At 47.0% G+C, this 144,179-nt stretch overlaps 1 protein-coding gene across 1 annotated transcript; it reads left to right on the plus strand.

Moving 5' to 3' along the window:
* Positions 1–7,646: 7,646 nt before the first annotated feature.
* Positions 7,647–90,614, plus strand: LOC119406810 (uncharacterized). The gene is made up of 10 exons (XM_037673545.1): positions 7,647–7,687; positions 22,473–22,713; positions 43,824–43,981; positions 55,987–56,127; positions 64,430–64,559; positions 69,744–69,923; positions 80,442–80,659; positions 85,107–85,210; positions 88,376–88,404; positions 90,486–90,614. The coding sequence occupies exons 1-10, from the start codon at positions 7,647–7,649 to the stop codon at positions 90,612–90,614; spliced, it is 1,371 nt and encodes a 456-aa protein (XP_037529473.1).
* Positions 90,615–144,179: the final 53,565 nt, after the last annotated feature.

A 144,179-nucleotide genomic window follows, 5' to 3' on the forward strand; every position in this document is an offset into this window, starting at 1 on the left:
ACTTCTTCGGATTGTTAGTACTCAGTATTTGTAATAGTTGAGGCGTTTCATGTGCATAAATTTGTCTGTACGTATGTTCATATCGTTTTTCTTTGTGCTTTAAGACATCACTCCATTTCCGCCATTGTTTATTAATGCGAAGCATTTTTCAGTGAACCTCTCGCACTTTGTGCGTTTCTATCTACGTATCTATCTATCTATCTATCTAGCCGCCTACTTCTAGGTGCTCTCATGATCGCCTCCTTAACTTGGTGTAGACCAAAATTTGCATGGGAGGGTAAGAGGTTTTGACGAATATGATTGCCGGGTCATGACATGAATAACATTAAAATCCTGTCGCGCACGTCGTCAAACCCTTTCCACTAGACACGTGCGGCACATACCCGTTTACCATAGGCCACGGTGTACGGGTATGCGCCACAGGTGATTGACAGTTTATATCTACCCAGGAACGGCGAGAACATACATTGGTAACTTTAATGCTAGAGCGTTAAGGAAAACCAACATACGCAGCGTTGATTCAACGAATTGAAAGAATGAAAATTAGGATCCCAGCAGGAATCGAACCCAAGTATTCTACGTGTCAATCAGGTATTCTACCACTGAGCCACGCCAGGTCTATAAACTGGTTTGGAAAAACAGCCTACGCAGGCGTAATGTCGGTGCAACGTCAACTGTGGTTGTGGTGCTGGCTATCTAATTTTACAAGAAAGCAATAAACACTACATGATACTCCTACGATGTGTACGATACAGGCGTCATATCAGATTAATGCCTGTAGTTCCAGTGTTGGCTCCGCTTTTATAGCAGTCTAATAAACATTACGTGTTATTCCTACGATTCAGCAAGGTATATTGAAGCATTGCTGGACCCCGGAGGAATACATTAACGAAAGTTACAAATGATATCCACATCACCGCACCGTAAAGTGCACTTCGTCCACCAGAACGACGCAGTGTCCTCTTCATTTCTTACGAGGCTGGGCGATGGCCTCATGCTGACCGAGGATGATGACAGATTGATTGACAGCCGCTTTGTAGACTAGGCTACGTAGGTCACATACGCCGAGGTAGTCTAGGAATAGGACAAACACCATCCGCTGATGTTGGTCTACGTAGCACTATCCAGGCCTACCAGCCTCGACGGCCTATACCTCACCAACGCGAAGAGTGGCTTCAGGTTCCGACATGTCGCCGGCTCTGTCGACAGACAATTGTTTGACAAAATGACCGAGGCATTTACGAATTCCAACAGCTCTACTATACCACATACTTCACTAGACATGGACCCCTCGTCACCACGATCACGACCGGATCCTATAACAAGTCATTTCCAGCTGCTGGTGCTCACTGATCACGGTGATGATGCCCTTGTTCAAGAACTGTCGAGAACTTCTTGCAAAACATGCACACGGGATCGTGAAACGTGCGTGCGTTCTCGGGACACGTATAAGCACTACATATCAGCTTTCCGCTTCTGGTGTTGGTAATACCGACCTTGCCATTGGCAGCGTTACCCAACCGTGAACAACTGGTTATATAACACATATGCGGCTCTTCAACATATATATGTGTGCGTATAAAATTTATACAAATCTTTAGCGTCATTTTGTAACGTGTCGCTCAGTAAAAAGCGTTACGCCAGTCACCTATCCGCCGCATGCTTCGCAAACATCGACTCCCACGGTACGTGGGATCTGCCGAATTTTTCTTATATATGGTTTGTTATATTTTGTTATATTTCTTGTATAATCCATTTCGTGTTCTTGCAAAGTTGATTATTCCTTTGAATTTTTCTCGGTGTTTGCATATTTGTTTATTGTAATGTTCCCCACCTGCCCGGTCTTCAGTGACCGCAGTATCTTCTAAATAAATAAATAAATAAATAAATAAAAAACGATATGCCTTCAAGTCGGCCTAGGCTATAGTAATTCTACCTGATTTGCTTTCAGGGCTTCGATTATATTTCATTGACGTATAGTGTTTTGCAAACTCTAATAATCTGACTGTTCCGACGTACCCTGACGCTATAAATAGATTACACAGAGTAGGGGCATACATGCAATGAGGACTAGGCATTTCTTGCAGTAAGCTCTAATCATGTCTATCGCTGTGAAAGTATCATTGCCAGGTGGTGCTTCCTTGTGACAACCATAATTCAGCGGAACGTCTACCTCCCTTTCTACCTCTCGACGCGGATACACCCCCCTCCCCCCACCATCTTTCCTTTTTATTCGGCACGCCAGCCCCTCACTCGCCCCCTTCCCCTTTTCGCAATTCTCCTCTCCTCCTTCTTTGTTTGGGTTGGAGGAAATGGTACGAAAAAAAAAATCGGCAGATCCCACGCCTTCTGGGAATCGGTTTCATGCGAAGCATTGAGCTAGTAGTTGTCTACGCTGCGTTTTTTGGCTTTGAGCCAAGCATAACGAGGCGATTCGACGTGTTTTTGTAAGCGTAGTAGTTGTGTGCACATCGTGGCTTTATCAGGCACGTCGACTACACTGGCGTTTAAAGGGCAACTTATGGTCTGACGTAACGCAAGCACTCATTTTAGAGCACAGACGTCAGTATTATCGAAACAAAGTGTACTTTCTGGTGCGATGATGCGAATATCATGTGTAACTTTCGTTAGCGTGTTCCTCTTGGATCGACCAATGCTTGAATATAGCTTGCTGAATCAAACAAATAAAATTTAATGTTTATTAGACTTCTATTAAAGCGGAGCGAATACTGAAGCTACAATTGACGTTAACCCGGCATGACGCCTGTATCGTAGGAATACATATGTAATGTTCATTGCTTTGTTATAAAATTGCACAGCCAGCACTGCAACCACAATTGAAGTTGCACGGACATTACGCCTGCAAAGGGGCTTTTTCCGAAGCAGTTTCAAGACGTCGCATGGCTCTGTGGCAGAATGCCTTACTGCCACGCAGAATGCTTGGGTTCGATTCCTGCTGGGATCGTGGTTTTTGTTCTTTGCATTCATCCGGTCAACACTGTCGATGTCGGCTTTTCATAACGCTCTCGCATCTAAATTACCAATGTCTGTCCTCGCCGTTCCTGGGGAGATATAAACTGTCGATCAACTGTGGAGCATACCCGTACACCGCGGCCCGTGGTGAACAGGTATGTGCCATACGTGTCTGTAAGAGAGGGTTTGACGATGTACGCTACAGGATTTTTGCGTTATACATGTCACGACCAGACAGTCATATTCGCCAAACCCTCTCACCCTCCCATGCCAATTTAGGTCTACACCAAGCGAAGGACGTGATCACTAGTGAACCCAGACGTAAGCGGATAGATAGATAGATAGATAGATAGATAGATAGATAGATAGATAGATAGATAGATAGATAGATAGATAGATAGATAGATAGATAGATAGATAGATAGATAGATAGATAGATAGATAGATAGATAGATAGATAGATAGATAGATAGATAGAAACGGCCAAAGTGGATGAGGTTCGCTAAGAAATGCTTCGCATGTAATATACATACACGCGCTAAGGAAAGCAGTTGCAGCCTTGAAGACAAGTCCGCTTGTCGAAAACGTCGGCTCCAGCGACACCCCATGTCCACGATTTTTTCAACTCTTCACGCTTCCATCTTCCCCTGAACTGTTTCCTTTTTGGGGGGTTTCTCCTCTATAAAGTACCTTATACCGTCAGGGTACTTAAAATTAGGGATTGAGCCTGAAACCCTTTTCACTGTTGTGCGTATGAGGATGCTCCTGCTGCCTCATTCGCTTGTGAATGTGGCGTTGTTAACTTACGTCATAAATGATGTGGCTAATGATTATAGCATGTGCGATGCAGGCGACGTCCGACTCCTGTTAGGCAGTGACTCCTGTAGGTGACACTCTGTATCACGTGGAATATATGATTAATTTTGCTTTTCCAGGAGCGTCACGGTGTAAGTCGCCTTTGTATTCATTTGAACGTGTCAGACCCCGAAACCTTAACTCGTTCTTGTTTCTAACCCGTTCATTCTCGATAGTGACCGTGACGTCCGGCAGCAAGTAGTTCTTCTTGTGATATTTTCCTAATTATGAACGGGTCTCACTTTCGTTGTGCGCACAGTTCATTTTCTTGCTCGTTCGCATTATTGGGCCACATCCGCTGCTGCCTTCTTGTACGCCATTTATTTCGCCATTAATCTTTTCGTATCTTCGTTGCTTACTCATAACTAGCGTTAGAAAAATATGGTCTTCAAATTCACCGCGGCCACGCCTAATGAATTATTCTGCTTCAGAAACCATTCTACAAACTAAAATTTAGGTTAGATTTACTGTGTGTGCGCCAGAGACAATTTTGTCTACTCTATAAATTAAGGGCACAATTCTCGATTTAGTAACCTTGTGTCCTTTCTAGGGGTTTTCGAAGTTCATGAATGTTTCTCTTTGACTTATACTTACGCCCTGTTTTCGCAATAAAAACGAACAGATAATGAAGCCTAAGGAAGGTATTGGGGACGTCAATTGCACTGTTTTAACCTGTGTCGTAGTAATTACGGCTATAAATGGGAAGAAACTAAAGTCTATGATAAGATATGCCGCTGGCAGTGACTTAACTGCAACCTTCAAATAACGCGCCCGATGCTCTACCAATTGAGCTACGGCAGCTCTCGTCCTGTCGTCCACTCTATGGGGTATATCTGTGCATTTAAACCTGGAAGTATTAATCAGCGACGCTCGACCGGCGCTGATTAATACTCCGTGCCGGCGGCATGTTGTCTTATCGTCCACATTATCGTCACACTTATATCATAATTACTACATACAGTTAAAACAGCGCAATTAACGTCGCCGATACCTTCACTTGGCTTCATTATCTGCTGGTTTCATTAAGGTTGTGTCAACAAAGAAACGAGCCCTCGAAATTTCCTTCTTTCATTCATTGCACTGTTTTCTTGTGATTTAGATCTTACGTGAACTACTACTCCCTACGGACTCAACATCGGCAATTGGGTAGGTTATGTTAACTTGAATTAAGTGATAGATTGGCTCGCCCGGCTGTTGTTGTGCTGTATGGAGAGGCGGAACTTCTATAGTTGTAGGTATTACTCATTTTTTAAGTCAAACTCTCCCGATTATCTCAATTTCACATCGTGTATTCCACGTTACCCATCATTTCCTGCTGAAACTAAATATAAATGAGTCACCGAAATTTTTCAATGACCCTAAGAAAAACACTCAGTTCGTTAGGTAAATAAGGCTTCGTTTTAAAAAATATAGCAGTGTTATTTGGAGAGCGCCGTGCTTTACGAGCACCAAGTACGAGCGCAAGCGAATGAAAATGCGGGTATTCTGAGTCAGCGTGTAGAACGATAAGAGCGTATTGTCCAGCTGACGTCACCAGTATGCCGTCCGCAGCTGCACCACCGGTCGTGGATGAAGGGTACAGAGGGCACCGAGCATCCGGCGCCAGGGCAGTCAAATGCGTGTTTCTATCTCAGTGTGGCCCCTTTCTCTCATTACTTGTTCCCTCACAAAAAGCATGCTGGCATTGGCTTTTTTTTCCCTGTTTCCACAGAACACAAGCTGCGGCATCAACTGAAGGACAGGGAGCGTAAAGCGGTTGACTATAATGCAGGCAACAAGAACATAACATGTACATTTGCCTCGAAACCGACTGACAGTTGAGAGAGCAGTCCGCTTCAAAGCAGCGAATACTGAAGTTTGGAAAGAAAGCACGTCATTAACACAAAGAATTCGCAGAGCTTTACTGTTCAGCAACGTTCAGTTGCCTTACAGCTGTTCAGGTGAGCTAGCCTCTCTTCTACTATTCGCCAACGAAACGTGCCTCATTTTTTCACTATAGAGCGAAACTGTAAAGAGGCGTTTCGATGGCAACGGTTTCCGGTTGACGATGAAGGCGGCCGTGCTGGTGTGATCGGTATATGAAATTTGAAATGCTACAGCTGTTTGGCTTGCAATGCAATTTTATATGACGATATCATAAATAAATTATCATATTTATGTGTAAGTAGATAGCTAATTTGACACCTCGTTTAAACCTGAATTCTTTATCATTGTTGCTACTTCTGGTTCTAATGGTAAAGTAGAAATCATCATACATGGTTTATATAGCAGGTAAGCTAGAACGCTGTTACTTTGTGGATACGGCAGTGCTGTGACTGTCTGCAGCCGTCTCTCAGATAGAAGACGTAATTATTATTACTCGAACGTAAAGGCTACCTTGTAGTTAGTTAATTGTAGGTGTTCTTTTTGTGGTATCTTTAGGCAGTAATTTTTTATTAATGGTTCTTACTTCGCTTCGTATTACCCGCTAGCTGCAACTATGCATCGCGGTGTCTTTTCAATTATACGAGCTTGCCTGAGGGTCGTGGACTGCCGGGGACGGTGCCTTCGGCCAATGCTGTGTCCGGACCAGTGCTAAACAAGGGACAGCTCATGACGTCGTGCTGCCTATGTAGCTATGAACCATTGGAGAAATTGCGCAGGCGACATAAATGATTAGTTGTCTTAAGAATCCCCGACAGAATAGTAATAATAATCATTTGTGGGGTTTTACACGCCAAAACCACGATACCATTACGAGGCACGCCGTGGCGAGGCACCCCGAATTAATTTTCGCAACCTGGGGTTGTCTGACATGCTCTTAAATCTTACTAAACTGGTGTTACTGCATTTTGCCCCATTTAAATGCGGCCGTCGCGGGTTCGAATCGTAGTCGCTACCTTGAGCTTAGCGGTGCAACAGCATGCTAAGGTAAAACTGCGGGACCCCAACAAACTAGTAGTTTGGAAAATTCACTGATGTATTCAATGCGTCGGTATAACTTAGATTTGGCCACTTTCGCGTCTTATTTATGAATACTATTTTTACTGCAACAAATGTCGAGATCCCTCGTCTATTATATTACACGACAGATTTTAAAATATTCAAGCTTTGCTTACCAGGGGATCACCTGCTTTTTCTTCACTGTATTCTTGGTTTCGCGACTTCGCAAAGACGAAGGTCGCGCGCCTCGAGCGACGCTTGAGGTCACGTGATACCTTCGCACCATTTCGTATCCTCGCCGCGGCTTTTTTGCTCACGGCCACTTTCGTATGAGATACGTATGTAGGGGTTTGGCGTTAATATATCTCAGGCATAGCAAAAGAAACATGGTTGATCCCTCCATCATAGGAATCGGTATAACACGAAAGTAAAACCTGTCCTTACAGATGTAAATGAATGTTTACTGTACATTGATGTGAGAGAGCTTGCGCAATGGTGTTTGGCACCTATAGCACCATTTAAAATTGATGCACCCACGATGACTCTTGGTGGTACACCTCCATCTCGCCGACAAACATCCATGATCAATGATTGAACAAACCCTTGTGGTAACTGTAGTAGTTAACGGTGAGAGCGGCGTAATCAGAAAAAGCGGTGTGACAGCCAAAAGAGCGTCGCTGATTGGACGCAGAAGTTGGGCTAAGGTCGCGATCCCGGGGCATGTAAAAGAGGTATTGGACACCACGGCCCAACTAGAGGGAAACGCAACGCTCGTCGTGTCTCCCCTGTAGCCCGACTGCGATTTTTCTCGGGGTGATCCTGAGCGGGCAACGCGGTGTTACAGCAAGGTGAGTCAGGCGCGCGTCGCAGGGCTATTTTTGGTATGTATGGACGATATGGGTGAGGCCGACGCCTGGGCTAAGTTCGCCACCTCCCGGTGTGTTAAGGCGTTGACAAAATTGCACTCCTCCTATTGGAAACGCGCCGAATGGGACGGACGCGAAGCAACGATGCATTGCAGGAGCTAATCGCGGAGGCCACGATCATGATGCATTACTTCACCGCTTCCAGAGGGCGACATCACCCCGCCGACCAAGATCACTGTGAGAAAAAAGTCTGATATATAAATGGCGCGTTTGTAAAGCCTCCAGAGTGTGTGACCGTGGTGCAGTAGTGTATCGCGCAGTCTATGAAATCAGAACCGAAGGGAATGTTCTAAAGAGGGTAAAGAAGATGCCAGTAAGGGCGTCAACAAAATCATTTTTCTTTGAATGGCATAGCAACACACTTCCTGTCAAGCCTTGGCTAGAGCAAAAAGGACTCTTCGTTCCCTGGAGTATAAATTGTATCATATGCAAAAAACCATAAACGATCGAACAAATATTATTGGATTGCTGGGAAGCAGTCTTCTTATGGGACATTCTTCAACGCACTTTAAAGAAATTACCAGTTGCTCCCTAAGGTATTCGCTTCCTTCCCCCAGATACATCGAATATTCAATGTATTTAGGAGAAACCTATCGAGTTCAGGAAGAACCACAAATATGGATGTCTATATTAGATGACCTGGTTTCATTGAAGAGGTTTTAAATTTTCGACAGGTTGATATTTCTAACTAGCACCATGATTGTTGTGCGTGTTGTTTGTATTTTGTGCGTTCAATATGTATGTTTGTGACATGAAATTGAAAACTATGTGTAATAAAGAAAAAAAGACCGTGACGCAGTAGATAGCGTACCCGGCATCTGTTGTCACGGACCGAGAGGTCGTGGGTTCGAATTCCGTTGACGAAACTTTTTCTTTCCCATCTGATCGTGTGCACTTTTACGACGTCGTTTCCGTGACGTAAATACGTCACTGACGTCTTGGTGGACCCCGGCATAAAACAATTCCGTTTTAAAAAAAATTCGGCAGATCCCACGTACCGTGGGAGTCGATGTTATGCGAAGCATGCAGCGGGTAGCTGACTGTGGCGTAACTTTTTTTACTAAGCGACACGTTAAAAAAGGTTACACATATCATTTTCTTTCCATCGCTTGCTGCGTCGTCCTCAATTTAAGTTGAACCCTCTTTCTATGTCTCCAGGTTTCTGCTCCGTAGGTAAGTACCGGTAAGATGCAGCTGTTAGATACCTTCCTCTTGAGGGATAGAGGTAGACTACCATTCATAATTTGATAATGCCTGCCGAATGAGCCCCATCCCATCCTTATTCTTATAGTTATTTCACTCTCATGGTTTGGCTCCGCGGTTACTACATGTCCTAAGTAGACGCACTCCTTTACAATTTCCCATGTCTCGCCACCTATCGCAAAGCGCTGTTGTCTGCCAAGATTGTTTCACATTACTTTAGTTTTATGCATATTAATTTTCAGACCTACTCTTCCACTTTCCGTATCCATTTCAGTAAGCATGAGCTGTAATTCGTCTCCCGCGTTGCTCATCAATGCAATGTCATCAGCGAATGATAGGTGTAACCTTAAGAGACAGGAAGAGAGCAGAGTGGGTCAGGGAACAAACGGGGGTTAAGGATATCAAAGTTGAAATCAAGAAGAAATGGATATGGGCCGGGCACGTAGCACGTCGGCAGGATAATCGGTGGTCATTAAGGGTAACTGACTGGATTCCAAGAAATGGCCAACGCGTGAGGGGGAGAATTAGGTGGGTAGATGAGATTAAGAAGTTTGTAGGTATAACATGGCAGCAGAAAGCACAGGACCGGGTTGATGGGCGGAACATGGGAGAGCCCTTTGCCCTGCAGTGGGCGTAGACAGGCTGATGATGATGATGATGATGATGATGATGATGACGTTACAAAATGACACTAATGTTTTGTATAAATTTTATACGCACACATATATGTGTTGAAGAGCCGCATATGGGTAATATAACCAGTCGTTTACGGTTGGGTAACGCTGCCAATGGCAACGTGGGTATTACCAACACCAGAAGCAGTAAGCTTCTGGTGTTGTAGTGCTCATATGTAGTGCTTATACGTGTCCCGAGAACGCACGCACGTTTCACGAACCCGTGTGCATATGTGCAAGACGTTCTTGACAGTTCTTGAACAAGGGCATCATCACCGTGATCAGTGAGCACCAGCAGCTTGTCATGACTTGTTATTGGATCCGGTCGTGATTGTGGTGATTAGGGGTCCATGTGTAGTGAAGAATGTGGTGTAGTAGAGCTTTTGAAATTCGTGGATGCCTCGGTCATTTCGTCGACAAATTGTCTGTCGACAGAGCCGGCGACATGTCGGAACCTGAAGCCACCCTTCGCGTTGGTGAGGTATAGGCCGTCTAGGCTGGTAGGCCTGGATAGTGCTACGTAGACCAACATCAGTGGATGGTGCTTGTCGTATTCGTAGACTATCTGGGCGTATGTGGCATACGTAGCCTAGTCTACAATGCGGCTGTCAATAAATCTGGCATCATCCTCGGTCAGATGAGGCCATCGCCCAGCGTCATAAGAAATGAAGAGGACGCTGCGTCGTTCTGGTGGACGAAGTGTACTTTACGGTGCGTTGATGTGGATATCATAATGTAACTTTCGGTAATGTATTCCTCCGGGGTCGAGCAATACTTCAATATAGCTTGTTGAATCATAGGAATACAAACGTAAGGTTTATTAGACTGCTATAAAAGGGGAGCCAACACTGGAACCACAGACGTTAATCTGATATGACGCCTGTATCGTAGAGTACACATCGTAGGAATATCATGTAGTGTTCATTGCTTTCTTGTAAAATTAGATAGCCAGTACCACAACCACAATTGACGTTGCACCGATATTACGCCTGCGTAGGCTGTTTTCCCAAGCCAATTTGTAGACCTGGCGTGGCTCAGTGGAAGTATACCCGATTGCCACGCAGAATGCTTGGGTTTGATTCCCTGCGGGATCGTAATTTTCATTATTTCCATTCATTGAGTCAACGCTGCCGATGTTGGTTTTCCTTAACGCTCTAGCATTTAAGTTACCAATGTCTGTTCTCCTTGTGCCTGGGTAGATATAAACTGTCAATCACCTGTGGCGCACACCCGTACACCGCGGCCCGTGGTAAACGGGTATGTGCCACACGTGTCTAGTGGAAAGGGTTTGACGACGTACGCCACAGGATTTTAACGTTATTCATGTCATGACCCGGCAATCATGTTCGTCAAATCCTCTTACCCTCCCATGCAACTTTTGGTCTACAACAAGTTAAGGAGGCGATCATGAGAGCATCCAGACGTAGGCGGCTAGATAGATAGATAGATAGATAGATAGATAGATAGATAGATAGATAGATAGATAGATAGATAGATAGATAGATAGATAGATAGATAGATAGATAGATAGATAGATAGATAGATAGATAGATAGATAGATAGATAGATAGATAGATAGATAGATAGATAGATAGATAGATAGATAGATAGATAGATAGATAGATAGATAGATAGATAGAAACGCTCAAAGTGCCAGAGGTTCGCTAAGAAATGCTTCGCATTTAATATCGAAAATGTCCGCCGTAGTCAGCGCGCCGATCCTGCAGCCTGCATCTACAAATTAACCGACATTCGATACATTAGGACATCTTTATTCGTTCGGCAATTTCCCGAGCCAAATTTGCAAAAGCTGACGCATACGCATGTCTCTGGACGCATTAGTCAAGGCAGGCACACTGTTACTGCCCTGCGTGAGAGAAAAAGAGTGTGATAAAGACTAAACTTTGTCTGAGTACTATCGCCCTTCTTCGTCTGTTTTTCTTCTAGTTGTTTGTCAAACTGAACTGCGTGTTCACCTCGACCATGGCTTACATGCAAGTGGGTATAATTCCGCCAACCAGCCATCAATTGTCGCTGTTGTATGTGCGAGCGTGATATTAGCCCTGCTGGTCTGAACATTGGGGTCAACCCCTAGACAATAGCACAATACTATGTAAGCTTTCAGTGGGAAGCCTCCACATGCCATGCAATGGAGTTTGCCACTGAATCTTTGTGTAAAGTGCTGGAAGTGTAGACGCAGGGGGGAGTGCACTGGCGTGCGCCTCCCTACTACCACCTCTCTCCGCGTCCATCTTCTGTCTGGGTTCGAAGTGCTTTATGTGATGATTGCGCAATTATGGGAATATTTCACGCTTTCCTTGCCCGTGCTCGGGCACACTGTTCATTCAAGTTCAACTAGTCAGCCCAAAGATGGGGTGAGGTGATGGGCTCGGCATGTAGCACATTAAGCCACGTGGTTCCATCCAACGCACGTGTGAATGTTCCACTGAATCCATAGTTTAAGGTGAGGGCATGCACTGAAAAAGTTATGCGCCGGGAATATTTCCGGCTGCGAGCGGCCTACATGCTGCTTCAGTTGCTATCTGGTTTATTGAGCAGATTTAGAGACGCACGAGTTTTAGGGTGCGCTCCTCGTCAAACGAAGGCTGGTACAGGTGTTCGAGACGAACGCGCTCGCTACGTATAGTGCTGCTGCTGAGGTTCGGGTTAGTGTTTGTCTTCTGTACAAAATTAAACGATTAATCAACAAGCGCGAAGCACACTAATTGTAAACACACATTGTCATTCACATTGTTATTACCCACAGTTAGCAAAGTGACGTATTAGGCCAGTTTGTATTACATGATTTAAAAAAACTGTGCTACAGCTACAAGGACAAAAGGAGTTATGGAGGACACACGTTACAAAGGAGCCAGGACAAGCGCAATGTATCAACCGGATTTATTGAAAAAAACGTGAAGGAAATAGCAGAACCCAAGGAAAGGGAAGTATGACAGTTTATGATGGGCGAGCAGACTACAATCTTGCCGAACTCTCGCCTGATGCTACACGTGGGGTGATGGCGGGATACGGCGATGACTGATAAAGTTCTCTTCCGAGTTGGGTGGCTTTATTGCTGCTAGTTGCTTCTGGTAAAGACAATTTTCGGCGGGGTCAGCCGAATAGAGCTTGAACTGACGTCTGCGCTATGCTGGTTCAATATCTGGTAGGCTCCCCATATTTCGCGCCATAGTCTTATTCTCAGATTTCTCCAAAACTGGTCTTTTTTCAAAGATTGGGCTACACGTAGTTATTACCGTGAGCGAATGGCTTTCTTGAAGCGTGCCCTTATTTGCACTCTACTTTTTCTTTCCATTTTTTAAAGGCATCGATCACCTCCCTTAATAATTACTCCACAACTTCATTCTTAATCATAAAAAATTTACACCATCTCCCGCTAAAGGGGACCATGAGGCGATGCGAAGCAGCGTTTCGCCATGTCGAGCCCGCGTTTCATCCGTAGCATTTTCTTTTTTTCTCGTTTAGAAACGCAGATTTCCCGCCGACGCGAAGGTTTAATTTGTTTTTTATGTGCCGTTTGCGCTCGGCTTCCCAAAAAATAGCGTAACCGGAGTGTTGCGGCAATCGCACTGACTCGCTAAGTCCGCTTGTAAAAACGGACGTTGCACACTACACTTTAGTTGCACCCGTTTGAACTTCGTCCTTTTTGCTCGTCTATACATCCGAGCCTTCCGCCAACCGACCGTGATCTCCGTGCGCCACCCGTGAAAAACTGGATATTCTCCGAAGAATCGATCTCGGCAGGCCATATTTACACCTTCGTTAAATCAGGTAAAAACGCCGAGATTCGGCGTTACTGCACTGTTGCCGGTGACTGGCTTTCAGCGGTACGCGCCCACGGAAGGACTTGACGTTTTATGGAACAGACTGATACATGATATTGTGTTGCAATGATAAGTTCTGGTAGTTATATGAAGTACATTTACATACTCGCCACACTTCTGCGGCCGCAGTGAATGAGCGTGTGTACGACCCAACGCGAGCCTTTTATCTAAACAAGGAGTGGGAGTGGAGAGGGGGAGTCAGGAGAGGGGAGTGGAGAGGAGGTGTGTGGAAAGGGCTTGCGCATGCGCAGTAAGGGTGGTCACGCCGCACACCACCACCACCACCGGGTTGAACTGCGCCATAAGATGCTTCACATCTAAAAAGGGAGGACATTACCACCTTTTCCACGTACGCCCTAGTCCTACTTCTCACGCATCCCACTAGGATGCTTTGAGGGGAAATATATTTTTCAACAAATAGATACTCCCTCTCTCACAAACTCAAGTCATCGCCATTGTCATCATCGCCATCGCCTGCCTTATGTCCACCGCAGAACGAAGGCCGCTCCCGATGATGTCCAACTCAGCCTCCCATGCGCCTTCTCATTTTATTTTATGCCTACATATTTCCTCATTTGGCGCTCCACCTCACCCCTAGCATCCCTCGGCCGCATATTCATTCACTTGCTATCCTCCCTTTTGATTCCCTTACTGACTTTCGGCTATCGGTCCTTTTCATGCGTGACCTGCCCAGATCCATTTTTTTCTCCTATTATCTACTAGAATATAGGCCAAGCTTGTTTATATCGTTTATCTCTTAGTGTTACGCCTAACACATTATTGCGATAGCAATGATAAGAATTTCCTCGGCGCGTTTTTTTCCGTCGCCGTCGGTATCGGCGCCGCCGTGATGTTCCGTACGAAGTCCAAATCGATCAAATCGCCCCGCGCCTCGTAAGTGCTACGTGCGAGTGAAAACGCGCGAGCGCAGCCGATGGACGCTTACGTAGAAGAGAGAAGACGTGCTGGCCGTAATTCGTCGCGTCAGAGCACCATGCCATACGGGGGGCAAGGGGGCGAAAGGGCGCAAGCATGACTCCATACTTTGCTCAGCCGGGTGCGGTCGCGCGCGCTAATCTTTGCAGGGATCAGCAGACGGCCTTATACTTATACGCGCTGGTCTCACCGCTCGGTTTTTCATGAAGTGATAGACAGCACGAAGGTGCCAGCATCGTCAGAACTTCACTCCGATGACCATGCATAAACTCAGCAACATGCGCAAGGAAATAAAAATTGGAAGCAAAAGTGTCAAGAAAGCAAAAGGTCAGTACTGTAACGGCACTTTAGAAAACTTCTTGCTGTCATCCCCAGCGAAATTCTGGCAGCATTTTGCCCCGAAGAAGAAGCGTTTTCATAGTAGATGTGTAAATGTGGCTATCGCTACTAACAAAGAAACTATCGCAGAATCATTTAACAACGTTTTTTTGTTCAGTGTTTAGTGATGACGATGGTAGAAGGCCATGTTCAAAAACGGTTCATGATATCCCACGAATAAGTGACCTTGCAATATCTGAAGAAGGAATCTTGTCTTTGCTTCTTATCATAGATCCCAAAAGGCGCCTGGTATTGATAGCATACCTAACGCGTACCTTGTGAGGTATGCTGAATGGTGCTCGAAGTTTTTGTGCATCATTTTTCAGAAGTCACTGTCACAGGCGCGCGCTTCCAGATGACTGGCAATTTGGAAAAATTATCCCTGTACCCAAATCGGGCCTAACACTTCTCTCGTCTCCGCCTATAGACAGATTTCTCTGATTTGCTCATGCGCGAAGGTGTTAGAACATATTGTACTCAAGCACCTCTCAGTTTTTCTCGAGGAAAACTAATCTAATCTAACCTAATCAATGACCGACAACACGGCTTTCGAAAACGATTCTTAACCGTCACACAACTGTTGTAAACCGTTCATGACATTGCAGCTATTCTAGATAAGCAAGGCCAGATTGACATGATTTTCCTATACTTCGAGAAAGCCTTTGAGCGAAACTTCTCGCGAAACTTAAACCTATCTTGAAAAACGATACATTAATTTCACGGATTAAGGCCTACCTTTCTTGTCGAAATCAAATAGTTTCTATCGATAACGTCCACTCCGATTCAGGACCTGGTGAAATCGGGAATCCCTCAGGGCTCAGCGCTTCGGCCACTTTTTTTTAATTTTTATAGACGACATTGCTTATGATATCCCGGTTACTAATAAATTATTTGCAGGTGATTGCTTTCTTTATCAGGAAATACGTAGTACAAACGACCAGGTTCTTTTCAACGCAGCGTTAAAGAAGATATCGTCTTGGCGTGCAGGTGTGGCAAATGAAGGTTAATGAAAAGTAAACGGTAGCTATGACCGTAACGCGCAAGCGGCTTCCTTTGCAACACTCATATTCCATCAATGGTCAAAAACTATCGTCTGTTAACACTTATAAATATATGGGGGTTGTATTAAATGCAGATTTTAAGTGGAATGAGCATGTTGGCTACAGTAAAAAGAAATCTTTACAGAAGTTAGCATTTCTAAGACGTTCTTTGCGCAAATCTACCCAAAATTTAAATTATTTGCATAGAAAACTTTTATCCGTCCGATCCTCGAGTACTCATCTGTGGTTTGGGACCGTCACAGCCAAGTAAATATTAAAACTTTTGAAATGATTCAAAGAAAAGCAATCCGGTTTGTTTATCATCGCTACGGTGCTCTTACGTCACCCAGTGAACTGTTAAAAGATACAATGCAGGAAAGACGGCAACACGATCGATTGAAGTACATGTTTGTACTTTACCACGACCAGCTACGCATAAACAAGGACGCGTACATAGAAACGGTTCACCGCCGACCAACTCGTTCCGAGCATCCAAAAACAAAACTGAAAGAGTATTCCTGTAAAACAAAAGCCTTTACAAACTCATTTTTTCCGCGCACTGTCACTAGTTGGAATGCTCTTTCTGCGGATCTGATAAACTGCGAAACTGTTCAATCGTTCATGGGAAAACTTAAACACCAGCAACCCACTTGACTTTCATCTTTCTTTGCGCTTCGCCCTCTATTATTCCACCACGCATCCGGAGCAGGCATCAATTTATGTTCCACTTTCTAGCACTTTTTCATATCAATGCGTTGTATTTTGAAATGTTGCTGATTTTTGAACCGTCATATGATGTTTGTTTTTTAGTTGTGTATGAACAGATGTTTGTCGTCATTCATTTTTATGTTGTTTTCTTCTTTTTCTACTTTTTTTGTGTACGTGTACACCTAAATCACTACAGTTGTGTAAGTACTGGCGTTTCACTTTGATGCACTAGTTAATGGGTGTAGCTCTGCGTGATTTGTTTCCTTTTCCTGTTGTATTTCCATGTGTTTCCTTTTTTGTAGCACCCACCCCTGCCTAAGGCGTCGTGTATGTGGCTGGCAGTGCTTCTGAAATAAATAAATAAGGTCGTTCGCTGCAGCGGTTGTTTTCCCTTACACCGGCATTTTGTTGAGTTACGCTAGGTTCGATGCTACAAGAGTTAACTGCTAGCCTTACCTCGTACACCATTCCAATTTATTGCCGTCTCGTGCATTGCTGCGCCCTTGCGGCGAAACTAACTTATTTCGTTCCAACGCACGCTGTGTGGTATCTAACTTTTTCTCGATTTTTAAAATTATTCTCCAAGTGTCAGCCCCTATGGCTAGAAATGACATAATGCAATGCTTGTACACTTTATACTTTAGCGAAAGTGGTAAGTTTCCGGCCGTGTGTTGAGACCACCTACCGGATGCGCAAAGAAACCTTTATTGGTCGGTGAACTGCCTTTACGAGAGTAGGCTCCCCTCTTACTGTTTGGTCTAAATATAGATAACCTTTTGCAAATTCTAGGGGTCCGTTTGTCTTTCGCAAGCTGCTGTTTCTTGTTGGGCCTCATAGCATTATTTTCGTTGTCCGCAGATTCAAATCCAACCCTAATTTGAGGCTTACTCGGCTTAGGTCTTCAACCAGTTCGAAAAGTACGACGTTGTCTGCGAATCGTAAGTTGCTTAAATATTCTCCCGTAATCTTTATTTTCATATCTTCCCAGTATAGTCGTTTAAATATTCTTCAAACATGCAGTGCGTAACACTGAAGAGATTGTCCTGTACATGTTGGGCATGGCATCCACGTATGTTTCCAGCACTCCTTGCCAAGGCAACGCCTGCAAAACTACTTGTATGTCTGCCGAGTCAAATGCCCTTTCGTAATCTATGAACGCCATATAAGGGCTTCTCTTTATTCGGCAAAATCCCTCAATTACGACATGTAGGTGATCCATAGAATAGTACCCTTTCCTGAAGCCACCTTTGTCACAAGACTGAATAAAACAAATTAGCTTCTTCAAGTAGTTTGTTTGAGGCTTACAGTAGGCTGATGTTTCCGAACTTCAAGTCTTCTACATCTGTCTTTTTGTGTATAAGTAAAATAATGGCTTTTTTCCTAACTCGCAGAGACATTTTAAGTTTCAGGACAGTGTGTAGAGTGTCGCAAGCTTTTTCAATATGAAATCTTATTCATATTTGAATAAATACGTTGTTATGCGCCTATTCTGCTGCTGTTTATCTGCGGGACAAGCCTTGTAGTGCCTTCTTGGCCTAATCAAATGCTGTTCATGAAATTGTTCGGCTTTGATTTTACTCACGGTGGGGTGCAATACATTTGAACTGTACAGTTCAGAATATAAGTCCTCTAACTCGTTTACCATTTCGTTAAGGTTGTTAATAACATCGTCTGGCTTTCTCTTTTACCGCTTGTATTTTAGCCCTTCCCATGTAGAACATTCTTTTAGTTAGGATATCTATCTGCGCGGCGCACGCATCTTACTTTTACTACTACTTTTAGCTGCCTCGACGCTGCCGCCCTTCTCTACTACTGCCTTCGTGTCACGCTGTACTTTCGTATGTCATGGAGTTTAGTTTTGTTGATCAGGTTGGACAGCTCAGAAAATTCTGTTTTATCCTTTGAGGTAGTTATTCCTTCTGTAGCAGTTTCTTAGCTAATTATTTAGCAGTTTGAGAGAGCTTGGTTACTTCTCGTCTTGGAGCTCTGCCCTCTCATTTCAGATGCTGCTTGAGAAATCACTCGGGTTGTGATTTCGTTCATGTCCTCTGTGTCTTCATTTTCTTCTTCCATTATGTTCCGAAAACTACGGCGAGATTCCTCTAGTCTTACTCTAGCCTGTTTTATAGAGATTAATTTTGTACTTGCTCTCTTTATCCTCACTGACCTTAACCCTGATCAAACTGTGATCACGGCTTTTTATTTTCATTACTAGTTTTATGTGCTGTATTGTGCTTGGATACCTACATTTTACGAAATGAATTTCAATCATGTTTGCTCTGCTAAACCTTTTCCATGTGCAGAACGCCCCCCCCCTCCCCCAAACCTAAAGAAACTTCGACCCCTCAGAGATTGTCCGCAGGATCATTACTGCTATATAATAATAAAGTTTCAACAGATTTCTTTCGGCGTTTTCCGTTAGCATTTCCCATCTGTCATTCCTACAGTCGGTGGCATTGTTAGCGATTGCTTCTTCTGCTTCCTGTTTTCGTCCTACTTTCGCATTGAAAGCGCCTATGACGACGGCTTGCTGAGTTCGTACCTCTTAGAGTGCTTATTTCACATCCCCGTGGAATCGTTTTTCTTTGCCGTCAACATGTCAGCACGTTGCAATGCGTCCCTGTATGAATTTCAGCTGAGATCTCTTTTGTTAGCTTTATCACGACTCCAACTATTCTTTCATTAATGCTGTTCAATTATCAATGTCGTTGGCAGTATCATTCCAGGTTAGAAATTCCACGCCATACTGCCGCTTCTCAGCGAGCCCTCTGTAACAGATGGTGTGCCGTTTACTGAGCATAGTGCATGCTTACCCAGTTAATTTGCATTTATTGATGTATTTAGTGATCAATAAATACCACTCAGTAATAAGAGCCTATTTTTAAAAAAAACGACTATATTTTGCACCTATTTCCGTATCTCTGGAGATCCAACGTAAACGCAAGTCACGTTTGCGACTGCTGTAGCAGCTGTGATGCAGCGTCTTCTGGCACATGCCGGGCGCTTGCGCGCAAGAACAAGGTAGCGAACGAGGCACACTGTCACACTTTGTTCTTAAAGTAGCGTAGGCGGCGCTCCGGCTTCCATTGCTGACACCGTCGTTGAGCATACTCTACACCTTGCTGTATATACCAATGGTTTGACAGAAATGCGGGTAAACATACGGTCTGCGCTTCACCGGGAAAGTTGTGGTAAGTGGTACGGCTGATCCAGTGAGGTCGCCGAGCATTTGTTCTACGCACTTCCCTCAGGCTTCCATCCTTTTCTATGTTGCAAAATACGGTTCATATATGCGAGATCCACTTCCCAGGATGGCTTTAATATACACCGGGGCGGCTATTTCGGTCATGAGTATTCACTTCAGATGTAGGCTAAGACAAGCACACATCTTTTCCTGAAGCAACTGTACTTAATTTAGTGCAATGACTGGAGATTCGGTGTGTTTTATCGGTGGTTGTGTTGTCACTGTTTCATTAAGCGACATAATGAAAGAAGATAACTTTTTCCGGGGGGCTCGTTCCTTTCTACAGACTAAATCCGATTTTTTCACACAGGCTGAAAGCGCAAAACACGAAGACAGAGAAGAGGCTTGACACACATGACAATAAAGTTTTTTCGAAAACAATAAAGTTTTTTCGAAACAATAATGTTTTTTCGACAATAAAGTTTTTTTCGACTCGACTCGACTAGCCTCTTCTCTGTCTTCGTCTTTTGCGCTTTCAACCTGTGTCATGCCAAACCAACAACCCCAAACATCTACCCTAGCAATCTTTTCAAAGTTTAGTCTACATACTAAAGCCGATCTTTTTAAAAAGCAGTCGAGGTTGTTTTGTGTCAAGTAGACGACACGGAGATTCAATTAAGCAAACTTGAACACTGGTTCGTAAGACCGCTTTATCTTAACTGCAAACGGGTTTACTGGAACACACACTTATTAGTTAACGACACATGAGAACTCTTTAGTAGCAGGATCACCGAGTGACACTCTTGTTTCGCTCACAAGCACTTCCGGTCGAGCACTTACTCCCGGTGTTTTCCCAATAATTTTTTCAGTTTTTTGACAAGTATAGATCTATGTTTCTGGCTCAAGTTAAGAGTTACATTGGATACATTTCATATTGGAGCAACCTTGAATTAAGAATAATTAACTCTCAGAATAATTAATGAAAATAAGTTGATTGAGTTCATTCAAAGATTTTGAGCCGTTGGGATCGTTGCAGCACCTGGCGGCTATGTGCATGTCCCAACTACGCGCTTCTTTTTACGGGGCCTTCGAGATCCGCTTCGGCAGCGCGCGAAACACAAAGTGAAGGCAGTGAATACATCAGGGCACACGAACGCCGACGTCGAATTCCACCACCAGACACCGAAGTGAGGGGTTAGGGTCGCCTCCAAAATTATTTGCATCACTTGTTAGCACCATTGAGAGCATTTTATAGAGAAAACGTTGTTTAGATTTCTTTACTACTTTTTATTGGCGCTCCAAGCAATGTTGTATGTGGTCCACTGGCCGCTGCTCGGCTTCGTAATCATCTTAGCCTCAAACGTATCTTTGGTAAGGCAAGGGCATTTCTTTCACGACGGTTCTTAGGGGGTTAGCTGGTTCCTGAACATTGTGGCAGAATAGCTCAGACTACAGGGCACCGTTACGTCCTGCGTGTTTCACTGTCCCGTAGCTTGCACTTTCCTACCATAAAAGCTTTTATCTGCGCTGTCACCTGCCATTAAACTATGGAACTATCCTTGTGGCGATATCGTCGTTTCCATCACAAACCGCGAGGCATTCTATGACTGCTTACTTGAACTTTTGACGCTGACTTAGCTTAGAGATCTGGATTACCCACTTAACTATGTTCCTGATGTGTTCGCTCATGCGTATCGTTGTAGTATTGTATAACCTTTCTGTATTCTAGTGAGCAACCTTGTAGTCAAACACATGCGCGAGATCGAGAACGGGCGCAGATGGACAGCGCCCATCCTCGTTCGCGCCCCATGTGTTTGTGTTCATTAAGCGCTGTGTATTCTAATGGATCCGTGCCAACGAGATCGCCCCAACACCCTCTTAAAACAACTTTGTAGTATTTTAACTTGTCTGGAGTTACTTCTATTTCCAGGTATTTACAAGCAATAATATTCAAGTATGCATATTTAACCGTTTCGAGCGTACTTCTTGCTTATTTTTCACATGTGTATGACTCATACTTCAATGAGATAAAGAATGCTTGAGCACGGCGTGTCGTTGAAGCCAACGTTTCGACAAATCGTCTTGTCTTCTTCAGGGTAGAGAATTCTGGGTAGGCAATGGCTGGCTTGAAGAAAGCAAGACCGCTTTTTCAAACGTTGGCTTCAGCGGCATCCCGCGTTCAAAGATATTTCATATCGTCACGCTTCCAACTTCACCTGAACTTCTGCCTATTTGGATATGTTGCTTCCATGTCACTCAAATACATCGCTTATACATACACATACGTATCAGATACATATAGCAGTGCGCTTTTCAGTGTGTATAGCACATATTTCCTTTTTTGTATTTGACACCGTATGTTATATTTAACAATGTAACGCCTCCCTTACAAAATGATCCGATAGAGAACCTGTGAGGTATTGTGAACAAATATGTTACCACGTCTGCATACAGGTTTCTTTCCTTTGTACATACGCGCACACTGATACCATAAGATGTCGCCTGTAGGCGATCTACAGCTATTTGTCAACTCCGCAATAACTAAGACCGATGAATCACCTCTCCCTTTCTTTTTCTGTGCGTTTGCAGCTTTATCCAGATTACCGTTACTAGCATCACGCCGCGCGTCGCCAAGAACCAAGGCGCAAGCTGTGCGAGCAACCTTTCGCCAACGCGGCACCATTTCATCGATGTCCCTTCACCCGGCCGACTACGTTGTCTTCTGCGTCCTCACTTTGTTCAGCTTGGCCCTTGGTCTGTACTACACCGCGCGCAAAAAGAAGGAGAAGGGCAAGACACCGCAACCACGGATGGTCCACTTCCGGCAGATCGAGACTGCAGCATGAAGAAGTGTTCCTGGACGGTCGCAGTATCCCGTCCTGGCCACTCGCCATATCCTTGCTCGCATCAGTGGCTACTGGCGTTGGCGTTGTGAGCCACTCTGCCCACCAGTACGCGTACGGCTTCAACCTCGCCTGGAACGTAGCTGCCATCGCGATGACGACGCCCTGCACTGTGTACTTCTTCCTGCCAGTTCTATACGAGCTGAAAGTGACGTCAGTGTTTCAGGTTAGTTCACATGCAGAATGAATTAAATAAGCAGGAAACAGTAACTTCCTTAACCGCCGCGTGCAAACAGTTTCTCTGTGTGAATAAACCAGCAAATTGCTAAACTTGTGTCATACCAAAGCGTATGAAATAGAGAGATAGAGAGAGCATATACGCAATGGAAATGGAATAAAGGCTGAACAATTAACTAGACATTGGTCACTTGGCTAGCATACACCGGAGACTGGAATGAGAGTGAAAGAGAAAGAGAGCAAGTTAGCGCCTTCCCTCTTTCCGTTTTCTGATCAACTTTAATAGTGACCTTGCACATGTCCATTCTACTCGCGTTCGTCCTTAGGCGCTGAGCCGTGCTCCCAATTAGGGTTGCAGAAGTTGCGCCTTTTCCTTCCCTCAACCTCTCCTCCTCCTCCTTCGTCTTTGTGAAAAATATTGTGAAGCGCACACGTTTTTAAGTATGAATCGCTACCAACTCGCTCATGCTTCTATGCTAGCGTAACTTGTACATTCTCCGTGCTGACGAGGACATCGGATGAGATGGCCTTACGCTGCACGTACAGTTAGTCAGTAAATGTAATTGGGCAAAGGGGTTCATCATCATGCATGTGAGGATGTGTTTTAAGGACGAGGATGAAAGGGAGATGACAAGGCACATATAGCGCACCACGTTGCAGCTGAAGGAATAGAATATTCATGTAGAGCGTGGTATAGCGTCCATTTGCGAATGCTGCTGCTGCGATTTCTATGACCACCAGGCATGATGAGCTCATTAAAGAGCCACCGGTCGTCTGCCAGTAGCGTCTTGTTGGGGATGCAAAAGGAGCACAGACGAGCCTTGCGGGCCGTCACTCCTATGAGATATTTCTTCACGCAGAAACATGTAGGAGGACGGAGGAGAGACCCCACGTTTAAGAAATAAAGTTGGTCAATAAACGTAGTCGTGTGAGTGTTTAGCATGATGAATGAGGGAATGCGCTTAAAAGACGGCGACGGGAGGTAAATGCGGCACACACTTAGCACAACCTACATGCAGTTTAAGAACTGAGTGAGTCCTTCAGAGCCTGGCTTGTCGCGACCGCTTCGATGTGAGAATCCTACTGATGTAATTCCCATTACCAAAAACAGCAGGCCTGTGCGGAATACGCATTAAAGTCACAGCTTAAGCTATATATATATATAAGAGCTGTTTTTCTAGAGCCCGTTGTAGATTATGTTGGGATGACTACAGCAAGTGCAGTTTCAAGGTACCCACTACGCCCTAAATCGTCATCCTTTTGCGAAGTACAAAAATACCCGCTATGATATAAGAGTACCCCTATGGGTGTTTCTATGTACGCCTTCAAGAAATGATCAAGTACGCGAAATCAATGGTGTCGGGAACTGTAACAAAACGAAAACTTGGGCCAGTTGGTTGTACTTCATATTTAGTGTCAGCGCTGTGTTTCCGTTTCGCTTCTTTTCTCTGTCCGTGTGTGCGGTTGCGCTGCCGGTAAATATGATGCCGGGAACTGTCTTGCCTCTTTCAACCTATATAATAGCGCTCATATTGAAAGGGGGATCCGGACACCAACCAGAATAATTTAGGAACAAGCGTATTTTGTCCCGACCTTCACTTGGCCCTTCAGGAAACTTATGCCCCGTATCTAATATTCAATATTACTCTTGAACCAGAACTAATGACCTCGTACCACTTTAATCTTTCGCAACACTTTTTTATGAATATTCTGAAAACCGAAACTAAGTGTCAAGCACTTCCGGCATGCATACCGGAAGCGCTTGGATGATAAACAAGAGTGTCACTCGTTGCCAGCGCCACTAAAACGTCATGCGGCTCTATTTATACTGGTGCATAGATTAAGAGAGAGATAATAAGCTTTAATGAAACTCCAGGAGAATTTAGCCTGGTTTATCGCCTGGCCTGCTACTCCGAGTGTTTGGTGATGACTATGATATCTAAAATGATCACATACTCACATGCATTGCACGTACAGTTCCAAGTACACATTTATACACATTATTCACAAACATTCGTAAGTCGAGTAATCCTCAAAAACACCAACAGTGCTTCTGTGTTGCGCATCGCACAACCGCTGTCTTGCCGCGGGCAAAGAAGGTGCCGCAGCTCCAAGCTCAAGCCGCTTTGCAAATGGAGGGCTGCCTTCAGAGTCTTTCGTACTGCGTGGCAACGGGAACAGTCACAGAGGACGTGTTTTAAGTCTTCCCTCGTATTACAGCCTAGCGTGAATTGAAGGTTATCGCGCAAGCGTAGACAGTCCTAGCGTCCCAGGGGTCTAGCGGCATGTTTCAGAGCAGGGAAAATCAAGATTATGCATTCTTCTCGCCCTCGTTGGCTCTTCCATGCTACAACAGTGCCCTCTACGACAAACTGTCCACCCTTTTTCTCTGTTTTAATCTTTCCATTCGTTGCAATCAAGCGTATATTTCGTTGGCTCTTATCTCTGCGGACGATAACGAAACCGGTGGGAAAGATATGGTAAAGCTGGTGCTTGGCACTGCATCATCTGGAAGACTTGCTCTATTTTAGACAAAATATATCGCGTCGTCATAAAAAAAACATGAAAATACGCCTTCCGCAGATAGAAGTGATTGCAGCTTAAGAAACGGCAAAAAGAGTGAGTGAAGCTTGCCTGATACCTCCCTCTCCTCGAAAGAGGATTCTGGGCCGCGGCGCTCGACGCTCGCACGATCAGCTTCAAATCGTGCTCGACTACACGTGGTGCACGTACGCAAGTCCGACTACCCCATCTTGTGCTTGAAGTATTTCGTATAGGCAACGTCAAGTGGTGAGTGCAAGTTTCATCTTGCCTGGTTAGTCGTTGTGCCATATGAAAGCTACACGTCAGTTCTGTTCTGCGCATCTGTCTGTACTGTGTATTTGCATCGCACCATATACTTCGCTGCAGATTCCGCGCGAGCGCACATACCAAATCACTGGGTATTTTTTTTTAATATGGTTGTCAATTTTCTCAGATGCTGCATCATGTGCAGCTCTGGCAGCGGAGTCAGTACGAGCATTCCCAGCTATACCACAGTGACCTGGTAGCCGCCTAAGTACAACATGGTGTTGTTGTTCATGTTGATCTTGTTGATCTCGTTGATGATGTTGACTAGTTGACCTTGCGTACGCGGTGATTTCAGAGACTGCAGGGGGGGGGGGGGCTCGTGAGGGGGAGAATATTACCCAGCAATCGGGTCTCCTCACTTGAATACTGGATGTGTTGCTGACAGTTATAACGCTACAGACTACTTGAGCTTCCGCGTTACACTTTGCTTACTGCAAAAGCATACAAAAACACGAATACAGGGCATCGCTTTAGGCTCAGAGACCTGCTTCACTTTTTAGATGTGAAGCATCTTATAGCTTAGTTCAATCCCGTGGTGGTGGTGGAGTGCGGCGTGACCACACTTACTGCGCATGCGCGAACCCTCTCCCTTTACCCCTCTCCCCTTTCCCCTCCCCCTCTCCACTTCCCCTCCCCTTTCCCTGTCCTTCCCCTCTCCCCTTTCCCCCCACCACTCCTCCTCTCGGAAAACATGCTGACCAGGAAAGAGCGGTCCCTCCTCCTCGCACTGCGGACAGGTTCCGTCTGGCCTGCTGAGCGCCGGCACCGCCTCTCCGGTGCGCCCTCGCCCCTCTGCAGTGACTGCGGAGAGAGGGAAACCATGGCGCATCTCTTCCTTTCCTGATCGGCCCTCTCCAGCCACCGCGAAGCGCTCGCGCGTGCCTTCAAGCAGCTGGGACTTTCGTCTGCTACGGTGGATGACATTCTGCACCCGGTAGGATCAGCCCATCGCGTGCGCCCTGCCCTGCGCGCAGTCCTCAACTACTTCGAGGCTACGCAACTGACCGACCGTCTTCTCTGAACCACGCCGACCAAGCCCCCAACAGAGGAAACTTCCGTGTTTCTTTTCTTTTTTTTTCCTCTCCCCCCAGTCATGTGTTTAACTCCCCCAGGCCTCCTCCTCCACTCTAACTCTAACTTCTCCTATACTTTTCTCCCCTTTCCCCCCAGGTGTCGAGGTTGTGGTATCCTCGCCTGAGAGACAGTTACTGCGTCACTTACCCCCACTCTTCACATAATTTTCCCAAATAAAGAATCTCTCTCTGAAACGCGGGCTCTACATGCCGAAACAGTGCTTCGCGTCGCCTCATGGTCCCCTTTAGCGGGAAATGGTGTGATTGTTTTTGTTTATCTTGCGTGGAAATCTTCTCTGGGGTAGTCAAAAGGCTTGAAGAAATTTAGGGTGTTTTCAGCTCGCACAGAAGCATTCCTAGCCGCAATATTATTGCGTTTTCTTAGACAAAAGGGATCAATAAGCACGAAAATTTGACGAACTCTTTATAGCATTCTGTGGAATAAAATCCTGGCTGCAGCAGTGTCATCTCAGTGCTGCAGTGTCATTGTGTGGTTCATAGTGGCTCATATGCATTTAAATATTTGCAAATGAAACACAGAAACACAGATCTCCAATTTTTTTTTCGCGGTCTCCTACAATGACGTCTCTCATGCACTTGAGCGAAGGCTCCTAACGTTAAGCCCAGGAAACATCATGTTGTATAGTAATACTGCACTTTAAGACAATTTAGGCGTTTGTTGATTCCAGCTATATCTACGACGATACGGAAAATGGTATTATCCTTAATTACTTCACAACCTATACCATCGGGCAGGCGGTTGTATATTCTAAGTAATGGTACATACCTTCTAAATTTAATTTCCTTCATATACCTTGTGCCAATAGCTAATCAAATGTATCACTTGACATGATGTCAATGAAGTACGACACTTACTTTAAATAATTGCAAGCGGAAGTGAATATTCTGCATTTATACACGGCTTCGTGGACGGCGATCTGGGCTCCTAATGGAGAGTGTGAAGGGAGTACAAAATGAGGTTCCAAACTTACTAACAAAAACCCATAAACATACAGCACCTTCTTCTTTTTAAAGCATGAACTGCTCCTCAAGAAAGCATCTTGACTATTTTGGCATGCTTCAAGATATTTTTGGATGTCCTGTGTGAAAGGAGCTGTTAAAAACATTTACTACGTAAGCAACCCTAATATTGATTCTTATTGCTTTTTTTGACATTCAGTACCTCCGCATGCGCTTTGGAAACTCCGTGGGGATTTCAGCCTGCTTGATGTACTTCTTCTTCAGTGTAAGTAAAAGCTAATGCTTATTTACTGACTACGTTATTTTATGATTGGCTATTTCATCCTAATTCTTGTCTTATCACAAGCAAAATCATCTAAAAGAGCATCAATTTCTTCTTTAGTCGATAACGTAAATCTATTCGGTACAGTAGAGGAGTCATTAAAACTTCAAAATAGCGTTTTCTTATTTGCAAAGGTCTTGTACATATGTTAGGCGAAATTCGCATTAGTAGCGTTTTTTTTTTTGGTACATTTCAGAGCGCTGCCGAAAACGGTATGTAAGGCAGAGCACATAAAGTAGCATGAGTGAGCCAGTGTACATCGGGGTCATTATCATCACTTTCATGTCCTCTGGGGCACCTCTCGCAATGACCTCCATCCCGCCCTGTCCTTCGCGAGCTGATCCTATTTGATGCCTCAAAACTTCTGATTATCTTCGCTCCGCCTTACCTTTTGCCGTCCCGTTATTTTAGGTATGCAGGACGTTTTAAGAGACGTGTCCGAACATTCCCAAAAATAACGGAAATATATATTTGCTTCCTGCCTTCATAATTGCGTTTTCTGTAGCGACTAGCGACATCAATCACGTCAGTCATTAAAGAAATCAAATGAATTAACATATCTATTAGTCGAGGCGGTTGGTCGTATCAAAGGAGCGAATTGAAGTCCTCTCTGCGAAAACCGTATCGTCACTTTGAGATTCCGAAAAAGCGGCATGTGGCACTTACTGCGCAATTATGAAATTCGACCAGTATCACCGGCGAAGCCAAAGCGCCAATGAGCGTAAATGACATCACTGTTAACGACAAGTTCTGCATTACGTAAGGTACGTGCGCCATGCGTGTTATAATCTCTAGCGCGGCCCGCACACACGACGCGAAGCGTATCAATGGTTGACATAACGACTCGCGCTCATTTTGGGCGTCTTGAAAGAATGTGGCAGTTGCGCTTTTCCGAGTTTCGGTTTCGGTTTCCCAGCTGGAAATGGTCATGCTTTTATCAATGCGCTCAATTCACTTACTATAACGCTTTTTCGAAATCTCAAAGCGGCAATGGACTCTTCGCAGGTGGGGATCCCATTTTGCCATATGACCCGACCGCCATCTCCGCTAATTAAAGCATGTATTAATTTAGTTTCTTTAACTGCTGTCGTAATTGATGTCTCTAGCCATCTTAAGATGTCTGCTACTGCAGAAAAAGTAATTATGAAGGCAACAAGCAAATATTCCATTTCTCTTATCTTTTAGAATTTTCGGACACATTTCTTGAAACACACTGTCTATCACAGATGCATACCACAACTGTTTATTATCGGGTAATGGCTTCTTCTTCTATTTTCTAATTTACTTTCTCGTGCCGTTAACGACACGACAATCCGTTACACGAAGCACACGAATCTCTTAAGTCGTATTGATGAAACAGCCTTGATTATGCACGTAAACGTGAAATTGCAAAAGTTATAGTTTATGAACCCAAAATGACATTGTTCTTTATCACTTCGTACTGCTTCTCAGTCAAGGCCACCTTCGTATGAGACATACTAGGTCTTCGCTTTATAAAGGATACCGAACTTGGGATTGTTGTAGGGTTACAATTCTTTAAAACCTCGCAAATGAAGTTCAGTTGTATTTCACTTTCCTTTCATTAACAACGACAAATTTTGCTGCATTTCAATTTTGCTTCTCTAAATATTGTATAATACTGGAATAATGACAGAATATTTGGTATTATTATACTTCGGCGTATTCACATTTCATTTCTGTAGCAACTCTACGAGCTCTGCACGAATTTTTTCCGTCTGCGCCGCTGCTGCCGAAGCTGTGCTGTATCTTCATCGACAGCCTGTGGTCAGCTAAAGCACAGTGGTTTAGGGGTTTTCAGAAGCTCAGGGTGTAATTGGCTACGGGAACGTCATAGCAATGTAAACGCGCCGTTAGTGAATGAATGAACAACTTTATTTGTCCCTGGTTAAAGGAAAGGGAGCAATGAGACAGACGGGGGGGGAGGGGTGAGGAACTACTTGAAGCAGGCCTCCTCTACCCTCTCAGCCCACTTCAGGATGGTCTTCTGAATGTCGGGCCTCGAGCTGCGCAAGGCCGCCTTTCACTGCTGCTTACTAGCATTTAAGCGTGTCAGAAAAGGGGAAAGAGGGTTCTTAGGACAGCGCCACATGGTGCGGTTTAAGTCTGCTGTAGAAACGGCGCAGAACTTACCAAGAAGGAGAAAGGTAACTGGAGGGATAAATGCGGTGTAGGAGGTAAGGTGGTCATTAAGGGTAACTGACTGGATTCCAAGAGATGGCAAACGCGTGAGGGGGAGACAGAAAATTAGGTGGGTAGATGAGATCAGGGTGTCGGAACGGAACGAAAACCGAAAACGAAACACGAAAAAAACGATATTTTGGACCGGAACGAAAACGTAACCGAAACTTTATCTATTATTTCGTTCCGGAGTGAAAACGAAATTTTTTCAATCGTTTTTCGGTTCACGAGAAAACTTCGCAATCCGGAGCAACCGAGCTCGTGCAATGTGAGCGTATCTTAGGGTACGGCATTAGCGCGTACCCCAGGCAGGAATTGCAAAGCAAAGATATGTTGAAATTGTGCGAAAAACGAAAACAATGGCAACCAGAGATGTTTATATTAACGCAAGTGGATTTTTGCACGCCTGTCACGCAGGCTAGCGTAGAGAGGGCATTGTCGGCGCCGAAGTTTGCTACAGCGAAATCTGTTATGAGATCACAACAGCTGATTTTGGCGCCATAGTTGTCCACCGCCGCCGGTGTCCATGACCGCTAACGCGTGATATAAAAAAAATAAATGAGAAACACATTGCTAGGATCGAATGGGAGTTTAACCCGCGCCCTCTGCGTGGCAGTCGGGTCTTCCACCACAGTGCCACGATAGTGCTTCTATGCTTGCGAGGAGCGCTTGACAAGCGTGAGTGCTGACGAGCAGTGCGGCCCATTGTTCTGTATTCAATACAAAGGCACAAGGTGCCCGAGCGGTGCACTGTTCCAACTAATACCAGCAGATCTAGAGGGTCTTATTCCTCATTAAGCAAATGTTATTTTTCTCCATATTCACAACCGCTTCAGACGCACGTCAAAACTGCTTAGTTTTCTTGAATACTACTTTTGTCAGCATAAAAATAGGCTACGTCGTCATTTTAGCATTAACAGATTTAAGCATAAACAATATTAAAACACCACCATTCGTTCAAACAAGCTGACCATGCAAATACTATAGGTAGCGGGAGAACTGCCCCTATGGGAATTAGTAGGGTGGTTGTACTGCACGAGATATGTAACCAAGCTACTATCCCTCGATCTTCTTGGTAACCTGTTTTGCGTACTCTTGCAGTTCTTAATGCATCTGATGACATCAGCTTTATGGGTCGTTCATTCTTAACTCGATAAAACTATCAAGATGCCTTTCTTACGTGGAGGAATTACATTGATGGAATTGAACTGCCCGGCCATTCCCAGAGTCCGAATGCGCTAAGTTGTTTCATTCCGAGGAATTGAAAGGAATGGAATTGCGGCAAGTTCAAATTCCCCGCAATGGAATTGAAATGGAATGGAGGCGCCCTTTCCGCCACACTGTTTCCCACCCACTGCAAAGTGCTCAGCCATAATTCTTTATCATCATCAGTCACAGGGCAAAGTGCACATAATGCCTTACATATGTGTAGCGTGTACCACGAGACTCCGAAGAATGACGAAAAATGGCACAGGGGGAACTTCTCTGCTTCAGAAGAATTGGGATGATTTATGGCGTAGTGGGTACCTTGCATGTGTACTTGTATTATTGCCCCAAGAGACTCTCCAGCGGGCTCTAAAAAGTCGGCTCTTCCAGCTTTCGTTGTGTCTGTGCTGCGTGTGTCGCGCAGGCCTGGCGATCTCTTTATCAGAACAGCGGTCTCGCACATCAGAGAGTACATTAAATGACGTGCTGCTTCTGGGATCGTGCTCACTCCCTTCACACAAAGCATTGAGCCCACTGAAAAATTCGTATTTGTCTTTTGAGAAAATAAATACAATGACTTTGAAATTAATACTGGTTTGTGCTAGTTGGTAGAAATTCGTGGTACAGTTACTTCCGCTCCTCTGAAGAACGTATTTTACCCTTGTCCTACTTTCCTAAGAGCAGGGCAAGTAACTACATCACAAATCCAATGTTCGTAATGATTACCTTAACTTCAAATTTTTGCATAAAAATACCGTTACGAACCGTTACGGAACGTTTTTTTTCGTTCCGGAACAGAAACGAAACGGAACTTTTTGCGGTGGAACGAAACTAAAACCGAAACGAAAAACATTTCGTTCCGACACCCTGGATGAGATTAAGAAGTTTGTAGGTATAACGTGGCAGCAGAAAGCACAGGACCGGGTCGATTGGCGGAACATGGGAGAGGCCTTTGCCTTGCAGTGGGCGTAGACAGGCTGATGATGATGAGGAGGTAAGGGGAAGGAAATGTGCGAGTCTGCAGCTGTCGCCACAGGATTCTGCACCTGCGCAGACATTTGCGAATGAGTGGCGGAAAGGTTAAACGTTCTAATCGGTAGTGTGTGCAGATGTCATGAAATGAAATAAGTCGATCCCGCGCAGTAAACGGTGCATCCTCCGTAGCGAGTTGCGAAGAGTCGGATGCTTGTGCCCGGACCCTAAATCCTCGGGCACTGGCATGAGCCAACTCGTTTCCGGCGAAGCGCGCATGCGCGGGATTCCAGATTAGTGCTACAATTTGGTCTAGGGGGTGAAGCGTTTTTATTTGTCGACTCACGCCGCCCTTTTTTCAACAGAGGAACTGTTCTTTTGCGTACGGCGTCTCGACAAGATGCCACATTGGCATATTGTTAAAACATCGCGCAAGGAGTTTTTAATGCTTCATCCTTCAAACAAAACTCCAAAAGTTCTTGATGCTATACCAGAGAAAATGTAACCAATTACTGCAAGTGGGTGTCCTGTATTGGTAATTCTTATTATTACTATTATTATTATTAAATGCCAAGCATTTCTTAGCGAACCTTTGGCACTTTGAGCGTTTCTATCTATCTATCTATCTATCTAGCCGCCTACGTCTGGGTGCTCTCGTGATCGCCTCCTTAACTTGGTGTAGACCAAAGTTTGCATGGGAGGGTAAGAGGATTTGACGAATATCACTGTCAGGTCATGATATGAATAACGTGAAAATCCTGTCGCGTACGTGCTCAAACCCTTTCCTCAAGACACGTGTGGCACATACCCGTTTACCACGGGCCGCGGTGTACGGGTATGCGCCACGGGTGATTGACAGTTTATATCTACCCAGGAACGGCGAGAACAGACACTGGTAATTTAGATGCGAGAGCGTTAATAAAAATCGATATCGGCAGCGTTGACCCGACAAATAGAAAGAATAGAAATCAGGATCCCAGCAGGAATCGAACCCAAGCATTCTGCGTGGCTATCTGGTATTCTACCACAGAGCAACGCCACTGGTTTGGAAAAACAGCCTATGCAGGCGTAATGTTCGCGCAACGTCAATTGTGTTTATGGTGCTGGCTATCGAATTTTTACAAGAAAGCAAAAAACACTACATATGTACTCCTACGATACAGGCGTGATATCAGATTGACGTCTGTGGTTCCAGTGTTGAATCCGCTTTTATAGCAGTCTAATAAACATTACATTTGTATTTGTATGATTGAGCAAGCTATATTGAAGCATGGCTCGATCCCAGTGGAATACATTAACGAAAGTTACGTGATTCATACGATTGCACCATGAAATGCACTTAGTTTCGATAATACTGAAATATGTACTCTAACGTGAGAGCTGACGTTACGTCGCACCATAAGTTACCCTTTAAACGCCAGTGTTGTCGACGTGCATGCTAAGCCCACGATGTGCACACAGCTATTACACTTACAAAAACACGTCAATCCACCTCATAACGCTTGGCTCAAAGCCATAAAGTGCAGCACAGAAGTACTCGCTGAGTGCTTCCCATGAAACAGATTCTCACAACGCGTGGAATCTGCTGAATTTTTTATGTCCCGATTCCCCGTTAAAAGAAAAGACAAACGGCGGCGCGCCGCAATTATAGCGCAGCGGCGGCGGCGTCATGCCTTTCGGGACTTCGGCGGCGGCGGCACACACCCCTAGTCATGGCTTGGGTTCCCTATTGGCCTGGTGAGCCACCTATGGTGGCGCTGCGAACGGCGCTCCGGTGACGCAAAGGCGAGGATTCGGCTTTTGTCGTCTGCTAGGCTGCGGCTAGAACAGCAGCACTTTCGTTATAGCTCGCTCTCGTCGCACGGCGTTCCTCGACTACGAGCTGTATTTTTGTGTAGTGATAGTTCTTTAGATGGCTGCTTGCATTAGTGGAGGTTAAGAAACGTTAACATTTCTTCTATGTACACAGAGCCATCGCGGTCAGGATCATGCCACCGAGTTCGTAGCGTCACTCACTGGGCTGGATGGCGTTGAAATAGCTTACGTGAAAGCGCGAACGTCCCGCCAATCGAGTTAAAGAGAGTCTACGTTGCATTGGAGCGAAACGTGATCAATCTCACGGCTTATTCGCAAACGTTAGCGTTGTGTAAAGAGACTTCAACGAAAGTGCACACTCCACTCCCGATTGTACTCATCTACACAAAACGTTTGCCGACGAAATAAAATTTATATCTTCATCGACCAGCGGGTTAGTGCGGACAACTAGCGTAGATTGGGCGAGTTGGATGCACATTAAAACTTGTTACAGGTACTATCGCCTCCGAATGAAACGCCAGCAGTGGTGGGCGTGGTACAGTTCGCACCCTTATGATTAGAGATAGGTACGCTCTTGCGGTTTGCCGCTCGTGAGCCAGATTCACGCTTTCAATTGCGCAGTGCTGCCTAATCGGATGTGCGTGCCTGTCAATGGTGATGACAGTACGGCGCGCATTATACAGTTCCTAATGCTTGGGGAACGCGCTCCGCTGTTCGTGTTTTATTTGCCACCGATAATACAGCTTTATAAACAGTAGGAAGAATTGGCGAATATGTCCAGGAAGTGGGGCAAGACAGCTCTTTCGCATCATTATTTTAGCCCTTTTGGCTGGTTGTTGCTATTCTTTATCGCGCAGTAACAAGGTTAAATATTTTACGATGAAAGCTTTGGATTCCTGATCAAACGCGAAAATGCGCCGTCGGCGAACCTAGTCGGCAGCGTCAACATAAGTGATGCAAAAAATCCTCACACGATGACGTCACCTCATGACGTCCTCATGACATCACAGACCGCCAAAATTTGTCACGTGATAACGTCACGTCACATGATTACGTGATCACATGACATCATCGGTTTGCTTTGCCTCCGTCATCGGTGCGACGATCACGGAAGCAATGCAAAACCAGGTGATGTATAGAAAGCTTGCAATGCCTCCGATCCTGGAGGCAGTGCAAAACCACGTTTCGTCCAAAAGACATTCGGAAGGGAGCGGGGAAGGAACAATACATCGACTGAACAAAAAGAAGATGGATTTCGCCTTCGAGTCATCCGAGGCAAATGCATAAAGGACCCTGCGAGTCTTTTTTAGTACAGGGACCGCATCATGCCCTATCAGGAATCGAGCGTTGAGAGTGAATTACACTGTTTTATAGAAAACACACCTTACTACGATTTTCGATGCGAACGCTTTGTATTTATCTACGTTAGTATGATTACACTAATTCTGTTCAGCATGCTTTCAAACGTCCGGCAACGAGTCAGGAAACGTTGATTTACTAACGTTAGGGATTAAAATATGCTGCAAAAATAAAGAAAAGACAACTCCGCACAACCTAGGATGTATTTCATATCACCGTCTTGCGTCCCCTTTTGACACGCGTTCTCAACCTTTATATTTCTTGTTTAAACTTCAGGTACTTACGACACGCTTACACGGCAGCTGCAGAAACTTGGATTTATTCAAAAGTTGTTGCCTGTAACGACCATTTATTTGATTTGAATGGCATCCCACGTCGCTTGACATGCATTTAAAACTACGAACAAAGGAATTGAGTCGAAGGAGCAGGCTTGGCAACCGAACACGTGCAGTACGCGGTATACGTATAGTGCGCTTTAACGCAGACACGGTAGCCGAAGCCCGAACGCTGAAACTAGTGATTGAAAACGGGCCGGAAAGTCATTTTGAGTGCGCCACGGCCACAGAGCAGTCGCGAAAAGAAATCGTCGCCATACATGCAGATGTGTGCACACACTGATGGCTAGCAGACGACACCAGGAGCAATCGACACTGAACGTGCTCCTGACGGCAGATGCACTCGATTTCGCTGGGCATTTTGCTTGAACATTCAGTGCAAATTGCTTTATGAACTTGCCAATTCATGTTTTAATATTTCGAGCAGGACAGAAGGGCCGGCAGCGTCGAGTAGCCTTCACGCAGCGAGCGCGCGCGCGAAGAGCGGCACCCGAGTCCCCTCTTTGACGTCACACGCGAGAGGGCCCCACTCAAAAAACTCGAGGCCAATAGACGAGGCTAGAGTAAAGATCAGACCAATGTGTCTGTGCTCTAACGTGACTACCGGCGTTACGTCAGACAGTGAGTGGCCATTTAGACGCCAGTATTGTCAACGTGCCCAGTAAGAACACGATACCGACACAACTACTCGACTTACACAAAGACGTCGGCACATCTCGTAGGACATCGCTCAAGGTGTGGCGTAAGCTGCTCCTCGCTGACTACTTCGCATAAAATTGGCTTCGCTTCTCGGTGGACGCCCAAATCGTACCGCAGGGAAAGCAACGTCTGTGCACGTAACGTTGACCCTTTCAAACTAACCTAGTATGCCTACTGCAAATCCGGTTGCGAAGTGCCCGCTTTTGCGAGTTGGCGTGGTACCCACTACGCGCCGTAAAACAACACGCGCAACTGCGCAGCTGCACACGTTGTTGAGGCTGTCGTTGACAGTGATAATCAGTTCTGCCTGTGTGCTGCGTAATTGGTGGGCCTTTAAAACAACCACTCGTTGCGAAATTGACATGTTTTCACGTCTCGTGTGATTCTACGCTTCTGCCAAGCAATAATAATACGTCTGTTGATGACACTGCTCGCACTACATAACATTCCTCTAAATGAAGGAAAGAAGATGACTTTAGGGGCTCGTTTTTCTTTGTCAGACACAATATTACTGAAAAATAACAGATAATAATGCCAAGGAATGTCAATATTGCCTTGGCAGTATTGTCTGTGAGTTCTCGTTTATATCACATTCCTGTAGTGTATTTTTTTTCCGAAGCAGTTGCGAACACTGGCTAGGCTCTGTGGGAGAACACCTGTTTGCCACGCAGAAGTCCTGGGTTTCTTTTCCACTTGAACCAAATACTTTTTTTATTTCTTTATTTGCATCTACCTCAAATTTTCGCTCACGTACAACGCTGATTTTTCGCTCACAGCCAACGACGCCGACGCCGCAATTTCTGCGAAACGAGCTCTTTGACGCTATCTCGTTAATAGTGTCACCATAATTGCGACATAGGCAACTGTGAGCGAACAACCCACAGAAGCTGAGTTCCTAGGGCACGTTTCGGTGACTACAATGCCTCTATTGACGCTTACAAAGGTTGAGCATATAAAAATTCACAGCAATACACGACAATGCAATAGTTCAATCATGCATCCGTTCTTTTATCATTATGAATTTATTCTTTTGTTATATGTTACATCGTAACTGTTACCTAATAGTGAAGCCGCGATGCGCCGATATTCATAGAGAGGTGAGCTTGATATTGAAGCACATAGGATCTTTTGTGGCTTTGAACGTAAAATACTGAAAAAAAAATGAACACGGAAAAGTGGAAAGAAAACGAAAACACTTGTGCAAGGTTGCGCATTTATTACGTCATTTGTGTCCTTTTTATTTTCAGCAAACCTTGGGCGCAGTCAGCATCTACAGCGCAGCAGTTGGAATGTCAACGAGTAGGTTTTCATATTATTCCGGATTTCAGCGCATGCCTCGTGACCGAAATGCCGCATTATCATTTTGTTGCGCTGCTAAGATCAACAGTGTGAAATTGGTTTCTGGCCACGGCCACCGCATTTCTATGGATCGAAGATGCACAAATATCCCGCCACTTTCATTCAGGTACACGTCAGAAAACACCAAATGGCACATAGATCCGCCGTATCCCACTATGGCATGCTTCATGATTCTATGTTGCTTTTGTCTCTTCTAACCCCAGAATTTAATTCATAGCTGGGTATTTCGTGATTGTAACTTTGCAGCTATCTATCGTAAAGGTAGTGTGGACTTCCGAGGAAGTTGCTAATGCGAGACGGCTTACTGATCTAAGACTCGGTGCTCCTGTGGCATTTCCCCACACATTACCCTGAAGCATATAAGTCTACCGCACACTTATTGTCTTGCTCGGCTGCTGACCCTAAATATATAGTGAGCACAGGCATGTGGTTAGAGGTGGCCTGGCAAGGCATTGTCTCCGTAACGCCTGCTTTTTGACGACCGCTCTAGAAACAAGCGGCGCCATGTGCTCTAGGCACGTGGTTGTGGTACACAGAAGCGTACTGCTCGGACCGGCCCCAGAGCGTTGTTCGCAGATCATATTTGCGGAAAAAAATGTAAGGGCAACCGCTGCCTTAGACCACACAAGCCTACCTCTCCTGGTATGTCTTGTTTATCCACGCAAAAAGGTAGCGAGTAGCACTTATTGATTCACTACATTTATTTGGTCCATTTGACATGCTTCCGCACTATTCTGACAGTCACACAATAGTTCAGCCATTGTAAGCTTTACTAAGTACATAAACGGCATTTCATGTTCGCAATGAAGTGGCAATATTTTCCATTTCGTTATACACAATAATGCTCCGAGTGCGAATCATACGAATATGCTTGGGGAGGTAGCATAGCCAGGGCAACCCTCGTTCAAGTCGAGTAGAGTATGTAAATACAAACAGATGTAAGTAAACACAAAGGGCACCGCGTTACGTGGGTGCCTAGTTAACGCGAAAAAACGCATTCCTATAGCACAAGCTAATAGGTATACGCAATTATTCTCTCTGCAAATTATATCAATCTTTCCGCGACCCATTAGCGTCGCTTCCACACCTGCTATGAAACAATCCGCGATATGTGCCAATAAAAACATATAGTCCCTATTACCTCTACTCGAGTAAAAAAGCGGTTTAGTAGCAAACCTGAAATAATGACCTCCGAATTTGAATATATATCATCGGAAAATGTGAGTTTGCAATTCTTCTCGGCAAATGTTTTGTTAATGAATGTAAATCTAAATTTATAATGATCATGAAATCTGTTAAAGAAACACTAGTACTCTGAGAGTACAAAAAAATTCCACACTGCTACATTTAAATGAAAAGTTAAGTTCTGGTAAATGATGTTCGCACCTCTTTATTGGTTCAAAACGAATAATCAACGTCACAATTTGCGGACAGCGATTACATAATTTCTGATAATTTAAAAGTAAGGTTACAGCTTTCAAACAACTCCGCGAATGGAGCTATGAATATGGTAACAAAAGACAACATTTGAATATTTAATATATGATGGTCTTTTAGTGCACAATTCACACTTCGTTATCTTAACCTGCGTTTCACTGGGTCCTGTTAAGACCGCTCAATGCCCAATATTTATAAATGGGAGACTTTTGTGTTTACTATACATTCATGTCTCCATTTTACATTCGTGCAGAGAATTTATTTTAAAGAAGTCGTTATAAGGAACCGGTGATACGACGTATTTAGAGCTTACTGGATAACTGCGATTTAATACTTGCGGGGTGCGCTTCGGTTTTTCCTGATAGGATTACGTGGACATTGTCTTTCACATCGTGCATATGAACCACCGCACTACCAGTAATAACTACACTGCATTCATTCCCTGCGATGCCTTCGTATGGATGTCGCAACGGCGCACATACATTAGTGCCAAGCAGCTGTTTGTTGGTACACACCGAATACGATACGTAAGCATCAGCAATATTCCTTACCTACCTCTTCATCGTATTGCGCACCGAAAAGGGTATGTTATTACGATGGTAAGCCGACAAAAACTGGTACGCTTTGGGTACATTCATAATAAATGAAATCCTTGAATCCGTAAGAACACGGCACGCATACGGTGAATCTGAATAATATATGCTTATAAATTTTAAGCAGCCGTTATTGAAATGCTTAATAAGGAAATAAATTATGATCGTTTTAGTCAGCCAGGCTCGCAAACGAAACATCACATTAAAAAAAATGTGGCAGTTTATGCATGTGTATGACTAGGGACAATACTTGTGTTATTGCAACTCCGTGTGGCTAAAAATTCAAGATAAATCATTCAAAGTAGCGTGTCCACCTTGATCGGTTATTTTGTTCTCTCTCTCTCTTTTAAGTGCTCGATGTTCCTTTGTTCGTGTGCGACGTAGCAATCGGCCTCCTGGGTACAACATACACAGCGCTGGTAAGTCTTTACAACAGCGCTTTAGCCGTTTTATATATAAATCCTTATATTCCCACGTGTTGCGCTGCATATCTAATTTCCATACGAGTTATGGCATTCATGTAGCAAATGACAAACATTTATGGCTTAAATATGCCTTATTGGCCTGCAGTGTAGATAATGATGAGTTGACATAATGCCAAATGTGATCGACGCTAACCTTGCACTTTCTCACTCCTCTTGGCGACTAGTTTAATAGATGACAGTTGGCTATGTCGGTGATAATAGTGCTTATGCTAAAAATAATAGTGCATATCTAAAAACCGCTGCATTTCTTTGCTATCTTGTAGATAGGTCAGTGACATTGTCGAGGTCTATTCGTTTTTGTTATATGTGCGATAGGGCAGATCTATCTTAGGTAGCATCGTCCATCGGCTAGTCATGCTGTCAGGGGACAGCCTTTTGTCTGCAATCCCCCCATCTGTATCTCACAAAGATGGCAAATAAACTTTGATATATATATATATATATATATATATATATATATATATATATATATATATATATATATATATATATATATATATATATATATATATATATATGAGTGTTGTTCATTGCTTCTATATGAGATTCACGCTTACGCAAGAAACAGTTACCAAACAAGAAGTTTATTTCACTTTTGACTCATACGAATGGGATATCGCAGGCTGGGCGTGGGGCTGAGACAGCGCGTTGAAGAAATACTCGCCAACAGGGCATGATTATTCGACGTAGAGGCACAGTAAAAAATGTTTTTATCAATCAGTCTGCCAATCAAGTAATGAAGCATTTTCTCGACGTTATGGGACCGCCTAAAGCTGTGAGTGGCGGTGCGCACAGTCATAAAAACAGTTACAGGAGAATGCTAGTAAAAAATAAATTTTAAAAATGACGTGTAGGCGTGATATCAAAAGCCAATACTTTAAATTAAGAAATACGGTTATAAGCATGGCTATCTACACACTGGAAGTAGCAACGTTTCTTCAACACAAAACAATGGATAAAAGTACATAAACCATTTTGGGAAGATTGCCAAAAATACAATAATGCAACTCTCAGAGAAAGAACGTAAGAGTAATCTATGGCAAAGATAAAAATATGGAAAAATATTGTTGTAGTGTTCATGTATTTGTGCACTTCTGCGGAGTGATAGCTTGTTATGTTCTCTAAAAAAACCCTAACTACGACGCAACTGAACATTTCGTAGGGAAAAAAGTGCACCCTGAAGCGGTTTGAAGTAATACAGAACATCAGCATTATTATGTGGCACGTAAATGATGCAAGTGACTATAATTCAGTAGCGCTAAAACAAGGTTCAATGACAGGTTTACGAGAGCAATAATTGTGCTTGTATTTCTATAGGTTAATTTTATAATGTGAGGGTTGAATTTATCAATGCTACTACGGAACATAAGCACCGCGTAATCAAGCCGAGGCAGAGAAGTCGTTACGCCCTACATATAGAAATGTGTTCGCGAATTGAGTCTTCTTGATATTCGTCGAGAACCTAGTGAGCAAGGACTGTACATTTTAATGTCGTTTAGTGTTAACCCGAAAGATTAAAATGGTGTAGAACATACACTCAGTAATTTAATCTCATAGATCATACACAAATTTAGGGAACACACTTCAGAAAACAGAGCTTACTACTCTACGAGTGAAAGTCATATCTCGTAGCAGCATTAAGGTGGAATTTGCACCAAATTTCTCAAGAACAAAAGGTAACAAATTCTGCAGGATGCAGCAGTTATCGGCAGAGTGAATTTTCTTTAAAATTTCAATGTCATCAGCCATACTATAAACAAGGAAACCTGAGCAGGAGGGAAATATCAATAAAATAGGCTTAGAAAAATAATGATCTGAACGATAACTCCCCAGGAACGACGCGACATGTCCTGTAAAGTGCAATTAAACGCCACTGAATTTTTACTTACGTGGCATGATATGTGAAGAATGGCATGCATGAGAATGTGAACTAAGGAGTCAACATCAAATCACATAAGTATCTCAAAAAGAAGTGGGTGACAGACTAAATCAGAATATTTTTCCAGGTTTCAGGGCTCCTGTGTGTACATTTGCAGCATATGGAGTACCAGCATGAACATGTCCAATATGTCATCTGTCGTGTTTGTAGCAATTAACCAATCACGTAAATAATCATGGTATTTCGGAAAGGACTCGCTATTCACACTGAAATCCAATGCAGAAGTCCTGTCCTAGAGCGTTACCTGAATGCCGATAGAACATGAACACTTTCCTACATGTGATGGAACGTGGCTGCATTAAATATTTATCAGAGTTGTCAGCACTACGAAAAATATAGTGCCGCGCGTTCTTAAAATGAGAGAGAGCTCCTGTGATAATCGCAGTATAGAGGCGGTTTCGAATGACCAAGGCATTCACTGATGAGCTCTTCGCAGTTCAACCATAGCCAAAGTGTGACATTCCAAAGTCTAAAGTATTGGAGCCCACAATGTAGTCAAATTCGAACCTGCGTTACCTCGTAGTGCTTGTATGAAGAACCATAAAATCTGTATATTGTTATTGTACTAGCAGATAAATCTACTTGTCTGTAATATATAGAATTCTTTTGAACATATCTAGTGACTCGTAAATCAAATCTGTCTTTAAATATTATGCGTATGGCGAGAAAACGTCACAATCGCACCTGTCCCTAACACGTGAGAGTGAAAATAACCTGAAAGGCATTACCACCTTCCGAGAGGTGTTGAATATAATTTACTAAAAGCTGAGTACATAATATAAGCAACTGAAACCAAGGTAACTAGTGATCGTCTGTACGTGCTCTTTTCTGTGAGTACATTTTGGCAGTGATGATGCCTCCACTTCAATTGACGCATTGTAGAATATGAAGGCAATCTTGAATGCTTCCATACTTTAATTTGAAATAACAGAGATCTGAGCTAGTTGGTAGGCGTTTATGCTTAACGACCGGGAGCGCAAACACGGACACAAGAGAGACGTCAAGACACCACAAACGCCGAGTCGTAGCGCGATGCAAACAAACAGCAATTAAAGAAGCCAAAAAAAGCAGTACTGTTAATATAAGTACGATAACAGGCGTTTGTGGAGTCTTGACTCCTCTCTGGTGTCCATGTTTGCACATCCAGTCTTTTGAGTCGGACCGATATGCGTATACACTCTTCGCGTAGCTGTAGATCGGTATGTCGGCATTCAATGAAACAACGAGAAAACAAAAACAGTAAAGAATGTATAAGAACGAGATGTAGTCCAGAACCAATCACTACAGAGTAATACCAGTCCGGCTGCTGTTGCGCATATCCGTTCCTATCCGAAAAAAATAACTCAGCAAGATAAGCGTTGCTTGACATCAGCAAATGGTGCTCGGTAACCCACACTTTCTTCACATTGCAAGCGACGTTGCACACAAACCGCAAGCACAAATTTTAACCTGTGCAATTCCCGCTATAAATGCAGGGTGGACTGCGGGGCGTCGTGTGGGCCGATTGTGTTCAAGGCATCGTGCTCTTCGCGGCACCGTTTGTGATCATCGGCAAGATCATATACGATTCTGCGCATCTGGATGTCCCCCTGAGACCACTGAGCGATATCGACCCGAGTCAATGGTTCATGAGGTGAGCACTTTACTTTCCTCGACATTAACGAGTTGAAGCACTTTTCGTTCACCAAACACTTCCTCCTGCGTCGTTATCTTACATAGCTGATCTTTACTTGCTAACGAGTTTTTGTCTCCAAACTACGGCTTCCAAAGCGCCACGAGGGTGCAAACTAAGTACGCTGTTTTACACTCAATGGTCTTATTAAGCTCTCGAGAAGAAAACTGTGTAGCCATTCCACTCTATGAAGGCAGATGACCTGTGAAGCTGTCTGACACGCGACACAGAGGTGGCACAGCATTTTGAACAAAGGTACGAACTCATTTATAGCCTTGATGGGTGGTCATCGCGTCGAAAGGCACGCACACGTAATTCGTAGGTGCTGGAGAGAAGAAATCTATTATTGCGAAAGGAATTATATGGACATTCTAGGTGGCTTTTGTCGTCGGCGCTGCCGTCATCATCCTTATATATCCCCGGAATGGATAGAACACGCCAGTGCTCTCTGCATACCTGTGCTCTCTGCATACACTACCACACTGTGCTTCAGCAACGCTGGGAGGCAGAGGTTCGTAGCTTCATCCGCGAACGCGCCTTTCTTCACATTTATATTCTAAATACTACAGATAACACCCCCTGTACTTTCCTTGGCGTTATTGGCTGTTAGTTCTCATTAATATTGTGCCTAACAAAGATGAACAAGCCCTTGAAAAAATCATCTGCTTTCCTTCATTCATAGCGAGGGTCTCGTCCTGGCAGACTTAATGCCTTCAGGTAGTATGCGAGGGATTATTGGTCAGCTGCCAGCTCGTAAAAAGATCACGTGCTACGTGACGCCAACAGGCAAAAAAAGAGTGTTCCACACTCGCCGCCATGGCTGCGGTTGGCGCTGACTAACACTCCTAGGTTTAAATCAACATATATACCCCAGAAAGTGGACGGGAGGATGACCGCCGCCGTAGCTCAGTGGTACAGCATCGGACGCGTTATTCGAAGGTCGCAGGTTCGGTCCCTGCCGGCGGCAAGTCATCTTTTCGTCCACTTTACTTTCTTCACATTTATATTCTAAATACTACAGATAACACCCCCTGTACTTTCCTTGGCGTTATTGTCTGTTAGTTCTCAATAATATATATATTGTGAGCATTCTTCATACTTGCCATCTTCTCACCTGTATATACTCATCATCACCGCTTGGGTCTGTGTAGTGGGGCTCAGGCTCGAGGGCAATAAAGAGGAGTCTTGCGGCCTGAACGTTGTCTCACAAGTGGTGGACTGTGCTGTCCGGTCCCTCAGTCCTCTCGCTCTACTGGTGCCCCTACGACTTCCGCTACAACACACCCTTGGAGCTCCGTTCAGGTCGCCGTTTGCACCAACAGACCTCAGCAATGTCGCAAGACGAGCGCTGTAACCCTGGCGCATCTACGACGCCTGCCCCAACGGGAACTCCTTCTTGTTTGGTCACCACACCCCAGAAGGATCCACCGGTGTTCGCTGGCCTTCGTGGGGACGATGTTGAAGACTGGCTGGAGCAGTATGAGCGCGTGAGTGCACTCAACCACTGGGACGACTCTGCCAAACTCACTCGCGTCGCCTTCTACCTGACGGGTGTAACCAAGACTTGGTTTTTTAACCACGAGCTGGACTTCGTGGATTGGACCTCATTTAAACACCAGTTGCGGCAGATTTTCGCGAACCCTTTAATCCGCTCAGATATCGCCAAAAAGAAGTTAGCCGAGCGTGTTCAGCAAACCGGCGAGTCCTACACGTCTTACATAGAAGATGTCCTCGCCCTTTGTCGCCGCGTGAACAACTCAATGACGGAGAATGACAGGGTCCGCCACCTGCTCAAAGGCATTGGGGCTGCGGCATTCAATGCCCTTGCAGTGCAGAACCCCACTACAGTCTCAGAAGTCGTCGCCACGTGTCAGCGCCTTGATGAACTCCATCTACTACGTCTGCAGCCTGACACAACTCATCTGAGCGCAACCAATGACAGCGACCTACGCGCGTTGATTCGTTCCGTCATACGTGAGGAGCTTCAAGCACAAGCTATGTCTTGCCCACTCGAGCTCCGTACGACGTCTTCTGGCAGCTGCCTCCGCAACATCGTCAGGGAAGAACTTGTTGCCATGACGTGTGCGGACGTTCCCAGACATGACCCTCTACCTGCGCCAACTTACGCCCAGGTTGCAGCTTTCGCACCTCCTCAACAGACACAACCCCACGCGACCACAATGCACGGTTCGGTGAATGTTCTGTCACCACGAACGTCGCTTCCGCCTGCCGACGCCTGGCGCCCTCCTCGGCCAGTTTGCTATTATTGTGGAGTCCGTGGCCATATTTTCAGGTTTTGCCGACGCCGTCAACAGGACAAAAGACGGGGCTACGACTCCTGTGAAAGAGACGAGTTTCGTGCTGCGGTACCGCAACATGGTCGCTCCTACCAAAGTTATGAACGTCGGTCACCATCTCCGCAGAGCCCCGACGGTGCCGGTGCTTCTCGTTTCCCGCGTCGTCGCTCTCCGTCACCGATGCGCCGCTCGTCTTCTCCCCTTCGACCAGCTAATTCGTTCCCGGGCCATCGCCCGGAAAACTAAACAGTGCAGCTTCGGGAGGGAAAGCTGCATCGTTCGGGCTATGTGAAACTCCTCCGCAGCGGCCCTCAAATGTACTGTTGGTATGTGTTGAAGGTGTTTGGACTCAGGCATTGGTAGACACGGGTGCAGCGCCTTCCGTCATTAGTATTGAACTGTGTTCACGCTTGCGAAAAGTAAAAACGCCGTATACTGGACCTCCCCTTCGGTGTGCCAATGAAGTTCTTGTTCAGCCCGTTGGTGTGTGCACAGCGCGAGTTCTCATCGATGGCATACTTCATCACATTCAGTTTCTCGTGCTGTCGTCATGTACCCACGAACTTATCTTAGGATGGGACTTTCTTTCTTCAGCGTCGGCCGTGATATCTCGTCATCAGCGAGTAGTTCATATGACGGACACGGAATTTTCATCTGATGACGATGCTCGAAAACTGCGTTTGGTCACGGCGGCCGATTGCTCCATTTCCCCTGGCAATGAGAATGTTGTGACATTGACGTCTGATACCATCCTTAATGGTGACGTGTTTCTCGCTCCATGCGATCGCTGGATATCTGGTGGCATTGTAATTGCGCCTAGCTTGGTCAGGTTTCATGACAGCCGAGCGTTGGTCACAGCACGCAACACTACATCTCGGCCATTTCTTCTGTCCCAAGGTACCGTTGTGGCCTGTTTTGCTGACACTGAACCTCTTGCCCTGACGCCTCTTCACGCAGATCCACCACTCTCGCCTGCTGCTAATGATGACCATGCGACGACCACAGCGTTAACTGCCACCATCAATCCTGATCTCCCTGCGGCGCAGAAGGAAGATCTCTTCGCACTGCTTCGAAAACACAGTGCTTCCTTCGACGTCCACTCCAAGTTTCTGGGGCGCACTTCCGTCGCAGTGCACCGCATCGAAACCGAGGGCAATTCGATCGTACGCCGCCGACCATACCGCGTGTCTTCCGCAGAGCGCAAGATCATCGAGGACAACGTCAATGACATGCTGAAACGCGACATCATTCGGTCATCGTCCAGTTCTTGGTCGTCGCCTGTTGTCCTGGTCCGGAAGAAGGACGGCTCAGTACGATTTTGTGTCGATTATCGGGCACTTAATAACATCACGCGCAAAGACGTATATCCGATGCCGCGAATTGATGATGCCCTCGACTCCCTCCAGGGCGCTGAATATTTCTCAAGTCTCGATCTCCGGTCAGGGTACTGGCAAATACCTATGCACGAAGCGGACAAGGACAAGACGGCCTTTGCATCGCCCGATGGCCTCTATGAGTTTAATGTAATGCCCTTCGGTTTATGCAATGCTCCGGCAACGTTTGAGCGTATGATAGACACAGTTCTTCGTGGCCTTAAGTGGAAAACCTGCTTATGTTATCTGGATGACATTGTCATTTTTTCTTCCACTTTCCGTCAGCATCTTGAGCGGCTGGACGAAGTTTTGACGTGCATTTCTAACGCAGGGCTTCAACTTAATACTAAAAAATGTCATTTCGCCAGAAAGAACATCATAGTGTTGGGCCACCTTGTTAGTAAAGATGGCGTTCGACCGGATCCTGACAAAGTGACTGCTTTGACACGTTTTCCTCGCCCCGAAAATCACAAGCAATTACGCAGTTTTCTGGGTCTAGCGTCTTATTTTCGCCGCTTTATCCGCGACTTCGCGTCCATCGCGTCGCCACTGCACTAGCTACTGACGTCGGGCACAGCCTTCACTTGGACGAACGATTGCGACATCGCTTTCGACACGCTCAAGGCGGCGCTGACATCTGACCCCGTCCTCTGTCACTTCGATGAGCATGCCCCTACTTGTCTCCACACCGACGCTAGCGGCCATGGCATCGGTGCCGTCCTCCCACAGCGTGATGAAGCAGGTCGAGAGCGAGTTGTCGCCTACGCCAGCCGCGCACTAACAACTGCTGAACAAAACTACTCGATCACGGAACAGGAATGCTTGGCTGTAATTTGGGCCGTACAAAAATTCCGCCCATATCTTTACGGACGCCATTTTACCGTAATTACAGACCACCACGCTTTATGCTGGTTGTCATCGCTAAAGAATTTGTCCGGTCGCCTCGGCCGCTGGGTGCTCCGGCATCAAGAGTACACATTTGACGTTCTTTATAAATCTGGGAAAAAACACCAAGATGCCGACGCCCTCTCTCGTTGCCCTCTCCCATTACCATCTTCTCTGAGCATGCCTCTTCATTACTCGTCCCATGATGATGAGGCTACGCATCCGCTTACGTTGTCGGCACTAGCGGCTGCTGGCACTCTGTCTTCCAATCGCTACGCTCAGTTGGCCTCCTGTCAACAGCAAGATCCATACTGCCTTCGCATTGTTCAACGCCTCTGCGGAAAGTCTCCACCACCTAATGCGAGGTTGCGCCGACAACTCAGGCAATTCAAGCTTGAAAACGACGTGCTGCACCGATACGTTTACAATGATGATGGACACCGTTGGGTTCCCGTTCTTCCACGTTCGCTTCGTGCGCAGGTCCTTGAGACCTTTCACGACGACTCATCTGCTGGCCACTTGGGATTCTGCAAAACATACAGCCGCCTTAGGAGCCGCTTCTTCTGGCCTGGCCTCTCCACTTCTGTTGCAAAGTACGTCTCTATTTGCACCCTATGTCAACGGCGCAAGCGGCCGACTTCCGCTCCTGCTGGCTTGCTACAACCAATACCATGTCCCGAGGAACCTTTTGCCATTGTTGGAATGAATTTAGTCGGACCTCTTCCTGTAACGTCTGCAGGATATCACTGGATCGTGACAGCGGTTGACCATCTCACACGGTACGCAGAGACCGCTCCTCTGCGCTCTAGTTCTGCCTCTGACGTGGCCACCTTCTTTATCGAAGCCATCGTCTTGCGTCATGGTGCGCCCCGCGTCCTATTAAGCGATCGCGGCAAGAGTTTTCTATCCACAGTAATACAAGAGATGCTTAAAACTTGTGGCACAGTTCACAAGACATCAGCATACCACCCTCAAACCAATGGCATCACAGAGCGATTCCACCGCACACTAATTGATATGATATCCATGTATATCAGCCCAGCTCACGACAACTGGGACACGATATTGCCATTTGTGACGTTTGCTCACAATAACGCCGTCCAACGCACTACTGGGCATTCACCGTTCTACCTCGTTTATGGCCGTTCGGCGACATTCACCATTGACGCTTCATTCTTACGCACTCCAAGTGACAATTCTACAACCCTAACCGAGCAGTTCGTTTCGAGGCTTCAAAAATGTCGGCAACTTGCTCGGCTCAGTACAGAAGCAAGTCAACACGATCGCAAACAGCGGTACGACAGCTCCCATCGTGACGTCTCTTTCCGTCCTGGCGACGAAGTGCTCCTTTGGACGCCTGCTCGTGTTCCCAGATTGTGTGAAAAGTTCCAGTCGCGATTCATCGGACCCTACATAATTAATGAGTAAACATCCCCTGTAAACTATCGTGTCACCCCAGTTGAGGCTTCTTCCGACCGTCGCGGCCGTGGCTCAGAGATAGTCCACGTTTCCCGTCTGAAGCCCTTCGTTCGACGTCTCTACTCAGTCTAAGTCGCGGCCAGGCTGGCCGCTTCGGCGTGCGGGGAAATTAGTGTGAGCATTCTTCATACTTGCCATCTTCTCACCTGTATATACTCATCATCACCGCTTGGGTCTGAGTAGTGGGGCTCAGGCTCGAGGGCAATAAAGAGGAGTCTTGCGGCCTGAACGTGGTCTCACAATATATATATATATATATATATATATATATATATATATATATATATATATATATATATATAGAGAGAGAGAGAGAGAGAGAGAGAGAGAGAACGATTCGGCGATGAAGGCCAGACTGATGATGACGCACACACCTCAAAAATAAAACATGGCTTATCCCCGGAATGGATAGAACACGCCAGTGCTCTCTGCATACCTGTGCTCTCTGCATACACTACCACACTGTGCTTCAGCAACGCTGGGAGGCAGAGGTTCGTAGCTTCATCCGCGAACGCGCCCAGGCGTTCCACGTTCCGCTGGCATCTCTCTCGCTCCACCAAGGCACGAAATTCGCCCTTCGAAGCGCTTGTTGCAGCAGTTTTATTAGTCGGTGCTAACGCACTCGAAGCAGTTGGCGGCGGAGAAGAGCGTTGGCGCACGTGGAAGCTGCACTACCGCGACAACGAGCCGTCACACGCTAACACCAAGCGAAAGGCAAAGAACGTAGCTGCGTCTAGGGCGATTGCCGATGCTAGCGTGGCTAGTATTTTTCGCTGGTATCGAGACGCTTTAACCATGGCCTCCGGGGTTGCGCGCCGGTAAGAGACCTGCCGGCGCGCAACCTCGGAGGCCATGCTTTAATGGCGTCGTCGCCGAATCGTTCTCTATTGGCGCTAGTAAGCATCATGCCGCATTACTTCACTGCACCGCTCACAGGCGGGGGCACCGCCCCGCCCCATCAAGAGAGAGCAACGTGCGAGAGTGATTGCGTGAGAGATATGACGCACAATTGTGGAGGGTCGCTCGACTGCTTCGGTTCCTCTAGCCGGCAGAGCACCAGGCGCTTGTCGGCGCGGACCGAGGGTCGTAGTTTCGATTCCCGGCGGCGCATTTTTTTCACATACCTTTGCTTACTCATCCGTTAGCGTCTATTTTATCAACGTCATATTCGTGACGGAAATACGTCACTGAAGTCTTGGTGGACCCCGGCATAAAACACTTTCGTGTTAAAATAATTCAGAAGAAATATTTTCCGAAGCGCGCGTCCGGGGATTCGGATCAGCGACTGCTCGCTCCGCAGCGCGCCGCGTTAAAGGGACACTAAAGGCAAATAACAATTTATGTCAGAGTGAAAGGTCAATGTGTGAGAACGTCTAAAACGTCAATGGTATCCACAGCAGTGCTCTAGTAATCGAGAAATTAAGGTAAATGTAGGAAACGATGTGCGCCACGAGTGGGACATTTTGGAAATGATTCTGATGACGTCAGAGAGTCCCGAGTACAATTAACCACTACTAATCAAACTAGTTGCAATAAAGAAAAACCTTCCGTGCATCTCATTACGTAATAAAATGCTGCTTGTCCGTTTCTGTTTGATTCATGCAAAAAAGAACCTCTCGGCGCTACCATGGAGAACGGCGCGAGAGGGTCATAAGTTCCGCTTTCGCCGAGCTGCGTGTCTCAGTGGTAGTTTCGGTATCGCGTACTGCTGCGTGAGTTTGGCTCTCGCTATTTTCGTCCTGTCGATACTCTACTTCTGCTGCTGTTGGCCAAGCTAAGCTCCGTTACAGTGAACTATACAGTTTCGGAGTGGCCCGTGGCTGCGTCTTGGCAAGGTTGATGGCCGCTGTTGCGCAAGAAAGCGTAGCTTCGGCGGCAGGGCAGTAAAGGCGGACAACGTTGGGCACGGCAACTGCTACGTCAGAAGGTCCGTTCAGGCGGGTGATTTGAAGTGCGCTAACGCCGTGCGGACCGGTAAGACGTGTTTTTCTTTCAAAATAAACATTTCCTTGGCACTAAACAAGCACTACGAGGTTTCTGCAACGCTATTGCAAGAATCAGCGTCGACTTAATATTTGCCTTTAGTGTCCCTTTAAACGACTACCACGCAGCATACGTCCTCCACCATACTAAGGACGAGCTATTTAAATACACCATTTAGCGCTGGCGGTAAGAAGAGCTCGGAGGTGCTCTGCGTACCGTGTTCTTTATCACCCGCGAGATGGCGCGAGGGGCGCGCTGTAAAGGTCGTCGTGCCGCTCCTTTTTTGCCAGATTCGGGATGCGCGCGCGTTTCCTATCCGTACCACCTCCTCTTTGCCCTACAGGGCGTCGTCGGCCGTATGCGCGCGCTTATCTCGTGATGGCAATTTTTAACACAAAAGTGTTTTATGCCGGGGTCCACCAAGTACATCCGTCACAGATATGACGTTGATAAAATGGACGCCAGCGGGCGAGAAAGAAAAAAACAAGAAGAAGATCCCTTGCTGGGAATCGAACCCACCATCTTGCGGCCGCGACGGCAAGCGCCCGACGCCCTACCGACTAAGCTAACTTGGCAGATGCTAGGCACGGCGCAAAGGCGCCTTATATCTTTCACACATTCTCTTTCGCACGGTGCTCTCTGTTGGCGGTGTAGGTAGGCGGCGCGGAGCGGGCCGGTGCCGCCGTCTGTGAGAGGTGAAAAGAAGTAATGCTTCACGATCGACACTTACTAGCGCTTGCTCCGAGATTGCGCGCGATATCGGAGGTCATGGTTACAGTGTCTCAATACCAGCGAGGTACACTGGACGCGCTGGCGTCGCCGAGGCAGCCTTGACGTAGTTACGTTGGTTACGTTCTTTATTTGCCTTTCGCTACGTGTTAGCGTGCGTCGGCTCATCTGAGTAGTGCAACTTCCACATGCGCCAACGGGATTTCTCCGCCGCCGACTCCTTCGATTGCGAGAGCACCGACTAACAAAACTGCTGCAATACGCGTTGCAGAAAGGACACGATTTCGACGAGCGAATGTCGCGCCTTGGTGGAGCGAGACTAGCGCCTGCGAGACAGAGCACAGCGGGACGCACGCGTTTGCGGCTCAGGCTACGAACCTCTACCTCCAGTGTTGCTGAAGCGTAGTGTGTGGTAGTGTATGCATGAGCGCAGGCATCGGTCACCCATTGCTAGAAAGCGCACACCGTCCCGTTTCTCTCCTTAATTGACAACGGTTTGAAGAAGTGCATACCGGGTACCAATGTTGATTATGAGCTTGCTGATATCATCCTTACGCGGGATTCACGATTTGCTGTGTCCAAATATATGTTCACAACGTCAGCTACCACAACGGTTTAATCATGATCATGGGCATTAGTCGTCGCGATAGAGAAATGCCGTCAACATGGGTGCATCCACGTCAAAACGGGGCTGTAGCTGCCAAACACGAATAGACATTGTACAAGCTCTCATATATCACTACACAATAAGCACTACTTCTGTGAAGACACGTTTCACTTTCGTGTTATACCGATTCCTATGACGGAGGGATCAGCCATGTTTTTTTTACATTTTGTGCTTTCACCGCAAGGTTTGCGTTGAAGTTACCGAGCGCACGATGGTCACTTCGCTCTCTGCAGCGGCCGTCTTTGCTAAAGGAGTGAGCCGCTAGCCAGTAGAGCCAAAGTATGGTCTATTTAGTTGTGCATTGTCGACAACTTGCAGCGCGCTGCTCAAACACAAAGAAGTAACAATTGTGACAGTTGCTAGTTCGCGCTCGTCCTGTGTATACATGTGCGTTCTTTTCGCGCATCCTTCTTTTGTTCGAGCAGCGCGCTGCAAGGGTCGAGCTGTGGCAGTTGTTAGTTCGCGCTCGTCCTGTGTGCGTTCTTTTCGTGCATTCTTTGTGCTTGAGCAGCGCGCGGCACATTTCGAGCTGCTAGCCGTTCTTCGTGTGACATTCCCATTTGTTGTTATCGCATTCGCCATTGCGGCGGAACTTATTACAGCGAAAACTGTTATGAGATCGTTTCACCGGCCGTTTTTGGCGCCGTAGTTGTCCGCCGCCGCTGCCGCCGCCGGTGTCCGTAACCAGTATCGCTCGAAATAAGAAAAAAAACGAAATAAGAAAAAAATTCCAGGATGGAACTAGGTTCGAACCTGGGCCCTCTGCGTGGGAGCCCAGTATTCAACCTCTGAGCCATGCCGGTGCTTGAAACTGTTTTGCAAAAAAAAGTCCTATACAGGCTTCATGTCGGGAAGGAACCACATTAGCATATGCAATATAGCGTGGTAGAAGAGTAAAATAAGCAACAAGCGTCGCACAACGCGAATTCTGTAACCAGGCGTCACACAATGCGAATTGCGCGACGAGTAGGTTGTTGAATGCGTGTTGAATGCAACGAGTAGGTTGTTGAATGACGAGTAGGTTGTTGAACCCATTACAAAGGGCTCTGCCATAATTCTTCATCGTCATCAGCCACAGCATCAACAAAGTGCGCATAATGCCTTACATGCGTTTAGCAGGTACCAACGCTCTCCGTAGAATGACGAAAAATGGCACAGTGCCTGCTGCCCTACTTCTAAAAAATTACAATGATTTATAGCGTAGTGGGTTCCTAGCAAGTGCACTTGTATTGGTTGCTAAGGAAGCCCATAAGCACATGATACACTTCCTCGGGGTCTCAGTAAAATTGCAATGATTTATAGCGTAGTGGGTTCCTCGCAAGTGCACTTTTATTGGTTGCCAAGGAAGCCCATAAGCGCATGATCCATTTCCTCGGGGTCTCAGTAAAGTTCTTCGCACCCCCCCCTCCCGTCTCTCTCCCACGTCAACGTATGTTATACAGCATGACGGGAGAGGGAAATAGCGACCGGGAGTCACCCAATGCAAATTACATAACTGGTGGGTCGTTTAAAGATTCCAACCCATTACAAAGGGCTGAACCATAATTCTTCATCGTCATCTGTCGTCGCGTCAACAAAGTGCACATAATGCCTTACAGACGTGTAGCTGGTGCCTCGCTTCTCCGCAGAATGACGAATAATGGCTTAGTAGGTGCTTCCCAAGTTCACAAAAATTGTGATTTATGGCGTAGTGGGTACCTTTCTAGTGTACTTGTATTCAAGCCCCAAGAGAGCTTAACGGGCTCTAGAAACGCCGCTCTTCCAGCTTTCGCTGTGACTGTGCTGCTGTTTCAGCGCAGGCCTGGCGTTTTTTTTTATTAGTTTGTATCAACTTGCGAATCAGACGTCCGCGCGTCTGCGACCGCCATAGACGAAGCAATGAAGTCCCGACAGCATTGTACCCTCAATTATGATATCCGTTTCCCAGGTGCATTGCGTTTTCTCGAAGCCCGCTTCAGCTGCCACCGTGTGCGATGATCAGTTGCTTCGGCAACGAGACTTCGCCAACCCTCTCGCACGTAACTTCCCTAGCGCTTACCATTACTGCCGTCTCGGGGATCGGGAGGAAATTAGCCGTTTTTGTGGACGCGCAGGAAAAATGCACATGCCCCTAGCCTATACAGTTCCGCAGTGAAAGCAAGAAGGCATGCCGTCGTGCTGTAAACTCTGTTTGCTTGAGCGTGCCTTTGAGCATGGGGAAAGGGGGGATGTGGGCGTTTCGGAGATTCCTGTGTTTGAAGACCTGTACACTGACAGTCACAGTTTGAGCATTCCTTTAATCCTGCGTAGGACTTGCCGGTATGCGCCGTAGGTAAGCTCCTTGTCCTGTTGTTTAGGTTCCTGCACTGACCATTGTTGCTTCATATAGTTTCAAGATTTAACTCAGTCAACTCACTCAACAGGGTTTTTTTTTCCTCCCTTCCTTAGTGTGACGATGTACACTTGAATAAAAGTGAATGCAGTAGAATTCAACAAGCCCAATTGTTTATTCTGTGGCACTGTATATGTTGTTGCTCCTTTGAATCTGATGTGGTTCTTCCACTGTGCCACCAGATTCGAGGCGGACGCAAGCAGCGACGAGACCGTGTGGACGCACCTGGTGGCTACACTGCCTTTCCATCTAGTGCGCGAAGGCATGGACCAGATGGTCGCCCAGAGGTTTCTGGCCGCAAGAAGCATCCACAGCGCTCGCAGGTCGGTTCCTCGTGGCCCTCTTTTTTTTCATATAATCTAGACCACAGTTTCCACCACAACTGCCTTGGCAGCTTCTCACATAAGTTGACGTGCTGCTAAGCTCGAGGGTGCGGGTTTGATTCCCGGCCACGGCGACCGCTTTTCGATGGAGGCAAAGTGCAAAAAGAAACGCTTGCTTATAATTAGGTGGGCTTTGCAGAACGCCAGGCCGTCCACATTATTCCCGAGTTTTCCATTACGGCCTGCTTCATCATAATCGTAGCTTGGTAAGTAAAACCCAAGCAATTATTAACACGAAAGTGCATTATACCGGGGTCCACCATGACATTCATGACGTATTTCCGTCACGAGAATACGTCAGCAAAATGAACGCCATGAAACGGCAAAGGAAAAAAGAAACTATAACAAAAAGTTCCCTTGACAGGAATCGAACCCACGACCTCTCGGTCCGCGATGATGGCTGACGGGCGTTTAGCCCACTGAGCTACCACCAAACTTGTTTTTTATTACAATGTTAATACATTATATATATATGTATATATATATATATATATATATATATATATATATATATATATATATATATATATATATATATATATATATATATATATATATATATATATATATATATATATATATATACACTCATGTGCCACACATCGCCCAGCAGCATTCCTAAGGCTAGCTGGATGTACTTATGCGCTTTTAACTGTTTCAATGGTTCTAATATACAAATAATTCCGTCACTTGCCCCTCGGTGCTCCAGCATTTCTCTGAGCCTCGTGATCTGTTCAACAAAGTAGGCGTTAACCGATCGCGTTTGGGGCTCAGCATTTCGTATATCCATAGGTGACCTCAATATGCTATAAAGACCTAGCAGCGTCAATAGGTCATACGGGACACTATTTCCTCGAACAGGCAGAAAACGAATACCGTAGGCATCAATTGGTAGTTCCTTCTTCAATTTCCTCTACAGAACATCCTAACAAAACACAGCGTCCCTACAGTCAATAAAAACGTGTTCTGCCGTTTCTGGTTTGCTACACAAAAGACAATTCACTCCCCACGCCACAAACATGCCTCGTATACCAGACAACAAATTCTGGTATAGCTCCCGGTAACATGACCTGAATAATTGTACGGATGAAAGGGTTTTGCTGATCTCTTAAGAATAAGAATCTACTAATCACCTGCTTCAAGAACAGGTGACTCAACCCCAACCCAACTTCTCTGACCTTCCGGAAAAGATTAGTCCGAGATTTTCGCTCGTATTTAGAATTCCAGGCAAATGCTGCAAATATGCTGTGAAAACGCTGAATATTATTTCTTGTGCAGTAGATAACCTGGAGAACGTACCGCATTTTAGCTGCCAAAAAAAAAACGTTACATACCGTGCATCTTGTAAATATTTACAAATGCTGCCCACCCCAGCATAAAGTCTTTGTGCTCATTTCATCCGCCTTGTCTCTCCAAAACTGCGTAGTTTATCTATATCTAGAGGTACGCCTAAGTATTTGTTGGGTACTGTGCTCCACTGCAGTTTCTCATAGACAGTGGGTGTCTGCTGCCACGAACCATGCCATAATCCAAAACTTTTGTATCTGTTCAATAAACTACCAGTTTGGTCGCAAAAGATTTGCTTGATCTGCAGGGCTATTTTTACATTATCTTTGTTAATACATATAAATGCAACATCATCAGCATATGCGAGCACTCGTACATCAAGCTACCCCTTAACACACAACGGAGGTACGTGGACGTGCATTTTTAAAGACGATAGTCTTTCTTGGGATACTTAAACGGAGAAATTTTGGTCTGTCTTTCTGTTTGTCGGCACGTCACTCGATTCAGCCACTCGGCCAAAGTTCAACCACTTGCCCAAGGGCCAGGTATCTTGAACGGCTCACTAGGTTCATACTTGTGTACATTGTCGATCAAAAAGCACACCTTACGCATATCTGAGGCACAACATCACTAGGTAAGTATTAGGTGGTGTGTTCCTTTAATAGAAAATGCATACATACGTAATTCTAAAGACCCTAGTTTCTTAAGCTGCGCTGAAAATGCGACTGCGCGTTAAACTTGACTTCCTCCGTGCCCTCTGAATGAGCTCATTGTTGTGTTTCGGTTTCGGTTCTGTATTGCACTGTACGATTGCCATGGGGCGCCGCTCTGACATTCCTGTTTTAGCAAGGCGACGTGTAAATAAAAGAGTGTGTGGAGAGTACTCGTTGAGTGCAGACGTTTCTTCTGATTCAGCGCTTCGCGCCAAACCACGTGTTCGGGCTCGCTGGCGTCCCCGCCGGTCGTTTTGGTCACCGCCGGTCTTCGCCTGCTGCTGCGCCGGGACTACCGCTCCGCAACACAGCACTCATGTTCCCGACGTATTGCCAGATGGCGTCCATATCTCACGCAGCGCCTCTTCTATCGTCTTTAGACGACATTTGCAGCGAAGCACGCAGATACGCGGCCAATTTTTTTTCTTTCACTTTCCTCTCACTGTGCTCTTGGATGGATAGAAAGATTGATAGATGCTATGAGCGTCCCCTTTATAACCGGGCGGTGACATGGCTGCCACCAGACTAGAAAAAAAACTTGGTTGCCTCCGCAATTAGCTCCGGCAACGCGCCGTTGCTACGACCGTCCCCTTCGGCGCGTTTCCAATAGGAGAAGTGTAATTTCGTCAATGCTTTAACGCACCGCGAGGTGTCGGCATTAGCCCATGCTTCGCTCATAGCATCCATCCATATAGAAAAAAAAACATGGCTGATCCCTCTGTCATAGGAATCGGTATAACACGAAAGTGAAACGTGCCTTCACAGACGTAGTTGAGCATGTGTTGTGTTTTCTTTCGCCCCAAGGGCGAAGGAATGAGTGCTATATAGCTACAAATTGTAATGTCACGCAAAGAACGGCAAGCAGTTCGAAACTTGCAACGCGCTGCTCAACCAGAAAGGACGCACGGAACGAACACACATAGGATGAGCGCGAACTGTCACAGTTGTAACTTATTTTTCTGGGAGCAGCGCACTCCTTTCCTTTCGAAAAGCGGCAGCTGCAGTGAGCGAAGTGACCTTCGTGCTCTCAACGCAAACTTGTGGTGAGAGCACCATATGCGGTGTCCAGGTGTATCTTGATAACTTCAGCTACAGCAAGGATTAAATCACGATCGTGGGCGTTAGTCGTCAGCACGGAGATGTGCCATCAGGCGTCCACCTGGGTGCGTCCACGTCAAGCGGTGTTATATCTGCCGAACAACAATAGGTATTGTACAAGCCCTCATATACCAATATAAACTAGTTGTGTGACGACATGTTTCACACTCGTGTTATACCGATTCCTGTAACGGAGGGATCAGTCATCTTTTAATAATACTACAACGTTCATACCTTGTACTGTGCAACATGTTCCAGGACTGTAAACAGAGTTTCAGAATGTACATACGTCACGCGGTGAAAACTAGATCAAGGGGAGCGGAGAGACGACAACGAAACAAGGCCCGAAGGCCGATTAATCATCCCGTCTACGCTAGGCTTACTGAAGAGTCGGGCAACATTTGTCTAAACGAAAGCAGTGGCTGAGGAAGTACATTGTGTGCGCATGTGTGGCACATCTGCACTTGATGTACACAGATTGGTCTGCCATTTCAATGTCACAGCTGTATAAGAAACTACTCCGAACCACAGTCGACAGTACAGTTTGCGTGTTTCTTTTAAATATTTGCTCGCCACTGCAGCTTTAATGGTGAATTGCTGTTATACAAAGAATGCTCGGGGTTTCGCAGATTGTTACAATAAAAAAACTATTTTGGCGAGGCTCTTCTTACTGTGGCTATTGTCTTTTAATTCTATAAAGCATCTCGTCGCTTCGAGGGCCATGGGCCAACTGGGTTCTTCTTCAAGATATTCCACTCCGGCCAGAGCAGCAGCAAGAGCGATGGTGTGAAAAACTTAGAGGTGTTGTGGTGCATGAAGTCTTGATTTGATGAAAACGTTAGAAATGCGGCAGCAAATGCACCGTTACTTCCCCACATAGAGTCATTCATGTAAACATGGATCTCTTTGTTTAGGGCGTGCGTAAAAGCTCTAGTCTCATCTTTTTGAGGTCATCTGACGAGAAGCTAGCCTTCCTACAGCCTGTAACTGCGAATTAATAAGCTGGATTTCGGGCACACGAAAAAAGATGGCGCTTTTGGTAAACTCGTGATACTGCGTCACGAGTTTACAGTGTATTGAGAAACACCTTCTCATGTGCTGATAGAAACAAGTCTCCAAGTATGAGGTTTCATGCTCTTTCAAATGTCACTAACGTAAAAGCGTGTAATGATCACCAGAAAATGCATGGAAGCTGATTCGGTCTGGCCCAGCTTTCCATCATATTCTGTGAGAAACTTTTAACACGAAAGTGTTTTATGCCAGGGTCCACCAAGGCTCTCATGACGTATTTCCGTCACGGAAATGCGTCATGAAAGCTCCGCCAGTGCGCCGTTGCTACGACCATTTCATTTGGCGCGTTTACAATAGGAGAAGTGTAATTCCGTCAACGCTTTAACATACCGCGAGGTGGCAGCGCTAGCCCAAGCCCGGCTCATAGCATCCATCCATATTCAAAAAAAAAAAACGCCAGGCCTGCGCTGAAACCGCAGCACAGTCACAGCGAAAGCTGGAAGAGCAGCGTTTCTAGAGCCCGTTGTAAGTTCTCTTGGGGCTACAATACAAGTACACTAGAAAGGTACCCACTACGCCATAAATCACAATTTTTGTGAACTTGGGAAGCACCTACTAAGCCATTATTCGTCATTCTGCGGAGAAGCGAGGCATCAGCTACACGTCTGTAAAGCATTATGTGCGCTCTGTTGACGCGACGACTGATGACGATGAAGAATTATGGCTCGGCCCTTTGTAATGGGTTGGAAGCTTCAAACGGCCCACCAGTTATGTAATTTGCATTGAGTGACGGCCGGTCGCTATTTCCCTCTCTCGTCTTGCTGTATAACATACGTTGACTTGGCGAGAGACGGGGGGGGGGGGGTGGCGAAGAACTTTACTAAGACCCCGAGGAAATGGGTCATGCGCTTATGGGCTTCCTTGGCAACCAATACAAGTGCACTTGCGAGGAACCCACTACGCTCTAAATCATTGTAATTTTACTGAGACCCCGAGGAAGTGGATCATGCGCTTATGGGCTTCCTTGGCAACCAATACAAGTGCACTTGCGAGGAACCCACTACGCTATAAATCATTGTAATTTTTTAGAACTAGGGCAGCAGGCACTGTGCCATTTATTTTTCGCCATTCTACGGAGAGCCATGGTACCTGCTAAACTCATGTAAGGCATTATGCGCACTTTGTTGATGCTGTGCCTGATGACGATGAAGAATTATGGTAGAGCCCTTTGTAATGGGTTGGAAGCATTCAACAACCTACTCGTTGCGCAATGCGCATTGTTTGACGCCTGGTTACAGAATTCGCGTTGTGCGACGCTTGGTGCTTATTTCACTCTTCTACCACGCTATATTGCATATGCTAATGTGGTTCCTTCCCGACATGAAGCCTGTATGGGACCTTTTTGCAAAGCAGTTTCAAGCACCGGCATGGCTCAGAGGTTGAATACTGGGCTCCCTCTTAGAGGGCCCAGGTTCGAACCTCGTTCCATCCTGGAATTTTTTTCTTATTTCGTTTTAAATGCGAAGCATTCCTTAGCGAACCTCAGGCACTTTGGCCGTTTCTATCTACGTATCTATCTATCTATCTATCTATCTATCTAGCCGCCTACCTCTGGGCGTTCTCCTGGTCGTCTCCATAACTTGTAATATACCAAAATTGGCATAGCAGGGGATCATTGTATGACGAACACGATTGACTGGTCATGACATGAATAAGGCAAAATACCTGTCGCGTACGTCATAAAACCCTTTCTCTCAGTCACGTGTGGCACATACCCGCATACCAGAGTTCATGTTATGCGGGTATGTGCCACAGGTGATACAGAGTCTCAACCAACACAGTTACGGCGAACACATAAATTGAGACGCCAGGAAAGTGACAGTAATATATTTGTTGGGGTTTTATGTCCCAAAACCACGATATGATTATGAGAGACGCCATAGCGAAGGGTTGCGGAAATTTTGACCATCTGGTATTCTTTAACATGCACCGCGATTGCAAGTGCACGGGCATCTAGCAATTTGCTTCCATCGAAATGCGACCGCCGCGGCCGGGATCGAACCCGCCACCTTCGAGTAAGCAGCCGAGCAACGTAACCACTACACCACCGCGGGCGATGCAAGGAAAGTGAGGGAGCTGAAGACAGAGCACCCCTGGATGACGCTCAACTACCATCCACTCGTCCACGTGGTCCGCAACGTGGACTTCGTGGATTAAAAAAATCCGGGGTGAAAGATTCTCTACAATAAATTTGCCGAGAGGACCAGGCCTCTCATCATTACCGGTGACTTCAACGTTGACTTATCAAGACCAACCAACGTCTGGTCCTTATACTGCGTGAAAGACGGCTTGGATGTGGACAGGGCATCAAAAGACGTCGCTGCCACGTCCAGGACATGAGGCATCATAGATGATTTTATCGCAAGAGGCACCCAGGATTTCCACGAGCTGCACTATACCTCGCACTTCGCTACACTTATACCCCTCGTAGCCGCGATATCGAACGGATCCCATAACAAGTCCGGTCCGGCTGCTGGTGCTCACTGATCACGGTGATGAAGACCTCTTTCAAGAACTGTCAAGAACCCATCCTACACACACACACACAGGTCTGTGAAACGTGCGTGCGTTATCCGTCATAACGGGCAAAAATCAGCATAACAGCGCTAACGCAAGTGTAGCAACTGCAACTGTGACTGCAGCATACGTGCACTGCGCCTGCGCGTGCCACTCGGCTGCGTACCATATATCTAGGGAAACTGCCAAATGAAGCTTAGTTGCGAGTAACGCCTGTCCTGTGAATCTGTGTTCCTTCTTTGTCCTGTTCGGATTCGCGCAATACAGTATTGAAGAATAAAAGCACTACATATCAGCTTACCGCGTCTGGTGTTGGTAACGACCATGTTGTCATTGGCGCCGCTACGCAACAGGAAACAACTGCTTATATAATACATATGCGACTCTTCAACATATGAGTGTGCGTATACCACTTCCACATTTCGCTAGCGTCAATCAGTAACGTTTCGCTCAATGTGAAAAATTGCGCCGCCGGCACCATCCCGCGCATGCTTCGCATAACATCGATTCCCACGGTGCGAGGGATCTGTCGAATTTTTTTTTCTTAATTCGAGCGATACTAGTTACGGACACCGGCGGCGGCGGCGGCGGCGGACAACTACGGCGCCAAAAACGGCCGGTGAAATGATCTCATAACAGCTTTCGCTGTAAAACTCTCCGGCGCTCGCCTGGCTGTCGCATCGCGTTCCCCGCTCGCCCTGTGAGAACTAACGGCTAGTCTAGAGCGAAGGCATGGCGCTCGTCGTGTTTCTCTTCGCGTTTCACGATGCTTTGAAGGAGTACATATCGAGTATCATTTGTGCTTGCTGATGCCATCTCTGCGTGGGATTCACTATAGGCTGAGTCCAGGTCTATCTTGACAACTTCAGCTACTGCAAGGTTTAAATCATGATCATAGGTGTTTGTCGTCGGTACGAATATGTGCCACTAGGTTTCAACGTGGCGCCGTCCACATCAAGCGGTGCTATATCTGCCAAACAACAACATTTTACAATCTCTCATACATCAATGCACAATCGGCAATGAACCACTTCTGTGACAACACGTTTCACTTACGTGCTAACCAAATTAATTTAATGTAGAAATCAGTCATAATTTTTCTATGTTCTAATAAAGCGCTGTCGAAGGTATTGATCACCTAACTAGCATTGTCCCATTTAACACCATTGCGGCTCTCTGTATGTAGCACACGCGCCTGCAAAGCCCGAAGGTTTCACCTGAATACAAATGAGGTGGTGGCTTCGTATAGCATTAATCATCATCATCAATGTTAGCATCAGCCCCGCTACTCTCACTGCAGGGCAGACTTCTCGCATGCTTCGCAAATCAACCCGGCGGTACTGTGCTTTCTGCGCCAACGTTATTCCTGCAGACTTCTTAATCTCGTCTACCCGCCTAGCTTCCTGACCTGCGAGTTCTCCTGTCTAAAGCTATATCGACTACCCGCAACGAAACATACACTGGTGCCGCAATGATGAAGTATGTTCTCTAGTAAAGAGGTCTGTAGGAATGAATGCCTCTAATATAATCGCATGCTTGAACTCCCCTGTCGGCAGAGTTATGTGGGTTGGTACTACCATGCTGGCGTTCTTCGTGCTGTCAACGACTTTCACGGGCCTGGCGCTTACCTACTGGTATCGAGACTGCGATCCTATGCTGGCAGGAATCATCACGCGCTACGACCAGGTGAGCCGTGTCTCTCGGAGAAATTATATTTGTGGAACATTAACATCAGCTGGCCCTAAAGATGGAGAAGGACAAAGAACTAGAATTTATGAAGTTTTTTTGTTTCCTACAAACCCAGTTACTGATCATTACAAGCAGAACTGCGGCTGTTTCAAGCAAAGTACCTGTCAGAAAACTACTGCAGCCGATGCGCAATATAACTTCTTTTTGCGATCGGTATCGATTTTCTCTATAGAATAGTCACTACTGGCGACAATAATGTAACTGGCGTCAGGATTAACTACGTAAAGCGGAACAAAAATTCTAGACGGAGAAAGTAAATAGAATCCGTTAACTAAGACCAGTAGGCCTGCCTAATTTACAGCGCACCAACGCAGCTAAATTAAGAAGACACCTTGACGCCACAGAATGGCTAAAAGTTTCATAAAGTTTTGTTATACGTTCTCTGCTTTGGAAACATCTCTCTCCTTTAGCCAAAATTCATCGCTTTGCATACAGTGGGACCGAGTTATTCGTTAAAATAGTCTTAGTTGCCCATCACTGCAGTTTATTAGGGCGAAAGCGTTGTGTCTTCCTGAGCAGACTTGAGCGAAACACGACAGGCGAATAAAGGGGTGCAAACGTCCACGCCGACACGCCGCTAATGATGTCATGTTGTTACGTCACCATTTGACGTCATCATGACGTCATCATCGCTTACAATTGTGACGTCGTTGAGGCATCACGTGATGCATCACATGGCATCGTTGCTTGGTCAAAGGTGGGCCGCTCCAGGACGTAGTGCAACACCAAGTGATGCGCAAAAAGTTTCAGGGGGTAAGGAAAGAACGCAGTCGACTGAGAACGTGAAGGTGACTGAATGCGTGTCTCTCACTGTTATGTCTTGCAAGAAGCGTGGTCCCCGATTCTATAACTTTATGTGTTAGCATGCATGCGGCAGGCTTTCACCTTCAAGTGTCACAGAGTGCAACATACTGCCGAACTTTCTAAGAGCGGAGATGCTTAAGCTTGGCAAAACTCCGTTGTCCCGCATTAACTGGTTGAGTGAGGAGGAGCCTCGTTAAGAGAGAGAGAGCCCAGGCTAGCTATTACAAGGCACGCAAAGCCAAGAAAGGAGAACAGTATAGTACAACAAGGTGGTGGGAAATGGAATTGAGGGTTAGCAGTGATGTGAGGGTGAGGAGGAGGGGACAAGCTGAAGCATAGCATTGCCATGTACGGCATAGTATGGCAAGTGGTGGGAAAGGGAGCTGAGGGTGAGGAGGAGAGACAGGAGGAGGGGGTAAATCACAGCATTGCCACCTGTAGTAGTAGGTGAAATGCATGGGCAGAGTCACAGCCCACGAAAGAAAGAAGTGCGCGCGCTGTCCCTCGGGAGAGCGAGCTCAAGCGATGCGTTTGGCAAAAGCCCTGCTGCTGTACCTTCAATAAACACCGCCTGGACCTCTGAAGTGACGTGACAATGTCCTTGTATAGTATAGCTTAGTATAGCAAGGGGTGGGAAAGTGACGTGAGGAAGAGGTGGAGAGAAAGGGGAAGGCCACCAGCTCGGCTGTTTCCTCAGTCTTCGCACCACTAGTCCGCAGCTGCCACAACCCTTTTCAGTGTTTGGAAGCTTTTAGCAACTGTTTGGATTTACGGAATTGCACGTCGACTATCACTGGTTAGAAGATATCGCTAACTCAAATATGTACTTTATCTGCCAGTTGCAACTAAGCAAGGGCTGAGTGATAGACAAGCGGTGAATGCAGTCACGGTTGCTTGCTAACCGCTTGCTTTGAATATTTTTGTTTCCTTATAGTCAAGCGTTGTTACCACAATCAGCTAGTTGCGATCTAGTTACCCGCCGAGAGAAAGAGAGAGAGAGAAACTATTATTTGTGCGAGCTATTCCTCTGAGGGTGGAGCCCTTAGTTCAGGGCCCCATTGGCTCGCACCACTCCACGCGCCCGCTGGATCAGCCAACACTGCTCCTGCGGCTCTGAGCTGGTCAGCGCAGTCTCCCAGGAGCAATGAGGGTGAAGGAATAAGGGGACGCCATTCCACCATTAAGCTGGTGCCAAAATGCCGAGGTGGTTATCGAAACCTCATCATTTTGCGTGCTCAGTGTCACTTATCAACTTCCCGCAAAGTAAGAATGAATTGACTTAAAAAACATGCATAAATAAGTTGCGAAAGATCCTGGAAGCAGCTAGGAGTGTCGATAAAGGCTACGTTTTGACACGTGTATTTGTGCTAATGTAATCTCAGAACTGCATTATCACATTATGGCTCTGAAGCTCTCGTTCCCGCCACGCGGTACCGTATAACGATATTGTAGTTTGTGCAGCCTGTTCATAGGCAAGCTGGCGAGCTGCATTTAGTTAATGAAGATATGGTAAACAATAATAACAGTCATTCGCAGTGGCCCCATTGCTGAGGAGCTCAACCGAAAGAAGAGACGACACTTAAGGGCCTTTGTTTTGTGCAGGTTTGATTTTCAATATGATCCACTGAGACGAACTGACATGGAATGGGATAGAGAGTGTACCAAGACAAGTTGACCTTCGGGCTCTTTCTTTAAATTGCTCAGGTGGTTCCATTGTACGTCGGTCAACAACTCGCGGGCGTCGCCGGTCTTCGGGGTCTCTTTCTTGCCGGTCTCGTTGGAGCATCTATCAGGTATCGTTTTAAACAAGTTTTTGGATAACACCAAAAGCATGAGCCTGCCCTGTGCGTTTCATGCCATACCCGGGACTGCTTCTCTTGCACATGTTTTGATTGTTTTCATAGTACTGCCGTAACGATGTACGCCGCGCCCGTAAAAGCGATAACATACAGCGCGAATGACCAAACAGCGGTTTGGAAAAAAAGACGGACGTAACACGAGCGCTGCATTACGTCCTCCTTCTTTCTAGGCCCCGTTCTTTCGTGCTGCAAGTAAGGAACCAGTTGAACCGACTCGCCCGGCTAACTACCATACTTTAAAGCGTTAAAACGACAATCTACAAATATGTTCCTTTTTTGTACTAACAAGAAAACAACTATTGATCAGACACGGTTTTTTCAATGCAGCACTGCTCCACGAGAAAACCGTGTCTGCTTGATAAGTGCGAAAGTTTCGCACTTATCAATCTGAATTGCCAATTTTCCTGAGTGAAGGAATCTTCCTGAGTGATGAACGCTGAGTATACGTGAGCCTGCACAGCCGTCGTTCGTGCAAAACAACAGGCTTGATTGAGGCGTAAATTTTGAAACGAATTTTCTTGATTACCTAGAACCGGCCACTTGGCTTATCAAAATTATTCGCCACATTCTATGTGGCACATACGCGTGTACACAGCAATGCATACTTGTAATGAACAGCAGATGACAACAAAACAGCCGGAAGCATCGAGGAGTGCGATGTTCGTGAGCTGTATATAAATCCAAAAAATATGTACACAGCGGTCCACTGTTTAAGGGAACATAGGAGTGGGTGGCGGCCGCTCAGTGCAACCGACGGCTCACGGCTGCAACGACTTTCGCGCAGGCGCAGTGCCCTTTGTGAGACGTCGCGTCCACTGCCGTCTGCGGCCACGCGTCAATTCATCGCAAAGCGAACCGTTCACGCGACTAAATAGCACCGCGCATGGTGCGCCTGCGCGAAACTAATTGCAGCCGCCTTCCGACAGTCTTGCAGACCGGCCGCCACGCTCCGATGTTCCCTAAACGGTTCTGACAATTCTGTATAAATGCATTGAGCCGGTAAAACACATCCTAAGAATCAGTGGCATACCAATTTAAGCTCTCAGTGTCAACTTCGTAATTTATTACAAGACTTTGAACGTGTGAATTGCTACAGATCGCAGCTGTTCAGCCGAACTAGTTCTCAACTTCTCGCGCCTTTCCACGTTCCATTGTTCCATGTTACGTAGCACTAGCGATCGATCTGATTGGATGTTCATTTTCATCAAACTGCGCGGTGGGACGGCACACGAAGAAAGAAGTGAGAGACAAAAGCACAGGCTAACAACAGGGTTTATTGAAGGATGAAAGCAGCCTTTTTAACAGTCTCAGCCCACGTGACTCTTCCCTTAGGCGTTAACAATGGAACATCTAAAAGCCATGAAAGAAGGCACGTTAAGGTGTTAACAATGAAACAGCTAAAAGCCATCAAAAAGACACGTAACAGGCCACGAAAACAGCACGATGTGCATGAGAACATATGTACACACGTGAGAAAACCCCGTAGACCCAGCTGAATACGTGGTACGTGGAGTGGAGATACGTATAATTCTTGTCATATTTGAAAATAAACAGCGCTAGAAACGGACGGCGACGGAAAAGGAAACACACAAGACAAGCGCTGTACATCACAGCGCTTGTACTGTGTGTTTCCTTTTCCGTCGCCGTCAGTTTTTTGCGCTGTTTATTTTCAAGTATTCACAACCAACTAACCCAGTCAGCTACATTGTTAAGTTTTTGTCAGTTAGAATAATCGTTGGGTGGCTGATGCACCCCTTCCTTTTCCTCCTGATGTGGAACGCCTCGATAATTCTGTGTCCTAATAACTTCCTTTCCTTAGACAGAACTGTTGCGTCTTTGAAAACTGCTTGGCATTCGCACTCCCAGCAGTGCGCTGGCAGATGCAAAGCTAGGGCATTAGAAAGCGATCACTCATGCACCCTTAATTGCATGTTCATACATCTTGCGCCCTTCGCCATATATGATTTTTCATACGTCAGTGGCACCTGGTGCACCGCACCGACCTCGCAAGGTATATACCAACTTGCCCAACTTTCCACGCTGATTGGATATGACCAGTTCACGTAACTGAACCTCCAATGGGCAGCGAGCGTCGTCTGCCTGTGTTACAACGTGCTGCGTGTTGACGTGAGCTGAGCGACGGTGTTTATCACGTGGTTTCCTTTCTCGGACGCCATGAATTGCCCTATCTGTGTCGTGTGCCACAAATCTAGCAATTTGTGGTTTGTAGAGCTGCGACATCGTGCAAGGCTTGTAAGGCATTAGGGGAGCTGAGTCTCTTCAGCTCCCCTAATGCCTGCAGCGGGCGTCGGGCTCTCGCTATCCGGTCAACGCTGGAATCCACACGTCTGCGGCTGTAACTTCACTTCTGAAGGCACAACCGCATTGCCCGAGTTTACGCTCGTCGGGGATCATTCTCAAATACTCGTCCTTTTTGTTAGTCCGCATGTCTTTGCAGGTTGTCGTCGTGCAGAGAACTATTATAGAACAGCAGGTAGTGTGGCAGCACCTGGCGGAGCAGATATCCACCACTTCGCGCGCTTTGTCTGTGTTGCCAGACGCCCGGCTCTCGGGCACCACAGACAAAGTACGCTGTAGCCGGGCACACTCGACGGAGCTCAATCCGTCGAGTGCACCGGTGAGGGCGCTTCAGTGGCCAGCGACGGCACGGTGTTCGATGAGTTGAGGGGGCAAGGCAGTGGTGAGAAGGAGCGTAGACATAGAATTGCAAAGGAGTTCTGCGCAATACCGCAAGGTGGCAGAAGAGTTAAGAAAGGGAAAATAGACAACCACCTATTTGTAGCACGAAGCCACAATAAAATCCATACGGATTTACGGATTTCTCAGAAAGGAATCTTCTTAGTTGCCGAAAAACTCGTCCTGGTGGCTGCCTCTGTAAACGGTGCGTCGCTTAATTTTTAGCGCGGATGATTTGATGACGATGTAGCCTAAACGCTGACAAAATTTCACAGAGCCGTTTCAGGGTTCCCTTAACAGTGGACCGTTGTGTACAAGTTGCCCTTCACCTGATGAAAATCGCCGAATTCTTCGGGGAGCGTCAAAGCTTTAGAAATAGCGAGCAACAAGAAAAAGCTTAACATCCCCGCCAATCAGGCAGTCAGCCTTGAATTTAGACTTCTGGCCTCCTCTAAAACACGTTCACATGTGCTGAGTAGTTCTACCAAGTGCAGTCGTAAATTACTGCGTAATTCAAGGTATTTTCAAATGTAGTGGTCTCGAAACTTTTGACCCCGACTGTACGTGTATTCAGCCACCCATACAACCCACGTTACGTTCGTCTTTCCTTTATTTCTAGATGTGTATGAACGTAACTTGACTTAAATTTTCAAAAGAGCATGATCACTTTTATCTACCCTATGTGCAACGCCACTGTTTCAAGTTTTGTTAGTGAGTTGTTTTTTCCTTCTTCCAGCACAGTTTCCTCGGTGATCAATTCTCACGCCGCCACATTCTACGTGGACATCGTCTCCCCAAACATAGACCTTGGTGAGACGGAAGCCATCTGGGTGACGCACCTTCTAGGTTAGCGAAAATTGAATCTAGAGATGTCTCCTAGGTATCTTCTTCTCTATACTGCCACAGAAATGTAGGCTATATCTTTGTTTGACTTATTTTAGACGTGCAATTCCCTATGAACGTGGAGTTACAGATAAAAACGACAGCAACATTTTGGTGGACCCATTTCAGGGCGACTGTTGGGCCTTAGCGAGATCAGCATTAGAGCGATGGAGCAGCACACTTTATTGACACTGCTGAAACCTGTGCCATGCGGGTATTGAACCTAGGTCCTACCTCGCATATTTTAGATGCGAAGTATCTTAAGGTCGAGCTCAATCCGGTGGTGGTGTGCGGCGTGACCACCCTTACTGCGCATGCGCATACCCTCTCCACACACCTCCTCTCCAGTGCCCCTCACCATTTCCCCTCTCCTCTACCCCTCTCCCTTTTCCCCTCTCCACTCACCCTCTCCACTTTCCCTATCCACTTTCCCTATCCACTTTCCCTCTGTTCTTTACCAGTGTTCTTTACCGTGCACTGACATCGCACAGCATACGTGCCTTTATCATTCCGCCTCCATCGAAATGCAAGCGCTGCGACCGGGATCGAACCCGCGACCTTCGGGTCATCAACCGATCACCGTAACCGCTACATCACCGCGGCAGATGCAATGAAATTGAAGGAGCTGAAGACAAAACAGCCCTGGAAGACGCTCGACTACCATCCACTCGTTCACGTGGTCCGCAACTTGGACCTCGTGGACTGCACAAATCCCGGGGTCAGTGTTTCCTACAATAACTCGGCCGAGGGGACCATGCCCCTCATCATTGCCGGTGACTTGAACATTGATTTATCAAAACCCAACAATGCCTGCTTCTTACACTGCATGAAAGACGGCTCGGATGTGAACAGGAGATTACAAGACCTCTTTGCCACGTCCAGGACAGGAGGCATCATAGATTATTTCTTTGTAAGATGCACTCTTTTTTTCTAAATCTTTTTCGTGTCTGTTTTTTCTCTCTCTTTCTATGTTCTTCTCCGTCTTTCGATCTTCTAATGTCTTTATTCCCTTTATTCCTCTCTATTTTACTTTTCCTCTCTCTTTCAATCGCTCTCTTTCTTTATATTTTCTATCTCTTTCTTTCTATCCCTTTCTTTTTCTCTGTCTTTTTCACGTGTTCGTTTTCGTTTGACACGTGCGCCTGCTGTACACGGTAGCGGGCCTTGCCCAATTCCTCTGGCGCGTACCCACCTAAGGAGCTTGCACGACGGAGCAGAAGTTACCGATAGCTTAAACAACTGCACTGTAAAGAAAATAAAGAGAGCGCCGGCCTGCCGGTAATGATGATGATAGTTTTTTACGACGAAGCTCAAGCTACCGAAACCCTAAACAACTTCGCTGGTAAAAGTCACGCATTCGCCTAAGATGACAGCAAGACGAAACCATCTTCGTCTTTTTGTTCTTCTCAGTCGATTCTATTCATCCGTCCCCCCCACCCTCCACGAAAGCTTCTTCCACCTAACATAGTTCGCACTGCCTCAGGGATCAGAGGCATCGTAGCTTTCTGCACCTCAGGGGATTTAGCATCACTCTCTCCGAGATCGACCCACGTTTGACCAAGCGAATGTGTCGTTTGATGACGTGATCGTGTGACGTGGCGCTGTTACATTATAGTGACGGCACTACGACGTCGTGATTGCATCGCGTTATCTGACGTCATAATGATGTCACAAAAGCCAGCGACTTTAACGTCATCATGATTTTTGCGTCACTTCATGCTGACGCCGACGCCGCCGATAGTCAGTTTTTGCGTTTGATGAGGCATCTAGGACTTTCGCCTTAATAACGGTCTATATGTGTCTGTGATTAATGTTTAATGTAGCAGCAGCATTTTTACGCTGACATGCATGAAAGTCAAGCTTCCCTGAGCGTCATTAGGCAGTCTTATTATTTTTCTTTTTCTCTACCTTTTCTCACCTGACCTCAAAGAATTCGGCAGCGGTGCGCTGATGACTGCCTTCGCCGTGGCAGTGCCTCGCATGGGGACGGCCACACGGGTAAGAAAGCGAGCCGAGAAGCCCAACCATGTACAATATCTCTTTTACAAATATGCACTCTATAGTTCCACTGAAATCGTATCTTATTTTTATTTACATTGTCTGGCTTGTCCGGCAACAGTAATAAGACTTAAAATCTGAGGCAGATTCAAAATTTTTTGGCGATTCATATTAATGTTTTTCTTCTCCGGATGGTGTGTGTACTGTTCGTTCAATGAAATATTCTACGAAATATTCTACTTATTAATGAATTATTCATTTCGTAGTCATTAACTGCATATTCGATTATTTTAATAGTAGTTTTTGTAAGGATTGTAAATTAACATTGAAGAATAATTTCTGTTTACCCAGACTGCCGTATGTCGACGAATTCACGCAGTGTATTTGCAAAGCTTGTGATAAAACGAGAGCAATGAAAGTCAACCAACTCTCTCCTTTCTTATGACCCTATACGTGTGAGTTGAATATACTTTGCTCTAGAACTCCTGCGAAAGAAACTTAGTGCACCCCTTTTTTTGTCATTCGTAGAACATTGTTCCCCTTCCACATTTACATCACTTATAGTATATTCTGTCTGTTTTCATGTCTCGCTTACAAAGTCGTACTTGTTTCTCAATATAATAGTCACTGAATATTTCTCATCGCAAGCGCAGCTTTGAATGAATTCATTCGACTCCACCCTCAAGTTGGTCATTGTCACATTGCGGAAAGACAAGTTTTGTACTATTCAATAAAAGTAGGCTGTCAAAGAACGCAGTAACATGTGATGGAACAAAATGTGCTCAGCCATGAGCGACAGCTATTGTAGAGGTCACAAACGGAAACAAATTTTTATCTTAACATAAATAACTCAATCTATGCAACTCAGCATTTCATTGGCTACGATTGCTGCACAGATATGCATCTGAACGTCTGGCGCTCGTAATGGCTTGTTTTCATGCTGAATTTTCGTTTTGATGCGCTTTATAAATGAAGCTAACAGAAAACATACAAACACGTTGCCACCCTAACTGCTTGTAGAGTTATGACACGCTCCGCTAGATGGCCGTCATAATAGTTTCCGCCTTTGCAGTTTCCGCAGTATTATATTTATTAAAGGTACTATCCAACGCAACACAGTTCTCGTTGAAGTGAACTGTATATTGGCTTAATCACGTGTGTTGATTAGTATTTAACGACTACCGCTTCAGATCCTAATGGCCCTGTACAACGGGGCGTCTGGGCCATTCGCTGGAATGTTAATTGCGGCTGTATGCGTTCCATGGACCAACACTAAAGTGAGTCTCTTTCTGGTTCTCAGCTTCTGTTTTTGCTGCATACATCATTTTTTGTTCGACCGTGTCAGTCGCGCTGTTGCTACAATGAAGCTGTGCCAACTCGCCCATTGTTCCATCTTACTGATGCAGAAGAAGCAGGGCAGTCCTGATTTACACTTTTCAGATGGTTATTCAGCGAATAGGCTGTTTATAAATCAGGATGAGGGAGAGAGAGAGAGGCAAGCAAGGAAAAGCAGGGAGGTTAACCAGACGCACGTCAGGTTTTGGACCCTGCACTGGGGGAAGGTATAAAGGGGCGAAAAGAGATGAGAGAGAGATCGGCAGAATCACAAGCACACATTGGTGGCACAACCAGTCTACAGACAGTCACACAGATTTGTTGACATTGGTACATTGGGTATTTCAATAGCGCCTTCGTTGCCTTCTGCGACCTCGACGTACATGTCAATAGTCCCCTTAGAATCATGTTTACAGAAAATGGTCTCCAGTCCAGTTGGTCCAAGACTATCCCCAATGGGCTTCACTGGCTGCCATAGCGAGCGCAGCTCCACAAGGCGTATTCAATGAAGTTGGTAGGAGGATGAAGTTTGTACCTTTTGTTATAATAAAAGATTAACACTCCCCAATTCGTCATAAAGCAGTGTTCACTCTGTTGAATACCATATAGGCCGCCATGTTTTACAACGCCAAATTACAATACACTGTGTTTCCACTCAATGGCCGTAGACGTTCATAATAGTACAAGGTGAACTGTTCTTATATCTTGGTCGTGAACAGCTCGCCTGTGTTTATGGAGACGAAACCTGGAGAAATTTTCAAATTATCTTCCCAGGTAGTAGACAGAACACATTTGCTTATTCGTTAAGTTTCACACCTTCAAATTTTCTCAGAACATAATGTGCAGTTTGTGCTGAAAACCTTACAGCGTAGTCAATTACCACAGCACGCTTATAGACTAATCTAAGACAACAAGGTTCTCTATGGCCTCAGCAGACACGATTCCTACAGCTTAAGTTGCGCACACAAAGGAACAGCAGGGCGTGGAATCTTTCATCACAGGATGACGACAGGTAACTGTCGCGGTGGAGTGAGGTGGTGAGCGCGTTCAGGCGGTGCACGGAGAAGCGATCGCGCGCGAGATAGGAAGCAGTAGCGGTGTGAGCTGTCTCAGGATTAGAAAGAAGCCTATTTCCGCCACTCGTAAGGATTACCACGTTGGGGGGAAGAAAAAGAGGAGTGAAACAAAAAAGGAAAGCCCGCACTCTCGACTAATGAGTACCCACAAGAGCAAGCGCCCGGCGAATCTTACCTCTCTCCTGATTATAAAGAATGGGGGGGGGGGGTGTTCGGCCGCAGTCGGGATCGAACCCAGTACTTCCCGCACTGAAGGCGTATGCTCTACCCGACCGACCACCACTGCGGTCGAGATAGGAGGTGCGGGTGGCTGCAGGTGAAGCATGTGTCTACTCCTCTACTCAGCCTTGTAGGACGCCGCCCTGCCATTGTTCGCCGCAACAATGGCCTGAAAGGAGCTGCAGGCCCCCTGCTTTGCGAGTCATCTGCGCATGCTCCGATGATTGGTGGCCTTAGCTCACACCCCAGATATCCGCATGATTTGTCTCAGTGAATTGAGAGCCTACGCGATGTGCTTGCTCACTTATGTTCGTGCTGTTCAACATACAAGCGTGAGGAAAGCCACTGTTTGAGGTATGGTGAGCTAGAATATCCTCTAGTGGCACTACCACCAGGCCGCGCCGCCTCTCTTGGTGGTAGGAAACGCCGCGGACCGCCGCTAGTTTTCTCGTGGCGCTACTGAGCCTTTTCTTAGGCGCGAGTCACTCATTGCGGTGGTTCACTGCAGCGCGGCTGCCCGAATGTGGCAAATCGCTGCGTCGGCGGCTACAATTTGACTACTGCACGTGTAGCTGTTTGTTCTGTTGCATCATCTTCCAGGAACCGTGGTGAAGTAGCTCTCTGTAGCTTGTCAGGTATCCCGCAAAAACAAACACGACCACACGTTAAATATTGAAAACTGCGATTCAGTTTGCTTGGAGTTCAATCCTAACTTTCTGAACACAGATAATCGAAATTTCGTCTTTGGTGTTTTTTGCCCACCACCTTCTTCATGAGGTTCAGGATTTTGTGTTTCTCGCGAATAAATAATGGCAAGGGTAACTTCACAAAATAAAAATATAGTATGGGTGATATACATCAATTAATGTACTCATGCCTGAACTCGGTGAGTTATTTATGTTGTTTTCATGCTTTTAGTCATGAATGTCTCATTAATGTCTCTGCTTAATTTCTTGCGGTCTCAGCACAGTAATCGATCAAGCATTTCTAATTTTTTGTTGTCGATCCCCATGTAGGAGTCCTTGCAAATTGATATCACTGACCACTTCCGCGTCTTTGTGGCATATCTGCCAACTGTGCTCATTCTAACCTTTACACCGGACCTAACAAATATTCTTAGACACTCTACCTAATGCTGATTGGCTTGCTGTTCTTCACACCAATAACCTGCAGGTGCCCTTCTTGTGATTTCTAATAAAGCAGCTATCGCATTATCACTCCTGGTCTCATCCGTCCATTTCTCATCTCACTTCTCATTTCTCTTCACCGCGCCCATTTTTCACCTGTCGCTTTCTGGAACTCAGTGCCTTTGGAGATCAAAGCACTTAAAATTCATGAATTGAAGAAACACCTGAGGTAATCGATTTTGTTCAATGCTAATGTGTAGCCCACATTCATCACTGTACCTTCAGTGTTCTATCATTTATTCTAGTCCGATTTAGCCTCTTTGATTTGAATCACTATACATAGTTGTTTAACATCCTTGTGAGGGAAATATCATTTCCAGCATGTGTGTATTTATGTAGTTGTCTTATGTGCCATGCATATGTATTTCCAACTTATCCTTTGTACTTCGTGGCATTCACTCTGCTTATATTTAACTTTACTCTACCGCATCATTTCCTGTATGTTTCTTTATTATATGCGCATTTTCTATCCCTGAATTTTATAAGTCATGCTAAAATCCAACTATTCTTTGTACTCGATGTATATAAACTGCTGCAACATATTTTTATGTAGAGTTTGAAAAGGAGGTCTCATTCCATTCTGACTTCGCGACCTCCTTTTGCATATTAAGATCCAGTAATCTTTTAGTCATCTTTTAATCATCACAATAAGCAAAGAGGTGTCCATTTTTATCTTCGATGCTGAGCACTGTGTCCTGTACCACGGACACCTATATAATAAGCCACCAGCAGAACTATTATCAAAGCATGCCGTGAGTGCATGCACATAATGAGCAAGCGCTGTATAGGGAATCTTCTGACCACGTGCGGGTAACTAGGAAAGAAAATATATTCTTGGCCAAAGTGAAACCGTTGAGCCACGCAGTTAGTAACCCGGCTGACAACGCAGCCGAAGCTGCTAGGAAACGTAGCAGTGGCGCCATCTTTCTGCATCCCTGTAAAATAAGGACGCCGCAGCCCGGTAGGTCAGGGCACTAAAGTATATTCTAGCGCACTATAGTTTGAAGTCATTCAGTTTGAAGTATTCGTGTTTGTCGGTGCGCGTGTGACAAAATGCTCTTTCGTTGTTTCGCGAATGTCCACTATGCGTTGTACAAGGCCGTTAAAATGAAGCACGTTTGTATAGCTCTTTATTTCATTGCTCCCTTCACCTTTCCTACGAAACTGATTAAGAGGAAGAACTCATGCATTACCACAGTGAATATCCTTAGCGATATCTTGACAATTCCTGAAGATATATGAAATGCACCAACACAGAAATATAGCAGGTAGCGCAAAAAATACGTTGACACAAGCCAGGAACATAAACACGAGACGAGCGCTATCTGGGCAAGTTTGTAAGAATGCATCATAGAGCAGGTAACGCAGGGGGCTTGTGTCAACGTATTTTTTGCACTACCTGTTCTATGATGCATTCTTACAAGCTCGTCCAGATTTCCGTTCCCATAGCAATATAGACTGCGCTTAAGCTTATTTCAGCGCACCATCAGGAGAAATTTTTACAGCCATACGTTACAACTTCTTCGTATACAAGTGAGATCCCTAAAAGGGTGTGTGGCATCTCCATAAATGCACTGAGTGTTTGCCAATGTATAAGTCAACCTCAGTAGATGAATGGCCATCAGAAACGTTGCTGCAAAGTCTCCGTATGGTTGAAGAGGACGAAGAGGAGTGTCGTTTGCTCCAGGTGGATCTATCCTTTGCAATATAATTTGCAACTAGCATAATCTGCATATTTATTTAATATCTCTGTCGATTACAGTTTCACGCGACATTCTGAAAACTGTTTTGTCTGAGGCTTTGCTGTCAAATGATAGGGTTATTTTATTTTTTCTACGAAAACTATTTCGCTTATTCTCCTCAAGCTTGCTTAGTCCTGTCGCCGTTGTTCCGAGGTCATCAGAAATAAATTATAACCATTGAGTAAACAAGATGTACAGAACTGCTTACCGCAAGTTTGTACACTTGCGACACGGCAGACGAAAGCCTCTCAGCGCACTCCAGTAATAAAAAGACTTGTCTACAGAAGTGTTTGTTAAAAGAATTTTCAAGTTACATCTAATACCGTTGTCTGGACAAAATAACTGTGGAATTCTTACTACAACGCCGGAATTTCTTTCAGTTTTATATGGCTGTGAAAGAATTGTGCTGAATTCGCTTGATAAGGGTAATGCTGTTAAGTGTGTGACTGAGGAGCTTATAAGAACTCAAGCAAGCAATCGCTAGTTCCACGCGACGTACCAACAAACTGAACGCAATGACACACAGAAAACGCTCGTCGCCAAATGCATGTAGAATGTTGCGTTCATTGAATTAGCATATCTGTTTGCGCAAGCAATGCAATACAACCGTGTCTACAGCCTAAAAGGCTTTAGACACGGTTGTGTCAATTACCATTTTGCTATTCCCATTCGAGAAAAAGCTTAAATGAGCCTGAGGGGTGGGGGGGTGACTTTTGAATAAAGATATGGCTGTAAATTATTCACCAGGAATACCTAATACTTGTGGTCAATCGCTTTCAATGTATATTTCTCTGGGTAACAGAAACTGTGCCTCCTCTGCAGCCGAGTCCATCAGCATTGCCACCCCTTGGATTTCTTCCATCAAAATCCAATTCATTTTGTGTTTTATGCCGGGGTCCACCACGGCTCCACTGACGTATTTCCGTCACGGATATGTCGTTGTAAAATATAAAGACTAACAGTTCGCAAAGAAAAAAACCCGAAGAAAAAGTTCCGTTGCTGGGAGTCGAAATTACGACCCCTCGCTCCGCAGCGTGGGGCAATAACAATTCGGCCACAGACGGCATGTTTTTTTGCCATGCTAACGGCGAGCTATTTATATACACCATTTGCCGGTGGTTGTACATCAGCGTGTTTTTGTTATCACTAGAGATATGGCACGAAAGGCTCGAAAAGCGCGCTCTAAAGTTCGTCGCCCCGCGCGGATGAGCGCGCGCCTCTACAGGGCGTGGTCGCTCGTGAGCACGCTTATCTCGTGATGGCGGTGGTTTGTACGTCTTGTGCTCTCACCGCAAGTTTGCGTCGAGAGCGAGAAGGTCACTTCGCTCACTGCAGTGGCCGCATTTGTGAAAGGAGCATGCTGCTCACGCAGAAATAAGTTTCAACTGTGACAGTTAGTTCGCGCTCATCCTGTGTCTGTTCGTTCCGTGCGCCCTTCCTGCTTGAGCAGCACGTTGCAAGTTTAGAGTTGCTTGCCGTTCTTCGTGTGGCATTAAAATTTGTTGCTGTAGCATTCATTCCTTCGCGCTTGGGGTGAAAGAATGCAAAGCAAACGCTCAACTAGCTCTGTGAAAACACAATTCGCTTTCGTGTTGTACCGATTCCTATGACAGGGGGATCAGCCAGGTTCTTTTTTTTTTTGTTGTTTTGCATTCACAAAGAAACTCGATAATCTGTAATGAAAACTTCGTAGCCGAATTTGATTGAAGTTTAGGATTCCCTTATATGTAATGCTCCTAAGGGGCCCTTAAGGGTCAAATAAATGCTGCTGCTGATGATGATGATGATGAGATATTCAAGGCCACCCAATTTATATCCTGCATTTATGATGTTCGCCTACGCTTACTCATTGATTACGGATTTTTGAAAAATTAGAAATTCTATACCAAACATAGAAGTCAGCTGGATGGCTGTCTACAGCTTTGTCATTTCACCGTTATTTTAAATGCCATAAACTTTGTAATGCTTGTTTCAATAAAGCAGCCTCGCACAGCTTCCACTGGTGCTCATTTCCTCGCAGGGCACGGCAGTTGCCACGTCGATCATTTTCGTGCTCGAGCTATGGCAAACCGTCGGCAGGACGCTGTCCGGAATAGAACCGCTAAGGATGAACACGACGCTGGAACGTTGCAACGACGCGGGCTCAAAATCGTTCTCGGCGCTCCAGTTCCTCAACGCGTCCCAGGCTCAAGCGAGCAACAGCAGCTTCGTCATTCAACGAAGACCATCTGGAAAACGGTGAGTCATCTGTATTATGCTTAGTGACACTCTTGTACTCAACTTGGTTATAAAGCGCAGCTGTTACGCGCCTGTCGGTGTTTTTTGCGTCGCCCTCCACCTAACCGCACGAACGATTTCCGCAAGGCTAGAAGAAAGTGAGCGAGCGCAAAGTGCAGCAGAGATCGAAGACAGCGACAACGAAGGGAGAAAAAAGAGGAAACTCGAGGGAGGTGCAGCGTAGGCGTGAGGGGCAAAACTTAGTCCATGTGACCGGGGAGCGGGGGGGGGGGGGCGGAGGAGGAGGTGCATGCGCTTTTTCACCTCAGCTCGGAGTGAGCCGTACTCTGTGAAAAATTTTAGTTTGATCTTAAATTTCTTACCGTCTGTGCAACACTCTAATAAAACAAAATTATGGCAGCCAGCTTCGCACTAATGGCGCCAAGCCTGATGGAAGAGCGCCGCTGGGTCGCCTTTCTTGTTTCTCCTTATTTTGTTTTTTATTTGTTCTCTTTCTTTCTCTCTTTCTCTCTCTTTCTCTCTGTACGTGCACAGTCAAGCACCGCATGCCGTTTGTCCCATTGTCTTTGCAGCTGCAAAGACAATGTCGTTTATTTCATTTCGTTTTCATGCGATAAGGTTTATGTGGGGCAAGCGGGGCGCTGCTTCAACATTCGCCTGCGCGAGCACCATAGCTCTTTAACGGGTGCGCCGTTCTCCCATTTGTCTTCCCACTGTGCCGCCTGTAATAGGCTGAAATACTGCTGTTAAAATCGATGAATGAACAAACGATGTGCGACATGGACTTGCCATTTCGAGCAATTGAAGCCAAACTACAGGAATTTAAAGATAAATCACCGGAAGTTGCAGCTCTTGAATCCACTGCAGCTTCCTTTAAAACTGTGCTGTCATGGCAGAGCTCCAAATTAACTGATCTCGAAGACCGAAGCCGTCGGGCAAACCTTATCATTCATGGTGTTCTCGAAAACACAAATGAAACTGACACGTCTCTTCGAACTGCTGTTGTAACCGATATATTTGAGAAAACATTGGGAGCGAAGTGCAAGTCCATAGCCCGCATTCACCGTCTCGGCCGCCAAGGTAGTCGTAGGCCTGTCATAGCCTACTTTCAAGATTATCAGGAGAAACAAGAAGTCTTAAAGAATTCAAATAAATTGAAGGGCTCCAATATTTATGTGCAAAATGATTATAGCCAGTGCACGCTGCGCGAGCGCCGCCTGCTTTGGGAAAGTGTAAAAGCTGAACACGACAGCAGGAAACGGGTTACTCTTATTCACGACAAAATCAAAATTGATGGCAAACTTTTTGGCTGGGATGAAGCGAAAAATGCGCGTGTAGCACTTCATCCGCAAGTTACAGGTTCTGATTGACCCTCTCCACAGTGTGTGACCAAAAATTTGAGATTGCTTAACGTAAACGCGCAAAGCCTGTCTAATAAAGTTGACAAGCTCGAGTACCTTCTACTCACCTACGACCCTCACATTACAATACAGAAACCTGGCTGCACGAAGGCATAAACGATTCAAATTCCCCGAGATATCAAATCTTCAGACGTGACCGGCCAACAAGAGGCGGTGGTGTAGCAATAGTTCTCAAAGATGGTATTAGTGCTCGGCCCCTTCAACAGATTCATGAGCACGAAAGTTTATTCCTTAAAGTAAGCTGCTGGGGCCATTACTTCACCGTGGGTGCCATCTACAGACCACCCTCTTCGACACACGAATATCTGTCTAAGCTATATGACCACGTGTGCGTGTTCAAAAATGATCGTCTGATTCTTGCAGGTGATTTTAAATTGCCCAATGTTGACTGGCGCGTTCCACGCTCTGGATCTGATGTAACGACATTAAACCCTCTCGCTGACATTGCCTTGATTTGTGATCTTGTGCAGATTGTTAATGAGTGCACTAGAGAGGCTGGAAACGCTCGTTCTACACTCGGCCTAGTCTTTTTAAATTCCAATGTATGCAAATACACGGTCTCCATTGAAGATGGCATCTCCGACAATAAAGCAGTATTTTTATCCTTTGGTATTGGTGAAAACAAAGTGCACCGGCAAGAGACTAGACATGTCATTAGGGATTACTCGAAGGTGGATGACCAGGCCATTTTGGATTATCTGTGGTTCTTATGTGATAATCTTTCTGATGATGTGTCGACCGCCTGGAATGAAATAAAAACTGCGATACATTACTGCACTGATACGTTTGTGCCAAGCAAACAGGTTAGAAAAAAACGAAATAACCCATGGATTACTAGAGACATCATACATTTGCACCGTAAGCTAAAACGAGCTAGAAAAAAGAAAAAAACACCCTGCAGACTTATCTCGTTGAAGGCCCAACTTGCAACTCGGCTAAGCAAAGCAAAGGCAAGCTACTTCAACCACTCGCTTCCTAGCTTTTTGAAAACTAACCCGGATAGATTCTGGCGGTACTTGAGCGATGCGCACAAAAGACCGACCGAGATATCAGTAAACGGCTGTATTGTTAACGATCCAGCCAAAATCGCAAACCAATTCAATCAGTATTTTCACTCGGTATTCTCTCAGGGAGATCATGCTGACACAAACATTAGTTCTCTTTCTACTATATCTGCCGATTTCATGACTGTCGAAGGTGTCCTTCCGCTGTTACTGAATGTTAAGACTAAATCTTCCGATGGTCCAGACGGTATACCTAACGCATTTCTGCAACGTTACGCCGAACCTATCGCGCATGTCCTCACCCATCTTTTTCGTCTTTCGTTTCATAATTCAATTCTTCCCGATGATTGGCGTACGGCACGTGTTATTCCCGTATTTAAAAAAGGTGATCGCCTAAATGTTTAAAACTACCGGCCTATATCATTAACTTCCGGTCTTTGTAAACTTCTTGAGCACATCATCACGCATTACGTAATGTCATTTCTTGAAGAAAACAATATTTTGACTCCTTTCCAGCATGGTTTTAGAAAAGGCCTCTCAACTACCACTCAACTTGTCACCACAATTCACGACTTCGCAATAGCACTTGATAAGGGCGACCAAATAGGCGCCATCTTCTTAGATTTGAGAAAAGCTTTCGACTGTGTCTGCCATGGTAAACTACTCACCAAACTTTCAAATATTGATCTACCCATTAATGTAATTAATTGGATCCGCTCCTACCTTAGCAACCGAAAACAGTTTGTCCAGGTCGAGGGCGGCAGCTCTGGGGTTCTGCCTGTAACCTCGGGAGTTCCACAGGGAAGTGTCCTTGGCCTTGCCTTGTTTCTTATCTTCATCAATGACATCGTTTCATCAGTTGACACCTCCGCCATAAGCCTAAAGCTTTTTGCAGATGACTGCATTCTTTATAAGCCAATTAAAAGTGAAAGGGACCAAGAGTGCTTGCAGAACAACCTAAATTCTCGCTCCGATTGGTGCCATACCTGGTCGATGGAGTTAAACATTAGTAAATCAGTCTTTATGCGTATCTCAAATAAAATTACCCCTTTTTACATCACGCTACACCTTAAATAATAATCCGTTGATCAAAGTGAGCAGTTTTAAATACTTGGGAGTCAATATTACCACTCGACTGTCGTGGAGTAAACATATTGATGACGCTTGTTCCTCCGCCTCTAGAAAACTAGGGTTTCTTAGACACAAACTAAAAAACGCGCCATCTCAGATCAAACTTCTTGCATATAATACATTTATTCGGCTCCGTCTAGAGTACGCATGCGTAGCCTGGGACCCGTATTTTAAAAGGATGTTCATAAACTTGAAATTGTCCAGAGGAGAGCGGTAAGATTCATCGATAATGCCGATCAGAATCTTGATTCACCTTCATCACTTATGGCTACTAACAACATTCCACTCCTGAAGCAGCGTAGAGCTATCGCCAGGCTCAAGTTTCTTTTCCTGCTTCGTAATCGGTAGTTTAATATCGATCCCAGTAAATACATCTCTCCCTCTTCTTCCAGGAAAACCAGACATGCTCACAATCATGATCTGCCGCCATACTTTGCACGTACTAACCTTTTCAAATACTCCTTTCCAAGAACCATTAGCGAATGGAATACACTACCTTCAAATGTTTTTCCTGAACGTGGCATTCCCGACTTTGAAAAATACATGCATCTTTTTGTGTAATCAACACTGTTGATATTGCAATGCTACATTATCTCATCTTATTATTTCAGCTGTGCAGCTTTACTTTTTTGTGCTTGAAGCTGTTCTTAGAAGTTTGTTCACTTTTCTTCTAGAGATGTATAACTAAGCGTCCTAGTTAGTAAGACTTGTTTTTCAGTAGTATTGTGTATTCTAACTTGCTGTATAATTTGTTCGATTTTTTTCGCTATGCTCCCTTTTTTCGCCCCTCCTGCTTGGTCTACGGACTGCAGTATGTAATAAATAAAAAATAAAAAGAATCAGTAAAAGTGTATTGTCATAAACTGAACATCCTGAATTTTTTTATCGCAGGGAAATGGACGTGTTCATCCTATACCGCCTGTCTTCGTACTGGAGTTCATTCATCGCCCTTCTTGCCACGGTGTCACTGAGCCTCGCCCTGAGCCTCATATTTGGTGAGCACCACGTCACCGCTTCACCCGCTCAAGGCCTCCGTGACATCGCAATATATTACGCACAATTAAAGCTCCTAGTGTAACCTTACCATGCATAAGGTACCTGAGCAACTGAGGCACAAAACAGCCTCTGTATGGTTGAAGCCTTGAAACAACTGGGATTGTTTTGCGAAGAACCAATGTGCCACTTTTTACCGAACACACTTAACAATGAGTGACCAACAGCGGTGTTGACTGGTCAATGCGCTAAAACGGCCAGGAATACGACGGAACGCCGTTGGCCGAGACCATAGCACGCTGAAATAGGAAGACCAGTCGAATATTGGTGCATTTTTCATGTAGATTCTCACTGGCGAATTTAGTTCGCAGTCCGACTAAAAAAATCAGAAAAGGCCACCTTAATAAATAAATTGAGTGGTACATATCTATCTTGTAGTTCATACCTTTCACAAGTTAGATCAATATTCTTGAACAGGGGGCGTCGCTGGAGCTGACGTTTCGACATGTGGTCTTGTCTTCTTCAAGACAGCGAGGCTTCCTTGAAGAAGACAAGACTACTTGTCAAAGCGTCGGCTCCAGCGACAACCCCTGTTCAAGAATATTAATGTCTTCAGTCTCTAACTTCTTACCTTCTACGTTCTTTGGAGTTCGCAAATTATTGTGTCTGAAGGGGCAATAGCGCTTTGAATTATTAAAACAGACAAACGGTAGCCCTGATACCGCTTGTCTATCTTGTCCGTGTCTTTCAGGGCAATGACCCCTTTAAATGTATCTAACCAACTAGGCCAAAAAGCCGCGTTTCTAAATCAAAGTGATTTTGTTTGAAAGGAGCAAGCATTAGGTTAAATGTGAGGCCTCTGTACACGCTTGGATTTGATTCTTTCGCACTCTGATACACCTGACTCAAATGATATCGTGGGCTCACGAAATACATTACTCTGAAATTCCGTTCAAAGACACGTGTAATTCTGCCTGGCGCCGCTTCGTTATTGTGCTGGTTATTGCTACCATGATTCATGGGAGCACACTGCGCCGTTTTTTACTTTAAGGTGCTGCGGTCGAAGACAGGTCTATAGATGTGTTTTCGTAGACGTTCGCCCGTGTTCTCACATCAAGCATCAAAATTTTTGTTCCGAGGGGTTTCGCCACGCCGTATGAATTCAGCCAGATTAGATATCTACATAGCTTAATGAATGCTGCAACATAAAACTACCGAGATGTAAAGCAGGTACGCTATGTGCGTGCGCAAAGCCTGAAAATGAATGCTTTTTTATGCACTAAGTGCTTTGGTTGTTCCTCTATTACTTGTGTACTTTGATTGTCTTCGCATTTCAACTCGGGCTCCCGTCTAAATAATATTTTATTGTATTTACTGATCTGATAACTGTTTGAAGATTCCTTTTTTATCTATGTTCCTCCTTGTGTAATACCCCAAAAAGGTAATAAACGATGATGATAAAAAGCGCAGCTTGCGGAGCTAGTGTTGAACCTAGCTGTTTCTAAGTTTTTGCTAGTGATACCAAGCTTTTGCTAGATGCTGATTTTTGCTAGTAGTACTAAGTATGGCTAGGCTTGGCTATCCTTCTCCGGTTTCGGTCGGTTCCCCACACTACACACGTGTCACGTGGTTTTGGCGGGAACATGTAACGGGACTAGCAGTTACGGGATGTTGTGATTCTAGTCACGTGACAAGCTGTTACGCCGTTCATGGCGGGAACATGTCACGTGACCAGTTGTTACGTGATTTTTAGTCACGTGACTAGGTGTGACGGGATGTTTGCGTGATTTTAGTCACGTGACTAGTTTTTATGTGATGTCACGTAATTTTAGTCCCGTGACTAGTAGTTACGTGATGTTACGTGATTTTTGGTCACGTGACATGCTCGTCCATCATAGCTATTGTATTGCACGCCGAAGAAATCGGCTCACGTTTTGTGGGAGCGAAGTAGAAGATGAAGAGGACGAATCCAGCGTGTGCCGGTTCATTTCTGTTCGTACTACCCGGCGTCACGAAACGCCTTAACAGTTCTGCTGTTAAAACCAAGCGAACGCTATCAAAGCGCGCTCTTTCCGTATAGCTAAATTACAACGCGCATACATGCTGATCTATTAACAGATCATCTATATTGCCACGCCCACTTCTTGTTTCATTTTATGTTTTTTGGGTTTGACCAGCAAGGACGGTTATCAACGCTCGAGGCTGTCCGTGAAGTAGTGTTCGAGATGCTTCTCGATTGTAGTAGATCGTTTTGTTAAGATTCCGCGCCGCACGCGAATGTTCCAGCTTTATCGAGAGATAACGCCGCCACCAGCGATATCGCTGGAAAGTTCGACAGCGCCTGTATAAAAGCCGACGCACTTGGCCGCTGGTCAGTTGATCGACGGTCGACGCTCTGTTCGACGCTATCAGTGTATTGCTGTAGTTTGAGTTTCAGCTTCCCGGCCACAAGTTCGGCCAAATAAAGTTTCATCTCGGACGTGCTGACTGCTGTCTTCGTCGACGTCAAGACCACGTGACAATATGATTTTTGTCTGATATGTCTGATTATTCGCTACTTTTGATATTTGTCATGTAATTGTTGTTCTTTAATAGTTTTGCAGGTTTACCGTGTGTTATGGCATTGTATAATCATTATATTAGGCTACTAATGTACTGTATCTCATTGACTACGATATTTATGTCTTTATGCTTTTTGCCCTCCTCCGTTTTAAGTTTGCCTTTGTTTCAACAAACTGACAGATCGTTATTCCACCCCCCTCTGTACTTTCGCGTTGCCCGATACTGAGCCCTTGGGGTAAATAAACAAAATAAAATCAATGAATTTTGCATTAATCATGGTTTACTCATGGCAAGCTGAAATAAAACCGTCTATCGTCATTTTTCATACTTTCACAGCAGGCAGCAGTCGAGAGGAGGTGGCCAGGAACACACGCCTTTCCAGTCCTGCATTCCTGAGGCTGTGGTCACGACTAGGCCTGCTCCCCGACGCGATGACAGTATGTGTCTTGTAGGGACCACAATTTTACAGAGGGCGCTAGTTTGCATGAGTGCTACTGCCAGCGATATTGCCGCTTCCACCTGCACCGTGAAACTACATGTTGTACTTATAGTGTTTACGGCCGTTAGGCATAAAAAATTGGAAACGACCTTAATTCTTGACTTAGGTGCCTGGCAGTGGCACTCGCACATCAAGGTACGTGTGCCCTGGTGCATTCCATACGTTAACGTTATGTTTCATCGCACTGCCAAGCGAACCTCAGAGCCGACGTAGATATAAGTGCGTGGTTTAGACCTGTACCGCCAGATGCCGCAACCATCCCAGCTCCTGACAAGAAAACCGTTCTATTACTTCTCATTGGTTATGCTGACACCTAATTCGCCCTTATCTTAAGTAAACTCGTGCTCTGCTGTCATATGTACCCAATATTAACTTCAACCAGAATCATTGATGTTGCACCAGTTGGTCGCGGGATCGAATCCCGGCCGCGGCGGCTGCGTTTTCGATGGAGGCGAAAATGTTTGAGGCCCATGTACTTAGATTTAGGTGCACGCTAAAGAACCCCAGGTGGTCTAAATTTTCGGAACCCTCCACTACGGCGTCTCTCATAACCATATCGTGGTTTTGGGACGTTAAACCCCAGATATTAGTATTAGATGTTGCACCAGTTTTATTTTTTACAACACTTTCTTCTGCATATTCGAAAAACTGGAACTAAGAGTTCGACCGGAAGTGGAACGAAAAAGAAAAACAGTGTAACTCGGTGTTAGTGAAAATAAGCATGCAACCACGCCCTCCCAGCACAGTTGCGCGTGAATTTGTCTCAACGCTTTAACAACAAGCAGAGCACCAAACTCTCACAAAAGTTTTTGCGACAGCGGAGGAATATTGAAAGAGTGAAGCACATGTGTTGCCAAGTAACGTACTGTGCCAGAGACCGACGACATTGTTTTGTTCTATGTACATGTCTACTAAAAAAGTTGCTCAGGGCACGAGACCGGCGGCAGGTAAAAACTCACAGGGTCCCTTATGCATTTTCCTAAGACGACTCGAAGGCGAAAGCCATCCTGTTTTTTTTTTCTCAGCCGATGTGTTGATCCTACCTCGCCACCCTCTGAAAGCTTTCTGCGCCTAACGTGGTTTTGCAGTCCCTCCAGTATCTGTGCACCTTTGACCAAGCAAGGATATCATGTGATGACGTGACAGTGACGTCATGATGACTTCCCAAATTATGCCAATCTGTGACGTCACGCTGACGTCTTATACGTCATCACGGGATGATTATTTTTTGCACCACTCGTGCTGACGCCGCCAACGGGGAACGCCGGTCAACTTTCGCGTTTGATGACGCATCTAAGGCTTCCGCCTTAAAAAAAAAATTAAGTTCTGCCGCTCGACTAACCAAAGTGTGATACCATCTTGAGGCACGACTTTGAGAAGCAAGTTTTCCCTAAGTTCTTTGAGAAGGACGCATAAAAATTTTTGGCCACCTGTGAGGCTCGCGTTATCTGGCGTATAGCTTAGTTGGGCTATTCGGTACTAGTTGACTTGAGACATGACGAAATACAGCACGAAATGACGGCGGATCATTCTAAGAAACGAGCAGGCTTTCCCTATTTCGTTATGCTTCAAGTCACTTAAGTCCGAGTACACGCGTGTTCTTGCATTTCGTTCGCATCGAAATGCGACTGTCGATCAGCCATCACCGGCACCCTAAGCCATCATGATATGACAGCAAGCCACATCACAATGTTCTCGGGAGTCCCCATCAGCGTTAGTGATCGCTTTGAGCGCTCCATCGTAGGATTCCGGAGTTCGTTGTTGTTGTTTTTTGTTCTTGTTATCGGCGTTGTTTTCATAAGAATCGCACATATGTTAGATTACGCATAGGATTGGCGCTGCTACATTGTCCAAGATGTGTCTACCCTGATGAATGCACCTACGATATGTGAAGAAAAATGCAGCTTTCTCTCCGAGCAAACTTCTCAGCCCCTTTCTGATAAAAGTTATTTTCTACAAAAAAAATCTATGTGCGGTAGCTTAGTGGATATCGCGTTTCTCTGGTGAGCTTGACGTCGCGGCTAGCATTCCGTTAACGGTTGTTGCGTTTCGTTTGAATCTCACGCACCTGGATTTATGTGCACATGAAGGTGGTCAGAATTTACGCTATGTCCTCCTGCACGGCGCACCTCATACTGAGGTTGTAGCCTCGTATTCTAGTTTTTCATTGAGTAAAATTGTTTGTGAACATTAAGCGCCACGTTTTGTCTTTGCAGGTGCCCAACGCCAGCTGCGATGCGAGTTTCAAGGAAGTGTGCTGTGAAGAGGAACTTCGCGTGATTCCGCCCCTCAACGAATCACCTGACAATCGTCGCGCGCCCATTAGCGACGACGTACTCATCTAGCAGGCGTTCAAGTCTACGCCTTCGTCATAGCCTTGGCAGGCTCAGTATTGCGCATGTAGCAGCGTAGCGCTGATTCCGCAGTCAGCAGTTGATGCAGCACGAACGGGCAGTGACCAGAGCTGTTGCTGCTTCCGTGAAATAGAAGAAAATGAGCCCTTTCGCGTTATAAAAACAATCACCGGAAACTGTCCTCGCCAAAACAATTTGCGGCCGTTCAATTGCGCTGCAGATCACCATCAGTGAGGAATAAATAACACAAAGGCCCCAGTCAAGATTCAGTCACAACATAACTCCGTCTTGATGTATAGCAATCGAACGCTTCCATAAAGATGCTTCCCTTATTAAAGAAATGATGCAGTTGGAGTTGTGTATTTGTTGATGTCACGATACGTTGAAGAGCGTGTGCTATTTCATTCCATAGATAAATGTGCCCTAAACTAGAATAACCATGGTACTTGTTGAAGTTACTATACCTGTAAGCTGATTCGTGACGTGTACCTTCGGTCTTAGGAGGCACGAGACTTCGCGTAGAAGACGACCCGTACCTTCTTTTCCGGCTTCTGTATATCTCTCCATCAGCCTCTATATGGTAACAACATGGATGCTGATGGTTTGGCAACAAATATGGCTCGACAACAAATACTCCATAAGGTAATTACAAAGTGAGGAGAGCATCAGGTCATTTAATTCGGCACTTTCATAGGAAATGTAGAAAAAATATGAAGCAGACAAGAGAGCTTCGAGAGAAAAAACATATTCATAAATTCAGCATATTGTATGCGCCCTTATTTGAGGTGCCCACGTGCAGTCTTCACTCGACAGGCCTTATTGACCGAGATGATTTGATCGAATAAAATCAAATTAAAATGAGCTTTATTCATTGAAGTACAAAACTTTGTACAAAATATTTGGACCAATAGCATACGTGGGTAATATTTGGTTCAACATAGGAAATACAAAAAAAAAGCTTTTGATCGCTCGAGATAAGCGTCTTTGCGGCGTTCGCGTAAGAGATGGCTTGCTTTCCCGTAATCATTCATAATTATTATTAAAACAGATGCTCCGACTTAACACAACAAAATATAACAAAAAACTACACAGACGTTTCGCCACCTATGCGGGTGGCATCTTCAGTATGAACTGGCACCGAATCAGCGAAGGTAACCCAGTCTATTTCTAGTCTCGTATGTCTCTGTACACATCCGGTAGGGGGCCACGGTTGCTGTTGCACGCCGACCTGTCACGGCGGATGAACCACGACTCGAGAAGCTTTCTCTTGCCCCACCTTTGTTCCCGAGCCAGCGTCGTCGCATTACTGAAGTCGAAGGCATGCCCCGTCGTCCAGCAGTGTTCGACGAGTTCGCTCTTGGAATGCGTGGCATGGGTGGCTTTGGCGACGTCCCCTTTGTGCTCTTTGAACCTCGTTGACCGCTTCCTGCCTGTTTCGCCGATGTATGTGGCGTCGCAGTCCCCGCACGGTACCTTGTAGACGACCCCGCTTTGATCGTTCGCAGGGGTGCGGTCTTTAGGCTTAGTGAACACGTTTCCCAAGGTACAATGAGGTCTGAAAACGGTTTTAATGCCCAGCGGACGAAGTGCTCTCCGAACAGAGTCTGACACGCCCTGGACGTAAGGAATGGAAACAATTGATGTTGTGTTTTCTCGTGCCGCACTTCTTGTTCCCCCTCGCATACGTCTCATGGTGTCGTTGATAAAGGTCCTCGGGTAATGCCTTTGCTCCAACGCACCGACCACATTTTCCATCTCATGTCGCCGCAAGTGCTGATCAGAACACACAGTATCGCAACGGGACAAGAACGTCCTCACGACGGACCGTTTGTGCTCGGCCGGGTGATGTGAGTGGAAGGACAAAAAGCCTCCGGTATCGCATTGTTTCCGGTACACTGTTGTTTCCACCCCGCCATTACAAGCCCTGCGGACAAGTATATCCAAAAATGGCAAGGCAATATCCTTCTCTACTTCATAGGTAAACTTAATGGCAGGATGTACGCCGTTCAGTGCCTCATGGAAAGCAACCAGATTTGCCCTCTTCAGGATGACGAAAGTGTCATCAACGTACCTACGATATAGTTTCAACTGAAAAGGTAGAACCTCCAGCGCCCGTGTTTCGACGTGCTCCATCACTAAGTTGGCCATGGTGACGGAGACTGGACTTCCCATAGGGCAACCTTCAATTTGGTGGTAAACTGTGTTGTTGAAACTAAAGTACGTTTGTTTCAGGCAAAACCGCAACAAAATTACGATGTCCTCCACCGACATCGACGTACGACTTTGCAAATTCCTGTCTTCTTTCAAACGGGCATCCGCAACCTCAATTGCCAGGACAACAGGAACATTTGTGAATAACGAAACAACATCAAACGATACCATCACATCATCACCATCAATCTGCTGTGTACGCACGACAGTCGCAAATTCCCGAGAGTTTTTGACTGACCGGCCATTGTTCTCGGTTAACGGTCTCAGCAACCCAACCAGAAACTTTGACAAGTTATAAGTTGGTGACCCAACGAAGGACACGATAGGGCGAAGAGGACAGCCCTCCTTGTGAACCTTGGGCAGCCCATAAATTGTTGGCGTGGCCCCATCCGAAGAAAACAGTCGCGGTACAACGCTTGATCAATGCTTCCCTTGTTGCGCAGTACCCGTAACTGTTCCACCAGTTGTCGTTCCGATTTTGCTGTCGGGTCACGGGTCAGCTTCACAAAATGCGAGGAATCGCTCAAGATGTTGCACATTTTCTCCTCATAGTCCCTTCGGTCTAGCAAAACCGTGCCTTTTCCTTTATCAGCCGAAAGGATACAGAGACAGAGAAATGCTTTAATGAGATCCTGGAGATGTTAGCCCGGCCATTCCAGGACCCTAATATGCTACTCCAGGCCCGTAATCTAAGTAGATTTAAGCCGTTTCCTAATCTGGAGTAGATGTAAGCCATTTCGTCATCTAGAGTAGATTGCGGGAATCGCGCGCATCTCCACTCGCTAACGACACGTGCTGCGCAGTAGGGGTGCGCGCGTCCGACAGATCCTCTGCAAGAGCGCCAGGCGACACGACGCGCGCAGAGTTGGCGACGGACCGGCAGGGTGTGTGCGCGCATGTGCTGGATGGCCGGCGGGGCGAGGGCGGAACGGTTGATGGCATGGGTGGTGGCCATGAGTAGTTTGAGTTATCAGTTTAACAGTTGATCGTTCTTCTACTAATAAATGTTTTCCGAGTTTTGAGGCAGCGCTGCATTCCGTCCTTTGGCCAGACGGCGAGAACCCCCCACAAGTGGCGCCCAACGTGCAAGTTGCTACGCCTTACCAGTAAGATGGATGCGTCATTGAAGGGACTCCTGAAGACAATGGAGCGCGTTAACGTGGCCTCCACAGTGTTCTGTGCGGCAACGGGACGCGCCGAGCCCGCAGCATACCTTGCAGCGCGCGGCGTGGCGATCCCGACCGTCGGCGGTGGCCGAGGGCTGGTGCCGCCTTTTAGGGGCGAAGCACCTTAGGCTCGAGGCACGTCCCGTGTCCGGCGAGGCGGCGGCGTGTCTCAGTTTTGCATGGAGTCGGCTAGGGGCGCTGCGGTGCACAAGGGCGTATCCTAATTGCGACCGAACAATATAAAACACCTAGAAGCACAAACCCTTTATACTAGTCGGCGATTTCAACGTAGAAATTATAGACCTTAAGACGTAGCTTTGTCGTCGACTCTTTATGTCACTTTATGTCACTCAATTTACATTATATGGGGCAATGCTCGGGTAACGTACGGTTACTCACCCATACGATAGGCACCGTGCAGTCGAGTTCTCACGTGTGACTGCAGCGCCAGAACGCACAGCCTAGCGAATAAAGAAAGCAACGTTCAGACGACCCAGGGACAAAATCAAACGCGACGCGCGTCTCTCCGCCTCTGCATGAGTGTGCAGACTGTGGCCGGGCCAGAAGGGGGGACGCGTGCGAGCGTCTCTTTTCTGTCTGCCCCTAGTGGCCAATATCAGCCAACTTGAGACGGCCCACAGCGAGCAACGCAGCTCCCTCTGGTCAGTGGACGGTGCCTACACCCAGAGGAGCTTTCACACTCGTCATGATTCACTTCGTGCAGATGCGTGGACTTTTTTTTCCGGCGCTACCATTGCTGTGCAACGCTGAACGCGCTGGTTGCTACCATGTGCTCGCTTTACTCGCCCAAAGCACGTTGCTGTTTTTCTTTTTTTTCCTTTAGCCGCGCTGCTGTTGCAACGCTAAGAGCGTTGGTTGCTGCCGTGGGCTCGCTCCACTCGCCGAACGCGTGAGCGCAGACGCGGCGCGGATGAATACATCGTGTTGCTTGCTCACTTCTCCTACTGGCTAAGCAGCCCCATAGCTTCCACAGAGCTGCATCCAGCTTGTGAGATAGAGTATAATAGAGCTCAGTACTCGTTTCAATAAAGAAAATCACAAAACAAGCATCAAAACCGCATGATGGATGATAAGGCGTCTGAGGACAATGGGAACACCCTCCCACGCGTTTCCGGCAAGGATTAGGTTGCAGCTGCTTTGCACTTCACACGAGGGCTTAGAATGATGTCTAACGGCCCTTCCTTCTCCCTATGTTTGTTTGCCGCGTTCATATATAAAAGGGAGATCCGTCTAGCACCTCAGTTCATTCTAAGACTGCTATGGGTAAACTACGGGAATTAAAAACACCAGAACAGTGTAAATACAATGCTCGACGAATGGGACAAATTCGTCTTGCTGAAAATGGTCGCGGAACGAATCATGGTCTACCACAGCAACAACAAAGCGGTTATCACTACCATTACTTTAAAGTAATGTAAAATATGTAATGTAAAGTAATGTAAAACCGGTTTTGAGCATTGCTAGCTTTTGGGCACGCCTGTGTTGACCATTTGATTGTGATCGTGATCACGCCTCATGAGATCTATACATAGACGTGCGCAGAGTTCCCTATCAGGGGTGCAAAGGTTCATCGCAGCGCTCCCCCCTATTAAGTCAAAGTTTAGGGCATAATTCCCCCCCCGTCACCGCTCCTAGGTGACTAGGGGGGGCTGCCACCTCCCCCCTGCCTCCCCCCACCCGTGCACACGCCTATGGATCTATGAATGGACAACAAGCTGGGCCCCTAAAGTGCTACGCGCTTAAAAAAAAATCACAGCATATCCACGGAGTGAATGATGATGAGTGGGCGAAGCTGCGGAGGTTCATCGGTAAACCGTGAATCTTCCGTGAATTCTGCCCAGTACATCATCACCGACGTGAGATCGGGCGCGTTTATACTAAAGGTTCGATGAGAGTTATGACGACTTGCAGCTCACTTTAATTTTACATGTACGCTGTGAATTTTCATTGTTTAGAAAACCATTGCTTTAGAAAAGATCTGCCGTCTTTCGTTAAGCAGCTGGCGTCTTTTCGTTTTGCTTTAGAAACATATGGCGTCTTTTAGTTTTGCTTTTAGAAAACATCTGGCGTCTTTCGTTGGTTTATTGCATCAATCAACGGCGTTTTGAACAAAATTTTTATTGTTTAATCACGCGCAGGAGAAATCTCACCAGGCACTACCTTGGAGGTAAACAATGGCTGCTAATGGGAATGAGAGACAGAAGAAGTCGGCTTTTAGCTAACACTTACACTTCTACTTCTACTAACGTTTCCTACTGGAACATGCCAATGGCTGCTAATGGGGAATGAGAGACGGAAGAATTCGGCTTTTAGTTAACGCGCACGCTGCGATTTTTTTATTGTTCAACAACGCACAGGAGAGATCTCCCACCGGCACCACCTTGGAGGTCAAGATCTGGTTCTAGCGTTACGACTGGTTACGCACTACGAGGGACGAACGGGTGCCGCTTTAAAGGGCCCCTCACCAGGCCACATAGCAAATTTTAGTTAGACGTTGGACGTTGTTGGGTGCCGAATGAAGAGCAGTATGCCGCAAGAATTTTTCAAATCAGTTCATTACGAGCTGAGAAAAACAATAATTTGTAGCGGCGCGAAACCATGATGCGAGGAGGCGAGTTTCAAACCCTTGCCACTCGCCCCGTGTAGCCTTACCAAGCCAAATCCCTTCCCTGCCCTCTTCACTTGACACATACTCATGAACACGTCATGCGCATGCATGGTCACGTGCGCATGACGTGCCCTAGCCAGCCCGAGCACGCGAGCGGCGTTGCACGACCGCTACCTTTATTTTTTTATGTAGCGGCCGTGGGCGTTTTGTCGGCGTTCTCTGTGGTGTACTGCCTGTTTCTGCATGACGGGCATGAAAGTTGAGACATTTGTACGGGCACGAGAGTGGCGGTATCGTGATCCAGTGCCGCATTAACGTTTACTTGGACGCGGTAGAATAAATGAGCCTAATTAGTGCTCGAACGCGCCAGAACATTACTTTCGTTTCCAGGGCTGGCGTCTGCTCGATGCGCTAACCGCGGGAACACGAACGCATGGGAAAGGGAGGCACATTAGCCCCGCATCTCGCTGCAATTCACGAAAAAAAAAATTGAAAAAGACGCACACATTCCCTTTTTCTGTCTCGTTATTTGTCTCAAGTTTTATTAATCTATTCAAGCAACAAATTACACAAACTACACATGCCGTGTCAAAAAATTATCGCAAAGGCACGTGCTACTGTTGGCGACGTCATAGCACAGTCGTCTACGTAGAGGAGCGAGGTCACAGCACTACCATCTACGTAGGGCCATTTTCTCATGTACGTCATCCCCTCATTCTCTAAAGCGCGCGCCCGCGAGAGGAAGGGCAAGCAGCCTTCACCTTGAAATTTGACCCATTTCCGCGGCGCGTAGCGTTGCAAATTTTGGCAGACGTGATCGTGAACGCCCAGTGGATGCATTGCGCTCTTTAGCTCAAAATTGTCAAACCTGGTGAGGGGCCCTTTAAGGAGCTTCGCCCCTAAAAGAAGGCAGAGAGGAAAGGGCACCTTTTCGAGATACGAGTACCCACAACACCGAGTGCCAAGTCGCGGTACCTCTCTGCCCATTAGAATAACCGGCGTGTGACAGGCGGCCCTGGGAATCGAACACAGTGCCTTCCGCGTTGAAGGCGGGCCCTCAAATAGGCCACGGCTGCGGCTGCGCAATGCCGCCACCGCAACTGCGCCGAGAATCGAAATAGAAAGGAAAGGAAGAAAATAACAGGGGCTGCCACGTCACCATGACGTGCCCCCTGTCATGTGACACTTGGCAGGGTCTACTTGCACCTCAACAGCTCAGGGTGACGTGACATGAAGCAGAAAGGCGTGTATGACGTCATTGGTGGAGCGGAACGTTGCTGCTGACTTTGTAAATTGCTGTAATGAGGGCAGAATAGTGACAACCGCGAAGCGGCATGGAGTAGGTAATTACAGCCAATGGAACAGGCTAACCACTGACTTCGGCAAAACAGCGATACTTTAGAAACGCTGGCAAAATCTTGCCTTTCATTCAAACTGCACTGCAGTCGTATGACGTCACACGTGACGTTTCAGCCTAGGCCGCGACGTCGAGCTGTTGAAATGCAAATAGACTCTGCCTGAGTGAACGCAAGAGGTTACGCTCCTTGCGGGTGGTCTCTTGCTGCGATGTGGCTCGAAACCTGGAGTCGCAGTAACAGGAGAGTTTATTTCTCTTAACAAAAGTTATAATTATCAAATTTGAAAAGATTGAACTAAAAGACTTTCTTAGTCTGCGCAAGGGATCAAAACGCCTGATCTGCAATTCTGCTTGACATACATTTGGAGAAGCATTTGTGAGATATTAGAAACGTTTTCAAGGGTAGTCGCGGTGGCCGTATTTGATAACAGGTAACCGCGATCATCTGTTGCTTATCTGCAGCAGCAATCAATCGATCCGCTACGTAGAGGTGTTGCTCGGGACCAGACCCTCAATATATGGTACTTTGAAGCGTTTCCTTTTATTATAAACGCACCCTCACCACCTCTCCATAGAAGAGTCCAAAGTGCTCAAAATCATCCTCTGAATTTTAACCACATATATCTTCGTATGGATGAATACAGCAGCCCGTCAGTATAGCTGCATGCAGCTGCGCTATAATGTTACTGTATCACAGTACTGCAATTAAATCACCTTTAAAGCGAAATTCTTAGATCTCTAGGTTTGAATCAAGGAGGTTTAAGAAAGATTATGAAGTGGAAGCTGTCACCAGGTCTTAGCAGAAGATGTAAATCCAGAATTCGCCTTGAGCTCACTCAAAAACATTGTGTGATTCCCGGTCAAAGATAATGTACTTTTGTTGTGCTAACGGAAACGCTAGCTCAAATTTAAAATAAGAGATCGCTGTTTCTGAGAAAGTAATATATCTGACTTAGTATTGGTAACTTGACATCTACTAAAGTTTGCCAAGACTCTAAGACATCCTTTCAGCAGTGTCTGCTCGAGAAAATTACCGACATTGTGTTCTTACGGCGTGTGTAGGAAACCCTGTATTTTCTTCGCTGTATTCTAACATTTTACTGTACCTGGAGTAAGATGGCGGAGGTCTGGCTTCACTTGCCAGATATAATTTGCACTAAAGCAATTTTTAAACAGCGAAACTGTCCTTAGTCAACCTTTCGCCGCCGCCGCCGCCGGTGTAACATTGGTCACGTGGTCTTGCAGCGTGGTAAGAGGGAGGGTCGGCAGGAAGGAAGAAGGCTGTGCCGTGCCGAGAGAGGCTTGACGGAAAGGAGGAAGGCAGTGCCTTGCCTAGAGAGGCGAAAGTGAATCTTGGTGGAAAGGGTGAACCAATGGGAGCAAGACCTTCTAGACTTTAATGGTGAATTCCATTGGCAGATTTGGAGCACTTCCAGTAGCAGTTTTTCTGCTCCATTCGGAGCAATTCTGTTTCATTGGCGAATTGAGAGTGCTCCCCAACGTTACTAGAACAAACTCAGTTTAAAAGCTCCGCCGGAGAGGCGGTCCGCGTGGCGGTCGTGAGAACTAGTGGCGCTGCAGTCACGTCTAGCTCCCGCGGCTGACGCTTGTTGTGACCGGCGCCGCCGATGTACGAGCGCACGTAGGTTACAGCGACGTCTGCGTTTTGTTCGCTCGTCATTTTTGCGACGGTTCTTGACCAGGCTTAGCGTCTTGTACGAAGACACGTGCATGATGTACGAAGCGTAACGAGGGCGAACAGATTCACGGTGCGGTATGCTGACTTGCTTTGCGCCGGGCTGCAAGAGCGGCTACCGCAACGACGACTCCGCTTCACGACACTTCTTCGGACCTCCAAAAGACCCTACGCCATTCAAGCTTTGCATCGCAAAGATAGGAAGGTTACTGCGAAATGCAAGGTCTGTGGCGTTCATTTGGAGAGTGACGACATTGTAAAGCACTATCGTCGTGTCCTTGCGGGACAAGAAGTTTTGATACCACGTGGAAAGTGGCAACTCGCGCCCGGTGCCGTGCCGCGCTTGTTCACAGCACTTCCACCCCATATTTCAAAGCCAAAATGTTCGGGGTTTAGGCGCAAATCCCTCCCGAAACCACACGGCGTCCCGCGAAAGCCCAGTGCTCAGTTTGGAGGAGCCGCCAGATATGGAACAGCAAAACGAAAGGCGGGCGATTACCTATATACGCTACAGAGACTGAGAGTTGCATCACACTGACATTCGATCAGTTGTCAGCTGTCGCTATGCCTTCAAAGCAGTGGATTTTCGAGAGATTTTACGACGAGGTATCGAACAAGATGTGCGGAATATTTTACACTCGCCGGATCGGGAACGGGCTGCTCAGCGCAAAAATTTGACACGGTACACATAGAAAAGATGAGAACCAGCGTTGGTCCTCGTCTTTTCTATGTGTACCGTGTCAAATTTTTTGCGCTGAGCAGTTTAATAATGGAATACCAACTAGCCCAATCCCACACTTTGCTTCGGGAACGGAGACTTACTTGTGCAAAAGATCATTGTAGTTGACGAGCAGTTTAGCTGCGTAGTGAACGGCTACAGCACAAAACGCAAACGGCTGTCGTACAGTGTAAGAAGTACTGTGGGCATGGAACATCTGCTCGGTGAAGTTGAAAAACTGAAGTTGAATACTGACGACCCTTCTAGCGACAGAGTACGCGCGAATAACTGCTCGGTGCTCACATCACGGCCGATCTGTCCAAATTGTTTAAGGCACCGTATAAGGATGCGACGTAGAAAGATGAGACACCGAAAATACAACTATCCGCTGAAAAAATTGCTCAGAGACGACATCTATTCGATTTAATCGCACACTGAGATTTCATTTACCAAGTTCTCGTAAAATTTTCGGATTTTGGGTCAGTATCCCTTTAACCGTCGCGAAAACGTGTCTTGTAAACATTGCAAAGCATTGGTGATGTTTTTCGAGAAAGTTTTTTTCAATAAATTGTAGACAAAATGAGTACAGTTTTTCTAGAACGTTTTTGTATCTCGAGTAAGTACGCTTCTTTGTACACTATAAATGCTTTTACAGACGTGTTGGGTTGTTCTTGGTATAGATAAGACGGCAGCGGCTAAAATTGTAGTGGTAGTTATCAAAATTACGCTGAAAACCCTCATTCGCTTAGAAACTCCTATGCTTGGAAGTTAAGCGCAATGTAGACAGCTCAAATATTGTCACAGTGTCGTGACGTCGACGAATGCAGCAGTCAGCAGGTCCGAGATGAAACTCTTTATTTGGCCGAACTAGTGGCCGGGAAACTGAAAATCAAACTACAGCAATACACTGATAGCGGTGAACAGAGCGTCGACCGTCGATCAACTGACAAGCGTTCTAGCGCGTCGGCTTTTATACAGGTGCTGTCGAACTTCCCAGCGATATCGCTGGTGGCGGTGTTATCTCTCGACAAAGCTGGAACATTCGCGTGCGGCGCGCAATCTTACCAAAACGATCTACTACAATCGCGAAGCTTCTCGAACACTGCTTCGCGGAAAGCGTCGATCGTTGATAACCGTCCTTGCTGGTCAAACCCGAATACATCAAAATAAAACAAGAAGTGGGCGTGGCAATATAGATCGAACATCGATTCTTAGCCAATCGATGAAGAACGCACGCGGGCCAATGCATACAGACGACCTTATGCATATCCACCTAATTAGTACAATAAGAAAGTTGCCGTACAATTGCCACGAGCAACTGCGCGGCGGACCGCAGCGTTATGCCGTGGCAGCAGACGACGCGCCGATAGTGGCGCAAGACGGAACTGCAGCGCCGCTAGTTCTCGCGACCGCCGATCGGACCACCCTCCTCCGCTTGCGGAGATACGGAGCTTTGAAACTGAGTTTGTTCTAGTAACGTTGGTGCTCCCTGTATGTTTCATTGGCAGATCTGAAGCAGCTCCGCGGCCAGATTCACTCCACGGAGCAGCTCTCTCTACTCCGCGAAAAGCGGCGGATTCGACCGGAAGTCGCGAGCTCCCCGCGCGTGCGCAGAGCGTGGCGCACCGCGTGCGCGATGCAGTGCGCTGTCCGATCGCGCCCGGTCTCTCCGCTCGCGCCCGTGAAGGCGAAAACGGCGCGAAACGCGAGGAATGCTGGGCGCTTGCGAAACAGATGTACGCTAGCGCCCCCTACCATTTGCTATGGCGAGGGCGCTTATGTTCCATTGGCAGATTTCCCTCGGTTGCTCTCCACCGAAGTGGAAGAATTCGTCGGCCACTCTGAAATTCACCATAAGGCCGGATCGCTCTCCATATTCGGACTGCTGACGTCACCAACCGCAGGCGGCGACGGCGGGAATCCAGTTTCCCCCGCTCCCGGCGGCACGCATGACTGGGCTGTGCAGAGGAACATCTCAAACGCGTATGGATACAACTTGGCACACGTGACTCTGGTGGTCATTTAGAAATTCACAGCATTTCTCTGAATAAGGAAAGTGAAATGGCGGAAGAAAGCTGCAATAATCAAGTAAACAGCTATGTTTGAACGAAACATCAGCATCTATCGGGAAAACGATGTACTCAAAAGCGCACTATATTTAATGATGGAGGACAAACAGTGTGGCAGCGCACCGGCCCGTCAGCTTGTTTCTTGCTTCGACACGTGGTACGTCGGCCCTTGAGTGCAGTGGGCCGTTGTTCCAAAGGTGTGAGAACGTCGTGCGTGCTGAAGCGTGTGTGTGACATTGCATTCGTCATAGCAAACAAGTGTTGTGTCACTCAGTGCCGTGGTAAATACGATTTTAAGTGCAAGGTGTGCGTCCTCCGATTTCACCAAGACGCAGAACTACGCAGAAAATGGCTGCGTGTTATTTCACGTCACAACTTCACTCCTTCGCAGTACTCCAGGGTGAGTTGCCCTGCAGAATTTTTCTTCATATACTTCCCAGCGTAATTAGAAAGAAGTACGACGGTCGCCACTCCTAGAAATGGTAATGACGAAGACGAGCAACGGCAGAACCTTCAAAGGGAAGCTAACTATCACGGCCTGGCTGCAACGTAGTTGTCACTGAACAAACAATGTCATAGATGAAGGCTATTATCCCGGTACTGGTGTATGTGGCAGGGTATGCTGTCTACGCCGCCTTGAAGAAACTCAAGTTTGAGAAATGCACAGTAGTATTGACAGTGAATAAAGAAATTACGAAACGCACAACGGTGTACACCGACTCCCGAGCGGCCGTTAGGGCGTTCGCATCGGGATTGATAGCCACAGAGGCAGCCAAAATTCTCCGCAGCAAACCTCCCTCAGACACCATTCATCACATAGTCTGGTTTCCCGCCCACATGGGACCAGACGTACTGCCGGGTCAGCTGAACCCAAACAAGATAGCCCACGACCGTGCGCGAGGTTTCACAAGCCGCGACGGGGTGGCCTCTCGGGTGAATTCTAGAGAGCTCGTCCAAAGTGATCCTCTCGTTATTTTTCACGAGATAACATCTCATTACAGAGGAGAGCGACAGACTTTTCCCTTTTCCCATTATAAGCTCCACAGATCACAAGCAAGCACGCTCCGCATGCTGCAGACGGGGTCTTACCCCCTCTAGGGGCTTTCTGAGCATGCTTCATTCGGATATTGATCCACTTTGCCCAGATTGTGGTGAATTTGACTCCTTGAGTCACATGCTCTGGCAGTGCCCTGCGTTACAGGATTTTAAAAGAGAAGAAGACTGGACGACGGCAATCACAGACCCCAGACAAGACGTCCAGCTTCAGGCTGTCCAGAGGGCTCGTGAAAGAGCGGAGAGGCATGGCCTCTCTGTTCCGACATGGGACTAGCCAACGGCTGGGTGGGGGCCTACCTAGTTGGCCCGCTGCCTTGCCTCTCAGGACCACAATAAAGTTGTTTGTCTGTCTGTCAGTTTGTGTTGCAGAGAGGTTCTGTGACTTCATCACAGCAACGGATCAAGAAGGTCTCCTGCATTCAGCGCTGTTTGTCGTAAATGCGGTTTCGCATAAATATGCAGTCGTGGAGCAAATGTCAAAACAAGACGTACTTTCCCGAACCAGCACCAAGTGGGGACAGACCTCACCGTGGAGCTGCTAACCAACGACGAGTCGTCATATTTTTCAGGCCTGTGACGATGGACACGCTACACAGCTGGTTCTGAAGCACGTGTTGCGCTGCAGCACGAATCTTGTCAAACATTTTTTCAGCCGAATGAATGATAACATTTTAGAAGTTGAATCGACATCAAAAAGAGACAGCTGGAAACGCTCAGCTTGAAGCAGCTCTAGAAGTACCTTTGGCTCTGTTGTAAATAAAGTTGTTTAGAAAAGATGTCATCAATCTCCCGCTCTCGTTTATACACGATTTTATTTTCGATTGATGGGCGCTGCCATCTTGGGCTGATAAGCGGTTGTTTTGCCTGCTTTCTACGTAGTAATATGAAATGGTCATGGTCATGAAACGTTGAATGTACCGGCCAAAGCGTTTTCGTGGGTGCTAGTTCACCGTAGCACTGTTTGTTTATTTGATACGGATAACAAACTGCAATGTTATCAGTCCAAGATCGCGGCACTTGAGCGCGTCCGGAAAATGGTGAATAGAGCACACTCGTGACCTGGTATGAGATTTCTTCTGTTTTATTTATTACCTGTTTACAAGTTTTCCTGCCATTGGAAAGCGCAACTCTAGAAGGCAAATGTAAGTAAGTGTTAGTTAACGTTGTAGTTTTACTACACGTCTATCGTTAGCTTACTGAAATACAAAAAAAAGACGCGTACCGCCGAGGAACTTCAGACAGAATTCTTAAATTATTCCTCGACCCCGCGTCTTTTCTGTATTTCAGTAAACATGCACCAAGTAGCCAACAAGCTTACTAAGTAACGTTAGCTTGTTCGTATGAATTGTTTTTTTTATTCAACCTTCCTCGAATGTTTTACTCAAAGATAATACTTTTCGAGGTGCGACTACGTATTCGGGCTCTTTTGTGGTCGATATACCAATCAGTCGCAAATTTCTGCTACCTACCGGATGTATTACCAAGAACCCGTGAACAAAGTTATGCGAACTTTCTCAGCATTGTATATATCTATTCTTGTTACTACCGAGTTGAAATAAAAGGCATAAGCTCAGCAAAACTGGGTTCTCTTCCTAATAACAAGCACACTTCTTTTACTGTTCGCAAGGGGGAAAAGATGTCAAAATATCTAACGTTTATTTGACCGTAAATGCTCGCGCGCAATTCCTTCACTCCTGGGAAAGGAATTCTTAGGCGCAAGACAGGAACACTGACGAAAGACACGGACAAGCGCACAGCAGACATTATATCACGCTAGCCTTCGCTGTTCGGTGGCGTGCAGCCGCCTCCACCGCTTCGTGGCGTCAGGGCGGCAGTCTTCAGACCTTGAAATTAGAGTTGATGGGAGGCGCAACAAGAGAGGCAAGGGTGAGGCTCGGCGGAAAGGGCGAACCAATGAGAGGCGGGAAGGAAAGAAGGAAAATAACTTTATTGCGTCCTGCAGAACGCGACTGTGTCGCGCACCCGGCTCAATCCCACCGGCAAGGCGAGCCTGCTTGCCACCTCGCGGGCCCACTGGACTGCCGTGAGCTGATCATTGGGAGCGGGGCTGCGTACAAGCGTCTCCCACTCCTCGGTGGGAGATTTGAATTTTTTTTAGCTGGCGAACGCTGCTATGGCATGCTAGCAACTAATGCTCGAAACGCATGCCAAGTTTTTCGCAAGTGAAAAACGCGACTTGCGGCTAACCCCGAAGGTGCCACCGACTACGTCGGTTGCTTTAGCAACGGTACATAAAACATTTTCTTCATGAACTTGCGTCGTCACGCCAATGGATATCCGGTGGCGACACCGGACCAACAGACACGCACCGCTGTTGCTTTATACGGCCAAACGCGCCTGGCAAGCAAGCCGAAAAGTGTCCCCACCTAAAGAGTATATATCTTACACCGTGGTCCGAACCCAGCTGTTTGCGGGAATTAGGTCAGTGAGGGGCTCAGTGGAGTGTAAAGAAGAGTGTCCATATTTCTGGAGTTCGTTCTGCTAGAATGACCAAAGCTGCTTGTACTCCCTAGGAAGGAACCGCCCGACGTGAGCGGTCCCGTTCTGGATGAATGATGTCAGATGATGAATTTACCTCCTTTCTCCCACCTTTCATCCACATAATTTTTTCATACTGTAAAACTGACCACGCAGAACCTTATTACACCCATCGTATTACACCCTAAGGAAGTATTGTCCAGATGCAGGTAGTAAGTATTATTGATGATTGAAGCCTTGAACCCTTTGCATCCCACGGCCAATCCAGTTGCGCAAGTGAATATTTTGTACAGCCGAAGCTGTCATCAGATCACAAGGCAGTGGGGTAGTTTTCCGCCGCCGCCGGTGTCCGTAACCGCTACCGCGCGAAATAAGAAAAAAGTATCCAGGACTTGATGGGATTTGAACCCGGGCCCTCTGCGTGGGAGTCGATTATTCTACCACAGAGTCACGTTGTTTTCTTTCTTTATTACCTTCGCTTGCACATCAATACAGAATAGTACAGTGCATAAACCAATAATAATAATAATAATAATAATAATAATATAATAATAATAATAATAATAATAATAATAATAATAATAATAATAATATCTGAGGTTTAGCGTCCCAAAACCACGATATGATTATGAGAGACGCCGTAGTGGAAGGCTCCGGAAATTTCGACCACCTGGGGCTCTTTAACACGCGCATAAATCTATGTACACGGGCCTCCACCGAAAATGCAGCCGCCGCGGCCGGGATTCGATCCCGCGACCTTCGGGTCAGCAGTCGAGCGCCATAACTAGAGACCGGATTTTAGGCAAATGCCTATTTTGTTCCTTTCGCTCCTATCACGCCATTTTGATATATGAGCATGAATTAGAAGTTAAGAAGAGCTTTTATAATGTTTTTTAGAGTGCCTATAAATGCCTATTTTCAAAATTGGCGCTTATATGAACGCTATTTAGCCTCAAGTTTCGCTCCAGGGTGCTGTTTGAGACCGTCATTCATGTCACCGCGTACGGTTGACTGTTGGGAACTATGGGGTTCAACCTAGTGCTCTAGTTCAACCAACGAACAACCGCTAGCAGCAGTGAAGCGGGACAGGCTGACGAGCATTCGCCGCCGCGCTGACATGGCCTGAGTGGTTGGCGAATGCGAAACCACAAAGAGCCGTCAGCGGAAAGGAGAGTGAAGAGCAAAAAAGAAAGAAAAATCTGATGTGCACGCGGCTTTTGTTTTGTTTGTAATTTACTTTTTAAGGTGTTCTTGGTGTTCCCTGCAGTAGCGTAGCCAGACATCTTTATCGGGGGGGGGGGGGACAGGGGGACAACCATACTTTATGTATGTTCGTACAAGCATTTGTATGGGTGCGTGTATATACACACACGCAAAACTGAAAAGTTTCGGGGGAGGGGGTGAGGTTGAACACCCCGCCTGGCTACGCCATTGGTTCACTGCCAGGGGAGCAATTGGCTCTACGCAATTCGACCCGGCCAATAGGAGGAATCCCTCCCTTCTGGTCTTTTAGCAATCTGGCTGTCTGCTCCTGCTCTGCACTTTTCAGTCATGCCGGAAAGACACTCGGGAGTGTGCTGATTCAACGGTGGACACTTGGTTCACTCTGCAGAACACGGGAGTGCGAACCGTGTGGGACAAAGCTTGCTATGTTCAAATGTTGACGCCTTTGTGCCATCTTAAGCAATAAAATTTTTGTTTTCCCGTCGTACATAGAGGTCGCGCAAGTCTTGGATTGAAATTATTTGCATTTATGTGAAAATTTATTGTGCCTAGATTTACCATTTGGATGCCTAAAACATTGTTTTGCCTGCCTATATTTGGCGCCTAAAACGAGCTTTTTTAGTGCCTAAAAATCCGGCCTCTAGCCATAACCACTAGACCGCCGTGGCGGGGCGTGCATAAACCAGTGGGGACGCTGCGCTTACATAACGATTATAATTCTTTTATGCTAATAAGTGGCTCAAATTTCCCGATTCACTATGGTACTGGGTCCTTAACCTTACAATCTTCAATAAAGTTCGCGATCAGACTGAGTCACGCTGGTTCTTGAAACTGCTTTGCAAGAAGACCCTATACAGGCGTCATGTCCAGCAAGGAATCGTGTTAACATGTGTAATATAGCGTGGCAAGAGAGCAAAATAAGAACCAGGCATCACACTATGCTAATTGCGCAACGAGTGTGTGGTTTAAAGCTTCCCACCCACTACAAGGTGCTCTACCAGAATTCTTCGTCGTCATCGGCCACGTGCAGCATCAGCAAAGTGTACATATGCCTTACAGATGTATAGCGGGTACCTGGTTAATCCGCATAAAGAGGAATAATGGCATAGTGGGTGCCCCCTACTTCACAAAAATCATGATTTGTGGCGTAGCGCATACCCTGCGTGTGTACTTGTATTAGTTTCCCCAGGAGAGTTTAGAATGTGCTCCAGAAAGGCCGCCCTTCCAGCTTTCGCTGCGGTTGTGCTGATCGCTCCACGCAGGCCCGGCGTTTTTTCCGTACATGCAATTACGATACGTACGAAAGTGGGAATAAACCGAAAACCTGGGACATTTAGCTTTAGTTCTAGAAGAAAACAAAAGGTCTACATATGTGGACGCTGGGAACACCACACACTGGGTCCATCATCCTTCATCGTACATGGGAACTTTGCTTGCTGATGGTTCTGTTCCAACGCATTTATCATTATCATCATCACTACTTACTATAACCAACGCATTCATCATAAATTCAACGCGTTCGTCATTAATATCATCATCATTATCATAAACGTTCACGTGACCGCTTCCTAACGGCTCTAATTCAACACTTTTATCATCATCGTTCATTATCGCCATCATCAACGCGTTAAACCTCATGTTCAACGCTTTCATCATCACCATCACCTTTCAAGGCCCATTTTCTTGCCCACAGCTATACTTCCACGCGTTCGTCATCATCTTTATCGTCGTTGATCACAACCAATGCGCTCATGGTTACGTTCAGACTGAATGTTTTCATCATCAGCAGTAGCATTGTTCAAGAGGCCCTTGCTTGTTGACAGCTCTGCTTCAACTCGCTAATTATCGGTGCTATCTAAATCGGAATATACGCTGCCGCTAGTCAGCTCGAAAATTATGCCATGTAGGTCTTCATCACTTAATCCACGTCCCGAATAAAGCAAATAAACCTTAAGTAACTTCCAAAAGGCGTATTTAGCTACATTACAGATAATGTTTTGTGCAGAGCCGCACGGCATCAAAGCGGGTCCTACTACCACGCGGCGCTCTATCAGCTTCTCACACGAACTCGGTATGCCTGGCGTCCATAAACATGGACGCCGCAGCGACAGCTCCACTTGCAAAACTTTGGCCGTTCACAGTGCAACAAAAGTCACACAACAAGCTAAACCGTTCCTTTTCTCGAATAAACCCGAATAAATTAAAAGCTTTCAAGAATTTAAAGTGAACTTATCAAAAAATATTTAGGCATGTAGGCTCAAAAAAGGTAGGCTCTACAGGCGACTTGAAAAGAACGCCAGTGTTCTGTGCGCCCTTACCGCTGTTTGTTCGCAGACGGTGACACAAATAGATGTTTTTACGAAATGCTGGAGTAATGCCAACATTTCAAATCGATTTTTAAAGCAGTGCGTTGGCTAGCCTGATCCCACTTCACTGATACCTTCTGTTCATATATGGTGTAGATTGCCAGGCTTGGCAGAAGAGCTTGCACTTTTTGGCTCGGCAGCAAGGTGAACAAGCGCATTGAGCTCTTGGCAGTAAGAGCACGCTTCATAGGCTGCATTTTGCAGATACGGGCTAGTTGGCAATTCATGATATCTTGTTTAGCGCTAACTTACAAGGCAGGGGACAAAAAAATGCGACACACACAATCTCTATATCCAAGTGAATTTTCATTGCTTGGACATATATTTGGACACATTTATTTGGACACATATGCGCTACTGCGCTTCCACAAATCTCGATACCCTAAAGAGGTACAATATAAAGAGCATCGGTTTCATTCAAAACCAAAAACTTGCACAGAATTATTTACCTATCGCTATCACACGCTACGCCTAGACAGCATAATTACTTCTTAGATAGGACAACCGACGGCACACTGATGCACATGTGATCGACCTTGGCCATTTCTGCTGCTTCTTTTATTTCCCGAGTTCATTGGTAGGCATGAGGATAGAGCATTGTGCACTTTTCAAATTCAGGCGTACATCCACAGATTAGGCAGTGCGCCGCCCCGTGACCCTGTAGAACACCCCGGACATCATACGACCGCTTCCTGCGGCGGTCGTTCAGGCAACGCCGATCTGCCCCACATATCTACTGCCACATGTCAAAGGAAACGAATAAACAACAACTTCTCCAAAGCGCACACGATGCTTGGTGGAACACTTGTGTTTTTATTTGGTAGTTGAGCATGTCATTTTGCATAGGCCTGACACTTTCTTGGGCGCCGACATGACGAACTTTACCTTCGCCTTTTCACTGACTTTCTTTAAGTTGTAGAAAATGGGATAAATGTAAGATAAATATAAGATAAATGAGCTTCACAAGCTTTTTCATTCCATATACTATGGTACGATTAATATACGCGGAGACATGTATATAATGCCGCCTCACTATAGGTCACAACGCGTGGACCATGAGCAAAAAGTACGAGAGGTTCTATGCCGGACGGAACTTTTTGAGAACTCTTTCTTTCCAAAAACTATCCAAGACTGGAATAGGTTACCTGCTGACGTCGTCAACGTACTTTCAAACGAAATTTTTTTGCCCTGCTGAAATGATTGCTTCTTTTTTTCTTTTTTTAGACATACTGTATGCATTATTGTCCTTATCTTTTGTTCATTTTTCCTTTTTTCCTCACACGGTAGGCAGAAGAAAACTATGGCAATACCCCGGTATCTAGTCACTTATTTTAATTCCTGTTGAAGTGACTCAACCTTGTAGTGTGTGTTATTTATTTATTTATTTTTGCACGTTTATTGTATACTGCTTTGAATAACTTACGTTGTCAATCTGCTGTAGCTATTGCTTTGTTGTTACCATTTTCCACGCTTTATGTATGACAAATATTGAACTGTTCAGACTGACTGTAAATCCCTCCCCCACTGTAATGCCTCTGGTGCTGTGGGTACCGAATAAATAAATAGATAACTGCAAACATTTTACTTTCATTTTGCAAAATTTTCCTGGTGCTTCGTCTCGCCGCTGGGGTACCGACACCTCTTTATTTTTGTATGTTACGGTGCATAACTTTAGCTACCGCCGTGATCATTTCTTGTAGGGACCCAGTAACACCACGCCTCCTAATTTGCGCGCGGAAACTTTCTTAGAACAGATGCACGCAATATTTTTTAACTCATATTCAAGACATGATTCAGCAATAGCTCTTTTGGTCAGTTTTGCTTGCATGTGGTTCAAAAAAGTCAAAGAACTGGTTGTTTAGGCCTCGATTGAAAAGTGCAGAATTAGGTATTGTAGAACGTCGCGCTTAAAATGGTCATTCCGATTAACCAAAACTGCCTCTCTTCTGCAAATATGGTCACGTTTAAACGAGTCAAAAGGTTTTCTTCACTTCTTTATGCCGATTTTTCAACTTCTTATCACCTCAGTCCATCCTCGAAAAGCTCTGACTTGTACCCGCAATATTATCGCTGCAACAAAATAATGCAATATGTTTCTTCATAATCTTTTTTCCATGGCCTACCGGGGTCTGTTTACAGGATTTAAGCAAAACCTAAGATGGGATTTGTTGAATATTACTTTTTCAATGCGGTTAGCTTTCGCCAAACTGGGATGTTTGAGGCCAGTTATAAACATATGTATTTGTGATACAGCAACAAAATTTCACGAAAATATGGAACATATTATGCTGTCACAGATAAGCAGGTTTCGAAACGCTAGCTGCTTTGGTTTAGGAGGGAAAAATGGGGAAATATAGCAACATTTTTTTTTTAATCTCGCATGTTTAGACATTCTTGAAAAATAGCTTCCTTTGGTCTACGAGCTTCTAGCAATGCTATTTTACTCTTCATTACTCAAACATATTATACAAAAAAATGTTTTCATTGTAACGATAATATGTGTGTTTTTACATCATCGTGAACTTTTGATAACGACAGGTGATGATAAGTTCGACATTTTTTTCCGCATCAAATATTCCGTTAATAAAAAAACGAAGTTCACTGTCGAGCTACGGGATGGTACGTGCACAACATATAAAATACTCAATCAAATATAAAATATCAATTTTGGGACCCAATTAAGGACCCAATTAAGGAAGAATTAATGAAGCAAAGGTGAATCAAGCGTGAAATATGAGTGTCTCGTGAGGGCACAGGCCGTCTTCTGTGTTCTCTTTAGCGTTGGCATAAAGGGACTCTCAGGTTTGTCCCCTTTAATATTGCCACGTACGTTTCTGATCACTTTTGCTGCATTCGCCCACAAGGGCTGTCGGCAACGCTCAGCGCAAACCGCGCCTCATTCTTCGAGAAGCTTCACGATTGTTGTAGATGATTTTGTTAAGATTGCGCGCAAAACGCGAACGCTCGAGCTTATTCTAGAGATTGCGCAACCACCAGCGATATCGCTGGAAAGTTCGATAGCGCCTGTATATAAGCCGACGCGCTTGACCGCTTGTCAATTGATCGACGGACGACGCCCTGTTCGCCGCTATCATTGTACAGCGTGTATTGCTGTGGTGCTAGTTCTGATTTTCCGGCCACAAGTTCGGCCAAATAAACAGTTTCATCCTGCAAACGCCGACTGCTGTCTTCGTCGACGTCACGACCACGTGACATCTGGTGGAGGTGCTGCTTCTTCAATGATCCGGACGCCCCCGCGAAGCGCTGACCCAAGCCCAAGCCGCGAAGAGGACGGCAGCAAAGAAAACCCGGATCGTCGAACAAGCCGCAGGCAGAAGGGACTGCAGCCAGAGCACGGGCTCCTTCCCGAACAAACCAGGCAGCCCCAGGTCACAACACCCACCGCAGCGACAATGACCGACCCCGTGCAGCCTGCGCCGATCCTGCTCCGGCAGCCCAAGGAGCCGCCAACCTTCCGCGGGTCGTCATTCGAAGACCCGGACACCTGGCTCGAGACTTTCGAAAGGGTCTCAACATTCAACAACTGGGACTCCGAGGACAAGCTGCGTCACGTTTACTTTTACCTTGAAGACGCAGCAAGGACCTGGTTCGAGAATCGGGAGTCCACTCTTCAAACTTGGGACGCCTTTCGAAGCGCTTTCCTGCAGACGTTTGCAAGCGTCGTTCGAAAGGAAAGGGCCGCAACCTTGCTGGAGACACGGGTTCAGCTCCCGAACGAAAGCGTGACCATCTTCGCGGAAGAATGACCCGGATGTTCCGCCACGCTGACCCCAATATGCCTGAAGAGAAGAAGGTTCGTTTCCTCATGCGAGGAGTCAAGGAACAGCTCTTCGCTGGACTTATGAGGAATCCACCGAATACCGTCCAGGAATTCGTCTCAGAAGCCACGACCATCGAGAAGACGCTCGAAATGCGCACCCGCCAATATAATCGCCGATCAATCCAAGACAGCCCCGCTGTTCATGCGCTCGGCTCCGACGACCTGCGCGAAACAATCCGAGCGATCGTGCGAGAGGAACTGCGCAAGCTGTTGCCCTCACCCCAGCCTCAAGTGGACTCCATCGAAGACGTCTTTCGAGAAGAAATCCAGCAATCGCTGGGTACCCTTGTACCGCCACAGCCTCAGCCGCAAGCCTTGAGCTACGCCGCTGCCGCCCGACGCTACGCTCCCCCGCCGCGCCCGCGTCAAGACACCGCATCGACGCAGTTCCGTCGCCAGACACCGCCGCAATCATCGACGCCCTACCGCCCACCTGGCGGCCAGCACTACACCCCGAGGAAGACCGACGTTTGGCGCGCCCCTGACAACCGCCCGCTCTGCTACCACTGCGGGGAGGCCGGCCACACGTACCGCCGCTGCCAGTACCGACAGATGGGACTACGCGGATTCGCTATCAACGCGCAGCGCCCGCAGCCAGGCGAACGGCCGCGCGACATCAACGACTACCTCATCGGAACACAGTGGCAAGAACGACGACCTTCCCGCTCGCCGTCGCCCGACCGCTACATGTCACCGCACCGCCGGCAGTACACTGGCCCAAACCGGGGTCGGTCGCCTAGCCCGTATCCGGAAAACTAAGGGCAGCAACCGATGGAGGTGCGGTTGCTGAACGACGAAACGTTGAAGATCCTCCGCCGTCGACGACGACGCCGCGACGAAGTTCCGAGCCCCCGCCGCACGCCGAACGACGTCCTGACGACGAAACTTTGCGACCCGTGGAAGCAGACCTGACGACGCAACGCGGAAGCAGCGGTGCAAACCGACGTAGCCGTGACCCGACGCCGCGACGTACACGCAACGCAAGACGGCGGACTAGCGACCTCGACGTACTATTCGACGGACACAACGTTACCGCTCTCGTCGACACTGGGGCCGACTATTCCGTCGTCAGTGGGTCATTCGCCGCGAAGTTGAAGAAAGTTAGGACTGCTTGGGAAGGTCCTGAAATCCGCACCGCTGGAGGTCATTTGATAACGCCGGCTGGAGTCTGCACAGCAAGAGTCAGCATCAGTGACCGAACCTATCCTGCGAGCTTTCTTATCCTGCAGCACTGTTCCAGGGACGTGATACTTGGGATGGACTTCCTAAGTGAACACGGTGCCGTAATAGACCTGAGATCTGAGTCAATAACACTAACCTCAGAAAAAGCGCTGCCGCCACACACGACGCCAGGAAAGCCCGTATTGAATGTGATAGAAGAGCACGTCACCATTCCGCCTCTCTCCAGCGTCATTATTTCCGTCGGCACCGAAGAATACGCAGACCTTGAAGGTGTCATCGAGGGCGATCAGCACCTACTTCTCAACCGTCAGATTTGCGTCGCAAGAGGCATAGCCGAGCTGCGTGATGGCAAAGCAAAGGTAGTGCTGACAAATTTCAGCCACGAATATAGGCACCTCAACATTGGTACGACGGTCGCCTACATCCAGGAATTCGTGAATCCAGCAATGCTGTCGCCCTCTTCGATGCTACCGAACCTGCTTCGACGAATCGACGAAACCAACCAGATTTCGACGTCAACCCGAGCCTCCCGAAGCACGAGCAAGACCAGCTAAAAACCCTGCTCCTGCAATTCAAGGACTGCTTCTCGTCGTCGTCAAGAATTCGACAGACCCCAGTCGCGAAACATCGCATCATAACAGAAGAAAGTGCCCGACCAATCCGTCAGAGCCCGTACCGAGTTTCGACGCGAGAACGCGAGGCCGTCAAGAAACAGGTCGACGAAATGCTACGCGACGACATCATCCAGCCGTCCAAGAGTCCGTGGGCGTCACCTGTGGTGTTAGTGAGGAAGAAGGATGGAACCCTACGTTTTTGCGTCGACTATCGTCGCCTGAACAAGGTCACGAAGAAGGACGTGTACCCTCTCCCACGAATAGACGACGCCTTAGATCGACTCCACAACGCCAAGTACTTTTCGTCGATGGACCTCAAGACCGGCTACTGGCAAATCGAAGTCGACGGGAGAGATCGAGAAAAGACTGCCTTCATAACACCAGACGGCCTATTCGAGTTCAAGGTCATGCCCTTTGGTCTTTGCTCGGCGCCCGCGACTTTCCAACGCGTTATGGATACAGTACTGGCCGGCTTGAAGTGGCAGACGTGCCTTGTGTACTTGGACGACGTCGTTGTGTTTTCCTCAAATTTCGACGAACACCTTCGACGCCTTGAAGCTGTACTTCAAGCAATCAAGATCTCCGGACTCACCCTGAAGCCTGAAAAGTGCCGCTTCGCGTACGAGGAGCTCTTGTTTTTGGGTCACGTGATCAGCAAGAATGGTGTTCGCCCGGACCCGCGGAAAACAGCTGCCATCGCTGCCTTCCCGCCACCCACCGATAAGAAGGCCGTACGCCGTTTTCTCGGCTTGTGCGCCTACTACAGACGCTTCGTCAAGGAATTTGCACGAATAGCCCAGCCACTAACGCACCTGACGAAGACCGACGTGCCATTCAAGTGGGAAACGGCGCATATCGAGGCATTTGAAGAACTTAAACGACGCCTTCAGATGCCTCCTAATACTAGCGCATTTCGACGAAGACGCCGATACGGAAATCCACACCGACGCAAGCAGCATAGGACTCGGCGCTGTCCTCGTGCAGAAGACTGACGGGCTGGAGAGGGTCATCAGTTATGCTAGCCGGTCGCTATCAAAGGCAGAAATCAACTATTCCTGAACGGAAAAGGAGTGCCTGGCCATCATCTGGGCTACATCGAAGTTTCGCCCCTACCTCTACGGCCGGCCGTTCAAAGTTGTGAGCGACCACCACGCCTTGTGTTGGCTAGCTAACTTGAAGGACCCTTCCGGTCGCCTCGCACGGTCGAGCCTACGACTGCAAGAATTCGACATTCAAGTCGTTTACAAGTCCGGAAGAAAACACTCTGACGCCGACTGCCTGTCTCGTGCCCCCGTGGACCCGCCGCCGCAAGACGACCAGGATGATGACTGCTTCTTGGGAACCATAAGTGCCGACGACTTCGCTGAACAACAGCGATCCGATCCGGAACTCAGAGGCCTCATGGAATACCTCGAGGGAAAGAACGTCGTCGTTCCGAAAGTGTTCAAGCGAGCACTGGCGTCGTTTTTCTTACGCAACGGCGTTCTCCAAAAGAAGAACTTCTCGCCACGTCGAGCCAAGTACCTTCTCGTGGTGCCTCAAGAATTGCGACCAGAAGTCCTCGAGGCCCTGCACGACGACCCGACAGCAGGACACCTCGGTGTTTCCCGAACGCTGGCAAGAGTACAGGAAAAGTACTACTGGCCGCGCCTTGCCGCCGACGTCACTCGCTACGTAAGGACATGCCGAGACTGTCAGCGACGCAAGACACCGCCAACAAGACCAGCGGGCTTTCTTCAGCCGATCGAGCCACCTCGGCGACCGTTCCAGCAGATCGGGATGGACCTCCTGGGGCCGTTCCCAACGTCGACTAGCGGTAATAAGTGGATCGTCGTAGCTACCGACTACCTGACCCGCTACGCCGAAACAAGGGCCCTACCTAGAGGCAGTGCTGCCGAGGTAGCGAAGTTCTTTGTTGAAGACATCGTTCTGCGTCATGGCGCCCCAGAGGTCCTCATCACCGACAGAGGTACGGCGTTTACAGCGGAGCTAACTCAGGCGATCTTGAGGTACAGCCAGACAAGCCACCGCCGGACCACTGCCTACCACCCTCAAACCAATGGCCTCACCGAGCGGCTAAATAAGACCATCGCCGACATGCTGGCCATGTACGCTGACGTCGAGCACAAGACGTGGGATGCCATCCTTCCGTACGTGACCTTCGCATACAACACGGCCGTCCAAGAAACGACGCAGATGACGCCGTACAAGTTGGTCTACGGAAGGAGCCCGGCGACGACACTCGACGCCATGCTACCGAACGTCACCGACGAAGAAAACCTCGACGCCGCCGCTTACTTACAACGTGCCGAAGAAGCTCGACAGCTCGCCCGCCTGCGCATCAAGACCCAGCAGCACACCGACAGCCGTCGCTACAATCTTCGACGACGCTTCGTGGAGTACCAGCCCGGCGACCGTGTCTGGGTCTGGACGCCAATACGACGACGTGGACTGAGCGAGAAGCTTCTTCGACAATACTTCGGACCGTACAAGGTACTTCGACGTCTGGGCGCACTCGACTACGAGGTTGTCCCCGACGGCATCACGAACTCTCAGAGGCGCCGAGCTCGACCCGAGGTCGTGCATGTGGTGCGCCTTAAACCGTACTATGCTCGTTAACGCACCTAAGGACTCTAATGTTTGTCTGCTTAGTTTTCGTTAAGTATTGCATGTATTCATGTTCTGTTTTTAAGCATCGGGACGATGCTTTTTCAGAGGGGGGCATTGTCACGTACGTTTCTGATCACTTTTGCTGCATTCGCCCACAAAGGCTGTCGGCAACGCTCAGCGCAAACCGCGCCTCATTCTTCGAGAAGCTTCACGATTGTTGTAGATGATTTTGTTAAGATTGCGCGCAAAACGCGAACGCTCGAGCTCATTCTAGAGATTGCGCAACCACCAGCGATATCGCTGGAAAGTTCGATAGCGCCTGTATATAAGCCGACGCGCTTGACCGCTTGTCAGTTGATCGACGGACGACGCCCTGTTCGCCGCTATCATTGTACAGCGTGTATTGCTGTGGTGCTAGTTCTGATTTTCCGGCCACAAGTTCGGCCAAATAAACAGTTTCATCCTGCAAACGCCGACTGCTGTCTTCGTCGACGTCACGACCACGTGACAATATGCAGCGTAAGTCCTCCATGGGCCCACGCTGATGTTCACGCAAACAGAGAAGACTGGCCACGCTTGCCTTCCGTATTCGTGACTCTTAACACCTCCAGCTAAAAACGTGTTTCATAGATGCTTCTGATGCATGAAAAAATTCCAACCAGTTGTATTCTCATCAACTTTTACAGCAAAGCTGTGTATGGCTAGACGAAACCAAAAGTCGTCTGTCGTATGTGCGCAGAAACTCCTAACACGTATGTGCCACAAAAATTGGGCAAGCCCCACTGCTCGCCACTGGCTCACTCAAAATGAAGAGGGGAACACACGGGCGACAAACACCAATTGAGATATTTAGATAGATGTAACCAATAATTGAGAAACACTTTATTGAACTGTCGGGATTAAACCAATGACCAAGGAGGCACGTTTCAGCTTGGCTGGTTAACCAGCTTCACAGTGTGCTTGGGTGGCGATTTTTCAACGGCGAAGATGTTTAGCAAATCGTTCCTTGTGCAGCGAACCAAAAACTACCATCATCATAAACGGGTGTGTGCCACAGAAATTGGGCGAAGCTCACTACTCACTACTGGTCCACTAAATATGAAGAAGGCGACAGTTAGCCCAACAAATGGCTGCGAAGCGACGGTGGCGAGCAGAAGACCCCGAGTACGTACAACGAGTGAATAATAAGAAACGGGAAAGGCAACGGCGGCTGCGAGAAGACCCCGAAGCGATGGAAGGCCTACGCCAACGACGACGTGCCCGTAGATCTATGATAGGTGCGAACGCATCGTTTCAGCGCGAGGTTCTCTCTCTGCAGTTTAGACATCCGTGTCATGTATCGGACTGCCTGTGGTTAAACTCGAAGCTCCCTGCTCTGAGAATCAACGTAGAAACAACCCAGTATCACGTAGCTAAAGCCTAGCAACGACCTCGAAGCAGCCTAGAAACAAGCGGGATCACCTAGCAACGGCCTAGAAACAACCTAGAAGCAATCAGATTAGTCTTCAGAATCCTCCAGCTTAGCTGTTTCAAGCCTTGCGCGGCTTAGTGCAAGGTTCGCAAATTTTGTTTTCGTTCACTTTCATAGGCATGCTTGCTTGCCTTTAATTTGCCGGTTGGTTGAATGATTTTCGCACCCACTACGCATCCGTGCAAAAAAAGTCGGTCTTTAACTGCGCGGCCGATCTTCGCCCGCAGGGGCAGCCCGCCATCAAAACACGGGAGGAACGGAAGGCCCTCTTTGCGTCGCAGGGTCTGAACACAAAGCCTCGCTGTGTGAACCCAGGTACCAGTGCCTTGCCCTGCGTGGTCTAGACACATAAGCGCGACGTGGTGGCGGTACGGTGGCCCAGACTAGCTCGCCCAATAAGGTTTTTCCTTCCTTCCTTCCTTCAGGGGATGCTTAGCACTTTCTAAGACTGTGAAGGCGACAGCCTATTTAGACCTCATGTCAATCTACTGTTCAGCTTTCTGCTGATGCACAAAATGTCAGCTAACGTTGTCATTTGGAAGAATGCCTTTCCAATATTTCATTTAGGAGCCATTTCTGAAAGGGATTTTGGCGTCAGGAATATAGAAACATATCGACACCGATCTCCAAAAATGACTAAAATCTGGACACCGATTCCGAATCAGAGTTTTTGTTCCAGGGTTATATTTCAAGACATAGTGGCGGCACGGAGTCCCTCTTGAAAGAAGTGCTTCAAACCAGTCAGGTGTGCGTAGCGCATCCGAACAAACCGTTATTAATCGCAACAGGCTAGAAAACAATGCGAGTGGCATATGGCAATGTCACAAAAATTCAGGTAAAAAGGCATAAAAAAGTATGGGACGAAGGCAGTAATTGTAGGCCGGGCCGCTAGCGAAAGGTTCGCGGACTGCGTGTATGAGACCCATGATCTATATGGACATGGCAAGGCTTATAATTAGAACGCTCCCGTCTCCTATTGCAAGCCGGCCATCTCTAGTGTCGCGACCAGATATGACAACTGGATACATGGTACCAGATTCCACAAGACTGCTTCAATTGATGCTCAACACAGGCCTCACAGCACACATCTGATGAACATATACACAAAAAGTATTTATTATGCCTTAAACAGATCGACAACCGATGTTTATGGTACCTGTTTTCTTTAGTGCAACGGTAATCACGGAGTGGTAACGCGGGAAACGCCATGAAACATTTATTCTGAGAATTGTTCGATCTGCGGCGACTGTGAAGTGGTATACACAACACATGCTCCAAACAGTGGAAGGTGAGCGCGACAGCGATTCTTGTTTTATACGCATTCGTGCGCTCCGCGAGCGCGCGTTGAGGCTCAAAATGTTCCACTAGTTGTTGCGAAGGCAGCACCGGCTATTCCCGTGAACTCCATTTACCTCGTAAGCAGCACCGAATAAGGCGGGGACGGAAATAACATGCATACATACGTATACAATTTTTAGTACTAATTATGGTGCGCATAAAAGCATCGGACTAGATTCTGAATGAAATTACTACATAGTGCGACATCAGGGTTATTCCGCAAGACTGCATGACATACCAGTATTTCGTGACTTTCAAACGCAATTTAAGAATACAATCGTATTCATATCGCCAAAAGGATGCTTGAATATGTCACTGTAATTCACGGCCGTTTAATTTCCACCAGGATATAATCACACGTCCTGGCCATATGTCAATCATTTGAAAGGCAAGCCCTAACGCAATAAAAAAAGAGATCACTGTACAACGAAAGGAAAACATTCTCATCCGCCTCTTTGCAGGACGAAGCTAGACACAAATTCACGTCGCATTCCCAGAAAATTACACCATCTCCCGCTAAAGGGGACCATGAGGCGATGCGAAGCCGGAGCACTTGCACGATCGCGTTTCGTTGGCGTTCGTTGGGCATGCTACTGACCTCGCGTCGTGGAACGCGAAGAGGGACGCTACGCGCGTCGTATCTTCCATCTAGCCTGGCCGTTAATTCTCACAGGGCGAGCGGGGAACGCGGTCGACAGGCGGGCGAGAGGGGGCAGCGTAGGAGAGGAGAGAGAATGGGAGGGGACGCGCATGCGCTCGAGCTCATCGCGGCGTTGCGCAGGAGAGAATTTCGGCATGTCTAGCCCGCGTTTCAGAGGAAGAGTGGAAAGGGGGAGGGGACAGGGGTATGGGAGAGGGGGAGGGGAGAGGGAAATGGGAGAGGGAGAGTGGAGAGGGGAATGGGAGAAGGAAAGTGGAGAGGGTGAGTGGAGAGGAGGTGTGTGGAGATGGTATGCGCATGCGCAGTAAGGGTGGTCACGCCGCACACCACCACCACCACCACCGGATTGAGCTCCGCCTTAAGATACTTCGCATCTAAAAAACCAGTTGAAGAAAACCTGTTTTACGAAGGGACTCGAATCCTCACCAAACGTCCTTCTGTGGCGGTCGCTCCAATGGTTAAGCAAAACAATAGTAGATCGTAGCGCGACGGTGAGTTCATGAAAATATTGTAACACAGGAAAGTGGAATATGAGGAAATAATGCTGCATAACTCCGCAAGGTGCAGGAAGGATCATGAGCAGGAAAACTAATTGTTGTACATGCGTTTCTAACACGAAGCTTTAAATAAAGGGGTTCCACTGAAAGCGTATTACAAACGGGCGGATGGTTCGTTCTGAATAAGTCATTTCTCCATTTGGAATATCCTTAGTGTCAACGAAGTTTGAATAAAGTTAAACTCAAATGCATGGTATCGAGGCCAATGGGAGTCAATAAGCATATCACAAGTAACTTAACGTTACCCAACCTAACCTGACCTATCATAGCAGTTAGTAAGCAATGCGAATCAATAAGATATAAGTATGGTTGAAGGTAAGAATTTTTTTCTTATTGCCCCCAAGCTTGGGCATTCGCGCAAAAAAATCGCACGAAAAACACATTTTCCACGGTACGCAAAAGTAGAAAATATCACATAAACGTAAGAGTGCCACCTAATTCTTCGAATGAGGCTTGGTCACCTTGCAGAGAAAACGCTCATGTTGTTGAGGGTTGTCTATGAGTATTTAAATTTTCTTCCGAATTTCATGATCATAGCTCTCCTGTGTTGGTTCAGCATTCCGTTAAATCTGCAGGAGTGACCAGCCTGCTCCGTTCCGAGTGATTGCGAGACCTTCAGCTGTTCGATCATCAACACGAATAGTTCAGGAAATTTGCTAGAAGGCCGCTGAAATGTTCGAAGGTGCCAACGAGTTCCAATTATCTGGTATTCGCTTTTGTTACTTATGCACCCGTTCAGCTGCTTCACCGAACCGCCGAAAGGTAGGCGTTGGTGTAAGTAGCCGAACATGAGTTATGTGATTATGCTCGAAACTCTCGCTGCCATGAATCGCTTCTTGCATTTCTACGAACTATTTATGCGCCGCATTTATCTGAAGTTCTGAACTTGCGTAATAACTTCGATCTTTTTTGTTCGCGGTAAATTTGTCTGGGATTAATACAATATTCCCTATATGTGTTAGAACATTGTTTCGTCTCATTTGTCTTCACAATAGCGCTTGACGCGTGGTATAATTTCTCACACGATTACAGCGCGAAGGACACGATAGTGAGCAGAATTGACGTAACACCAGCTAAAACGTTCAACAAATGGTTTATTAACAACGCGAATATCCTTAAGATGGCACACACAGTGTCGTTACACCAGAATACGACACGCTGTCTCAAAAAGAAGAATACACGAATATAGTTTAACTCCTCCAGCTGATATATCTTTTGCTATGACGTCAGTTCCTTCAAAAGAAGAAACTGACTCGTAAAAATAGGAGTCCGGCAGCCTTATTTCTGCACTCAAACAGCGTAGTCTTCAGATCGCGCAGGGCAAAAGCTGCATGGAATAAAGTTTTTTTTTGCTCAATTTTGCTTTAATTATGATCAGCGCTTCGAGGCAATGTCGCCTTATCTCGTCATCCGAACACCTGAAACCATAACTTTCATACACGCAGAACCAGAGTAAATGAAAAGCGTACGGCGACCACACCACCTTGTGTATACCGCTTAGCTAGTGTTGTTGTAATAAAGTTTGACGCGATCTGCTTTAGTTAAGTTCTTTTTCATGCAAGACTACTACTCCACTGCTACAGGAAGCCGACATATAAAGTTGTCCGGTTTCTGCACTACGTCATGTACAGAATTATCCAGAATAGGAGACAACTTATTGAAATCAGTGGCACCACATTGATGTCCACTCAATAAAATTTTCAAGAGGGATAAGAAACCTACCACCTGGTTATTCTTTATTAAGCAGTAAAGGCAATTTCTGCTTCCGAAGGAATGAAAAAAAGATTTGTGAAACACCATTTCATCAATACAGCACTGAAGTTCTAAAATTATAAAGTGTACTTATGTGGTGGGCTAATTCGGAAGCGGAGCTCGCACCCACACTGTTCTTTGTCACGTTTTGCCAAGCAATCGCGTGCAGTACGTTTTTCCTATTATATTGTTACTCGTATATCGTATAAACGTTGCGTCATTAGAGGAAATAATGCAGAGCTCAAATATAGCACAACGGGAGCCAGAAACGAGAAAAATACATTGCCACTACGCAATCGGGCGTATACCTTCTTTTGTCATTTCTATACGGGCACTGTACAGTCGTATCTGTGGAGCAACTTCCAGACAGCTCATTATTCTTGTCAAAATGGGCACCGATGGTTTATAAACAGCGCACGAAGTCAAAGCCTCCTTGCATCACCAACATAAGAGCTTCAAATTTGCATGTTAAGAATGCTGTGGCCATTTGTACAAGTGATAGTTCACCGAAGACGAATTGAAATCGCGATTATCGTACAGCGACTGCAGTCACTCCGTGTCGTGAATCGCAACTGCAGCAACTTCTGTCGAGTCTCGCTGCGCACGACACTTAAACTTAGGATGATTTGCAGAACTAGCTGAATGGATCATCAGCATTACTAAATTCAGCTGAGCGGGTCGCTGCCATCTTCGTTGAAAGGACAACCATGGGCCACTTTTGTGACTGGGACCATAGTAGCAAGTTCCCCTTGAGCACAGTCGTCATCAGATTTCACATTGGCCTCTCCACCCGGCTTCTGCAAAGATGTGAGGTAAGAAACTCATTGAATTATGATCGGTATGACAAGATTTAAAAGGGTTTATATGCTTCAGGAAAACGAGAGGAGGGTGATCATGTAGACAGAGCGCACAACAAATCTTTATACATATTTAATTGTAAGCAATCATGATGTATTGTGTTCCTGCAGGCTATTCAATAATTGAGTAACATAACTAGAAACAGCTTGGGATGGCAAGGGGGCTACCCTTTTCTCCACTCAGCTGCGAAGTTTAAAAAGCCTCTTGACCAAGACAGAAAAACTTAGCTGCCCAACAAATAATGGCACTTTTGTTTCAACCATCTTTGGTTCATTTCGAACCAAGCAGTGCCCGTATTGCTGTAATGATTTTCTTGCTCCAACAACTGCAACGAATGAGTCATGTACCCAGTAATGGAAAAAATGGAGTTCTAATAGATCGAGAAAGGTACTTAGGTTCACGCTCGGAAAACACGACTTACTGCAGCGTGCGCACAGAGCATTTGATAAAAGTAGTAACAGTACTTCATCATACAGCAGGTAGCGTTTTTTTTTTTTGCGCTACCTGCTCTATGATGAATTCTTACAAACTCGCCCAGATTTCCGTTCTCGTAGTAACAATAGCTGACGAATGATGATGATAATAAAATAAACATACTTTTCCTAAAGTGTTCCCGAGCTCGTAAGCTCATGGTCACCCTAGGTGGGAGGGTACCTCATTCTAGGAATCCTCTGGACGTGATCGCCCCCCGCGCCCTGGCGGCGAGTCCTTGTTGGTCGTCTAGGTCCCGTGCGCAGATCTTGGCCTGGCACGTCTCGGCAAGGAGGTAGATGTGCGCGGTCGTTGCGGGCTTGCTATCGGCATCTTGGTGACGCCACGGACGCTCGAGTATTAGGTGTGCCGTTGTGTCGGGAACGTCGCATAACGGGCAGTTGTATGCATAAAGCGTCGGATAGACTCGATGTAGCGGGATACCGTGCATGTACGTGTTGCTCTGCAGTCTGCGAAATGCTGTGGTTTCTTTCTTAGTCAGCTTGGAGTGAGGTGGCGGGTACACCCTGCGATCTAGGCGATGGTGCTGCGGTGCGGCGTTTTACGTCGGTGGTACGGCCTCCACTTCTGCTGCAGCGCTGGCTAACCGCGGGTCGAGTTAGCGGTGAGAGAGGCCCGGTTGACGTGACCGCGGGCTGCGGCGTGAGCCGCCTCGTTTCTCTCGAGCTCCTCGTGCCCCGGCACCCACAATGCGCAGGTGTGAGAAAGCGGAGTGCTGCTCTTACTCAAAATTTTGAGTGGCTCGATTGAGTTTCAGCCTCGCGTGTAATTGCAGACAGCAGATTGGGAGTCTGTGAAGACTACAACCGCGTCTGTACTTGTCGTTGTGGCGAAGGCGATCGCCGCTGCTTCCGCCGCCTGGGAGCTCTGTACCCTGACGGTGGCAGATGCCAGCTCCTTTCCTCCTGCTTAGAAGGGTGGCACAGTTGACTGCGTCGACCTGCGTTGACTACGCTTAAAGTGTACGTGTTCTTGCCCGGGTATTTAGTCGCGTCGACATAGTGAGCGTCTGGATCGTGCTGGTCTCTTCTCCAGACGGTGTCGACTACAGCGATCAGTCGTTTCCGATGATATTCGGGATGCATATTACGTGGCACTTGGGCGATGCTCAGTGATTCTTGGAGGCATGTCGGTACCTTCACTTAGCGGCCCGCCTCGCAGATGTAGCGCTCCCAGTATCCCAAGTGCGCAAGGACCGATCCGCCCGTCGACGTGAGCTTCAGTCTCTCCAGTTGACTGCTCCGCTGTGCTTCTACCAACTCTTGCCAGGTGTTGCGTACCCCCATTCTGAGGAGTCTGGAGGTCGACGCCATCGAAGGTAGCCCCATGGCGAGCTCTGTAGCTTTGCGGATGAGCACCCTCAGCTTGTCGACTTCAGACGTCTTGAGAGCGAGGTATGGGGTTCCGTAGGTTATTCGGCTGCTTAGAAGAGTTTGCGCGACTCTTGGGGTATTTTGTTCCTTCAGAACAGTGCGGCTGTTGGCGACTGTCCTTACGAGGTGCGTGAGTTGTAAAACTGTGCTTTGAAGGCGAAGAGGCGTGTTGAACCCCGATCCGTCGCGATGCAGGTGCGATGCAGGTAAAGCGAGGATACCTTTGATATTTGGACCCTGTGGAAGGTGACGCACATGACACTGCGCAGGTTGGAGGTCTTCCTTGCGTGCGAGCCTTAAGTACAAGTAATTCCTATTTTTCAGGCGAGGAACGGAGGCCGCAGCTGTCGAGGTAGTTCTCGATGACGTCAATCGCTTCCTGAAGGCAGCTTCCTTGTTCGCTGGTGCTCTTGCTTCGCGTCCACAGCGTAATATTGTAGCGGGGTTGCAGCTATGACTATGGTGAAGTGTGCGAAGAAGAGGCAGACGACGTGTCGGTGTGCTGGAAGTAACAACCGCCATCTTGACTGCTGGACCATCCTACACTGTAAATAAGTTATAAATATATTCGCAACATTTTGGTGGAGGTGCTGGGTACTACGCAAGACGGAACTCCGCAGCGGACGTATCCTGGACAGCCGCAATATGTCAACAGAAAGCAACTCTGCTGCTGCCGCTTCGACCGCGGCTCCGGTACAGCCGGTACAGCCGGTCGTATTGACTAAACCCCGCGATCCCGGTAACTTCTGCGGCACCGACCACGTTGACGTCGATGACTGGATCGCGAAGTATGAGCGGTTTGCAGCGGTCTACCGGTGGGACCCTACAATGATGCTTGCCAACGTTGACTTCTATCTCTGCGGAACAGCAGGTGCGTGGTTTCAGGCTGATGAAGCTGACATAACCAGCTGGGATGCCTGTAAACAGAAGCTTCGTGACCTATTTGGTAGAGCCATCGGACGCCAGCGGGCCGCTTCTAAAGAACTCTCCTGTCGGGCACAATCTTCGACCGAATCGTATGTCTCCTACATCCTTGACGTCCTGGCCCTTTGCCGACGTGTCGACACCAACATGTCAGAGGGTGACAAAGTAAGCCACTTGCTCAAGGGAATTGCGGATGATGCTTTCAATTTACTAGTGTCTAAAGACTGCTCCACCGTGGACGACATCATCAAAGAGTGCCGCCGGTTCGAAGAACTGAAGAGTCGCCGCATTGCCCAGCATTTCGTGCGACTTCCGAACACGGCCGCTACATCATCTTGCGAGGACCTTCAGTCGCCATGCGGTCAACCGCCTACCAACGAGAGCGTAGTTCGCATCGTGCGCCGAGAAATCGAGGCGGCGTCGCCACCGTCTTTCCTGACGCGGCCATCTGATGATCCTCGACCAACGATCTCGTTGATCCAGCAGGTTGTGAGGGAAGAGCTTGCGAATGTCGGACTGCAGCCGGCGTGCTCGTTGACGGAACCTCGTGTCAGTTCCATAACGCCTCCTCGTGCACCGGAAATGTTTCGCCGCTATCGTGATCCTGTCCAGTGGAGAACGCAAGACGACAAGCCGATCTGCTTTCGTTGCCACGGTGTAGGACATATTTCTCGCTACTGTCGTTCTCGCACCTTTCCATCTCGCTCGTTTTCTGGCTATCGACGTGACGACAACCACCGGCCCCTGCAGTTTCCCGCTCGTGACAGTGGACCATACGCTGAGGCTCCTGCGACATCGGTCCGACGCTCCAGCCGTTCGCCGTCCCCAAGCGATCGTCGCTACCGGTCACCTCAGCCCCGTCGCCATTCGTCGCCCCGCCCTACTGGACGCCCATACTCGGAAAACTGAGCAATGCAGCTCCCGGAGGTGACGCTGCATTCGACCCCCGACCTGAAAACCCTCTGCTGACCCTCACTACGGACCAGAACCTGCTTGCTGTGGAAGTGGATGGCCTACCTGTTACTGCCCTCATTCATACCGGCGCACATATTTCTATTATGAGCTCTGATCTCCGTGCACGATTAAATAAGGTCCTTACGCCGCCCGAGTCCCTATTTGTGCGTGTCGCTAGTGGAGGAACTCCGGCTGTACTCGGAATGTGCACGGCACGTGTGAGGTTTTCCGACCGCCAGACGTCCGTTCTGTTTCATGTTCTCGCTCATTGTCCACATGATGTCATCCTCGGACTCGTCTTGTCTGACCACTCTGCTGTCATTGACTGCTCGGCCGGTGTTGTACAACTTGACTTGCCTGCGTCCGCCGACGTGTCGGAGGTGGTTCAGACCAAACTTTCGTGTGCTGAGGCTATTCGTCTGCCACCACAAGCCCTAACTTGCGTCGCTGTTGAACCCTATCCCAATGTACCGGATGGTGATTACGTGGTTTCTCCTTCTCCCAGTGTTCTACTGGCCCGCAGCGTCTCCTCTCCGTACACAGTTGTAACTGTTACAGCGAACAAGACGTGCCTTCCTCTTCTGAACTTCGGATTCAGCCCTCAAGTCCTACCACAAGGCATTGCTCTTGCTACTCTGTCACCGTCGCACGAGTGCCAGATCTCATCGGTGTCACCTGAACTGCCCGTTGTCGTCTCTCCGAACCCGCATAGAGTCGACGCAGTCACCTCTTCTACACTGCACAACAACATCACCAAGATGATTGCCTCAGAACTTTTGCCCTCTCAAGTTAAAGACCTCACTGATCTCCTTATGATCTACTCTGACATATTTGACTTCGACGGTAGGCCCTTAGGTCAAACCTCGCAAGTCAAGCACCGCATAGATACCGGTGATGCAGCTCCAATTCACAGGCGTCCTTACCGAGTTTCACCATCAGGGCGCCAAGTTATTCAACAGGAGGTCGACAAGATGCTCACAAAAGGCATTATCGAGCCTTCTTCGAGTCCGTGGGCTTCCCCTGTAGTCTTAGTTAAAAAGAAAGACAACACCTGGCGTTTCTGCGTGGATTATCGGCATTTAAACAAGATCACCAAAAAGGATGTCTACCCGCTTCCTCGTATCGATGATGCCCTGGACTGCCTTCATGGTGCTACCTATTTTTCTTCGATAGACCTACGCTCTGGTTACTGGCAAATCGCCGTAGACGACCTCGACCGTGAGAAGACTGCCTTTGTAACGCCTGACGGTCTCTACCAATTCAGAGTAATGCCGTTCGGCTTGTGCAATGCGCCGGCCACGTTCGAGCGGATGATGGACACGCTTTTGCGCAGCTTTAAATGGTCTATCTGCCTGTGTTACCTGGACGACGTCATTGTATTTGCCCCCACCTTTGAGTCTCACCTTGACCGACTTTCGTCCATTCTTTCAGTGTTTCGTGCGGCTGGGCTACAACTTAATTCATCGAAATGCCACTTTGGCCATCGCCAAGTTGCTATTCTCGGGCATCTCGTTGACTCATCTGGCATCCGACCCGATCCCGACAAAGTTCGCGCTGTCCTCGATTTTCCCGTACCAACTTGTGCCAAAGACGTTCGAAGTTTTGTGGGCCTATGCTCATATTTCCGACGATTCGTCAGAAACTTCGCAGATATTGCCCGCCCCCTCACTGATCTTCTCAAGAAAGATGTGCCATTTTGGTGGGGTCCTGACCAAGCCAGTGCTTTTTCCCGCCTCATTACGCTGCTCACCACACCGCCGATCCTCGCCCACTTCGACCCGTCTGCTCAAACCGAGGTCCGCACAGACGCTAGTGGTTACGGCATTGGCGCTGTGTTAGCCCAGCGTCAATCCGGTCATGATAGAGTTCTTGCGTATGCCAGCCGCCTCCTCTCCCCTACCGAACGCAATTACTCTATTACTGAGCGCGAGTGCCTGGCGCTTGTATGGGCAGTTGGTAAATTCCGCCCCTATTTATATGGTCGACCTTTCACCGTTACCACAGACCACCACGCTCTATGCTGGCTTTCCGCACTCAAAGATCCAACAGGGCGCCTAGCTCGTTGGGCTCTGCGCCTCCAGGAATTCACGTACACAGTGGTCTACAAGTCCGGCCGTCTACATCAAGACGCCGACTGCCTTTCTCGGTACCCCGTTGACGATCCAGACCACGTAACGGATGACACGTCCATCTGTATCTCCTCGCTCTCTGCTTTCGGCAACATCGGTGACGAGCAACAGCGTGACGCGTCCCTACGAGATCTAATCACCCGCCTGAATAGTGACTCGACGGACAGTTCGCTTCGCATGTTCGTCATCATAGACGGTATCTTATACCGACGGAACATGCGCCCAGTGGGACAGGAACTACTAGTTGTAGTACCCACTCATCTCCGCTCGACCGTACTTCAGCAGCTACATGATGTACCAACGGCCGGCCACCTTGGTGTTGCCAGAACGTACGACCGTGTCCGCCGACGCTTTTTCTGGCCCGGCCTCTACCGTTCCATACATCGTTATGTCGCTTCTTGCGAGTCGTGCCAACGCCGGAAAAGGCCAGCTGTACAACCCGCCGGGCTCCTTCAACCCATAGACATACCTGCTGAGCCTTTTTTTCGTGTCGGCCTCGACCTTCTGGGACCTTTCCCACTTTCCCACAACGGTAACAGATGGGTCGCCGTCGCTACGGATTATTCTACCCGTTTTGCCATTACGAGACCTCTCCCGAGCAGCTGCGCTACAGACGTCGCCGACTTTTTGATACAAGACGTCATCTTACATCACGGCGCTCCTCGTCAACTCATCACGGACCGAGGCCGCTACTTTTTATCCAAGGTAATCGAGGACCTACTTCGCTCTTGTGCAACCAAGCACAAGCTTACAACGGCCTATCATCCCCAAACGAATGGACTCACAGAACGTTTGAATCGCACGATCACTGACATGCTCGCCATGTATGTCTCGACTGATCATCGCGACTGGGACATTGCTCTACCCTTTGTCATTTTCGCTTACAATAGCTCGCGCCACGACACTGCTGGATATTCTCCCTTTTACCTTTTGTATGGAAGAGAACCGACCTTGCCGTTCGACACGCTCGTACCCATCCCTGACCACATCTCCACCGAATATGCTCGCCACGCTATCAGCACAGCCGAAAAGGCCCGTCAGATCGCCCATCGACGCCTTTCGGACTCTCAACTCAGCCAGAAACATAGATACGACAGTTGCCACCAGAACGTTCGCTTCAGTCCGGGTGACCTCGTTCTCCTGTGGTCTCCGTCTCGGCATGTTGGCCTGGCCGAAAACTTCTGCCCAAATACTCCGGCCCCTACCGTGTGCTACGCCAGGTGACTGAGGTTACCTATGACATCGCCCCTCTGGACCCTACGGCGCCCTCTACGTCTTCAAACGTCGTCCACGTCGCTCGCCTGAAGCCGTACCTTTCGCCCATCACCTGCTAACAGGCGCCGAGTCGGCGCTTTCGCCGCCGGAGGTCGATGTAGCGGGGTTGGTTGGTTGATCCTAGAGGAATGGCACAACCCACCACGGGGGATCGGCCACGAATCGTGTGGCAGTAGGATGTGTGAGTGAAAAAAAAGGGGGGGGGGAAGAAAAAAAAAGGATAATTCTAAAGAGATAATTTTTGCAGCTATGACTATGGTGAGGTGTGCGAAGAAGAGGCAGACGACGTGTCGGTGTGTTGGAAGTAACAACCGCCATCTTGACTGCTGGACCATCCTACACTGTAAATAAGTTATAAATATATTCGCAACAATATCGTCAGCGTATATAGCGTGACGCAGGCGCGGTATGTTTTCAAGAAGCCGGCGGAGCGTAATGAGCGCCACGTTGAATAGCAGTGGTGAGACGACAGAGCCTTGAAGTGTGCCCTGTTCGGCAGCTCAAATTTGTTACTTCATAGGTTGGATATCCCCACCGTGGCTGTACGACCAGTGAGAAAGTTTCGAACATAGCCATAGGTCCTTGAACCGCAGCCGGCGTCTTCGAAACTTTCCAGTATGGCTTTATGGCTAACATTGTCGAAGGCGTTCTTGCCATCGAGGGCAAAACGGACGACTTGCTATTCTTGCTGAGGTGGTCAACTAGATCTTCCTTCAAGAGTAAGGGGACGTCCTACATAGAGAGAAGCTGGCGGAATCCGAACATAGTGTCTGGGTAGTACCCGTTGTCTTCAAGGTGTGATGGGAGCCGGTCATGTATCGTATGCTCAAAGCACTTGCCAACGCACGAAGTCACGCACGAAATGGGTCTTAAGTTCTCAACAGCTATGGGCTTATTGGGCATAGGTATCATGACCACCTCCGAATGCTTCCACGTGGCCGAAACTTCTTCCTTGCCCCAGCACTCGTTGTAGTATCGTAGGAGAGCAGTCAAAGCCTGATTGTGAAGCTGTCAGACGTGCTTGTTGATTATCCTATATTTGCCCGAACTCGTGTTTCTCGTGAGCTTAGAAACGGCCTCTTCGAGCTCTGCTGGTGTGAAGGGCCTGTCAAGGTCAGCGATGCCTTCGTATTCTGTGGACGGTGGTGAGATTGTCGCTGATTAGACAGAACCGCGGAACTTCTTGCATAGTTCGCAGAGCAGCCCTTCCCTAGCCGTCGTAGTTGTGTGTTAGCCTACGGATGTATTGCCGCTGCTGCGTCAGGTCCTCGTATAGGAGAGCGCGCAGCAGGTGCCACGTCTGCTTGGTTCTGAGTGTACCCGGGAGCTTAACGCAGAAGTCGCGCCATTTGTGTCTTGCTAGCAGTTCAGCATGTTTTGAGACTGTTCTGTCAATAAGGAAATTCCCTTCTTGAGTGTTTTTAGATGCAAAGCATCTTATAGCCAAGCTCAAACCGGTGATGGTGGCGGTGTGCGGCGGGACCACCCTTACTGCGCATGCGTAAACCCTCTCCACGCACCACCTCCCCACTCCTCCTTTCCCTCTTCACTTTCCCGTTCCCCTTTCTTATCTCGCCTCCTCCTCTCCACTTCCCCTCTCCTCTCTCCCTCTCCACTCCTCCTCTGAAACGCGGGCTCAACATGCCGAAATTCTCTCCTGCACATCGCCGCGATGAGCGCCAGCGCATGCGCGTCCCCTCTCCCTCTCTCTCCCCTCCTACGCTGCCCCCCTCGCGCACGCCTGTCGACCGCGTTCCTTGCTCGCCCTGTGAGAATTAACGGCCAGGCTAGATGGAAGACACGACGCGCATAGCGTTCCTCTTCGCGTTCCACGACGCGACGTCGGTAGCATGCCCAACGAACGCCAACGGAATGCGATCGTGCAAGTGCTCCGGCTTCGCATCGTCTCATGGTCCCCTTTAGCGGGATATGGTGTAATTTTGTTGAGTTTCTGCCTCTTAAATTTGTTTAGTAATGCACTTCTGGCCTTCCGGGGGGGAGCAAATGGGGATCAGTTGCGAGTTGTCTTCGTTAAGTTGTATGACTCTGTTGCACCGTTGGGCGGTATCCAGAACATCTGTGAGCCAGGCGTCGACGTCCGCTATTGCGTCATCGTCGTCGAGCTCGTTTCTGAAGGCGCTAAAGTCTGCCAGTCTTGTTGTCCCAGTTTTGGTCGGTCGACGTTCATACTCAATGTCGAGTTGAATGATGTGGTTATCACTACCAAGCGTCTCGGGGAGACAGGTCCATCCTGCCTTCTTGACGTAGCGCGTAAATGTGAGATCGGGGTTGGTATCTCTCGAGACGCTGTTTCCCACGCTTGCGGGCTGAGGCGGATCATTGGATGTTTTGGTTGAGCGGCATCGTGGATTCTCGCGCCTTTCTTGGTGGTGCTATGGCGTAGCCCCAAACTGTGTGAGGTGCGTTGAAGTCCCCTACCATCACAAGTCGGTGACCTCTCGTGCGTTTTCTGAGTTCGCGGATGAAGTGATCGTAGTGCGCGAGCTGATCTCTCGGTGGACTGTGTACGTTAGTGTCGTAGAGGCTTTGTTGTGACTTTGTTGTGTTGTGGCTTTCAAAGGCTTTGAGTTCCTGAATGACTTCCACAGTGGTGCGTTCGTCTGTAATGTCTTCTTTCTTATGCGCTTAAGTCGTGACGGTATCCCTGAGTAGAATGGCGATCTGTGGTGGGAATTGTTGCGCATTCAATCGGACGAACACAGGAAGGAAAGGACAGAGTAAATGGAAAGAGCGCAAAATGTCAACTAAGTTGATAGGCGCAAACTAACAGTTGATAGTTTGCGCTCTTTCCCTTTACTCTGTCCTTTCCTTCCTGTGTTCGTCCGAGTGAATGCGCAACAATTCCCACCACAGACATACGCCAACTCGCCCAGCAAGAAGTTCTTTTAGAATGGCGGTTGTTGGGCTCCGGGTGAGTGTTGTATCCTGTGAGCCTTACTTTTTGACTATTGCTCTCTTGCAAAGCGATGAGGTCAGGTTGCTTTACTTTTATATATGCTTGCAGATTTTCCAGTCGGCGTCTGTACGATCTACACTTCTAGTGCCAAATGCGGAAAGTCGAATGCGGAATCGAATACTCTTGCAAGAGCCTGTCGTCGTCGTGAATGTCCAGTACGTTTACTTGCTCGCCTTCGAGAGAGTTTGAGCGACAAAGATTCTCTTTCTGTGAGCGTGGTTTTTTTCATTCCATGCGAGTCTTCAAGTACAGCGTGACAAATGCACTTGTTTTTGACATAAGCCATGAATTTGAGTTGCGACTTGAGGTGGTTGATTTGGGTACTGACAAATGATAATTCAAATATACGTTTCGTAGGCACTGCTGTTTCACTTTTTCTGACCGGATAATGTTTCAGTAGAATGCAGTTATTGATTTTCTGTACAAGAAATTGCTAATATTTTTAATGTATTTTAATCTCCACAGTGCCATGAAGGAAGTGATAACTGTTGGCGTGAGAACTATGGCAACCATCTACGAAACTAAGCTTTCACCAGTTTCGTAAACGAAACTGCTTAAACTTTCGCCATCAAGTAGTTGTGCCTTACGAGAGAGACGAACAGATAGGAATAAATAGCACAATGTATCTACAGTATGAAAAAACATCTGTAGATACTTATGTACCCATTAATGTATGTATGCTAGGACTGCCTTATCAACATAAAGGCAGGTGGTCCGCACCTACTGGTCACCTACAAGAGGTTACAGAGCCATGGTAATCACTTTTCACTTGTGCAAGTGAGGCACAATGAAAAAGGGAGGGTGACAATCATCAGGTCAGAGATGGGTGTCAGCAACTGCAGACTGGACATTGATCTATGCAGTGGTGGTTGAACTGGGCTGGACTCGACAACATCAAGTTACTGATGAATTGACCGCCCAATGAAGCAATAAAACTGATTTATCGAATTGATTCACCTCTTAAATCGTGGGTTTATTCTGTTGCCGAAGGTTTATACTGTTAAATTTAGAGAACACAATTCCTTTGGAACTCAGCTCACCTTCATCTTATCGGGCAGGAGGCGCATTCTCGCCCACATACTCAGGAAGGTGGGACTCGAGAGAGGCACGCTTTTGCCTAACTCTTCCTTATTGCCTGCATTGAAAACATACGAAGAACGACATGGATCTCAAACTTACTGTAGTATGCTGGAATGTGCTGTTTGTTTTTGCCAAACGGCACTTAAGAAGGCATGAATTAAGAATGTTACAATCGATGAAGCCATAGAGCTGAAAACACGGGGAGCAAGAAGAGCACATGACGTGTGCTACTTGCAACCAGTGGCGTAGCCAGGGGGTGGCACACAGGGCCGTGCCCCTCCCCCCCCCCGAATTTTTTTCCTGCCATGGAATACAGAGCACAAAATGACGCTCGACCACATCCGCCTGCCCGCCCCCCCCCCCCCCAATCATATCAAGGAGGTGCCCCCCCCCAAAAAAAATTCTGCCTACGCCACTGCTTACAAGGAATTTTTATTCTGAAACCATGTAGCGCTTATAACAGTTGTGAACAGCGCAAGTCCTGTCCTCTTCCGTGGTTCCTGCGTTCTCAGCGCCATGGCTTCATTGAATGCACCGAACCAGCAAACCCAAAGTCGGTACTCTAAGACAGACAGAGACGGCGGTGAGTAGCGGATATAGCATCGGCATTCGCCAATAAAATTTCGGCATTCACAATGTATAAATTTGTTGTGTCCTGTCACGCAGATTTAAAGAGCAAATAGAACAACAATGTAAAGGAAAGCGTGATGCCTTTAGGTAACACGCAAGTGTGGCACTGGTCAGCTGGCAGCCTGTGACAGATTAGATATTATGTGGCGCCATCTCGAGGAGAAGATTCTTCGCCGCTGCCACGAGTGGCGTCTCGCTAACACGCCCAATGTTACACATGTACACAAATAACCAAGAAAGCGGTAAATTGCGGAGCCCAAATCAGGTACGGATACCATACCTAAGTGGCAGTTTACCACTATGAACCAACTGCCCAGCAACAAATTCTCTTAACCAAGAAGGCGTACGGGAAAACTACCGCCAACGTACCTCAGTTGTTAAAGCATCGCACTCTTCCTTCGAAGGCTGTGGGTTCTGTCCACTTCTACGGCCAGTTGATTTCTAGTCTATATTAATGATTTCCTCTTGAGCTAATAGTTACTACAATTCAATAAAAACTAATATTACTCCTTCTATGCGTTCCTTGGCTTCATTGGAAATAATATAAATATTCAATGACAAATTTCGTTCTCATGCAGCTCACAGCATCACATTTATAAATAATTTCTGTTTATATTAAATGTTCTGCAGCAGGTACCAGCGGCCGTGTAACACGTCTAATTTCCACGAGGCTGCGTTGGCAAACGCGTTTTTTTTTCTTTTATAAAGGCAAGTCCGTGTTATCAAATTTGGAGAAATTATATGGCAGTAAACTTGTAGACCACAATTCAGGAAAGCTTCACATGAAATGGGAAATGACAAAAGAAGACGCTGGGCATGAGATTCTTTGCAGGCATGCAAGGGCCCATTTCTTCTCATGCAATGTTATTTGTTAGGTTGGGAGGCCATGTGCATAGAGGTGTGGTGACGGCATTTTTCTCACCGAGGAAGAGGCTGAGGGCGAGGCTGAGAGCTACCGTAGCTAGCATGGCGATGAAGGAACTCCAGAAAGAGGAAAGACGATACAGGAAGAACACATCTTCTGCCCTGTGGCCGGAAAGAGAAAGCAATATCACAGTGGTCATTGTTATATTCATTGACAAAATTATGTTGCTAGAAAGCTACACGCCTGGCTTAGATTATGGTCGCTGATTTCTCTGGGAATATGTCGATGGCGCCTTTTACGGTATCTCTGTAAGTAAGCCCTGAGCGCTACAACAGGTGGCTGTTCGGCAATCTGCGTTTACGGGTCTCCTAGAAAACACCGAGCGGGATTGTGGAAGCAAGAATATGTACCTGTTCGCATGTTGTAAAACATTTTGCGGATCAGCCAACTATCATATATCTATGTGCCCAAATTACTGCTCCTGTTGAAAAGCCGATAGGCAGAATGCAGTCAGAGTCAGAAGTTCCCAAGTGATTAAGACGGCAACAGGTACACACCAACGCCCTGTCTGGAAGCGCCTGGAGTAGTGAGTGCACGGTTTGTCGCGATTTCTGGAAACGTTGTAGCAGCTGCCGTTATCTATATTTCCTCGAGAAGTACCTTCAGTTGTCGGTACCGCGTCTTAACTTCAACATATACTTGCTTATTGTCAACTTTTTCTGCTTGTACAAAACGTTAGAAAAAGAAGCAAGAAAATTCGGCAGATCCTACTTACCGTGGGAATCGATGTTATGCGAAGCATGCCACGGCAAGGTGACCGTGGCGTTATCTTTTACATTGAAGGAAACGTTACGAAATGACTCTAAAGATATGTGCAGATTGTGTACGCACGCACATACGTTGAAGATGCGCACATGTGTTACATGACCAATTGTTTACTGTTGCGTAACGATGCCAACAGAAACATGGATATTAACAACACCAGGCGTGGTAAGCTGATGTGTAGTGCTTATACTTGTCCGTTATGATGGAGGACGCACGCACGTTTCACGAACCCGTGTGCATGCATGTGTGGATGGGACTTTTGAGAGTTCTCAGGTAGATGGCGGCGAGCGGAATGTCTTTGTTATTGTAATTGATGTGCCCAACGCAGACCTCGCCGATTCCGCTGCTTGTCTGTGTGTGCTCTGTCTGGTGGCCGGCGAAGAGGGATGCGGCCTACGCATCCACACCTGATGTCTCCACCCCTGCCATGAAGTCGCTCGCTGTGGATGACACAGTGGGCTCATCGCTTAAGGTTTCAGAAAATGCTAACACGCCAGTTTCTGTGAGTAGAACGTCTTTTTCAAGGTGGTGCACGTGCGCGTGCACAGACTGTACGTTGAGAGCGACGAGCGCGAAGTGATGGTTGTGGTTGTGGCATCGAATGAAGGTGGTAGCCCGGTCCACGACTATGTCTAGAGGCCTGTTTGCTAGCCGGGTCATGTCGTCGGCAGGCTGTCTGTCGATAGAGCCGGCGACATGCCGGAAGCTGAAGTCACCTTTTGCGTTGGTGAGGTATAGGCCGTCGAGACAAGTAGCCCTGGAAAGTGCTACTTATACCAACTTCAGTGGTTTGCGCTCGTCGTATTCGTAGACCACATGGGCGTATGTGGCCCTTTGTGACTTATATACAGGGTGTTCAAACCTAAGCTTTATGGTTTTCTTAAAATTCAGCACACGGAGGCTGTGATAATATGTGGTGCGCGGATACAAAACGAAACCGAAAATTGAATATGTAGTGTGCCGTGCGGTGGTAAAATGGATGTGATTTGTGCGTGTATGTGCCGTGCGGTTTCGACGAGGAAGACAACGACAGCTCGTGAGGCGCGGCTTCGAGGGTGCGTGACCCGTGCCGTCAGCAGCGCGAGGTTCGTCGTTCGAGGCAGAACAAATAGCGTAATAAGGAGTCACAACATACAGAAAATATAGGACGATTTCACCATCTACTCGGCCGATCCCCTCCATTGGGTATGTGCCGTGACGAGAGGTCAACAACAACAATAACAACTACCTCGTTGGGCATCTGGCCCATAGGTATGACCCCGGCCACGTCGCGACACTCCCACCAGCTGAATGGACAGCTAAGCCTCCGCTAGATGACCGGTCTAGGAGAGCAAGCGCCGGGTTCCTGAACCTGCCCTTGCCCCGCTGGTCGGAGAGCCGACGCCGGGCTCCTGAACCTGTCTTTGCCCCACTGGTCCAGGAGGACTGACGTGGGCTTCCGAGACGTACCGCTGGTGCTCAAGGGCACCACTCCCTGCCCCCAGAACCGCGTGTCGTCGGCTCCAGTTCATCGACGGTGGCACAGAGCCACCGGAGTTCGACGCGGCGACCTTGCGGTTCCTGACTTCATCACTGCAGGTGACGGCGCTGCAACCACGTCGTCTTCGCCACTGAAAGGCGCCGACGGGGCATCAACAACGGCCCAGGCGACTACCCCGACGACCTGAACTCTAGGCCGGACGTTCTGTTTATTCCTTTAGTTTAGTCCTCGTGTAGTTTGTTAGACATTTTCGTAATGTTTGTTGGCCAATGCGTGAAGGGTGTAATAGAAGTGGGACGTGTGTTTGTGCACTGGCGTGCTGTCTGATTCTTTCTGGAGCGGTTCTGCCCCAATAACATCACAAATTGGCGAGCCTGCCAGGATCCGCTCGTTAAACCAGTGAAAGAAGACAGTTTCGCCCGACGCAGACACACGTTGAGACTGCACCATGGACTTGGAAAAACTCGCCGCTGTAGGGCTCCAACTAGGGTTCTCGGGTGCAGAGCTTAACAAGTGGATTGAGGCCCAACAAGCTAGGCTAAGGGATGAGAGAGCTGCAGAACGAGAGGCAGCGTGAAATTGTGCAGCTAAAGCTAAAGCTTCAGGAAGAAGCTCAGAATATGCCTGTAGCATCGAATGACGCTTTGACTGCGCCCAGCACCTCCTCACCCCTCAATCCGCAGAAGTTACTACCTTTATTTGACGAAAAACGCGATGATTTGCACGCGTATCTGCAGCGATTCGAGCGTGTAGCAGAGGACATGATTGGCGGCAAGAGAAATGGGCTCTCGCTGTAAGCATGTGCCTAACGGGTGACGCGTTAACGGCGATAGGCCGAATGACTGCCGCCGATTCGCTTGACTACCAAAAAGTAAAGAAAGCTCTACTGCAGAGATTGCAGTTTACGGCTCAAGGCTACCAAGAGAAGTTTAGGAAAGCGCGAGCAGCAGATGGTGAAACTGGAAGACAGCAGCAAGAATTGCCAGATATTTCGACCATGGGATAGACATGGCAAACGTATCCAAAACCTACGAAGATCTAAGGGATCACGTAATCTCTGAGAACTTCTTGCGTTGTTGCCACCCAAAGCTGGTTGTTTTCTTGAAGAAGCGCGAATGCAAGTCACTAGATGAGCTCGCTAATTTGACGGATCGCTTCCTTGAGGCGCAGAATTTGCCTAATCTAGGAAAAGGTCCTGACCCCGGGAAAAGAGTCCGGTGGAAAGCCTACCGACGCGTCGCGGGAACCACACCTCAAGTGTATGCTTTGTCATCGTTTCGGACATTTGGCTCCTGACTGCCGCTATCCACATAAACAGATGCTAAAGTGCAAGTTGTGCGGCAAAACGGGACATGTAACGGAAACATGCCGAAACCAGCATGGGGACAACAAACCGAGTTCTACGTGCGCATTTACCGAATCTGACTCTGCCAGAGCTGGTGCTAGAAAAGCATCCAAACGTCCAGGAGGGAACATTCCTTGCTCAAGTCACCACGACGACGAGAACTTGCAGGGTGCAGTAGGGTTCCTGGTCGACGGGATGCCAGTGGCCGAAGGTTTACTGCTAGGAAGAGAGGTTCGAGTACTACGCGATACGGGATGCAACACGGCAATCGTCCGACGAGAGCTCGTTCCTGATGTGTGCCCAAGGAAATCAGCGTCGTTCTCCTAGACGGGTCAACTAGCCATCTCCCGGAAGCTGTTGTACAAGTCCACACGCCGTACTTCACAGGGATGCTGAAAGTGGCTTGTATGGATCAACCCCTTTATGACCTTGTGCTGGGAAATCTTCCAGGCGTCAGAGGACCGTACAATCCAGATTCTGACTGGAAGCAGGTGGCTCGTACCAAGATGGATGGGTTACCGGAGCAAGCACACCCGACCACGTCATCTGGCACATCAACATCTGTTTCGTAAGCGTGGCAAAAGCCAAAGTCAAACCACAAGGCCGTGAAAAGATCAATCCTTTGTACGTGTCAACAACTTTCTTACCTGACGTTACCAGAGCACAACTCGTCGAGGAACAGCGATAGGACCCGACACTAAAAGCTGTCTTTGCCAGGGTTGCCACTGACTTTCGAGTAAATGTCGCCAAACGACGAGCAAAAAGTCGCCAAAAGTCGCCATTCTTGTACAAATTTCACTAAAAAAGTCGCCATTCTAGATTTGTGCGGCATACCTAGTAATAAAAATTTCCACTCAAGGTTAACCCCGTAGAATACAGTACCATCCAAGACCCTGGAATTATATTGACGTTTCTCAATGCCAGTCGTATCACCCGCTTCACCGTGGGATTGCATGGTGCTGCTTCTCCGACTTGTCGCAAGATGTGCGTGGGGGTGCAAGGGTGAATGAATGAAACGCTCATGATATCGTTCCATCCCTGTCCGCTCGTTTCAAAGGTAAAAGTGTGGTAAACCTCGGGCGAAAACCGTGAAAGCGTTGTTTGTAGACAGCGTTACGTACCCTAATATGAATTAAATATGAATTAAAGATATTAAAAGGTTTATTGAAGGTAACACGACAGTATTCTTAAAGGAACCGATCATTAGTGAGTCTTACACCTTTTCCTTGTGAACTAATATGATACCGGACGCCACCGACCCTTTCTTAAAGTCACCTATACCGACAAGCGTGAATCCGATGCGTTATTAACGAGCAGGTAGACAATGTAAAGTATTATGTAACAATTGTTTTCGTTGCACACGCTTACCGAGAAAGTGGAAAATGCCTCAATGAATATTTTTTATTGCACCAATAGCCGCGTATCCTCCTCTCTTCGCTATTCCAAAAAAGTATTTACGAGCTGAATTTGGGGTGCTGCAACAGTGAATAAGTCACCAAGCTATTCGAAACAGTTGGAGCTTTGGCGGAACAAATGGTCGGAACACGCGGCCAACCCGTCGTCTAGCCCCTACTGAAGCGAAACTTTAGAGAAGCTTAAAGCACCTAAAGCCGTAAACTTATAGTCAAACACTGCCCCCTCGCGGTTTGCAAGGCAGTCCGCTGACGTACATTTTGCTAGAATGTCGCTCGGGGACGTTCAAGTACCTCCTGCATCTAGATGAATTGAGGAGATACACACGAGTTACAGGACGGACATACCGAATGACGCGTAATGTGCACATTCTGCCCGTGGGTCTAAACCAAAGAAAAACACAGAGAATGTTGCCGCTCATTCGTTGGGAAGACACTGAGCTTGGGATGCATAACTCAGTGGAGACCTATGCCGAGAATCGCCAAAAATTCGCCATGTCGCCATTCATACTTTTAGGTCGCCACGGGCCTCTCAAATTCGCCAATTTGGCGAAAAGTAGCCACCATTGGCAACCCTGGTCTTTGCTAAAGTGAACAAAGAGTTCAAATCGGGAAAGGGTCACAGTTACGAGTTTATTGAAGATAAAAGATTACTTTGTCGACGCTACCGCCGTGCCATTGGCAGAACCTTTAAACAGATGGTCACTCAGAAAGCGTTCCGCGTCGGTATACTGGACATTCCTCATGCAAGTATCATGGCGGGACACCAAGGCATCAAAAGAACCACTGATCGTGTCCTGGAAGAATCTTATTGGCCTGATCTGATAGGAGACGTAAAGCGCTTTGTCAAGTCTTGCGACAAGTGCCAGAGAACTACCCCTAAAGGAAAAGTTGGAGTCGCACCACTAGGCAACATGCCTCTTATCTGGACACCTTTTGAAAGAGTCGCGGTTGATTTAATCGGCCCATTTTCACCAAGATCGGACCGTGGAAACCGATATGTTCCAACGCTAAGCGATTTTGCGACTCGTTACCCTGACGCTGTAGCATTGCCCGCAATCGATGCAGTTCACGTTGCGGAAGCACTCATCGAGATTTTTTCCCGCATCGGCTTGCCAAAAGAAATGGTCACCGACCAAGGGGCAAGTTTTACCTCAGAATTAATGAAGGAAGTTAGCAGGCTTCTCTCCGTGAAGATGCTAAAGACAACCCCATATCATGCGATGGCGAACGGCCTCGTGGAGAAGTTTAACGGCACCCTCAAGACAATGCTCAAGAGAATGTGGCAAGAGAGGCCTCGATCTTGGGACAGGTACCTCGCTCCACTGCTCTTTGCATATAGGGAAGTCCCACAGGCAAGCCTCGGGTTCTCTCCGTTTCAACTCATTTACGGTCGCCCCGTCCGAGGACCGCTAACCGTGCTGAGAGAACTGTGAACAAATGAGGGGCTAGACGCAGAAACGCGGACGACTTACACCTACGTCTTTGACTTGCGCAATCGCCTAGAGGAGACTTGCAAGATAGCCCAGGAACAGCTGGAGAAGGCTCGTGCAAAGAAAAAACATTTTATGACAGAAAAAGTCGCCCTAGGATATTATGCGCAGGCAACAAATTCTTAATTCTGCTGCCGACTGACTCCAACAATCTGCTAATGCAGTGGAAAGGGCCGTTCCACGTCATCGAACGGAAAAATGATGTTGACTACGTCATCGATGTGTCTAGGAAAAACAAGATTTTTCATATAAACATGCTCAAAAAATACGAAGAGCGCGAATCTACGGAACCGCAACAGGTGTCAGTTGTTTCAGAGGCCAAGGAAAATTTCTCCGACGAAGGAAGTGGAGTACAACAAATGCCAATATCGGGCTCGTATCCCTCGCAGTTCCGCGCGGATACCAAGGGATTACCAAACCTTACAGC

This window comes from Rhipicephalus sanguineus, chromosome 10, assembly GCF_013339695.2.
Source record: "Rhipicephalus sanguineus isolate Rsan-2018 chromosome 10, BIME_Rsan_1.4, whole genome shotgun sequence".
Classification (NCBI taxonomy): Eukaryota; Metazoa; Arthropoda; class Arachnida; order Ixodida; family Ixodidae; genus Rhipicephalus; species Rhipicephalus sanguineus.

Bases quoted from the DNA above. Each gene is read 5' to 3' on its own strand.
- LOC119406810 (XM_037673545.1), top strand. From the start codon at position 7,647: ATGGGTGAGGCCGACGCCTGGGCTAAGTTCGCCACCTCCCG. The intron at 69,924-80,441 runs GTGAGGGCGCTT...ATTTCCTCGCAG, and splicing joins TCAATCCGTCGAGTGCACCG to GGCACGGCAGTTGCCACGTC. The intron at 88,405-90,485 runs GTACGTGTGCCC...TTGTCTTTGCAG, and splicing joins AGTGGCACTCGCACATCAAG to GTGCCCAACGCCAGCTGCGA.